Consider the following 144,179-nt stretch of genomic DNA (forward strand, 5'->3'; position numbering starts at 1 on the left):
CCCCACACACACACAGAGTAAGCATGATTCTTTCCCACAACTCTTTCCCAGGAAGTACTGGGTCACAAGATCATCCCTGGGGTGGGACTATGCTGGTCATTTTAGGTAGAGCCTTATGCTCTATTCCTAGATTCACAATGCAGTCAGCTTCCTCTAAGCACCTGAGCTGTATGTGGGTGACATGGATACTGAACAGAAACCAGGCTAGACAGTGAGAGGAGAGAGGAAAGACGCTGGGAGGCAGCCACAAGATCTGTTATATTCTGAATTATTTTAGCTATTATGAATATTCTAGAAAAAAATTTCACATGTTGCCAAGAGGATATTCATGTAAAGCCAAGTAAACACATTTTCTAGTTCGCACTTTTTAGAGTGTGTGTGTGCATGTGTGTACATGAATCCCTACAGCCTAGCGTTATATGCCAAGATAAGTTTGTGGGTTTTCAAAATTTTTATTTTTATTAGTACATGCTTGCAATACATAATTACATTCACTGTGTGGAGCTGGTACATGTACAGAACACGTTTTAATTCTTTTTACACTGCTCCTATCTCTTAGTCTGTTCCTCATTTGTAAAAGATCTATTTCCCTATTTCTTTTTACCTTTTTTCTCTTTGACTTGTTTACACTTTGGGTTTCTCATAAGACAAACCATGCCATATTTAAGCTTGTGTGTCTGATTTATTTAACATTATGGTCTCATGGTGCATCCATTTTCCAACAAATGATGCGAATTTATCCTTCTTTGTAGCAAAATACTATGCCATTGTGAATAAATACCATATTTTCTTTATCCATTCATCTGTTGATGGACATATCAGCTGCTTCCAACATTTAGCTATTATAAATAGTGCTGCCATAAATGTGGGTATGCATACATTACTGTGATATGATGGCTTTAACTCTTTCAGGAAAATACCTGTTGGAACCAGGTTCCCAACAGTGAGTCACCCAAGTCACGACACAATGTAAAGTCTGCAAAGAACTTTATTTTCCGGCCGGGACCAAATCCCCTAAAAGGAGACTGGCCACTGACTGAACTTTTGGTCCTTTCCTCCTCCCACCTCCCTAGCCCTGCAGTAAGCATATTTACAGGAGCGAGTAAGAATGCGTGGTTATCACATCAGGGTCACCAGGTACATGTTGTAAAACCAGCCCTTACAAATTGCAGACACACATCCTGTTATTTATGACAGATGGGTTCCATATGTGCTCTTGTGGTTGTTTGTCTAAACCCTTAAACATCAATCAAAAGCAGGAGTATAGGCGTGAGATAAGAACATCTGGTGTGCTGAGACATCACACAGGAGTACAAACGTGAGATAAGACCCTCCCAGAGTTCACACAGAGGACAGTTTCCCACCAAAACTGGGGCAGTTCAGACAAAATGGAGTCTCTTAAGCTAACTTAGGTCTCTCATACCCCACTGCTTCTAGCATACTCAATCAAATCCTTGATTCTTCCCTGTCTTCTTTTTCTGTTATACGTTCATATTGTTGTTTGAACCTATATTCCTTCCTTAAGACCATGAGTTTTACTGTCTCTATTTTTTGTTTTACGTACTTGGTGATGGAATTTATAACACACGGTCCAATTAGCAACATTAGAAGCAAGATGACTAGGGGTCCAGCTAGGGTGCAGAGTAAGGTAGTCATCTAGGGGGACCAGTTAAACAAAGATTGGTACCAGTTTTGGTCTTTTTGATTCCAGTATTTTGTCTTTAAGTTTTCTCGTACCATGACCAGGGTGTCTCTTATTACTCCTGACTGATTAACGTAAAAACAGCACGTTTTTCTCAATGCCACACATAATCCCCCTTGTTTCATAAAAAGCAAATCTAATCCTCTCCTATTTTGTAATACAACTTTAGCCAATGAGTCTACTTGTTTTTCCAGCCTAGAAACAGAATCTTCCAGATATCCTAGATCTTGGGCTACCTGGTAGCTTAAAGCTTTAAAGTTACTATCCTGTACTACGAGTGAGGAGGTTCCTATGGCTGCAGAGGCTGCTATCCCCAATCCTACCAGAATGGGGACCAGAACAGGAGCTGTTCTTTTATGTCTGTACAAGTCTGTGGCAGGGTCCAAGTGTTCTCATCCTCCTTCCCCATTATAATATAACACTTGTGGAATTATATAAACAGTGACACAGAGCAGGGAGTCAGGTTGATCTGTAAAAACAGACTTGGGAATACATTGAGTGAACCCCTCAGTACATGCAAACCAGGCATCCTCTGGAGCCTTATAATGTAAAGGGGGAACCTGGAGTTGTATGGTTGGTGAAAGTTGAGTTACATAAACTATCTAAGTTATAATTTGTCCAAGTCAGACACGTTTCTGTTCCTTGTATATCCCCCAAAGTTAGCATAGGTTTATTCCAGTTACAATCAGTGGAGGACAGAGATTTAGGCACAGTGGTCACTCCCATCCCTACATAATAGGGGGGCTTTGGGTCTAGACATAACCAACAATCTCCTGTTTCCTCCAGTCTAGATGAATTTAGATTCATTTTATGAACCTTGGTTAACATCTCTAAGATTGGTGTGGTGGTCTCTGGCCTCTCGGTGTCAGAGATTTCTGACAGGTCAGTGGAAATAGTTGACAACCTCACAGGTGGACTAGGATTTGGTCTTTCAGGAGGTGGCTCAGGTTTTTCTACAGGGATAGGTAGGGCCAGGTCTTTGTTTGGTTCTAATACTAATGGGGCTCTGTATTGGCTGCATGGGATGGTAAATTCTGATCCAGGATCGAATCCTGCAAGATATAGCCTGATTCCCCATGTCCTTCCTAATTTTTCACCCAGGATCCTCCAATCATTGTGGTAGAATAGTAACCAGATAGCATCTACCAGTGACACAGGGTTTATCATGATTGAGGGTGGTGGGAGACATTTTTAGCCAGCAATCCAGGACTTGGACTGACCAGGGGGCTATAGTCTCTCATCCCCATTTTAGACAATGATAGTCTTCTTGACTATCCTTGCAGTATTTGTCTCCATTTGGTGGACACACGTAGTATTGAAGGGGATGGGGAAAAGTGAATTCAGTAATGGTGCAGCACCCAGATGCCATACAGCCCCTCTGCCCTATGGTTGCCATTTTTTCTCAAAAAAATTACATAAGCTAACAGTAAAAATGACCTGGTGATCATCTGGACCCCTGGTAACCTGTGAAATCACTTGCCCATTGGAGGTCATCCTTAACTCCCATACCTCAGTTTGAGGGGCATAAGGATAACTAGGCATGATGCAGTATAAATTTACAAAAAGAAATCTCCACAACATAGTCAACTTTCCCATCCCAGTCTTATCTTTTGGTCCCCAGGCTTGTTGAGGACTTTCCACCGTTGTAGTGCTGGATCTTGTGAGTCGTCCTCTTTGGGTGCTGATTTGATGTGGGAGTGATGAATCCATGCAGTGACTCCAGCGACCTTGAGGGCTGATGGAGTCGTCAGGACTACAGGATAGGCCCCTTTCCATCGGGGCTCGAGACTTTTTGTTTGATGCCTGTGCACCAAAACCAGGTCCCCTGGTTTGAATTGATGAGGTGGGAATGGCGTGGTATTGCTCCTGGTCTGGTGGATTTGATTGTGGAGATGGTTTTGGATACTGTAAGGCTTGGAGAGACTAAATTAAAGAATTATTAGTGGTCTTAGTGACATGTTCTAAGTTAACCTTGGGGAGAAGAGGTGGTGGTTTCCCATATATAATTTCAAAGGGGGTAAACTTTTTGACATAAGGTGTGCATCAGACCCCGAGTAAGGCAAGAGGGAGCAAGTCAGGGCACCTACCGCCAGTTTCCAAAATGAACTTTGTCAATGTTTCCTTCAAAGTTCTATTCATTCTTTCCACTTGTCCTGAACTTTGCGGCCTGTAGGCACAGTGTAGTTTCCATTCAATATTTAGAGCCCTCACCAATAATTTAGACACTCGAGCTGTGAAGGCAGGGCCATTGTCAGACCCCCAGGTACTGCGGGAGACCAAATCTAGGGATGAGCTCTTGGAGTAGTATTTTAGTAACCACATTAGCAGACTCTGTCCTGGTAGGGTAAGCTTCTACCTATTCTGAAAAAGTGTCTACTAGGACCAGTAAATATTTGTACCTTTGGCTGGATTATACCTCTGTAAAGTCCAGTTCCCAGTGTTCTCCAGGCTGTGTTCCCCTCAGTCGGGCCCCTTCCTTGTGGGGCCCCGCACGGGGGTTGACTCGAGCACATACTTGGCACCTGGAACAGATATCTGTGACCAATGAAGTTAGTCCTGGAACAGAGAATTTGGAACTCACCAGTTTCTTTAGTTTGGATTCCCCTAGATGGGTGAGGTGATGGAGTTGTTGAAGAAGTTGCCTGCCCAGGGTTTGAGGTAGGCAGATTTTCTCATCTGGTAACTTCCACCACCCGGAGTCCTGTTTTATCGCCCCTAGTTGGGCATTTTTGTTTTCCTCCTCCTGAGTGTACGTGAGCGGTTCTGCTAAGTAGCCAAAAGGTTGGATGGGCAATATGTCTTGGGGCCCCACTGGTTCTTTGGCTACCTGTCGGGCTGTCTGGACAGCTCCATGATTTCCTCTGGCCTCATAATGGTTTCCTTTTTGATGACTTTGACAATGAATGATGGCCACTGTTTTTAGTTCCCATATTGCCACTAATAGGGCCAAAATGTCTTCCTTATTTTTAATAGTCTTCCCTTCTGAGGTCAATAGGCCTTGCTGCCGGTAGATGTCGCCATGCACATGGGCCGTGGCAAACGCATACCGGATGTCAGTGTAGATATTCAGTCTTTTCTTGGCCAAGCCGCAAGGCCTGGGTCAGTGTTATCAGTTCAGCTTTTTGGGCCAAGAAGCCCCTATTTAGAGGCTGAGCCCATTTAACTTCTCCTTCTGGTGTGACCACAGCTGCCCCAGCATACTTGACCCAGTCCTCCATGTAACTGCTTCCGTCTGTGAAGTATACTGCATCTGGCTCTTGGATAGGGACATCACTGAGGTCTGGCTGGTTGGTGGTGGAAGAGGTAATCCCATCCTGGCAATTGTGAGCTGGTTTGTCTAGGTCAGGATTGGGGAGTAAGGTCACTGGGTTGAGGGCCATCTCTTTTGTGAAGCGAATCTGAGGTTGATCTAAGAGTAAGGCTTGATACTGGGTCAGTCAAGCATTGGAGAGCCAACAGTCGGGGGTTCCCCGCAATAAAGTTTCAGCTGCATGTGGAGCGGTTATGGTCAGATCTTGGGCTAAACTGAGTTTGTCTGCCTCTTTTACTAATATGGCAGTGGCTGCAATAGCCTGCAGACAAGTGAGCCACCCAGTGGCCACTGGATCCAGCTGCCTGGATAAGTAGGCTACCGGCCTATTCCATGGGCCTAAAACCTGAGTCAATACACCCTTGGCGATTCCCCCTTTTTCAGCTACAAACAAGCAGAACAGCTTAGTAATGTCAGGCAAAGCCAAAGCTGGAGCTTAAGTCAGGGCTTTTTCTAGTCCCTGGAAGGCTGTTTCTTCCTCCGTGGTCCAAACCAAGGGGGAATCTCCACCTGCCATGGCCGAATACAGGGGTTTCACTATCTCTGCAAAACCTAGTATCCAAAGGCAAGAGTAACCCACTGTTCCCAAGATTCTCGGACCTGGCGTTTTGTGGTGGGGGTTGGTATCTGAAGAATAGCCTGTATTCTCTGGTTTGAGAGCAGTCTTTTTCCTTCAGACAACTGATATCCTAAGTAGGTGGCCTTAGTTACACATAGTTGTGCCTTTTTGGCTGATACTCTATACCCCAAGGTTTGTAATAGTCCTAGGTCTTCTGTTGCCTCCTTACAGGTCTCAAAGTCTGCTGTAGCTATTAATAAATCATCAACATATTATAACAAGGTCACCTCTGGGTGGGTAGCTCGGTAGGTGGACAAGTCCCAGTTTAGTGCTTCATCGAACAAGGTGGGAGAATTTTTGAATCCCTGTGGAAGTCTAGTCCATGTCAACTGTCCTGAGAGCCCCCAGTCTGGATATACTCATTCAAAAGCAAATAGCAGTTGACTCACGGGTGCCAACGGGATGCTGAAGAAGGCGTCTTTGAGATCCAGGACCGTGTACACCTGACGATCTGATGGCAGGAGGCTTAGGAAGGTGTAGGGATTGGAGACCATGGGATGGATGGTCTCCATTCACTTGTTTATCTCCCGTAGGTCCTGGACAGGCTGGTAGTCATTGGTACCTGGTTTTTATATTGGAGAAGAGGTGTATTCCAGGGAGACTTACACGGTACCAGGATCCCAGAGTCCATGAGCCTCTGTAGATGTACTTTGATCTTGTCTTTTGCCAGTTTTCTTATCAGATACTGTCAAACTGCTATTGGGGTAGAAGTTGCCAACAATGTGACCACAACAGGCGGTTGATGAGCAGCTAGACCGGGTGGATTTGTTTCACCCATACCTGAGGAAAGAGGGCTTGTAACTCTTGTAACAATTTGACATTCTGATCTAGAGTTTCTCCGGGTTGGAGAAGATATTCTTCAGACAGGGGACAGGTGACCAGAATTTTAGTCGGCATATCCATTTGTAGACTAGCATCTCATTCAGTGAAAGAAATAGTCGCCTTAAGTTTTCTCAGAAGATCCCGTCCCAGCAGCGGGTAAAGACATTCTGGGATGACTAAAAAGGAATGTGTCACCTGATGTTTTCCTAAAACAACAGTCCTGGAGGTGCTCCATGACTATCCTTTGTTTTTTGTTCCTGTCGCCCCGTCTTGTGTGTAGTCATAGGTCCCAGCAGTTGGGTCAAAACAGAATAAGCTGTGCCAGTGTCCACTAAAAAATTAACTGGAGTGCCCCCTACCTTTATCTTTACCATGGGCTCCTGGGGGCTGATAGTGAAAGAGTCCCGACCTCCCTAATCTTTAGCAGTCTCCCTTATCAGAACCTTTTGCTCTCTTTCCAGGGGGTCTCCTTTTTATCCTTTTGGAATGGGCATTTTCTCTGTCAATGCCTGAACTTTTTACAAATTGCACATTGATCTCTCTTTAAGGACGGGCATCTCTTTTTTCCTTGTCCATCTCTCCCTTGTCCCTTAGACTCACAGGCGTCCAAGGCTGCAATAGTGACTTTCCCCAATTTCTTGGCCACCGCTTCTTCAGGGGAGTCACGATTTTTGTAAGCCTTTTGGGCAATGCTCAAGAGCTCAGTCCTATTCTTTCCCTGAAATTCTAATTTTTGTAACTTTCTTCTAATATCTGGGGCCGACTGGGAAACAAAAGCCAGATTTATCAGGGCTGGGTTTTCTGGAGTATTTGGGTTTATGGGGGTGTAAACCTGGTAGGCCTCTAAAAGCCTCTCCAGAAATGCTGCTGGGGACTCTGTCTTCCTATGTTTAATCTCACTTACCTTGCTCAAATTGGTCGGCTTTCGTGCCACTGCTCCTAAAAGATGCTGGCAGTAGGCATCCAGGTCCCTCTTACTGTCATTAGTATTTGGGTCCCATCGAGGTCTCTGGGTAGGTATGACTGCCTCTATCCTAGCCACCCGGTCTGGGAGGTTATCTGATCCCAGCCCCAGGGCATCTCATATAGCCTCCTGAAGAATGCGATCTATTTCTTCTTATGTGAAGAGGGTCTGTAAGAGCTGCTGGCAATCATCCCAGGTAGGCTGGTGAGTGTAGAAAACAGACTTGAGGAGAGAAATCAAGGTCTGGGGCTTCTCCGAAAAGGGAGGGTTTTGATGTCTCCAATTGTAAAGGTCACTAGTGGTGAAGGGAATATTCACAAGCCCACCCCCCCCACTCTGGCTCAGCCTGGTGCAAGGGGAAGAGAGGTGCCAGGCTATAAAGAGAGGTGGGAGAGGTGGGGAGGTGAGGCCCTTGACTTTCTGTGGGGCCTGCCCTGAGACCATAATCTTGGCCAGACCTGGTGTGGGGAGGAGAAAATGTTAGAAGGAGAATCTCTAGCAGTGGAGTCGGGGCTCAATGGCGGGGCTGAGGAATAAGGAGGTGGAGAGGGGTCCCTATGTGGTTGCCGGGGGTCCTCTTCCAGTGGAATTTGGAGGACATCAGGCCAGTCGGATGACTGAGCCTTCCTGGCCGAGGCCAAAAGAACTTGTGCTCCTGTGGGCCTGGTGCCGGGTCTCCGTCAAGAGTAATTAGGACCCCCTCCCCGTAGGGAACATTGGAGGAGCCAGTTAGGTGGCTCTTCTACAAGATTCAGCCAAATATCAATATGTGGGAATTGGTTGGGATGGTGGGGCCCACCACTCCCACTGACTCTTTCCCAAATGTTCCAGACAGTAGCTAAATTGAAGGTTCCCTGTGGAGGCCACCCCTCCCCAAAGGTAGGCCATTCAAGTTTGCAGAGGGTGCAGGCTTTCACCTTAGAAAATTTAATCCCATATTCATCCTTTTTATCTGGACTATAAATTTTCCTGAAATTAGAAAGAACACATTTAAGAGGGGTAGAGAGCTTGGATTCAGAACTGCCTATGGCGTCCTGTGGGAAAAAAGACAGGAAGAAACACAGAACAAAGACAACACTGACAAACACGGTGCCAAAGACACAACTACCTAAAATTTGTGGACCATTACCCAAAACCAGGGGTGACTCCTGTCATCACAGTGAGTCCCCGAGCAGAGGAGTTGATGTTGCATCGGACCTCCTTCTGCCCACCAAGCACGCAACCCAAAAGACCATACAGTCCTTACCTCTAGAGGCTTTTTCCCAGATAAAGTTCCCAGTGGTAGAGTCCAAGTCTGCCTGCCTCTGCCGGCAGCTGCTGGACTCGGGGCCCTGGAACGCCTCGGGGTGGCCTCCCCAGAGTCAAGTGCACCGGAGGCAGCCCGAGTGGTAGAGAAGGCTCCAAGACTGTCGGCTCAGTGAGATCTTGCTGGGGCCTCCAAAAATGTTGGAACCAGGTTCCCGACAGTGACAGTCACCCAGGTCACGACACGATGTAAAGTCTGCAAAGAACTTTATTTTCCGGCCGGGACCAAATCCCCTGCAAGGAGACTGGCCACCAACTAAACTTTTGGTCAGTTTTTATAGAGAAAACCCTTTCCTCCTCCCACCTCCCTAGCCCTGCAATAAGCATATTTACAGAAGTGAGAAAGAATACATGGTTATCACATCAGGGTCACCAGGTGCATGTTGTAAAACCAGCCCTTACAAAATGCAGACACACATCCTGTTATTTACGACGGATGGGTTCCATATGTGCTCTTGTGGTTGTTTGTCTAAACCCTTAAACATCAATCAAAAGCAGGAGTATAGGCATGAGATAAGAACATCTGGTGTGCTGAGACATCACACAGGAGTACAAACATGAGATAAGACCCTCCCAGAGTTCACACAGAGGACAGTTTCCCATCAGAACTGGGGCAGTTCAGACAAAATGGAGTCTCTTAAGCTAACTTAGGTCTCTCATACCTAGAAGGAGAGTAGCTGGGTTGAATAAAATTTCTAGTTTCAGCTTTTTTTTGAAACTCCACAATGATTTCCATAGTGATTGTACTAGTTTACATTCCTGCCAACAATGTAGAGACCCCCTCACCCTGCCTCACCAACAGTTGGTATTTTTTGATTTCCTGATGATGACCATTTTTTTCTGGGTTGAGGTGGAATCTCAGTGTTGTTTGAGTTTGCATTTCTCTAATGGCCAGAGATACTGAGCATTTTTTCATGTATTTATTGGCCATTTGTACTTCTTCTTTCGAGAAGTGTCTATTCATTTCACTGCTTATTATTTGATTGGATCTTTTATTGGTCTAGTTTTTGAGTTCTTTATATATTCTAGATATTAGTCCTCTGTCCATGGAATAGCTGGAAGAAATTTTTTCCCATCCTGTAGGTTGTCTCTTCACTCTGTTAGTTGTTTTCACTGCCATGCAGAAGCATTTTTTTTTTTGGTACCGGGGATCGAACTCAGGTCCTTGCGCTTGCGCAGCAGATGGCGAAACCACTGAGCTAAATCCCCAGGCCCTAGAAGCCTTTTAATTTGATCTGAGCCCATTTGTTGATTCTTGATGTTATTTCTTGTGCAACTGAGGTTCTGTTCAGAAAGTCCTTGACTATGCCTACATCTTCAAGAGTTTTACCTTTTTTGGAGGTGGGGGGACCCCAGGGATTGAACTCAGGACCTTGCGCTTATGAGGCAGGCAGTGGAACCACTGAGCTAAATCCCTGGCCCGAGTTTTACCTATTTTATCTTCCAGCAGATTCAGTGTCTAACATTTAGATCTTTGATCCATTTTTATTTTAGTTTAGTACATGGTGAGATGTAAGGATCTAGGTTCAATCTTCTGCATATGCATATCCAGTTTCCCCATCACCATTTATTAAAGAGGCTATTTTTCCTTCAGTGTATGTTTTTGGCCTCTTTGTCAAAGATCAGAGGCTGAATGTGCCTGGTCAAGATTATTTTCTTTGAAAACCCATATTTTAACTGGGCATGGTCATGGAGATACATGACTATAATCCTAGCACACTGGGAGGCTGAGGCAGGAGGATCAAAAGTTCCAGCCCAGTCTGGGCAACTTAGTGATTTATTGATAACCTCAAAATAAAAAAAAAAAAAAAAAGGGCCGAGGACGTATGTAGCTCAGTGTGAAGGGCCTGGATTCAATCCCTAATACAAAAACAAAAACCTATCTTATCAATTAAATTTCAATAAAACCCACTTTTTTTCTATGAAAAACTATCTTTTCAATTAAAACAATAATTGTCTAGGGGGCAGAAATATGGACTTTGAATTGACTTTCTACAGAGGGCTGCATCCTCAGTGTTTCTAAATATCTATGCTGTACATGGAGATACTTTATGTCTTTAAAATCTTTTGTCTGCTAATAATACCCTGAAGGGATTTTCCTGTGAAGGGAGCACTTTAAAAATCTGAAAATAAATTATTGATATTGAACATTCTTGTCTCTAGATTTTCTTGTAGTTTTCAAATGTTGGCTAAATATTTATCTTTTGGGGTTATGAATTGGAAATAGCAATCAAAAGAGATTAATTGCCTAAAGCATTTTATTGATTGTTCATGAGTGGGTAAATACATCAAATTAAAAACCCACCTAGGGGCTGGGGATTTAGCTCAGTGGTTCTGACGCCTGCCTCGCCAGTGCAAGGACCCAAGTTCGATCTCTGGTACCCCAAAAAACCCCCACTTGTTTCCATCAAAGAGGACATGAAAGGCTGAGAGGTTAATGCAGACTTTTAGTGCAAATGATGGTAAATACATTGTGTAGTATCCCTGCAATAATATTTTTCAACCTGAAACCTGAAACCTACTCTTCTTAATGTTAGATTTATTATGTGAGTCTGTGTTCTTTCTCTGCTTTTATAAAAGAAAATATTAAAGCTAATCCATTTTAAACCTGATAGCTTCATCTAATAATGAATGTCTAAAAATTCAAACTTAAAAATTATTTGTGAACAAGGACTCTTGGTATCCAAAAGAGGAAATAATACTTACCTTTCTGTAAAAAAATACTTTTGTTTGTTGTTTTGGTGAACTCTCAGAGTAATACAGACAATGCTGGTCCAGAAAATCCACAAATAAAGACAAAAAAGGAAATTTCCCTTCACGGACACAAACTAGCCACTGTTCTTTTGAAACATATCTCTCTGATGCCAGCAGTTCAAGAAAGCCCTAAAATTCTCGTCTATTTGGAGAACATTTCAAAGTGTGGGTTTATGGCACTTTTCACCCCAGAAGTTACCTCTTATAAATGAGGTCATGGTTATAGAAGTAGTACATACCCTACAGTACATAAAAGCAGGCCTCCTTCACCGTTTTCAGAAATAGACCCTATAGGTTACTGGTTTTGGCTTTTTGCCTTTTATGGGAAGTTGATTGCAATATAATGTACTTTAAGCAACCCACAGCATATGAGGAAGGTAGATGTGCTTCTGTGACTATGAGAGGGGGAGAGGGACAGAGAAGCTGAGCACATACTGTGACCAGTCATTCAGATTTTCAGCAGAATTGGCAAGTGGCAGGCCACTCTCATGACGACATGGAATGACCTCTAAAAAAGCCTGCAGCACCAATCTCTTGCAGGTTGTGCTGAAAAAGCTCCACCTTCCACTGCTTGCTAACTGTTGGCCCAGAGTGGCCTCGTATGGTGCTCACCACCCCCACACATGGGTACATTATGCCCATCACTCGTTTTTCGAGCCTCCTCCCACTACTTCTTTGGGCCTCATCTACAACCCCAACATCTTCATGGATACTGTTCGACTGTTCTCAATTCTTCTACATAGGGATAAACAGAGCTTGGAGAACCAGACAAATAGGAGGACTGATATAAACAAAATACAACAGAAAGAAAAAGCACTGCTAAACAGAAAGAGACAGAGGTGGATACCATAGGAAGTCATTTTGAGAGAGTGCATGGCCTCAACTCTGTTCATGTCATCAACTCTACTAAAGTTTCTGTGGTGTTACTTTTTTTAAAGCTAATGTTGAAAAATCATCCATGATACTTGCTGTACCAGCAAGAACCATTCTGCCTAAAGCACTTCCTCTAAGTGCACGTCTGCCTTGATGTTCTGAATTCTTCCCATCATCTGATAATACCTACTAATGATGCTACAATATATTTGTGTAAAAGGTTTGAAATACTGAGACCCTGTGGTCCATAAGTTTCCAGAAAATATGGCATACAGGGTACACATGTCACGGTGGTAAGCAAGATGACTTTAACGTGTATGTACATATTATCATTTTAATGATTAGCTACTTATTTTACTATGTATTATTAAAAAAAACACCTGAGTACATCAACCCCTGCACTTAGCAGCACCACTGAGCGCATTACCAACCTCAAGGCCATGTCTCATTAGCTGCTTCCTAGGCCACTTGCTGGGAAATGGGAATCATGTGCACTGTGACCCCAGATTTCAGGAGATGACTATCTCCTGCCACCCTTCCCTGAGGACTGTGGCCCAGTGTCTCCTGACAGCACCGCACCTGGGCAGCCCAGTCAATGAGGATGAAAATGATCCTATAATACCCAGCCTCTGGCTTCCATAGCAGAAGGTCTCCTTTCTCCAGTCAGACACAATTCCCTGAAATTTTACAACATTTAATCACAAAAGAATCTGACATTTTAAAAGTTAGGTTTACAAACCTGACACATTCTTAATATCAGCAATTTGTCTATTTATGCATTATCTAAGAAAATAAGGTCATAAAGACATCAGCAAGATATTTAAGAGTTCACTACAAGCTATAGCACTTTGTAAATAAGTATTCAGTTTAATCGTAACAAACCACAATAAAGCAATTTAACTAAGTATATAAAAACATTAGTTAGGGCCGAGGATTTAGCTCAGTGGTTCCATTGCCTGCCTTGCAAGAGCAAGGTCCTGAGTTCGATCCCCGGTATCAAAAAAAAAAGACATTAGTTAAATACTATTGTCTGGAAATATACATTATACCTACAGCTGTTTTTACAGTGAGATTCTTCTTGGTTTTTTTCCTTTTAATTATCAAAATGGTAAATCATTGTATGGTCCTGGATCTCCATGCTGTAAAACTGAAATATGTGTTTCCAGCGTAGCAGATGGTGACCAGGAAGGCAAAGAACTAGAGAAAACAAAGCACAATAGAAAGCGAGCTTAGGGCACACTGTAATTAGCAAAAGTTATCATTTCCCCTCCACTGAATCATGCACATTCAACATTCCCTTGGCTCCAGGCTTTCTCATCTAAAATTACTTTATGGGTTCAATTACCTTCCTTCTCAAACCGTTTCTGACCATGGTGTTTTCATTTTTTTCCAACGAAAGAAAAAAGCCTATAGCCTATAGTTTTGCTCAAATAACTTCCGGGAGTTCACTGATGGTGGAGTGTATCTAAGCAAAGTATACCACTTCTAATTTAGTACAGGCAGTTTTAGACCAGGGCTCAACCTCAGGTCACGGTCACTACAAGGTCAGCTCATGGAAATGAGCCGAATGGGCCAGTACACGGAACAAGCCCAGCTGGTGTGAGCTATGAACATGGGCAGGAGAAACAGGCCCTTCTTAAGGGGTGGCGCCACTCATTCTAGCCCAGTGCTGTTGTTAAGTAGAGCCCTGTCTTACCAATGCTTGTGATTTTTTTTTTTTTTTTTTTTTTTTAGTACTGGGGATCAAACTCGGGTCCTTGTGCTTGTAAAGCAAGCGGTGAAACCACTGAGCTAAATCCCCGGCCCCATGTGATTTTTAATGTCATGTGTATCTGTGTACTCTACTTTTCGACAGAGATTTTAAATCTGAATACAAGTAAAAAATAAGAGAAGCCTCATGTAACATCACTTTTAACATTATCATTCTGGCATTCCTCACTGCCTCCGCCTCCCCTAAACAGGCTTCTTTTGGGGCATGCGATATTATAAAGGCCACTCTCAGAGCCATTCTCAAAACTAGTCTTTAAAAAGAGAAAAATAACACACAATTTTGGTTTATAAAACAGAATACAAGTCATAACTAAAATAAGAAGTTTCTCACTCCACTCCATTCCCCTCTTTACCAATTCCCTCCCTGAAAAAAACTTGTTAGCTTTTATTTTTCTAGGCATTCCCAGGGGATAAGCAAACATTTCTACTCAAAACAAAAACAAAAAACTGCAAAAAACACAGTGGACCCTTGACTTACGAACTCAATTTGTTGGCAAGGGCTGGTTGCAACTCAGATTGGTCAACTGAAGGCTCAGGCTCCTCTACACAGCCTTCAGAGTCTCTCTCCTGCACACAGATCTCAGTGTCCTTAGGGAGACACTGGCCCAGGATTTCTCAATTAACTCCACACAGGAAAGGATGCTGTAATGTTCCTTCCAGAACTCTTTAAAGGTTAAATCTGTATCACAGACCATCTGGAAGCACAAGCGGCTGGGATCTAGTTCCTAACTCAAGACTTTGGTTGTAAGTTAAAACTAAAATTCCAGTCGTAACCTAAGTTGTTCGTATGTCAGGCGAGTTGTATGTAACTCGAGGTCCACTGTAAAAGGAATCATACACTCAGTTTTTACAACTTCCCCAGCTCAATAAGTTGCAGGCAGCAGAACGATTCCAAACAGCCCTGCTCCCTCATCCTGCTCCAGCCTCGAGGCTTGCACTTCAGCAGAGGTTTCAGCCTCAGGGCACCGCAGGCCACCAGGAGGGGTCATCTTTTTTTGATGTTGGAAACCAATAAGCCCATTGTCATTATTGCAAGTGGGATTTTTTTCCTGCAGATAACTTTGTTCTCCTCCTTGACCCCAGCAGGCCTTGGAAAGGGAGAAGGAGGACCTTGTGGGGGTGGGGGCTGGCAGGGTCACTCACCGATGAGGCAGCCCAGCTGTTGAAGTTGTGACTGTCTCTCTCCGGGGAGACAGAAGTAGCATCCACAACAGCAGCCGAGAGGTATAAGACAAAGGCACTGCCATTGAAGCACAGACCCTGGAAAGGCAGAGGGGCAGTGTTTAGGAGGGAGACACGGAAATGGCCAGAGTTGTACCCAGTGTGGTCAGGGCCCAAGGAGACAGCGCGGGGAGAGTGGGGCCAGCCTGTGAGAAGGCGTCTGCGAGAGGAGAAGGCTTCACGGCAGCACCTGTGTCAGATGCCAGCCCACCCTGGCCACCCAGACTACGAGCTGGTCCTTTAGCTGCAGCTCTTCCTTAGCTGGCCCTCAGCCCTCATCTCATGCAGACGTCTGTGTGGTGACATGTGGTGGGGGGAGGCGGCCACAGATACTGGCCTCGTTCTGTGGTCTTGACCTCTGTGGCGGCTGTTCACTCCAGTCCCTGCCAGAACTGGGAGAGAATGTCCCCCAAACAGGCTGACTGATGTCCTAACCCCTGGCTGTAAGCAGGGGAGGACATGTAACTGAGCTCCTCTTTAAGAAAAGCAAGTTCTTAAAACTAAAAAGGCAATTATAGATATTATCAGAGCCCTTTGGGGACTAATTCCACCTTCCGCTTCACCTTTGTTCCTACTTTTCAAGGAGAGAGAGATGTGAAGCCAAGTAGGTAACTAGATTTCGGTTATATTTAAACTCGAGGAAAACTATACTCCTCAGGGTATAAGGCTTGGTCCTGTCTGCACAACCAGGAGAGGTGGGGCTGGGTAGAGGCAGGAAGAGAGATGCCTCTCAGCGTGTAGGCCCTGTGGTCTATCAGTGGGCCAGACATGCAGAGCACTGGGCAGGCCACACTTTTTTAATCGGAGGAAAAAGGTATGCAGCATTTCCTCCACACAGGCGCCAGGATTCTGAGATGAGGTGTAAATCCCTGAAACCACCTCTGCCCTCTGCCCACATAGTCCTTGGGTTAGGGCTCCATCAGGGTCACACTTGGGGTTCTGGCAGCACCCAACACTCATTTGCCATTAGAAACATGTCCTCAAGAAGCCCTGGTTTCCCAGGATGACTCATTAACTCATTATAATCATTGGTTCTGTGTGTTTTGTTTTTGGTTCAGGAACACATCTGTGCATTTTTAAAAAAGAAAATCTTTTTTCCCCCACATCACCTTTTAGAATACAAAGTGTTGCACATTTACTATTTGCCAAGTAAAGGACTCCCAATTGTTTAGAGATGTAGAAATAGTTCAATGTAGGTACCTTTGAGGAATGGGAGAACTTTTCATTTTATACTCTCTTACAGGGGAACTTAAACGTATTTTTCCTTAATAAACTAGCCATGTATTACTTTTTTTTTTGGTACTGGGGATTGAACTCGGGACCTTGAGCTTGCTAGGCAGGTGGTGGAACCACTGAGCTAAATCCCCAGCCCACCATGTACTACTGTTGAAAGATTCTCTCATTCTGTCTCTGTCTCTCAGGTAACACATACTCCTGGGAGCCAAACGAAATCCAATCTGGCAGACACCGCTACCCTTCTTTCTGGGGTCCAGGCAAACTTTCACACAAATGGAGCCACAGAGTTATGTAACTTATTTTTTTCCATTTAAAAAGATACAAAAGGCATCTTCTCAGGTAGTCCCCATAGACTGACTGCATTTATTGTCACAGCACTTACATCTCACAATTAACTTTCTCTTACTGATGGGCATCTGGATGTTCCTTGTTTTCTGGGATTATAGGCACTACTGTGATGAATGTCTTTGAACGTGTATTTTGGGGCACCCATTCATATGCAGGTCCTCTCACAAGGGGCGAGGATGAGTGTTTAGAGGGTGCTCGGGCTGGCCAGAATGCCTGTGACCTTGCCCAAGCAGCTGTGAGATGAAGGGTTAGAGAGAAGATGAGGAAAAGACTCCTTGAATACCTGAGCTGTGAATATGTGGCCTAATCCACTTTCCTGAACTCTACGGAAACTAGAAATCTTATTTCCTTGGAGAGAAATGGGGAAGAGGGTTGGTGAGAGGTAAGACAGCAGCAGAGGCATTCTTCCCCCATGCCACCCTGCTGGGGCCTGGCTGGCTTGTGACAAGACTCCGCTAATACCATCTCACAGGGCCTAACTGTGGCTTCTCCGGGCTCACATAATACTCCCAAAGGTAAATATGCCATGAGGATGCCTGGCTCGGGGCACTGCAGTGAACACAGGTGGAAAGATGGTCAAGAAAAGAGCAAGGAAATCAGTCTCTGAGATTGTTCCAATGGTTAAACAAGACCACAGGATGGCTAAAGAAGTGAAAGGGGACACAGGAAGACTCTACAATGTCACCCAGCCTCACAGATACAGGAGGGAGAGAAGTAGGCTCTTGGTCTGTGGATGCTCAAGCTGGAAGATCCCAAAGCTTCCCCAGAACAAATGCCTGTTCTCACAACATCCCGGGGCAGTGGTGAAGACAGCTGCCAGCACAATACAGGCTCTTAGAGAAGGTGGCCAGCTGCTCTTTTTGGAGAGAGTAAGGAGAGGCAGGCCTTTTGGTATCAAAAAGGCTCTTTTTCTCAAATGAAGGCATGTACAGATAACAGCTGGCAACTCTTTGCTGATCCTCACCCTGTGTTACTGGTGTCTGCAATTTTGAAAGCCCAACTGCTAATAATCTCTAATTATTATGCCTAATCCCTTCAGAACAGATGGAAGGCGAGTTTAATTTCGTGGGGGTTTCAGAGTGCAGTCTGTCAGAAGTGACTCTGGGCCACACACAGGTAATCTCTGCACAGCCTCCCTGCCCTGTGTGAGAATCCAAGCTCCAAGAGTCCAGCTCTAGCGATGGTCAGCTCACCACCCTCCAAGGGGGTCCATCCCCTGCTGGACAGACTTTTAAAGAAAAAGAGCCACATAATGGAGGGTGGTGTCACACACACAGTCAAATACACTTCCTAATTCAAAGCATCAGAACTAAGCTTTAAACCGGCTTAGAGTTACCCTATTATGCACAGTACTTTCTAGTTTACCTGACTACTTCTAACTTTCCTTTAGCTCCTGAGACAAAAAGGGAATTAGAGGAAGGTTGCTTATGACTTCCCTGAGTAGTAAGGGAAATTTCAGGTCTGCAGACCAGGGGAAGGGGGCCTGAGGTGATGCCAAGTTAGTGCGTGGATTTGGTAGCAAGAACCCAAATGAATGATTTAAGAGAGACCATTTATGCCTCTCTCAGGTAACAGGTATATGAGCAGAGCTGCTAGGCAGCCTCAGGGTAACAGGAACGGCCTCCTTCCTTCACACTGACTGGCATCTGAGGTCTTCCCATCCGAATAGGGCCGGAGGTGCTTCCAGCACAGCTGTATCCTGGCCACCGAGGGGGTGGTGGGACAGAGGGACAGGCCCTGCCCTCAGGGTATGACTCAGCGTTTTCACACATCATCTCCTTGTATCCCAGGTTCAGTCCTGAGGCCACCAAATCAGGGTGCCTGGGAAGGGTGGACTGGCGGTGTAGCCGTGGCCCCAACTGAAAATTCTATGACTAGAGCAGAAAATGGACACCAAGGGATAATGAGATGCTGAAAATGCAAAGTTCTTGGGCCGCTGCCTGACACTGGGTCCTTGAGAGTCTAATGGAAAACAGAGCAACTGGGTTCAGCACCTGGCACTCCCCAAACCTCTACAGGTCTAGGTGGGTGCTGGGAATGGCTCCTTCCTCTGGCACTGCTAGAACTTCACCAGTTTCTCTTTCCAGTATTTCTAAGCTATCACTCTGCTTAATGTTGTAATTAAGCCGAATACATCAGTCTTTTCCATTAGAGTCTGTCTTTTAGGGGCAGCAGAGATGTTCTATTCACCGATTGTGTGCTTTTTGGCTCTTGGCTCCATTGCCAAGTATTAGTGGAAGAGCCATTCATATTGTTTTGCTTGTTTTGTTTTTTGAAACAAGGTCCTGCTATGTAATTCAGTCTGGCCTCAAACTCACAGCAATCTTCCTGGCTCAGCCTCCCAAGTGCTGTGATTACAGGAATGTACCACCATACCTGGCAAGCCATTCATATTTGATGGAACAGATGTAGTCTAGCCAAAGGCTGACACTACATGAAAATCATCTCTTTACTTCCTGTCCTGTCCACAACCAACTATTAGATTTGCTCAGTGCTATTCTGAGTGTGGTCTGTGGACCACCAGCCTCAGCAGTACAAATAAGTCTCTTAGAAAAGCTTATTCTCAGGCCCAGCTCTGGGCTGACCATAAAGGACTGCTGGGAATTTCCAGGTAGGACATATTCTCAGCTACATGCAGAAAAGCTGTATTTTAAATCCACAGCTGAGAAAAATAAAGGAGGGGGGATGTGGCCAGCCACCAGGAGAAAGGCTGCAGGATACAGGAGCTGGTTGAGTAAACAGACTTGAAATGACTTCTGTCCTTCAACTCACTGGCTATGTGGCTTTGGACAAGTCACCCCTTTAAACTATTTCCTCTGTGGCAGAGCTGCTAGATGTCTTCTGTGACCAGTTCATTCTTCTCATATGGTAGCAGAGTTTTAGCTGAGCATATGGTCACTCAGAATAAAATTTTATTTTTTAGCTTTTCTTGGAAGGACCACATTTAGGCTAACACGATGTAAGTGAAGTAATGTATGTAACTTCAACATTACAAATTGAAGGCAAGAAGTGTGCCCTCTCTATGCCCCTTTTGTTACCTTTTCTCTCTGACTAGATGGTAGATGTGATGGCAGGTGCTGAAGCTGCCACTTTGGACCCCAGGCCAAAAGTCAAGTGTTAAAGATGGTGGAACCACAGACAGGAGAAACCCAGGGTGCTTTCTGATCTCATTTGACAGGTGACTTATATATGGACTATTATAGGAGAGAGAAGTTTTAAGCCAGTGCTGTATTGGATCTCTCTATTGTAGATATCAAATTTATCACCAAACAGATTATACTCTAAATTTACAAGATGGCAAAACCATAGAAGCCTCACCTATCTCAAAGGAGACAATACTGTTAAAGAACAATGTGAACTGTGAAGCGCTCTACCTTTTCTTATTCCTGCTTCACAACTGTGTCCTCTAGAGACCAGCTGGAAGCAGTTGCTTCACACCTGATTGTGCTTTGCAGACTAAGTCACTTGGAGTGAGTGGTTAACGGGGACATGAAGACCCACAGATCCCATCATGACACAATCCCACTGGATGACAGCAGGTTCAGGCAGGAAGGTGCCTACTTCCTGTCAGCCTTTGCTCCTAAGTCATGTGCTCCCTTCATGCCCTGCCATCTGTGCAAGGATCTTTCAGAAGATTTTTGATAACAAATGGGACTCCTTAGAGCTGCTCTGCTGAAAAGACCACCCAGACACATCTGTGAGGGCACTTCCTGCTCAGGTTGACACAATGCAAACGACCACTTCCTGGGGCAACAGAAACTGGAATAATCAGTGTGTAGTAGGAGCCAGGCAGATGCCAAGGTGGACAGCTGTGCTTGGCAACATCCTCTGAGTACCTCGATTTCTTCATTGGCAAAATGGAGATAATCTGTTCCATCTTTGCAGTCACTGTGAGGACTGAATAGCACAGCATCTAAAGGACCCAGTGTGACATTTGACACACAGCAGACACCTAGGTATGAGAGGCAAGCATGCCTGCCCAGGGGAGCTCACAGGGCTTGTGGCCACGTCAGCAGGGATGAACAGAGGATGAGTCCTCAGGAAATGCACTGTGTTGGCCCTGGTGCTCAGCAGTGAGAGAGCACATTTTATTGCTTTAAATTTCTAGCTTAAATCATATCTATCCTAAAACTCATTCAAGTCTCTCTGAGTAAATTGTATTAGAACAGTTGTAGCCTAAGAGCTCAGGGGTGCTTCTGGGATGCAGCTGTAGCTTTTGATGGATATTAAAGGAGGAAACCGGTGATGTTATGCCTCTCCAGACATGTTAAGGGAGTGGACTGTTGTTCAGATAAGCTCCATGCCCTATCCACTGGTGAGCTGGACCATGAAACACTAGTGTTTTCAAGTGTCCCAGGAGTTCGCTCCCAGCTAAGTTTCTGGGGACTGTGAACACCTTCTCTACCATCTCAGGGTCCCTCAATGCAAAAATCCAGAACAAATTCTAAAGTCATGTGGCAGCAAAAATGGACTTGAACTAACATGGGGGTGATGTGGTCTTTATTATCCCTCTTAGCAGGAAAATTCATGCTTCTACACAAATATATGTGTATATTTGTGTGCTCCTCTAGATTCAGGGCCACATATCCCACATTGTAGTATATGCACCAAATTGCCTTATTACCTTTCTGAAATTTTAAAAAGCTAATCTTAATTCATATCTGGGCTAAAGGTTTTGATTCAGGCACTGTCATCCTATAATTATCTGTAAACCAGTGCTCCCCACACTTTAGGAGCCTAAGAATTACCTGGAATGCTTGGGATAATACATTCCCATGCTCTCTACAGAGTTTCTGATTCAGTGGGGGAAGAGAGGCCTACACTTGTGAAGTGTCCAGTGACACCACCTGCCTGGTGCCCATGCCCGAGTAGCAAGCTTCTAGGAGGTACCAGCTGCCTCAGCGCAGAGCCCTAACCTGACGCTTGCAGCACTCCTGAGCCATATTGGGACCCTGCAGCCAGGGCACACTGCAGTCCTGTTTATTTGTAAGAGCCTCAGCTGGCAGCAGGTGATACAGAATAGTCTGAACCTTCAGTGGTTAGTGGATGGAAACTTTTCCTAGTCTCCGCTCTGAATCTTCAATGAGCATCATTTACTCAGCTCCCAAATGCTCTTAGGAGTTGCAAACATGGTTCATTGTCAGCACAGTAAATAAAAGCCCCAACTGGAAGTCAGACATACTTGAGCAGCAGAAAATGAAGTTTGGAAAAACTGGCTCTAAACATTTTATAATAGGGAGAGTTCACACAAAAACTCAGCTTTCTGGATTAAACAATATACCAATCCTGGCAGCACATTTCCAGATTATTTCTTTGAGAAGTGAAGTATATTTTCAACTTGTTTAAGATACGAAGAAAGTGTGCCTGGGGGCAAGAATTCAGCAGGAAGCTGGGTTTCCTCACTTGTGTGAGCTGTCTGACCTGGCACACGTGACGGATGGCTCACTGCCTTGAGGACATAAATGACGAAACAGTTCTCAAGGGACTAAAGGTCCCGTGTCTTGCCTTCTGGTTGGTGTTCTTATCTACTGCTCAGGCAGTAGCAGGCAATCAGAAGAAAAATCTGTGTGGAAAATAAGGGATCTGGACCTCCATGGTGTATAAATCTATATAGTTTTGAGACTCTAAGCCTCAATTTTCTTATGTATAAAATGGGGACATATCTTATGATGATAAGTTCTGATTATGCTAATCCAGTGGTTTTAAAATTGTGGTGTGCCAGAAGGGGGTAATGTTAATTTTTGAAAAGTATATTTAAAGGCAAAATTTTAAAAAAAGAAATCAGCCAAGGATACTTTTGTGCTGTGAGCAGAGTTGACTAGTTGTGACAGAGATAGTATAGCTCAATAAGATAACAACACTTACTGTGTGGTCCTTTGTAGAGAAAGTCTGCACACCTGTGATCTAGACACTATAACTAGAAACAGACTTGAGCAAAGGTGGAAATAAGGTGTTGCTCGCTTCTGCGTTCTAACACTTTGCTCCCCTGTTATGTTGTCCAAGATTCTCTTCTTCCAGGTGCATGGTCACTTTCTTCAAGAATGACTTTCAGACTCATCTTTCTCCAAAATGGCGTTCCTTAAATGCTCCCCTCACTTTGAGCCTTCCTTCCCTGGTTTTCCCATAGCTCCTATTACACCCAAGTACTGGCTGATTTTGAATGCAACATTCCTGTGAGGCTGCCTTTCCTCCTGCCCACTGGGAAAGCAGAACACTGATTCCAATCGTGCTGTGTGTGCAGCCAGTTGTGAACACCTTGTTTGGAATTACTTTCAGAACTTGAAATGCATTCCTGAAACTCTACTGGAGAATCTTCACACTTGGAGGTGGGAAAATAGCCAATAGTCAATCAATTTGTTTTGTAAAATAAAAGTAGACTTGTTTCTTGTGGAGCTAACCTGGCTTTGAAGGCAATTTAGAAAGAACAAAGCCAGGTGCATCTGAGCAATGACCGCACTGTTTGAAAGCCTGCCAACCTAACTGCAGCCTACAACCCTCAAGTGGGTTGTATTTCACATTTGGTTCATAAGTCAGTTATGCAGAACTGGATATTTCTGATATATTGGTTGAAAACAAACAAAAAATAGTATCGTTCCAGAGCTCTGTTTTATAAATACATACATATGTGTGGCACCACTTGGAGTTAAAAAAAAATCATATGGCCACTTCAAATTCCCCAACAATACTGCCATGCTTCAAGGCAAAGGGAAACTCATCTTCTACCTCCACGAATCCACTTAGGATATGTTCAATCCTCATGATAAAGCTAAATGTCACTTCTTCACTGAAGAGTTCCCAGCTATCCTGGGCTGAATATACATAACCCACTGGAGCACACGGCATAGGCACTGGGTCTACATACATCTAGTTCCCCTGAGCTTGAGTGTTTACCTTGTTTAACCACAGGCAGCATGGTGCCTAGAGCGAGGACAAAAATCCAATTGACCTTGACTACTCTTGTTTCCCAATGTGAAGAGACCTGTTTGTTTGCCACAGTAGATTTCATTTTTCATCCCCACTCTTCATACACAACATGCCCTAACATCAAAGAGCTGTGGTTTGCAGAGGATTAAGGAGAGGCTGGAAGGAAGGAAGGAAGAGAGATCTGCAGAGGTTGGTGCCCTGAAACCCTTGTTTGCAGGTGACACTATTTACAGGGACTAATAAACTAGAAAACTTAGGTTTTTTTTCTTTTTTTTTTTTTTTTTGGTACCGGGGATCGAACAGGGGACCTTGCGCTTTCGAACCAGGCAGCAGCACCACTGAGCTAAATCCCCTGGCCCCAACTTAGCTTTTCTTGATTCATGCTTCTGAGTACTAGTTTGCTATTGAGCCTCAGAGGAATTCCTGGACCTTCTAATGTGTCCAGTTTTACGTTCTGAGAGGCAACCTTGAGAAGCAATCAGATCCTGGTGAGATTGTCTGCTGTGTTGGGTGCTCCATGGCTTGGCCCACCTGGTATGGGTGGCCAACCCTGAGTTGGCTAGAAGACTGCATGCCACCCTAGCTAGTGGGCACTGTACAGGAACACCTCCCATGCCTCCTTACCACTGTGGTCCAGGGCACCTGGGGAATCCGGGTGTAGGTCATGGTTATGTAGATGATGAGGAAGAAGACGGTGAGGACCCAATAAAATACAGCTACAAACATGACCCAGCCAAATGCAGGGACTCGAAAGTACTCAGTTCCAGCAATAAGCGTCCATACCAGCAATCCCAGTACCTGTAAAATGGTAGAGGCAGTGGAAAAGAAAGGAGAAAATAAAGAAGAAGGAAGTGGGGACAGAGAAAAAAATAATTATACAGAATGTCAATGTGACTTTCTTGAATATATACATGTGCACATGACTTAAAAAATGGGGGTTGCAAATCACATGCCTACAAATGCCAGGAAGACAAGAGAAATGACAAGGCAGGCAGAGCAGGTGCCATGACAAACAGGAGTCCATGTCCTGTTTTAAGGGGGATGCTCTTCATGTAGCTCCTGCCAATCTTAGTGGGGTGGTTTCACCAAATCTCCTCTCACCCAGGGAGAACACAGGAACTCAAATTTGTCCACGATAATCATATTTTTAAAATAACTGACGCCAAGAGTCTTAAACACCATGTGGGACAAGACAATGTCCATTGCTGGAATTTGATCCCAGGCTGGTACTTGTCAAGGAAACAAGACTGCAGGCCACTCAGAAGTGGTCCCTGGGACTGATCTGCTGTCAAGCCTGCGGCATTTTGTGCCAACTTTTGGGTCACCACTGCACTCCTCACAGGTGGCAGACAGCATGTGGCCCAAGAGCTGTCAGAGGGAAAACGAAAAAGGGCCCTGTCCAGACAGCAACACTCAGGATAGTCTCACAAGTTCTGACCTATGCTGGCCGTAGTCCATTTCTTCATCACTGTGGAGCAAGGCAAAACTCAAAGCAGGATCCACATAACTTAGTGACCAAAGGAAAACACCACACTAAGGGCAAAAAAACAGATTAGACTGGAGGCGATCCAAGTCCTGAGCAAAGAAGGGCACTTGCATTGCAGCGCTTTCCAGGGACCAAGAGGACTCTATTCCTAAGTCTTGGAGAACTTTTCATGGGGATAGCATCAAACTCTAGGGTGTTGAAAGATTAAAGACAATATACAATAGTGATACATGCATGCTCATGTTTATAGTGTTTACAGTAGCGAAACTTACAATGGCTAAGCTCTGGAAACAGCCTAGATGTTGTCAATAGATGAATGGATAAAGAAAATATGAGTGACAGACAAAAGACTACTATCTAGAATATATAAAGAATTGAAAAAAATCAGACCCCCTAAATTCAAAGACCCAATTCAAAAATGGGCATCTGAAATGAACAGACATTTCTCAGACAAAGAAGTAAAAGCAGCAAATAAACATGTGAAAAAATGTTCAACATCACTGGTCGTTTGAGAGATGCAGATGGAAACAACACTGAGATTCCACCTCACCCCAGAAAGAATGGCTGCTATCAAGAAAGCAACCAATAACAAATGCTGGCAGAGGTATGGGGAGAAAGGAACCCTTCTCCATTGTTGGTGGGAGTGCAGACTGGAACAACCACTGTGGAAATCAGTATGGAGATACCTCAAACAATTAGGACTAGAGGTCCCATTTGACCCTGCTATTCCCCTACTGGGTATCTTCCCAAAAGAATTAAAAGAATCGTACCACAGCAATATATGTGCACCCATGTTTATAGCGGCACAGTTCGTAATAGCTAAAGCTTGGAAACAGCCCAAGTGCCCATCAACTGGAAACTGGAAAAAGAAGATGTGTTTTTTTTTTTTTTATAAAATGGAGTACTACTCAGCCGTAAAGAACGAGAAACTAGAGTCATTTATAGCTAAATGGATGCATATTGAGGCCATACTCTTAAGTGAAATAAATAGGACACACGTGTAAATACCGAATAGTTTCTCTGGTATGAGAAAGTGAAAGTGTAAATAAGGATTTAAATGATTAAAATGAATAATTGATAATGTGAAATAGGAAGAAAAGGTCCAAAGGGGTAGGGGAAGTGGGAGGGTAAGGGGAAAGGGAAGAAGGGAAAGGAAAAATTATGAGAAAAGAAAAAAATGGAAACAAAGTTTATGTAAATAGAGAAGGGTGCAGGGGGTGAAGGGTGCACAGGTAATGGAGAAAAACTAAGAACCAAGATTCATCATGTACAGGTACAAGCACCCAATGATAAATGTAAACATACTGTATACCTAAAATGTACCAATAAAAGAATTTAAGCGAAAAAAAAAGAAAATCAGGCTTCCCAATGCAGACCATCCATTACAGTTTCCATTTCCTTTAGGATTATTGTCTTCCCATACAGTAAACTTCAATATAAATATATATTTGAAAATTGTAAAAAAAAATATGAGTGATATATCCACAATGGAATATTACTCAGTCATAAAGATGAATAAAATCATGTCTTTTACAGGAAAATGAATAAAACTCAAGACTATCATGCTACATAAAATAAGCCAGATTCAGAAAGTCAAATATTGCATGTTTCTTTTATATGAGAAACTTAAAATAGAAATACATAAATGAATAAAATACAGGAGATATGATAGGAAACTAGAAGGTAGATTCTGAGAGAAGGGGATGGGAAGAGCAGGCAGAGAGGTGAGAGGGAAGTAAAGGGATTGAAAATGATTAAGAGATGGTATATGCATTGTATCAATTCCCTAAAATGAACATCACTATATTGTATGACAAACATGGACTAAAAAATAAAAGTCCAAGGTACGACAAAAGCTTTCAGGTCATTTCTGTGTTAGCTTTCTTTGTAGTATACAGAATCAAATATTACAGTAATGCTAATCGCAAAGCTGGGAGGATAGATTTCACTCCTCTGTTTATCACTTGGGCACCTACAACATGACAGGCTCCTTGCTCACAGGTCCTGAGGACAGAGTGGGATTCAAACCTAACAGCCCCTGCTCACAGACAGCTTGGGCTCTGGTGAAAAGTGCATCTGAGTAGTTACAACTGTACAGCTGTGCAAAGTGCTGTGCAGGAAAGGAAAGAGTATGACCAGACTCTAGGCTAGAGGGAATGTAGCTTTGTCCCCAGGCACACAAGTGTCAGAGAGGCCCATGCTGAGGACAGTCGGAAGCCTGAAAGGTACTAGTGAGATGGTGGGAGAACACTGTGCAGAATGCAGCATGAACAAAGGTCTGGGACTTGGAAGGGCTTGGCTGCCTTCTAGGACCTGTAAGAAAGCACAGTAAGTAAGGTAGGACATTGGTGCAAAATGTTAGAGCAGGTGGGGAGTGTCAGATTGTGTGGGCCCGGGAGATCCAAGGACTTTGTACTTTATACTCAGGGTGGTATGAGGGTTTTAAGCAAGAGAACAATGAGGTCAGGTTACATTTTTTTAAGACAACACTGGGCTCATGTGAAGAATGGACATGTGGAGGGGCAAAGGTATGAGGAGACGCCTTCAGAGAAAGTATAACCCATGTGAGATGGTGTCTACAAGACCAGCATGGTAGCAGCAGTGAATACTGAACAGTGAGTAAACTTATGACAAATTTTAGGGATAGGGCTTTGTGCATTAGAAATGGGGCGAGGGATAAACTGCAATGACTTATTCCAGATCTCTAATAAGACTCAGGAAGTGGGTTTTACTGATGTAGCTCAAACAATAGAGGAACAGATTAAGGGAGATGTCCATGAGCTCAGATTTCACTTTACCAAGTTTGAGGAGCCTATCAGATAGGGATTTAAAATGTAGAAGCTGCAGGGAGAAGACTTTAGGTCCTTCTTTAAAAAGGAAGACTTTTGTGAAGCTCACTAAGCCCACGTTTCCATTTAAAACTGCTTCCAAGAGAAGCCCACTTGGTTCGAGTTTGGATGCATGTGCTGGGGAGCAGGTAACAGATTCTGGGCACTGCTGTTTTTCCTTGTTAGAGTCAGACATTGACATTGTTTTATCTGCTTGACGTTATATATGAATTCCAAAGAAAAAGCGCTTAATGGAGATGTGTTTTTGTATTTACATCTGTGGCAACAAAATTTATTGAAAGTGAAGATGTACAAAATGGATGTAATTCCAGAAAGCACCAAGCCTCACACTAATGGGGTTTTAGAGCCTGAATTCATCCTAAATGACAGGTAATCCATACACCTATATTTGACATTGCCTTAGATCACTATGGCTGGTAATGGATGCAATTCAGCGGAGCAGCATCTCAAACAACATTTTGGGCTTCTTGATTCAAAGTGAAAGGGTCAGATGGGCCCTTTGTTCATGATTCACACAGGAAACATAACAGTGAGTGAAAAAGCACTGCAAATGTGTTTATGGTGTCTCTCTGGGATCGCAAGGGTTTAGGTTTCCTGCACAAGCTTGTGTGTAGCTAAATGGGTTCAACTAAGAGCTCTTGGCCATATATGCAAAAATGTTTTCCATTAATAAGCAAGCAGAGCCTACTGTCCAGAGCTGCATTGTCTAATTTGCTAGCAGCGGTCACTTTTACACACAGGGACAATATTAACTGAGCTGTCTCTCAAACAGCAGCATACTTGGCCTATGACCTCACCAGCAAACACAGTAAAAAGAATGTCCCTGTCAAGAAAAGAATTGTTCTACCCAAGTGAATTTCCTAGGTAACTGAAATATATCTAGAGGCAAGCCTTTTATCTCTCTCCGTAAGCAATACTGATGGAAATCACTACAAAAACATTACTCATCTCCTGCTTGGTGTGTTTGCATGTAAGACAAATCCTAGATCTTTATGCGCTTAGACTACACAAATACTATTTATTTTTTCCCTGATAAGCATTTTTTAAAGGCTAAGAATTTTTGAACAGTAAAGCTAAGACTTTAAAAGTTTTTAAAAAAATGATCAGTGGGCAAAACATTAACACAGGGGTATATAAGGAAATGACAACCCCTGCCCCTATTTACTGGTGATAAATTCAAGAAAAAACCAGTATAAACAATTTTGTGTGTCTCCTTCCTAACCTTGTTGCTTGCATTTATAACCACCTCCTGCATATGCTTTTCTTTCTCCTTACCAATGTGGATCAACATATTGAGTGCCTGTAACTTGCTTTTGGTGGTCAGCAATGGCATGGGGGACATTCTTCCACACTACTACATGGTACAAAGCTGTGCCAGTCTTCACAGTTGCTCAGTTTCCCATTATTTACATAACCAGTCCCCTACAGAAGGAAATTTACGTAGTCTCTTTTATGCCTGTACAAAAATGTCCAGGGAACATTCTCACAATATGTACCTCTGCACACCCGAATTTCAGGGTGCAGTTCTAGAGGTAGAATTCCTAGATTATTTTAAGTTTTAGAGGGACCGCCAAACTGTCCTCCAAAAAACATTGTACTCATTTACTTTCTGATCAGTGTACACAAGCTTTTCCCTTCCATCTTCACCAGACTAAATTCCTATGCTTTGTTTTTGAGGCAGAATCTTGCTATGTTGGCCCAGACTGGTCTTGAACTGGTAGTCTCAAGTGATCCTTCTGTCTCAGCCTCCCGTGTAGCTGAGACTACAGATGTACACTGTCAACCCTGGTTAATTCCCAGGCTTTGAATGATTAAAAATCTAATTAAGAAAAAAAGGAAGAACCCATGTTTTTTGTTTCACTGCTTTATTGAAATACAACATAGACTAGAAAAGGGGAACAAATTCTAAGTGATAAGCTTGGTGAATTTTCACTAACTGAACAAACCTGTGTAACCAGCGTCCCTATCAAGAAACAGAATATAGCCAGCACCTGGGTATCTCACCCCCGCTTCTGGTTAGTGTTTCTCACCTCCAAAAGTAATAACTATTCAGATTTCTAACATCCTGGATTCATTTTGCTAGTTTTTTAAAAAAAAATCTCCATATATAGTGAATGGAATCCCACAGTACACACTCATAGGTCCAGCTTTCTTCACGCACCACTGAGTCACCCATGACTAGAATGTGGTTCCTCCATCCTCCTGGCTACACAGCCCTGGTCTCCAAGGTGGGTGGTCATCGGAATCCTCTGGAGTGTGTGTTTGAGCAGGCTGCTGGGCACTATGCCTAGAGTCTGTGATTCATATCTAGGTGGGATCTGAGAATCTGCATTTCTAGTAAGTTCTCAGATGCTGGTGCTGGAGTGGGGATTGGACATTAAAAACCACTGATGTTTAATGACTTTATTTCTGCTCTAAGTTGCATTTTACTGATTGGTGCTGAGGATGGTAGAGAATTTCTTCAAATGTTATTAACCAGTTACAGTTCTTTCCTTATTTATTGATAAGATTTTAAAAAATCACTTTCTGATTTGTAGCGATCTTTACACAACTGCATGTGCAATAAACTACATATGTGGCAAATATTTCTCCCATCTAGTTTTGTTTTTTAACTGTATGGTGTCTTTTGTAATGAAAAAAGTTTTACATTTTTACATAGCTCTTTAGTCACTAATTCTTGGTCACTAAGTTCACTGGTCACTAACGAAATCTTCTATCTGCTTAGGAAGATCTTCCTTAACACAAGATTATAAAAAATACTCTCCTATATCTTTTTATGGTATTAAAAATGTTTTTACAATTTTAATGCAGATAGAGATGAGTTCTATATATGGGATAAGAAGGGATACTTTTATTTTTTTCATAGCAAACTGACCCATATATGGTGACTTCCCATATATTGGGTCAGCTTCTGAAATCTTTTTTTTTTTTTTTTGGTACCAGGGATGGAACTCGGATCCTTGTACTTGGGAGGCAGGCGGTGGAACCACTGAGCTAAATCCCTGGCTCCTGAAATCTTTATTCCATTCCACTCATCTATGTTCACTGCTGTGGTCAGTGCCAACCACAGGGCTTACACATGTATTTCATATAATTTAGGCTTCTGGATAAAGATGTCAGACTGCACACATAAATCTAATTTTGCTCCCTCCCAAAACCCTTCCAAAATCATCAAGAGGAAAGGAGTAAACATATTTTGAAACTTAGAACACATAGGACCAAAGGATAAGAAAGCCAAATTCTAGGGCCGGGGATTTAGCTCAGTGGTTCTGTCTCCTGCTTCGCAAGCACAAGGTCCTGAGTTTGATCCCCGGTACCAAAAAACAAAACAAAACAACAACAACAAAAAGAAAGCCAAATTCTATGCTGGTTAACAGAAAAGCCAAGGACAAAACCAACCTCACTGGGAAGTCTGAAATACTTCTCGGCCTGGGAGCAGAGGCTGAGTTGGGTGGGGAATGTTGGTGGCAAGCTGTTTGAAAACAGCTAAGCCCTTAAGTTTGGCCTACTCCAGATTCCTGGGTGATGATTCCATTTATGTCATTAGCCTGCAAGTTTATTCTCCAGGTCAAGATTTTTCACACTCAGCTTTATTCACATTTTGGGCCAATAATTCTTTTTTTGGGTCCTGTGCATTACAGGATATTTAGAGCAGTATCCCTACCTTCTTACCTACTAGATGCCAGCAACAAATTTCCACTTCCTCCCTCTTAAGGACAATTAAAAAAAAATGTTTCCAGTCATTGCCAAATGTCCACTGGATGCCAAAAAACTTCTGATTGGGAAGTACTCTAAAGAAAGTAAAACAAAGTAGAGACAATTAGGCTACCTTGGGGTGATGTACCAGTGTTCCCAGCCGGCCTTGCTCAGGGGACCTGCACTATTCCAGGTGTGAGCTCATACACCTCTGAAATACCACATTGGACTTTAAATTATATTACTATATTAATTCCTTACAGTGAAGTGGCATTGGGAACCAGCTATTTTAGATTGACTTTTGTGTGTCCTGCAATGAGAACCAAATAACATTACTATGCCTGGCTGCTCTTCTCATGACATGTTTAATATGGCAATATTCATTCATTCAAAAACCTCACTGAGTTCTCATCGGCAGGACAATGATAGGGGAAGCCCACATGGTTGGTGCTACATCAATCAGCATTTAATTATAAACAGTGATAAGTCCTATGTAAAGAAAACTACGCTGATATATGAATGTAAAGTACAAGGACCCAACTAACTCTCGATGGTCTAAGTCTGAGACTAAAGTAGGTGGAGTTAGCCAGGCAAAATTTGGGGGGGTAGGGGTGGAAGGAAGGCCAAGACTGTGAGATAGACACCCTATTTGGTGATGTGAGTCTCGCATGTGTTCTGACCTAATATGTAAAGGCCAGATGGAGTCCAGTTTCAGAGAAGACTCACCTGTGCCATCCTCTAAGGATGGTACTTTTTTCTGAAGCCAAGACTTATTCCATCAGTGGTTTGTGGGCCAAAGAATGCTTACAGTGGAATTAACTAGCTCCTCATTTTGAAGATGATGAGACATTCAGGAAATGTTCAGAAGCAACCAGCCTAGTGTTTTAGTCTGGTGCAGTCTTAACTTATGCGGCGGTGTTGGCCAGAGGTATGTATGAGATGGATACACAGAGGTAAGGGATTTTTGGAGCCACACATGCCCAAAGTTCCTGGAATGCATGGCTAGAGATTAAAAGATAGCCTACAGGGCCACAGGTCCAAGTAGGATCAAACATACTGACTTAAGGAATGAATGCTCTGGCCTTCATTCTCCCCATATTCCAATTCATCATTTAGATTATCATTAGATAGGTCCCAAGGTCAGTCATTTAACAAACCACCCTGACCTTCCCCTGTCCCCTACATGAGTTCCTGTCCAGACACCCTTTTTTCTTTGATCCCTGCTTCTTGGTTCTATCAATAAAAGGCCACAGAGGCTTCAGTCCAGAGCTGTCATTTGAGTCTTTCTCAAGCTGAGGGATATTGGTTTACGGCAGCGCTCTGGGCTCTTTTGGAGTATGGACTGAGGTTGACTCCAAGTAATCCTTTGTTTCATCCTTTTACACTGTGAACTGTGACAAACTTATACTGAAGTCTTCATTCCTTTATTCCCCATTCTTTCTTTCTTCCCCTCTGGCTGGGGTGACGCTACTACTCACGGTAATGGTGGACCAACAGGCAGAATGTGCCTACCGGGAAACTTCTGTACTTTGGAATCAGCCTACAGAGTTCTATTCCCTGCCTTCAGGCAGCTTGCAACCTGGGCTTAAGTTTCTTCATCTGTAAAATGGTGATGAAGAAGATTTTCTCACAGAGTTGTAGGACAAAATGAGTGGTATAGGCTAAGTATAGTGCTAGGATATTATTGTTTTGTCACCGAGGATTGAACTCAGGTCCTTGCACTTTCGGGGCAGGTGGCGCAGGTGGCGGAACCACTGAGCTAAATCCCCAGCTCTAGGATATTACTATTATGCTAATATTATCCCTTCCTCATTTCTCATGTAATAGACTTAACATTTCTCTGTAAGTCAAGCTTTTTGCACTTGTTTGGTGCTGTGGCTTATCTACTTCCAGCTCCTTGGATGCATGGATCGAATTTGGGTGCTCTCCAGTGAGCAGTAACACCTACAAGATACCAGATTAAGTAAGCCAGGGATGTCTGACCTGTAAGCTCTGTCCACCCTGCTCAATAGAAACACCCTGACTGCCACAAGGTCCACCTCAATGGCATGGTTACCATATCCTCTGTTTCTATTTGGTTAAGTGGTATAATGTCAGGACATCTGGCCCAGTAGATTCAGGCTTTGAATTCTTACTGTGTATCTAGGCAAATAACTTCCATTTATTCAACCAATATTGAGCACATACCATGGACTCCACCTGAGGTAACAGCATAATATCTACTACAGGGTAAGGAAGTGCTTCACAAGGCTTACCTCATTGGAACCACACAGCTTGACCCTCTGAAATAACTTTAGACATGATCATTTTACAGATGGTAAACTGAAGCACAGTGAATTAGATATCAGTCCAAGTCCTTAAACTTTTATGCTATATATGATCACTATCATGTCCTAAGATATTTAATTTTTCTCTGCCTTGGTTTACCCAGTTTACGAATGATATGCAGTTCCCAAAACTCACATGGTGAGACAATATGCCCTTAACAATGATAGCTACTGTACTGTGATCAGTGACTGCAGAAATGGAGCAGTTTGGCAGACAATAAACTTGCCTTAGAAGAATAGCCAGGTGCAACACTAATGAGGCTGGTGACTGAGACCTGAAGCTAGCTCCTCATCTATTTTCTGGCTGCATTAGGAAGGTGGCATTCACTCCCTAGAAACCAGCCAGCCAGCCCTCTCTCAAGTGCAAATCTCTGGGCACAAATTGGTTCTAGTAAAAATAGCAGATGCCTCTGTGTAAACCTTCCCGATTCTGCAAAACAAGATTCCCAAGCAACTTCCCACTATTGTTGGGGCCCAGGGAGTCCCTTCCTCAGATGGTCACCACAAAGATCTCTCATAGCACCTTGGTTCATGTTAGATAGAGACAAATAGAAAACAGGAATGGCAGATAATCCTATTTGCTCTGATGGCTTAAACATCCAAGGCAGAAATTATGCTGCTCTTCACTTAATAAATTTCAGGAAACCCTGAAAGAAACTTTACATATTACAAAAGTTGATATAAGAGCCATTTTGGGTCAGCAAACACATTGTGAGCACCTACTACAGCTGGCATGGTGCTGGGTACGTAGCGTACAACAGTGAGGCATGGGGTTACTATTTAACGTGACAGACAAACACACTTCTTCACCAGAAGTTGACAATGGTCCATCACCACATGAAGTTCACTGCCTGCTTTATGAAGTCAGTGAACACAGTCATACTCATTCATTTGTATACTATAATTGCTTTTATACTAAAAAGGCAGACCACACACCTCTTGGCTACAAAGCCTAAAAGATTTACTATCTGACACTTAAAAAAAAAGTCTGCCAATTCTTGTTTACCATCCCACATACTCCTGCACCAGGAAAAGTGCACACATGCAAATATATATGTGCACTTATGTTTTTCTTTCCTGCATTTTTTCAAATAAATCACGTTATTAATATATCAAAGAAGAGAAGATGATAGGACAAGAGTCTACCCTCTCCCTGGGACCATCAAGGAACCACATGATCTTTAAGCTGTCCTCTCCCTATATATTTGAAGTATTTTCCTCAGAGTCAAGGGGACCTTCAAACCAGTCGTCTCCACTCCCTTCCAGGTTAGCTCTGTTCAGCAAACATGCTGAGCTTCTCCTTTTATCCACCAGAGGGTATCCGAGCACTGCTTACACAGGTGCCACCGCCGGCCCGGCTCCATGGGATGAGAGCCAGCCATTTGTCAGGGTGAATTCTTATACATACGGAGCACAATACAGAGGTGACAGGATGTGGAAGAATAAACTTGACTCTCATCTGTTAGTCCTGGACGTTGCCTGGGGACACATCTGACATGAAATGCACTCAGCTGGCTGAGATGAGGATCAATTAACACATAAAGATGAAAGTGCAAATTTAGTCCACATGTTCACAGCCTCCTTTGTGCTCCTGCAGAGTTTCTATACATGCATGTTTAACACTCTCCAGGAGAACTGTGAGGCACACAACCAGTGTGGTGAGGAACTTCAGGTCTTGGCACTTTCTCTGACAAGGCACTTGGCCTCTTTGGGTCTCTGCTTTTCCAATGTGGGAAACTGGAAGGATAGAGAAATCAATGGGAGTAGGGGGGCAGTACTTCAGAGGAGCATATTCCAGTCATCTGAGCAGGGGAGGATTCCAAGCCATATGGAGTACTTCCCACTTTCAAACACACCACGAGGGTAGGTGCCCCCCCCCATACAGTACCACTGTAAGGTGTCTTGGGTGTTCCACAGCAGAATAGGGCTTGAAACTTAGATGTTGCTAGCAGTTTGTGACTTACCTTGCTCTTGACTAGGACTTTAGTCTGATATTCTATGATCAACTGAAGACTGGCACTGGGGCAGTACCACAGGCCCCTGTTATTCGCAGCAGGGAGTGAGATGAAAGTCAGCATAAGGGGTGGATTTTAACACGTGGCTATAAATTCTATGACATTCCTTTTGGATGTAGTTTGCAGTAAATGACCTGCCTCTGGTGAATAGAATGTGAAAGGAATGATGCTTGTGAATTGGGAGGCCAGGTCACGGACAGGATCCAGTGTCCCCAGCTGGCTCCCACTGGGAAAGTGAGCTGCCATGCTGGGAGGACACACAAGCAGCCTATGAAGAGGCCCACAAGGGCAGGAAGCCAGCCTCCCACCAACAGCCAGCACCAACTTATCAGTGAGCTGGGATTTAAATGACTATAACCATGGCTGATATCTGACTGGGCTTCTGGAAAACATATGATCTAGAACTGCCTGGCCCACTTGACCTTGAATTCCAGATCCAAAGAAATTGTGAGCAATAATATATGTATCCTACTTGCTTAAGCCATTAAGTATGGGGGTAATGTGTTAAATAGCAGTAGGCATCTAATATGACAAGTGCCACACCATTCTGTCTGTACACAAGAGGCAGAAAGGATGGGTGACCTGGTTTGTCACTAACATGTCACGTGACCACAGGTGACATTTTTCCCTCTGAGCCTCAGTATTTCTGTAAGATGGGTACAGCATCCTCCAGGTTCTGAAGGTCTTTCATGATCTACAAAGATCTAGGTAGACAGCAGGGATTACTAGTCTCATTTATTGCTTCCAGGAAACATGGTTCATTGCATAGCAGAGGTGGCAGCTTGCTAGTAAGGGTCTTTTAAAGTACTACTTGGCAGTGAAAGAAAGTGGGGAAGAAGAGCTCTGTACCTGTAATTAGCAGCCCTGGGACCAGGGGACTGAGGAACTTCTACAGCAAAAGTTGGCAGTCTTTCTTGAAAAAGGGCCAAACGGTAAATATTTTCAGCTTTGTGAGCCATATGGTCTCTGCTGCAGGTACTCACTTTGCCACTGTAGCATGGAAACAGCCATAGACGATATGAAAATGCATAGGAGTGACCACATTTCTCTAGACTTTTGTTTACAAACATAGGTGGCGGGCTGGACTTGGCTGGTGGGCTGCAATTAGCCTTGCTTCTCCAAGTGTGTGGTCCCAGACCCGTTAGAAATGCAGACTCCCAGGCTGCAGCAGACCTGCCAGATCAGTGCCTCTGGGAAGGAGGCCCAGAGGCCCACAGGTGTCCAGGCAGCAACAGTGTGACCAGCCACCCCTTCTCTGCTCTGTCCTGATGGGTGCTCCAAGCACCAAGGACCTAAGAGGAATACTGATACTAATGACTTCAATCAAAGATCTTCTTCACAAAGAACATGCATCCTCTCCATATTCCTTACAGATCAGGGAAAAACACCTGTTCAGCCCAGCCACCAATGCAAAGCAGTAGGTAATCCAAACCAAAGCAAGCCTGCAAGAAAACAGAACGTGTGGTAGCAACACTCAGAGTGACAGTATCTGGACTTGGTGACTCTCCATGCCAGCTTTGTGTGTCAGGCCCATAGGAAGTCCTTTGTGGTCAGACACCAGCCTGGTTCCCAGCTCTACTTGCTTCTTTTACCATCTTCCCTGTTTGAATGGTGTTTCCTTCTAATTTGGTCAAGTGAGGGGGGAGGAGAATACAAAACGCAAACAGAAAAAAAGGAAGGAGAAGCCAATCGTAAAACAGCTCAGTTCTTCCATTTCTGTGTGGAAAGGAGACAATTGACTCCGTGACTACAGTCACTGTCTTGGTACCCACCTACTATGTTTTATATCTGGATGTCCCCCCAAAGCTTCATGCAAGCATAGGCGGGGCTTGTGGAAGCTGATTGGATTATGGGGTGTTAGAGGTGGCTTGTGCTAGGAGGTAGGGTAGGGGTGGAAGAGGCAGGTCACTGAGGGCACACTCTGGAGGGTACATCTCCTTTCCTGGCTTTTCTCTTCACTCTCTACTTCTTGTCTACTATAAATTGGACAGCTTTTCTCTGTCCAGGCTCTTCCGCCACACCGTTGACCATGTAAAGACTGAAACTTCTAAAATATCAGCCAAATAAACCTCTCCTTTTGAACGTTGCAGATGTTGGGTATTTTGTCCCTGTGATGAGGAAAGTGACTTAGATACCATCATGAGTGTCTGCATAGGGTATTATTAGTTATGTCCCACGAATCTTAGCCATGCAACATCAGTGAGATGTAAATATGATGATTCCCATTTTACAGGGGGGCCCTGAGGTTCAAAGCACTGAAAGGCTATGTCCAGAACCATAGTCTACAATGCTGCTGGAGTCTTGCTCAAAGGAGGTCTGAGGATTCCTTTCTGCTTGACAACTTCCCAGCATGGCCCACAGGTCCACGGCCATTTGAGGTCAAGACATCTTAAATGTACCAACCTTGATTTGTGCTGAGTCCACCTTACCACAGGTGCCCTGGAGGGACTGCTTCTGCTGGGGACAGCCCCACTTCTGTCCTCCTACTCTCAGGCACCCAGGAAGAAGGGAGATCATACAAAAGGTTCAGACACTGCAAACACTACAGGTAGCAAAGGTCGCACAGCCACTCTTTAACGTCAATCTCAAAAGAACTGAAACAAAATCAAACAAGGAGGGTGCCGGAGGCTTCCCTCCATCAAAGACACAGCATTTGTCCCATGGCTGTAGGGTGTGAGCAGCCACCCCTCTCACGAAGTCCCTGCACTCGGAGGAGGCGCTCTGCTCTGTGGAAGCTGCTATTTTGAGGAGTCTGTCCTTGTCTCAGTCCGCTCATCCTCTGGATGTCTAAATCCCTCAAGTGCAGGAAACAACACTGCTCTATTCAGCTGAGCGTGACTTCCCACCAGGCAGGCCTCTCTGCTTCATAGAGCTGAAAGAGCCTGGCAGATACAGCTGCCTCCTGGTCATGGGTATTCTAAATTCTGTCATTCCTGAGTTGTCTGGTCATTTTTGTTTAAAAAGAAGAAAATTTGAGAGTCATAAATAATAACAGTCACTCTAAGAAACACTTGGGAACAGGTGTGGAGGGCACAGCTTGGTATCAAACAGGCAGAGCCAAGGATGTCCTTGATGACCAAACCACCCCCTTGTCTGTCCCTCCGTCTCAGACAGAACAGCTCTGGCAGGATGGAGCTCTTGCCTTTGGTGAAGCTTCTACCTTCCTGAGCTGGGCAGGGAGTGGCAGAGGTGTGCTGCTACTTGGAGAACAGGCAGGCACGTCAGAGATGCAGCCCCCAAACATGCCAGCAGCTTTCCTCCTTCTCTAAGATAGTCCAGGGTCAAGGAAGCAAGAGCCCAGGACACTCATGAACCCTGGCAACCACTCATCTCTCTCCATAGTTTTTCTATTTCCTTACGGTGTTTTTGGTGGAAAAGTGAAGATGAAATACTACGCTCCAATTAGATTAGATGGATTAGATATGCTGTACATCTAGCAATACAATTAGATCTTTAACACAGCGCTAAATGAAAAAGAGGGAGTTTCTCTGGTGTGAGAAACTGAAAGTGTAAATGAGGACTAAATGTATAATAGGTAATGTGAAATAGGAAGAAAAGGGGCAAAGGGGAAGGAAGTGGGAGGGCTAGGGGAAAGGATAGAAGGGAGTGGGATTAACATGAGAAAATGGAAAAATAGGAACAAAATCTTTGTAAATAGGGAGGACTAGAGGGGTTGAAGGGAGGGCTGGGCAAGGGTGAAAAATAAGAACCAAGAGAGACTATGTAAAGGTGCAAATTTCCAATGATGAATGTCATTATATTGTATACCTAAAATGTACCAATGATTAGAATGAATAATCGATATGCAAAATAGGAAGAAAAGGTCCAAAGGGGTAGGGGTAGTGGGAGGGGCAGGGGAAAGGAAAGAAGGGAAAGGAAAAATGCTGAGAAACAGAAAAAATGGAAATAAAGTCTTTGTAAATAGGGAAGGGTGGAGGGTGTGAAGGGAGGGCTAGGAATGGGGAAAAAATAAGAACCAAGATGCATCATGTAAAGGTACAGTTCCCAATGAGAAATGTAATTGTGTTGTATACCTAAAATGTACCAATAAAAGAATTTAACAAAAGAAAAAAAAAAGAAAAAGAAAAAGAGGGGGTGAGATGTAGCCCTGTACTTCCTGACCATGGCGGTACACGCCAGTCACCTGGGGGTCTTGTTAAAATGCAGATTCTGACCCAAAAGGTCTGGGCTGGGCCTCAGCCTGTCCATTTCTAATAAGCTCCCTACTCAGACTGATGCTACTGGGTGCTTGTGGAGAAGCAATGGGCTGGATAACATCCAAGAGGACAAATCTGGCCTCGCTTGTTTTCATATGGCCCACAAGTTGCAAGTGATTTTCTATTTTTAAACAGTAGAAAGAAAAATCAAGAGGAATTTTTTTAGTAACATAAAAATTATACTATTTGTAATTCAGTGTCCATAAATGAAGTTTTATTAGAACTCAGCCACACTCCTTCATTTATTTTTGTCTCTGGCTGATTTTGTGCTATGGCAGGACAGTTAAGTAACTGACCAAGATCACAGGACCTATAAAATCCAAAATATTTTCTCTTTGGTCCTTACAGGAAGTTTATCGATTCCTTATAGGAAGTTTATTGATTCCTGCTTTATCATCTATGTAAGTTAAACATGCACATTCCAAGCCATCTCATTTTATAAGAATATATACAAATAGCACAAATATCAAATAAATATTAGTAGAAGGACATGGGAGGAGGAGACGATGGTATGGGATGAGGATAAAAGGAAATAAACCAAATAAGAGGGGCCTCTCAAGGATCCATGAGGGTCTGGTGTCCCCAGCTCCAAAAAAGTTTGAGATCACTAACCATCCTTGTCTCCCTAAGCATCTCTGCCCTCTTGGGTCCAGAGGTCTGATCAAATGGGCTCTATTTGCAGAGACTGCCTGCTTTGGACAGATTCAAGATGGACTAAGGCCATTCCTGCTGCCCTCTTTCTATTACTTGACAGGTATCAAAGTTCATTTGGGCTTTATTTCCATCTACTCCAGCTAAGAAGCATCCTCCCTCCTGCTGGTCTCACACGTTCAGTTTGCTTCCTCACATATGCTTGAGGATACTCACACCCGCAGAGGGACCTGGCCTCCAAGTCACCAGACGCCAGGGCCCGGCCCTAGTCTTGTGTTGCGTCCATTGTGCTGCAGGCTGCATCTGGCCTACAATGCCTTGCTTTTCTTATTCCATGACACTACTGAGGATTTGAACTTTATCATTCAAATTGTGCTTAAAGTTGCTCTAGTTCATTTTACACTTGCTTCACAATTTAAATGTTGCTTTTATTTCCTTTTCATTCATGAGTTAGTTTATGTTGTTAAAAACACAAAACATAGAATTTACTATCTTAAGTACATAATATAGTAGAATTAACTATACAAATACTGTTGTATGATAAATCTCTAGAACTTTTTCAACTTGCAAAGCTGAAATTCTGTGCCCATTGAATAGCAACATCCCTTTTCCCCTTCCCTCTGGTCCTTGGCACTCACCATTCTACTTTAAGGTGTTAAATTTGATTACTTTAGATATTTCATATAAATGGAATCTGAGTATTTGACCTTCTGTGGCTGGCTTATTTCACTAAGCACGATGTCCTCTGGATTCATCCACACAAGATGAACATAGAGCATTTAAGAACTCCTTCATTTTAAAGGGGGAATAATATCCTACTCTATACATATACCATATTTTCTTTATTAATCTGTTCATGTACATGTAGGTTGCTTCCACCTCTTGGCTATTGTGAATAATGCTACAGTGGATACAGGTGTGTAAATTATTCCCTCAAGAACCTGTTTTCAATTATTTTGGATATATATCCAGGAATGGGACTGCTGGGTCATATGTTACTTCTATTTTTAATTTTTTGAGGAATCTTCATACTGCTTTCTGTAACACCTGTACCACTTTATGTTCCCACCAACAATGTATAATGGTTCCAATTTCTCCACATACTTGCCAACACTTGTTATTTTCTGGTTTTCTGATCTTGGCCATCTTGGGTGTGAGGTGACATGTCATTGTGGTTCTGATTTTCATTTTCCTAATGATTTGCAATGGTGGGCATGTTTCCACATGTTTGTTGTCCATTTGTATATCTTTTGAGAAATATCTGTTCAGTCCTTTGACATTTTAATTGTTTTGTGTTAAAAGTTACAGGAGTTCTTTACATATTTTGGGTATTAACTCCATGTCAGATATATGGTTTGCAGACATTTTCTCCCATTTCATAAGTTGCCTTTTCACTTTGTTGTTTTCTTGGCTGAGCAGAAATTTTAAGTTTGATGTAGTTCATCTGTCTATTGCTTCTATTGCCTGTGCTTTCAGTGTCATACCCAAGAAATCACTACTAAATCCAATATCATGTAGCTTTTCTCCTATGTTTTCTTCTAAGACTTTCAGGTCTTACGTTTAGGACTATAATCCATTTTGAGTTAATTTTTATTTATGATGTGAGGTAAGGGTTTGACTTCATTCTTTTCCATGTTAACATCCAGTTTTCCCAACACCATTTGTTGAAGACATTGTCCTTTCCCACTATCTAGCCTTCATACCTTTGTCCATTATTCCATAGATCATTTGGAAAATCATCTATTGTCCCTAAATGACATGTGTTGATCATAAATGATCGATTTCCATAGTTCATTTGGTTAAATACACAAGAGTTTATTTCTGGACTCTCTATTCTGTCTTTATGCCAGTACCACTCTATTTTGATTACTGTAGGTTTGTAATATTTTGAAACCAGGAAGTATGAGGTCTCCAGTTTTATTTTTCTTTCTTAATGTTGTTTTGACTATCCAGGTTTTTTTTAAAGTTCTATATGAATTTTAAGATATTTTTCCTGTTTCTGCAAAATATACCATTGTGATTTTGATAAGGATCACAGTGAATATGTGGATTATTTTTGGTAGTATGTACATTTTAACAATGTTATGGCTTCTACTCTATGAATACAGAATATCTTTCCATTTATTTACATCTCCTTTAACTTATTTCAGCGGTGTTTTGTAGTTTTCAGTGTATAAGTCTTTTGCCTCCTTGGTCAAGTTTATTCCGTTTTATCTTTTTTTTTACTCTATTGAAGTAAACTTATTTTCTTAATTTTAGTGTATAGAATGCTAGCTGATTTTTATGTGTTAATTTGATGTTGTGCAATTTTGCTGAACTCATTATTACTTCAAACCATTTTTTTCCTGGGATTTCTATATACTAGATCATGGCATCTGTGGACAGAATTAATTACTTTTTTCTTTTCCTATTTGATGACTTTTATTTCTTTTTCTTGTGTGTCTACTCTGGCTAGGACTTCCAGTTCTATTTTGACTAGAGGTAGTGAAAATGTGGTTTTCCTCCTTCTTTCTATTAATGTGCTGTTATATCAGTTGATTTTTGTATGTTAAAACATCTTTGTATCCTGGAACTAAATCCTACTTGGTCACAATGTACAATCCTTTTACCATGTTGAGCTTGGTTTGCTAGTATCTAATTTTGGTATCAGAGTTTTGATTCACGGCCTCATGGGTTGAGAAGTGTTCCCTTGTCCCTCTCCCTCTCCCCCAGCTGTGTGTGTGTGTGTGTGTGTGTGTGTGTGTGTGTGTGTGTGTGTGTGTGTGCACATGCTGAGATTCATTTATAGGAGTATGAAATGACTCCGGATGCTCAGAGAGGATTCACTACCTCAGCTACTTCAGTGTGAGCAGCTGTACTGCAGGGAGGATGAGGCCGGGGCTTGGTACCTACCTGCTTTGAGGATAGAGGTAGAAAGCCACAGGGCTGACATCATAGGGATGGCAGTGCAACATGTACAGGGAGAAGCTAGTTAGATGGCTAAGCTAGTTAGAAAATATTCTAAGATACTCAGGCAAGGCCAGGGCCTCCAGGGAGTCAATCCGCATGACAATTGAGGTCCATTTACTGAGATTACTGGGATGAACAGCAGTGATTGGTATTCTAAACAGGCATCAATCACCGTAGATGCGGACCAAAATCTCCCTAGCCCATTCTTTCCCAGAAATCCTTGTTTGTTCCTTGTATGTTTGCTACTGACTAGCTTCCCCATTTGATCAATATTACCTGAGTGACTATACTTGTAATCTTATTAGTCGACTATAGTTTTGTCCCACATTAAACCTGCCTCACTTCTTGGCTTTGCTCAATAAAACACCTTTGAGAAGCACGGTGGGAGGGCAACCCACTTTCCCGTCCCTCTTAGATAGAGCTTTTTCTCAATAAATTCTTCCTACTCTTAACCTCTGTTGTTCATTCTTCTAGAGTTCTCAAGAGTTTATTCTTCGATTTTAGAGAACATGAACTCAGCATTTAGGTATCTAGCAGGTTGGGTGGTATAATATTTCCCTTACATTATTTGGAGGTCCAATATCATACGTGCTATATCAATTGGGGCTGTGCCAGGAGAAGTTTGGAATGGCAGGTGAAGGAGTTCAGATTTTTTTCACTGAGCAGGCAGTAATGGAGCTAGGTGTTTTTGGCAACCTATTCTGGCACCGGGGTTTCAGAGTTGGTATATCTTCAAACTCTCCTTTGGCAATGCTTTGTGGGGAGAACCAGTCATGGAAGCTAATATGAGCTGGTCAGCAGCAGCATTTGTTTCAATGTGGCATTGCCTTGGAGGCCACTGGATGGGCCCTACGGGCTGGCTTCCACACTGCCTGGCTGACTTTACCTCTCATGTGAGCAGACCTGCATTCCTGGGAGGAGGTTCCAAGCTGATTGTTCTGAGCTGGCTATTTCACAAGCCCCATTAAGTACCCCCTGTCTTAATGACATCACCAACTAGGAGAAGGGAGAGGACATCCAAGCTGTCAATGGATTCAAATGTTTAACCTGGGATTAACAGTCAGCCACTAGCTCCCAGGGACTCCCTCTGTGACTCTTCAATGGTGAGAAGGAATAATTATGCAGCATATGACCAACCTGGGGGACCAGGCAGCCTGCTGAAATTTGGAGAGCTATATTATCTTGGGGCATCAATTTTATTCAAAAATTGGGGGGTAAGAGAGGAAAGACATTAAACACTGTCACAGACAACTAATTAATTACTTTTACATTAAAATCAAAATCAGAAATATTGGAAGGGAGAAGACAGCTCACAGGACTTAAAAAATAAAACATTTTAAAAAATCACCCTAACCTAGACAGCTGCAGGTTCCCCCTTGAGATTCTGAGAGATGAGTTCACTCTCAGAAGTCTGAGATATTTTAGTTAAAAAACTCAGTAAGTCAAGGCTTACAGACACAATTTAGATGCCTATTGTGACATTTCCCTTCCATTAAGTCTTAAAAAGGAGAAGTCTCCTCCCCTACTCTAGGAGTAGACAAATGGCTAAGCATGCCCTTTTATCTATGAACAGATGATTTGGAGGTAAAGACGACTGCCAATAACAAGGCATCTCTATTATTGGAACTTACTTTCTGTTTTTCTTTATTTCCTGTAACTGTTACATCTAAGCTCACTTTGATCTGTTTTGCAATTCAAACAGGCCTGTAATACCCATTGGGATGGTTATGTATATCAGTGTCCACTCTAAAGTAGAATAAGACACTACTGCCAAATGAGCTAAACTTTTAAACAGCTCCCTGGAGGATGGCAGAATATACTATTCCAAAATATGCCACTTTGGTATAAAGATTATTTTGAACTAAAGCACTTGCAGATGCCAGAAGGGGACACTGCCCCCACACTCCATTTTCATCCTGAAAACAGGACTTTATCTCCTTTACAAGAGGCACCTTCCCTGTATCAGGAAGAAACATTCTAAGCATCACCACTCACCTCTGTAACAACTTGATGGTGTTGGTAATTTCATTCATGCTTTCAAAGTAGAGAAACAGAGGCTAAGCCGGGCAATGTGCCCATAGGTGGCAAGAGGCTGAGGCAAGGTTTGCACCTGATTTTCTGACCCCTGCCCCAGGCTGTGCTCATTTATAAGATCTTTTGCTGCTTCTTTGGAGCAACACCAAAAAAGCCAGAAAAGACATAGCAGTTCTAACACTGGATATTCCACACCTTCTGGGCAAGCTTGAGCAGGAAGAGGGCTCTGAACCAAAGCTCTCAGGCTCTAAGGAAAGCCTGTGATATCTCAGGCTGGTTCATTAACAGGGAACGACTTACGTGAAGAGACTGTCATGGTCAACAGCTACAGGGTCATGTCATGGGTAAAACTTAAAAGTTTGAGAGTTAAAGTCCAGCCATGCTGGCATTAACTCAAACATGTATTTTTTAATATAGACATAGACAGGGGCGGGGATTCAGCTCAGTGGTTCCGCCGCCTGCCTCACAAGCACAATGTCCTGAGTTTGATCCCCTGTACCAAAACCAAAAAACAAAACAGCAAAACAAGTTTGTTTTCCTGAACTATTTAAGATGGAGATGGAGAGTTAGGGGAACACATGGAAATCTTTCACCACTACTGTTGGCTTCCCCAAACCCATGAATGCATCTCAAGAAGTGAACTGGGAACAGGGAGCCACACAAATAGGTGTGAAGAGGAAAGCTATCAGAACAGCAGCCCAGCTGCCCCATCTCTGCCCCTACCCCCAGCTCAGCAGTTGGGACATGTGCAGCTGGGAGGACTCCCTCCTAGTCTTTACACTCAAGCATCCCAGTATCCTCTCCTCATGGCCCTCTCATCTGTGGGTCCTTTGGCAACTGCCACACTGAACCTCGCCACCTCTTTGCTTATCGGAAGGGCCAGTCCTCAAGGGCTGGCACCTGAGCCTGTGTGTATGATGAGGCCCCATGAAGACCACTCCCCCCAGGCTCCTAAAACTTCTCCTTTGGAGAAGGAGGAACTGAGATCTATCAACATGCTACCATGGTGCGGGAAACACAAGAAGTCCCCCTCTGCTGTCTGCCTCTGGTCCTCTCTCTACCTCAGCCACACACTATAAATGACAGAACTCCAGTCACACACACACACACACGCACGCACGCACGCACGCACGCACCCCAGCAACCTGGTCTTAGGTCTCATTTCCCAGGGAACACTATGATTGGCTCAGCTTGAGTCAGCTGTTCACTCCTAAACCAATTAACTGTAGCCTTAGCTGGGGTGGTATGGGACTGAGATGACATCATATTAAGTGAATATGGCCATTTCTACCACCACCATATATAGAGAATTCCTACAAACACTGTGAGCAATGAACCTGGGCAGCAATGAAGGTGGCCCAGCCACAAAGCTACTTAGGGAGTCAATCCATGAGGAAGCCCACCTCATGGGGAAACACAAACTTGGCACTGTGCAGCTTCTTCCTTTAGAAGCAAAATGTAAATCTTATGCCTGCTCTTCACTGATTCCAAATTCTCCTGTAAGTGATAAATGCTCCTGTTGGGGATAATTCTACATCATTTTGGGGAAAATCATTTGATTAGGCCTAGTTCTCCTGCCTACAGGCCAGCTATGGGACTTTGAGACAAAACTCCATTTTGGCCTCTGGTCACAGCTAACACCTCAATGATCCAGTGATGCTGTGATGCTCCAAGACAAGATTACACCAGCTGAAGACATACATCCTGGGAGGAACAAAGTCTTCATTTACTCAGTTCCTCATCGTTCTTGGATTTCCCCCGTCCTGGAGTCATTTGTTACATTTTGTTTATTCCCATGTACTGAACTCTCTACAAGTCATCTGTTACATTTGTTTCTCCCGATGTACTGAACGAAGGTGCCGTAAGCTCCCAGGCTTTTGTCTTTGCTGCCCAGAGCAGCACTGATCAGGCCCAAAGCTGAGCTTCTTCTCCAAGTCTCATTTTTTCTACCTTTTCTGTATAATAAGTTAATTTGCCTTGTGCTGCCATGGCTCACGGAAGACTAGGACTTACTGCAGAGGTTCTAGTAATGTCCCCTTTCCCTGTTCCCTACATACACCAATAAAGAATATTTGAAAGATGACTAAATAATTGCCTTCCTGACTATTCCAGGGAGAAAAAAAACAAAAACAAGTTCATGTATAGCCCATGTGCCATGTCAGAATAATTTGAACTGGGATGCATGTTAACCCTGGAGCCCTAGATGCACAACTCTGGGGCCTGAGGATTTTCAGTCAAACACATAATAGGCTCAAATTTAAGTACCACAAAAAAAGGCTCTTCTGGACTCCCAAGAGAAGAGAATTCCATCATTTAGGGTTTGTATTCCTCAGCTTCCTGGCACTATAATGAAATACCTAAGGTAACCGACTCATAAGGAAGTTATTTGGCTCACAGTTTTGGAGGTGCCCCAATGCCTGATCAATTGGCTCCGTTGTTCTGGGCCTGTGTCTGGGCAGCACATCATGGTGGAGCACATGACAGAGCAAAACTGCTTACATCAGGAGCCCAGGAGCAAAGACAGGCCCGCGCCAATAGCCTAAGAACTTCCCATTAGGCCCTGCCCATTGAAGGTTCCACAACCTCCCAATATCATCACCCTCAGGACCTAGTCAGGAGCACATGGCCTTCAGGGACATTCAAGATCCAAACCACAACACCACTGACCTAAACAGTTGTTTGTTTGTTTGTTTTTCTCAGACTGGGCCTTCCAGGACAGAGAACAGCACTAATTCCTCTGCTCTTCAGGCTTGAACACGAGCAACATGTAAGTCAGGGGGCATGACTGTGTTTGAACAAACATTTCTGAAAACAGGCAGGCCAGATTTGGCCCCAGGCTATAGTTTGCCAACTCCTGATTTAGCAGAGTCTGCCACATTTTCCCTTCATGCCAAATGGAGTTTTGGGTAGTGTGATGGGGTCAGCTCACTGGGGAGGGCACATTCTTCTTCACCAGAGCATTTTATTGGAAAGCATCTCATGAACACTCTGCTGTGCGCACTCACCCTTCCCATCACAACTTTCTCTAGTCAGCAGCTTTTCAAGTGAATGAGCTGGTGTGAGACCTGAGCCTTTTCCGCCCCGGGGTTGTTTAAACAGTGCCATGTTTCCCTGGGAACAGTGCTGCTCCAGCTGCTTCACCATAGGAAAACACACCATCAACTTGGTGTTATTTTTAAACCTGACTGCTTGTTGAAAATGTAAATAAAAAGGGCCTGCCAGTAGCTGATACCAGCACTGCTTTTTGAAGACCAAAGCAATTACCACCACAGGAAAACTCCAGAAAAGGAAAACCATTGACTATCACTTAAGAGGTACAGAAATGCTTTACAATGCATGTGAGGGATGGGTATAGAAGGAAGGAAGCTATAAACCCAGATGAGGGACTTGAAGTAGAGGAAGATCATATGGTCAAGCAAAGCCATTATTCTACAGGTGATCTGGGGGGAGAAAAACTAACTTTATATGGAGTTTCAAAGGTGAAAGGAAGTCACTGCCTCTTTCTCCCTCATGTTACTTAGCACACCCCACCCCCACCCCAGTGCTATAGTACCACAGCACAACTCTAGGGAAAGAATACAAACAAGCACCAACAAAGACACACAGGCATATCTTGAGGCACTGTATGTAAATCAAATAATATTTAAAATTCTCTCTCTGTCTCTGTATTAAAAGAAATAGTCTTTCTATGTTGACCAGCTCCAATCATTCTGCCTCAGCTTCCTGAGTAGCTGGGACTATGGATATGCATCACTGTGCACAAGCTAGATAGATAGATAGACAGACAAATCGATGGAGATATATTTATATATGCTTTATTGGGCTATAATTCCCATAGTGCAAGTTCAACCATCAAAGTGTGTAGAATTCAATGGATTTGTTTATTCAGAGTTGTGCAACCATCGTCATGATCAAATTTTAGAACACGGTCACACACAACCTCTATTTTCTTCTAGACATTCCATATCAATGGAATCATGCAATTTGTGGCCTTTTGTGTCTGACTTGCTTCATTTAACACAATGTTGCTAAAGTTCAGCCGTGTTGTGGCATGTATTGACATTTCGCGCTTTTCAACGACTGAATATCATTACATTGTGCAATCTACTGCATTTTGTTTATTGATTCATCTGTTAATGACATTTAAGTTATTTGTACTTTTTGGCTGTTGTGAATAATGTTGGTATACACATTCATATATAAGTTTTTTTGTGTTTCTCATTTTCCTGAAATCCTATTTCAAGGCACCAGGACTCTTGCTAAGGAGCTGGAGGAGTGGCCCATTTGGGGGCAATTTTATATTTAGATAACAGAATCACTGGGGCTGCAGTCCAAGGAGCAGGAGTTTTCCTGTGGCTTCCTCTCTATGAGGTGCTTAGTGCAGAGAACGCCCTCAGGAGGGGCAAACTCACATGGCCTCAGCTTTCAAGCAGAATTTTTAAGCTTTACTGATAGCAGCTACCAAATGCCTTTTGCGTTAAGTGTCCAGACTCTGGTTGACAAACCAATGAGGGTTGTTTTTCATGGCCTGTTTTGACAGATCTGCCAACCTAGCCTTCATGGCAGAATAAGCACAAATATCTGAATATTCCATTGATTTTTACCCTTATTAGTCTTTCAAAGCGAGTGGAAAATGGAAAAATGAAAGTGGGGAGGGTGGTGATCAAATCATTTGCTACATGTTCACAGAATGAAAGTCAGCAGACTGGTCAGTTAGAAAGGCCAGCCTTAACACACGGAAACACTGGCAGGAACAGAGTAGCACCTAAAAAGCCAGGTGAAGTGATGGATGGATGAATTGGAGAAACCCTGGTCAAGTTTCGAAAGGTGTGAGAATTGTGGTAGAGGGTGGGGGTAAAGGCAGAGAAGAGGAAGAAGAAGAAATTGGATTATTTCAAAGATTTAAACAGTATTTTAAAATACATTTTCAAAAAATATTAAAGCTGATTCTTATCTTTTAGGGCTATCTACTAAAATATTTACAGACTAAATTATTCAATATTTACAGGCTAAATCAAAATCCTGCTGGATGAAGACTGGGTAGGGATATGGATGAAACAGTAGTGGCCATAAATTAATAATTACTGAAGCTGGGTGGTGGGTAGATGGGATTTTATTATGCTCAGTTTCAAATTTCTCATTCCTGAGATCTAACTGCACAGAGAGGCTCCCAGGGTCTGCACCATTAGTAGGGTGACAGCTTGCTGCAGACCCCTCTATCAAAGGGTGAGGGTGACTAAAATTCTTTCTGGTTACTATTTTAGGTCTTCAAATAGGCAACACATTGAGATGGCTTAAAAATATGAAAATATAAGAAGTTAGGCAGGTAGACATCTCCTACCCAGGATCTTTCTTACTGTGGCTTACTCTACCTACTTTCTAGAGGTAAACATTGTCCTTAATCTCTCGTGTATCTTTCTGAAACTATTACTCACTCTCTCCATTCAACTACTTACTGCTTTCCTGATTTACTGCATTTTGGAGGTCTTTTCTAAGAACTACAGAAAACTTATTTCTGTCCAGCTTCCACACAATGTCCCTGATATGTGCCTGTCTATCCTGTTTTCCTACTGGCAGGTATTTGGGGGTTGTTTTCAGTCTCCAGGTGTTGTAAGCAGTACAACACAATATCACCTGTACACACACCATTAGATGTGTTCAGTGTCTCCCTGAAGTATTCATGGCTGGGCCAAAGAACACCTGCATTTGTCATTATGATGGCTATGGTTAAGGGTTAAGCTGCCCTTCATAAAGGTCAGATAAGTTCACTTTTCCACCTATAATACATGAATTTAAAAATAAAACCTAGACAAAGTTATGACCATCTCCCACCTCCTTCCCATTAAGCAGTGTCTCTTGGTTCCAAACTTAACATTTATTTTTCTACTGGCATTTCAAGTAAGATAGAACAAGAAAAATATGAAGAATTTACTTTAGAAAACTAATCACAATTGTTTCTACTTACCGTTTAATCTACATTTTTAAGTACTTATATAAGAAAGAATATACATTCCTCTAGCAATTCCTTTGGTCCAGTCAGCACTCTGAGCCCTTCCCATGTATTGATAAGCTTAATCCTTGCACTGCTTTGGGCTTGCTCTAATTACCAATTTCGATTTCAGATGAAGGAAGCAGCACAGACGTGAGTGATAAGCTGATGTCAGATGTGTTTCACCCTCTTCCTTCACTACCTGTCCGTGCATAGCCCACTGGAGGGTTAGAACACTTACAACTGTACATCCTGAGCCATTTCCCAGTATTCAATTCTGTTACAGTCATATGTAAGTCTGGTGCTTGATCTGCAAACACCAGTTTGTCCTGCATTTATAGAAATAAATTATACACAAAAGCATTTTCCTATCCTAGGACAATATCTACCACATTGGCAAGCAGACACTGAAATCACAAATAGGGATTTGGTTTGAATGTTGAGCTCTGAAATAGTTATAAATGGGAAACATTAAAAAAAAAAGCACAACAGTTTATATACTTTATGACTTGGAAAAAGGAATAGAAACAGGCTATGAGGGGTTCTCCTGCCACGCAACAACTGAGTTCTAAAAACTTCACTGAAAACTTTGGCTTTCAACTCGAGTTATTCAATTCACTTCTGCACCTCACCCTCAAACATCATTCCGCATGAATAAATCTTGAATCTCAATGGAAATTTCTGCTGTCTTGGAAAAAAACAATCTGAAAACAAGCAAGTAGGCACATTTATTTCGTTTCATATTCAGGTGGTGTAGGATTCAACCATCGATGCAACACCTCCACAAGGTCCTACACATTCAGCCACAATCTTTCCAACAATAAAGGTCACATTCTTGTCATGCCTGCTGTCAACCTTCTTCTACCTTCTCTGAAAAAGGTGCCCACCTGTGGGGTGGGGGGGCTCAGGACACAATGTGTAAAAGTGGAGCATCTGGAAAAGCCTGAGGTGATCTCAGAGGAATTTTTTTTTAAGACAACAGCCAAAACTTCATCAAATCTGCTTAAGCAGTGGATGGATCCAAGCACATAAAATGTGGAATCATAGAAAGTATTGAGCAAAATTTTAAGATTTCAGAAACTTTCTTTTGTAACCACCCAGAGGATGTCTAGTTATTTTAGACTGTTAAGAATTTCTTAAAATAAACCTCTTTTTTTTTTTTAAAAAAAGAGAGGCATCTGGCTTTCTTAAAAGGAATAGAGTATAAGTTACCAACTCTATATAGTTTAGGAATTAATATCTAATACCACAAGCTGCAAAAATATGTCACCTGCACTGTAAGTCACCTTTTTCAAAGCACGTTCTCCAAAACACTGAAAAAAATGTTCATGGTCCAATCAGTTTGGGAGAGGCTGGACTTTAGCCATTGCTTGGAAATGTGGTATATGATAGCCTCCAAAGAGGCACACAGTAATAAAATTAACCTGGTTTAACACAGTTTTCCCAAATTCACTCTGCTATGAAACCCCTCTCTCTCATAGCATCACTGAGGACCCCATCAAGGGATCCTCTCTGAGCACCTGGCCAGCAGTGCCTCTCTTCTGGCACTTGGTTCACTTTGCCTCCTTTCATGGTTCACAGTCCAAATCTCTTCCTCCTTGAACTGCAAAGTTTTTGAAAACAGGGACTTAGTTACCCTTGTTTTCTTCCACCGCACTTAGTTCACCAAATGAATGAATGATCACAGGCTCACAGTGGTGCCAGGAAGTACATCCAAGGGAATGAGCAGCTGTGACAGGAATTTCCAGCACTTACTAAAGCTTTCACCTGTGTTCACTAGGATGTGCAATTTGAGACTGCGAAAGGCTGTTGATCCCTCCATCAGCAGTGCCTCAGTTGGAGCCCCCCAAGTCCACCCTAGAAAATTATTCCTCCTTACTAATAATGGGAAGGAAGGAAGCAGGCATATTGAAATATTTCTGGCTTGTTTGCCTGCCCTCCCTGTCCCCAGCAGAACCTGTCTTCACACTCCTGGTCTCTGAAGGGCTGGCTGCTGCAGAACATGCTCCAACGCTCCCAGCTTCCACAGAGGAGCCCGGGAACCAGCTCCCCCAGCACTCAGGCAGCTCACCCCCAAGCAGCAGCTCAGATAACCAGTGCTTGCTCTCACCCCAGTGCAGTACACTTCATCATCCCTCAAAATTGTCCAAAAGTTCTCTCATGACCTTTTACAATTCAACTCTCTATCTTCCACCACCTCCTGCCAACCAACAACTGTTTTCTGTCATTATGGATGAACTGTATTTTCTAGAGTTTCACATGAATAGTCACACAGTACAGGATCCACACACTTTTCTGTAAAGGGCCAGATGGTAAATATTTTTGGCCTTGCCAGCCATACGGTCTCTGTCACAGCTCTTCAACTCTGCCCTGGAAACACAATGGTACCCAGAGACAGCCTGCAAATGAATGGCTGTGTTCCAACAGAACTATTTGGAGACACTGTGATCTGAATTTCATCTAACTTTTACATCCTGCAAAATAGTATTCTTATATCAAATCTCCCCCCAATTATTGAAAAGCATATAAACCATTCTTAGTTTGCAGGCCATATAAAAATACGCAGTGGGCCCAATGTGGGCCCAATGTGGGCCCAGAGTGACCTATAGGCTATGGTTGGCTGACCCTGGACACGATCTATACCACTGCATCTGGCTCTTCTTCTTCAACATAATGTCTGAAATTCATCTGTGTGGTTATGTGTATCAGTAATCTACACTACTGTGCAGTACACACCATAGTATGGCTAGGTTTATTCAGTTATCACGTTATTTATCAACTATTTACATTTTTCTTTATCATAATCTTTATTGGTAACATATTAAATATATACTCCACACAAGTGCAGAATGAAAAACAAGAAGAGCTATACTAGAAGAGGTATTTTTACATTTTTCCAACATGATATATTTCTAAATTTCTATAATCCCAATTTTCAATAATTCTTTAGACTTGTATAATTTAAGAATGTAAAACATTTCCATAAAACAAGTCAGAATGTGTGCTAAATATTTGCCTTAGATGTTCAGAGGCACATCTGGCACCATTCGGGGAAGCCTGAGCCCAGGGCTGACAATAAGGAGAATCCTAGCAGGGTGGTTCTCAGGTTCGTAGAAGAAGCTGCCAGTACACGAGCAGCACTGCACCTAGTACATGATTTCTTCCTCCTGTGGCAGGAAAGTAACCCCAGAAGAAAGTGAGGAAAGCTACTTTTAGTACTGGGGATTGAACTTGGGACTTTGCGCTTCCGAGGTAGATGGCAGAACCACTGAGCTAAATCCCTAGCAAAAGCTACTTTTAAATCCGGCCTGTTTTCATTGAACTCAATTCTTCCTTTGGCACCCCTTGTTGGCAAGGAGCCCTCCTATTAAGATGTTATTTTCTGGATGGGAGACTTCTACAACACCTCCACACAGCATATCTGCAGCCTAGGTGTGTTTTTCCTTAAAGCAATAACACAGGTGGACGATGAATTAAAGCTCTAGCCTGACAGTGGGAGTAGACACCGTTACTCTGTCACTGCCACTGCAGGCTCTGATGGGACCAGACTTTCCATCCAACAAGTCTCCTAGACCTTCCCCCAGCCCAGCACCTCATTCCACAGCCGTATTTTAGCCCTCAGATTTCGATTTATAGATAAACAATCCCACAAAAATATTGTCACCCATAACTCCATCACTCCTTTGCACATGGAACTTAGTAAGAATTAGAATGGACAAATTTCCTGTTTTCTCTTAGTCTTATTTTGCGATGTCCTGAATTGGCTTTCTTTTTCTCATCCAAGGACTGTGGCAGACAAAAACTAACTGTGACTCTTACATAATCCTGCAGAAAGTAGGGCTGAGCAAGTTAGTTGGAGGGTAACTGAACGGTCATCAGTTGCCCAGGGCGCATGGGCAAATGCTCCGAGCACAAACACAAGATTCCCTCAGCTCCTTTCCTGCTGTGACCTGGGAAATCCCAAACCCTAGAGAACATAGAGAAGGCTAGCGTAGGATGTGAACATCCATGTGGGCTTCCTGAGGGACCAAAGACTCACTGAGAATAGTTGGGTGACTGAAAGTGTGGCCAGACGCTTGCTGGGCTGGAAAAATGAAAAATGATTAGGAAAAATGAGATACCTCAATGCTGTAACCCTAGAGCACTTTGTGTACACATGAATGAGTACAGTGTGTGGGTAAAAGAAGAAAGTGGTTTGGAGCTCAGGCATGCTTGAGTCCTTCTGAGTTTAACTCATTTCCACCGGCTTGAGCCACTGGTGGTACACATGCGCTGTGCCATTGGGTGGCATGGGACAGACTACAAGCCACCCAAAGGGACAGTCAATGCATGTGCGGCCCCATCATGAATGTGATAATTCCAAATCAGCAGGTCTTGCCATAGCACCAGAAGAAGTCTAGGAGTCTAGGCAATGCTTTGCACCATTTGACATTTCTGAGAAGCAACAGGAAGTGGGAAAGGATGTCTGTTTGATAGAGAAGCAACTCAGTACATAAGTGCACATGTGATCAAGACCCAGGCTCCCCAGGACCCCCAAATGTCTCTTGGTCTATCTAAGAAACATTTGTTAGCCTCCAAAGCCTCCTAATTCTCCCAGCCTTGGAATGCCATGACCACACAGGTGGTGACTGTCTGCAGGTGGCGGCTGGTCACCTCTAGTCATTCAACACACAGCCATCAGGACAACCCTCTGGCAGGTGGCATGTATAGTCAGGAGCATTTCTAGTTGGTGGTCTGCTGTGAACACAAACTGTGGAAGAGCTTTGACACTTAGATTCCTAGAGGTGCTGCTACTTTCTTTCCATGGAAAGGTTATAACATAGGCCTCAGTGGATATTAAAATTCACTAATCTCTACTGTGTCTATTAAAATCCATATTAAAACAGGTCAGGAGCAGGTTACATCTATTTTTTTTTTTTGGTACTGGGGATGGAACTTGGGTCCTTCCGCTTGCCAGGCAGGCAGTGGAACTACTGAGCTAAATCCCTGGCCCACATCCATTTTGAATACTTACTACATACATGGTTCACCTAGAGTTCTAGGTATTCTTATTTAATTTTCATTATTATTCTAAGGTAGGAATCACAGTTAGCCCTATATTATAGATGGGGAAACTGAGATACGGAGTTTTTTGTTTTGTTTTTTGGTAACATTGAGGTCGTGAACAAAGATGGAGGAAGCCCAGATCTCCTTCTGCTACAGCCCTTTCCACTCAAATGCCTGAGCTTCTGGAGAAGAACCTCAGGGGTGGAACTGCCTTGGTGTGTGCTAAAGAGCTCTTTTGCAAATCTGCCTGATTTCTTCTTTCTTTTGAGCATATACACTGAGATATGGAAGGGGCATTTCTACACTTGTTTCCCCCTATACAGAAACCTCAATATATTATTCTGTAGCTTTACTTCCTTTGCGAAGCATCACTAATGTCTCTAACATCAGAGGTGTGAATCTGCTTCTGTGTTTCTGATGCTGAGGAAAGCAGGACCATTTAGGCTGATAAGAAATGGGGTAGAGTCTGAAGGAGGTGTGACTCTCATCTGAAAAAAATTCTTATGTTTCTTCCATCCTAAAATAGTTGCGGTGATGATGGTGGTAATAACAATTAAATGGCTCTCTCTCCCTCTCTCTTTTGTGATCCTGGGGGTTAATCCAAGCCCTTAGGTGTGCTAGGCATTTGCTCCACCATTGAGGTACACCCCAGCCCTTCCTTTCTCTTTTGAATTGAGCTTCTAAAAGGAATGGTCTCACCTCGGCATCACAATCCCTTCTTAAAACACTATTGCCATGTCTTCTAAGAGCCTAAATGCTTTCAAATGCTTTTTCTAACTTGTTTTCTTTTGTTCGTTCCTTGAACATGGTCCTCTAGGACTTTCTCCATTTGTACTGTTGCCTTGGACTGATTATCAAAGTGTGAGAACTTTTTAGAAATTCAAACTCTACGATTCTACTCCAGATCTACTGAATAAGAAACACTAAGCCGGAGATTAAGCTCAGTGGTTCCGGCGCCTCGCAAGCACAAGGTCCTGAGTCCGATCCCCGGTACCAAAAACAAACAAACAAACAAAAAAAAACAAAGCAAGAAACACTAAGGGTGAGGCCTGGCCATCTGGAAGACAAACCTTCCAAATGATTCTGATGTAGCTAAAGTTTGGGAACCACTGCCCTAGAAAAACCTGTCCCTAGTAGTCACCTCCTCCCTTTGGCAGTTCCCACATCCTTGTCCCTAACCTTAACTTGTTTATAAGCTGTCCAGCCACATACTCAGGTATGCTCTGTGGACATCTCTATCTTGCTATGCTGCAAATTTCTTAACTCACTGCTGCTCAAGAAGGATTTCTTTTCTTCCCCAGGACCCGTTTATCCTCCCATATTCCCCAAATGCTTGTTTCAACACCATCTCTCCAGCCGATCCAAGATAGAAACCACTAAGTCTTCCTAGACTCCTGCTTTCTCTCATTTCCCTAATCCAGTCAGTCACTAGGTCAGGCCAATTCTACCTGTTCTCTTCATTTTTTATGACCTTAATTCAGGTTATTTCCTTGGTTGCCTCAGTCAGCTTCTAATGAGGCACACCAGGACTTCATATAGAGATAGAGTCTATTTCCCCACATTTTGAGTCTGAGTTGGACTTGTGCCTTGTTTTAACTAAAGATAATGTTCAATCTCCAAGTCTAGGCTGGTACATTTCTCCTCTTTTGGACTTCGGTCCTGCTTCCATGTGGCTGAGCTCAGGCTGGCTGAGAGAGGATGATAACAACACAAGGTCCTCATGAGTCATCTAGCTTCCTGCAGATCACAGGGGAATAAGTGACACCAGCTGAGATCAGCAGTCCCAGACAAATATCAGCCAATCCCCATAGCCTCGTAAAAAAGGCTGTTTTGAGTCAGTAAGGTTTGGGACAGTTTATCACAAAGCATACTATCTGACACATAACCTGAAGAACAGCAGGATGTAATCAGAAGCAACAGAATAGATTGGTCCATAGCAATATGAATTGATCATAGCAACACAGGGATAACTGGCAAAGAAATCAAGTGAGTAATATATTCAAATGAAATTGTTATGATGTCTACACTATTAATAGTACACATTTTATTTTTAAAAATGCAAAATCAAAGACTTACATTTAACTCATAGATACAGTTGCCAGTGGTGTGAGGAAAAGGAAGGATAAGCGGGGAATAATAAGTCAATGATGATGATAATAATAATAATAATAATAATAATAAAGCTATATGAGGTGAAGAGAAATGAGTTCTCAACCCTCCCCACTTAGTGATGCCTTCTCATCTTGGGAGCCACAGCCAGGGAAGCCTCTCTTTACAGCCTAACGTGCCATCCTCTCAGTTAAGAAGGCTTGTAAAAGAAAAAGAAAGTGTATTTACTACAGTTTTGTGATTATCTATCATCCTTGTCTTAACGTGATAGTGAATTCTGAAGGAAAATCTGGGTCTTTATTTTCTTGGAACACCTATTACCTCATTTACTGCAAACATTTGTCAATAAAAGAACCCTAACCATCCCATAAAGCACAGTTTTTTTCAACCTTGGCATTAGTGGAATTTTGTACCTAATATTTCTTTGCTGGGAAGGAGACAGTAGGGAGGGCTCTTTAGCACATTGTAAGATATTTTAGTAGCTTCTCTGGCCTCTTCCCACCAGACATCAATAGAACCTTCCGAGGTGTGACAATGAAAACCATCTTTAGATATCACCAAATGCTCCCTGTGGGACAAGACTGCACTCTAGTTGAGAATCACTGCTATAAAGATTGGGTTATACAAAGCTACAATTCTAAGATGGTTTTGTAGAAACACTTAATATGTTTAAAATAAATAATCTGAGATTATTAAATGACCTCATCCTATACCTAATATCGCTCAAGGAGGATTTAGATTATCAACATTTTTTCTTCTTAAAGAGATGGTTCTCACCCATGGCCCAAAACTAATGTTTCAGTGCACTACCCTATGGGGAAAGATTAAATACAAAATTCACTTGAGTTTTCATATCCATGCAGAAATATTTCTTCTCATAAGCTTTAGTGAAACCTTTTATTTACAAAGTTTAAATCTGACTCAAGTCAATGGTATATGCTGCTGATTTTTCTCTATTACTCTGTGGAGGCTGTTTATCTAGCTGAGCTGCTGAAGCAGACATTCTTGTTCTGTACTATTAACTAAGACATGAAAAGCCAACACAAAACCAAGCTAAAAGAATTCTGCCTCATTTATCTTCTGTGTGCCACTAAGGCAAACACCAGGCATTTTAATAACCTCATCCAGACCTTCAGTAATCACTGTAGGCTTCTGACTGCAGACAAATATTTGCCTTGGAGGTTTCTCTATGGAAAGGCAGAAGCAAACGAAGCTGCTTTTGTTCATACAGATTGAGTATAACAATCTAGAAAACACGTAGCACTTATATCATTCATTTCTTGCAACTGTCCAAATAAAGGAGCAAAGGAGATGGTTCTCCAAAGATCTGACTGGATACATTTCCTTTACACTTTTCCTCTCCCCCTAGACTACATCCAAAACAAAGAAAGTAGAGAAGACTACAGTTGGCAGGTGAAAGGCTATTGGGAGAAGGTTTATTCACATGGTCCCCAAATAGGATCCCATGGACTTTCACAAAGGCAGAGAGTCCCTTTCACAAGAGCTGGCAAATTCCCCTATAACTAAGTGACCACCAAACTGCAACACCAGTTTGTTTTCATGTGCCACCTAATGTGATCATAGTCAGACACAAGAGCAGTTAGGCTCTTGCCCAGACTGTTCAACCTAAACCTCATCACAACGAAACAGAAAAACCAGGCTGTGGAGCCTCTAGAAGACAACTGGCCTGGACTCTTCCAAAAACATCAGTGTCATAAAGCAAGAAAAGGTGGAGACTTTTCCAGATTAGAGGTGACTAAAGAGACATGGAAGCCAAATGGAATTTGGCTGGATCCTCAGATAAAGGATCAAGGTAAAGGAGAGTAGTGGGACAATTTGGGATGCATTATAGATTATTGAATGAATGCTAAATTCTTTGAGTGTGCTGAATACATTGCAATTATTTTAAAAAGTATCTTTGTTCTTGGAAAGTAGGTACTGAAATATTTAGGGCATAAGGTCATGCCTGCAACTTCCCAGTGGTTGAACAAAAAATAAAAATAAATAAAAAATAACAAACACATTCACAGAAAGGGATAAAGCACACAGGCTAAAATGTTAACTGACAAATTTAAGTGAAGGAGTTTGTATTGTTCTCTCAGTTTTTCTACAGGTTTGCAATTTTTCAAAATTAAAGTTGGGGCAGAAAAGAAATGAATATTTGCTATGAATATATAATAAAGCTAAAATATTTTAGAAGTGTTTCACAACAGGAAAAAAAAGTGTAAGAACCAAATATTATTTTCCCCTCAAACGTGAAGATATTACCTTAGCTACTCTAAGGACGCAAAGCATGAGATAAAACATGTGAACCTAATCCAACATGTTTTGACTCTGATGTCACTAAGAAAGCTCAAAAAAAATTTTTTTTTTATGCACTATGCTCTCAAAAACCCTAAAAATTTCTCAGTTATATAATAATGAGCTTGAAGATTTATGCACACACTAAATGAATTCCAAGCACAGCATTAAAGTAATCTTTGTAACTTGTTAATACAAGTGCTTTCAGGAAAATAGAGAAAGGAGAGGTCTCCACCCGCCAGGAAGCAGTGTTATCAGCCATTTAGAATAAGACGACAAAGATCTTTCTTGTAAAACTTTACTTATTTATGACCTAAATTTATTTTGGACCCAAGATTTGTGCAATTTGGATATTCAGTTTAGAGCTTATGTAATAATTATCAAAAACAATTTGCTGAAAGAGGGAGAAAGCTGCACAATTGCAATTGTTTGCAAGTACTGGAAGTTAGAGAGGGAAAAACAGTTTAATAAAACTAACTAACACTTGGGTGTTTAAAGGTGAGATATACCCTTCTTCAAATGATTCTACACAAAATGCCCTGGGGTTCCTCTGTTCAGTGTAGAACGTCAATATCTTTATGTCAGGTATTGCAAAAGATCCTGAAGTTACAGGCAAAACTTGGGACCTTAGCTTTCCTCTAACTCAACAGATCCCTGACTTCCAAAATGTTAAAAACCAGTGTCTTATGAGATTGCTGTTATCTATTCTCAGGGCTTGAAACATCCTGGGAATTTCAAGCACCCACAAGCATGTGTACTTCTAAACTCAAGAATCACTGATCCTTATCTCCTCTTTCCATCGGCCTCACCAATCTTCTGCTCGTCAGAGTACAAGTTGCCTTTCTGGAGCTTTATTTCATCTTCTCCCTTGGCCAAGGAAATCTTTGTCTCAAGATTTAAAACTAATGTTAAATTGGAAGTGACCTAGTATAGAAAATGGGAAGATTCCATTAAAGGTACTTGGCAACATAAGCTGAACAGCAAACACAGCTGACCTTGGTACTCATCCTTAATTCATTCCGGAACATGTAAGTGTGGAAACCCATGAGTACCAAACGAATTTCGCCCAGAGAAACGTAATTAGAAATGATCTATAAATGTTCCCCAGAACTTTCACAGTTTACTGGGCTGACATAACCCTTTTAAGCTTAGTGGTATCTTTCTTAACCTTTTTGTGACCCATGATTAGCACTTAAAATGTACAAAAGCACAAGACAATCAGGGCAAATGTGTGTTCCACACTGTTTGTGAGCTACGTGAGATCTACTCAGGCAACCAATACTGAAATATTTTTTTTTCTTGTCAAAATGCCACGAATTAAGTACTGGTTTGATGAGTTCTGAAGATGAATACTGAGATAAAAGGTGGATAATTCCATTTGGTACTTTTCTACCACTGGTACTTGTTCCAAACAGAAAATTAATTCAAAAGTGGTTATTTCATATCTTATAAATTATTTTATTATTTATTATCACATTATCTTTAAGAAGTCAAACCTGGAAATCTGGGAAACTATTAAATGCTGAACACAGACTATGTTATTCTTATGGGGGAGGAGTGGCCACTCTTAATCTGACCAATAGGAATTTGAGTTTATTTTTGTTATAAAATTTTCAGCACTAGAAAGAATACCAATGACAATAGCATCCAAGTTTTTCATTTTACAAATGCAAAAGCAAAAGTATGGGATTTACCCAGTGTCACATGGCTGGCCAGTCATGGACTCCAAATTAGGAATTTGACACTCAGATTAGTGTTCTCTGGAACATCATCCAATGTCACACTAATCCCTTCTGGGAAAAAAAAGTGCATATTTTTCTTTTCTATTTTTAAAAAAATACCATCAGTGAAAAGAACTACTGGATGGAAATCATTTGGGGAAAACTGTGATATTTCAAGGATCCACAGTCTAATGTTACCACTGATGCCTACAGTGGCCACACTGGTGCTCTGCCAAGTCCAGGTGGGCACAGGAAGGACCCTGTCCGAGGGTGTGTCTCTCCGCCCCTCTTCATCTACCTTCACTTTTCTTTGATCACTTTTCTTTGAACCCAACCGGTAGGACAGAAATATAAGGTGTAAAGTTTTTGCCCTTATTGAATGATTCATTTAATTGCCTTTTTCATGATTTAAAAATTTTTATTTTAGTTTATTAGTACATGAATGTAGTATATGTTCACATTCCTTATGTAGAGTTGATACATGTACAGAACACATCTCAACTCCTTTTTTTTTAATTCCCTAATCCCTCTCTTCTCTCCCTACTCCATCAGTCTTAAAAACAAACAGACAAGAAACATACTGTTATTTAAAATGTCCTACATCGATTGGTTGTTGCTGTATAATTTTTGAAAATTATGCCTTTTTTTTTTTTTTGGCAGTACTGGGGATTGAACTCAGGACCTTGTGCTTGCAAGGCAGGCTTGGTGCCACTGAGCTAAATCCCCAGCCCAAAAATTATGCTCTTGATTCAGTGCATACAGCACCGAAGATTTTAAGTTACTGATGAGGAAATCAGGATGACAAAGCTGGGTCAAAGGAGGGTACAAAAACCCAAGTGTGTTTAGGGGTCTTCAGAAAAATGAATGCCTGAATGAGTCTGGGAACTCAGATTCAAAGCTGATTAATGAGCCAGGTAAGGTGGCACATACCTGTAAACCCAGCACCTTGGAAGTCTAAAGGAGGATTCCAAGTTTGAGCCCAGCCTGGGCAACTTAGAGACTTAGTGAAACCCTATCCCCTCTACTCCTACCCGCCCCCAAAAAGAAAAAAAAGGTCTGGGGATATCTCTCAGTATGAAGGCCCTGGGTTCAATCTCCAGTACTGCAAAATAAACAAACAAACAATCAACCAGTTAATGTCCTCAAGGCATAATAGGGCAGTATCTCCGATGGTTTTTTTCTACTTTAGAAAATCATTTGCATCTTAAGTGGATAAAAATAATTTATAATGTATTAATATCAGTTGTCTGGTTTTTTTTAGGACCTACAGCATTTTTGTATTTTTATTTAGCTAAAAAGTGAAAATAATATTTCATAACATGGAAATGAAACATGAAAAATGGTATGAAATCCAAATTTCAGGGTTCATAATAAAGTTTTACTGGAATATGGTGCCATGCACTCATTTTTGGCATTCATTATGGCTGCTTTCATACTACAATGGTAAAGTTACACAACTACAGATACAGTAAATATTTTGGCCTGTAAGTTCTAAAATATTTTCTATCTGGCACTCCCTACAAAAAAAATGCTAGCTTCTTCCCTAGAACATCAGTCAATCTTAGGTTTATTACACAATATTCGGATAAGATATTGAAAGGATACTCAGGTATCTTTTTTTTCTTTATTTCCAAGTTTTGGATAAATTTTTCTTTCAAATGACTTTCTACCAGCTGATCATGCATTGGGCTTGAATCAATGACTCCCTAAAGAGCAGCCAACTCTGGCACTGAGACAGCTGAACTTCTCATTCCTATGGTTAAACTCAAGTTCTCCAACACGTTTACAAAATACGGGGTAGGCAGCCTAAACCAGTATTCTCGGTGATTCAAACCAATGCTCCCTTTTGAATTCTCCTCCAGAAAGGAGAGTAGAAGGAAGAAACATTTAGATTCTGAGACGGTGCCTTAACATTTTCTCCCCTCACACCGGGACCCTATAGGTCTCAAGTCCATGGACTGCTGCTCTCTGTAAAAACACACCAGGACTCCTCCAGTTGTGACCCAAGAGGGATTAAAAGTGGCAATTTGATGAGCGGCTAGATCAGAGAATTGTTTTAATTTAACAGACAGAGCTGAGTGGATGGAGAATGCCCAGCTAGGGTTTCCCTGGAGAGGTGCTATGAGTCTCATTCTGATTTTTTTTTTTTTTTAAGAATTAAAGACTTCAGAAAGGGGAAAAACAAAAGTCACATGTGTTTTTTAAAATCTCTGTATTTTATATCCTCAAATATTTATAAAAAGTTTTTAGTCAGGAGATTACAGTACTTTTGTTGGAATTATTGGAGCAATGAATTCTGTTAATGGCCACAAAACCTAACTGGAAAATATAAACCAGACCCCTTTACCTTTGCTCTTGAATTTCTCACCATCTTTGATTTTTAAAATGTTATTCTGATCCTGAGCTCCCACATAAACACTTCAAGTCTTTAATTTAGTGCCCAAACCATTTCCCCAAATCCTTCCCACACACAGACCTTATTTTCCCACATGTAAGCCTTTTCTTTAAACTGACAAATTCCTCTGATTTTAAGAACTGTGTTTTCCCCTAACTACCACAAGCTGGTAAATTAAATGTTCCTTCAGATAAGACTGGTGAACAATGGAAGAAATTGCTATCTTCCACTGTCAATGTTTGCACAAGATGTGATGACACCACTAGGATTTCAGACAGACAGGCTGGAATGTCCACACCGGCAACAGACAGTACGCTAACTACAGCACAAACTCTGTGTGAGGTTACTATTTCATCCACAAGGTCACAATGCTGCTTCACACAAGAAAATGGCCTCACCAAAAGTGTAGGTGTAGACTGAATAATTCAAGGTGAGGAAATTTTCTTTAAATATGAGGGCAATTTTCTTAAAATCATCTTTTCACATTAACATATCCAAGGGGGATTTATTCAGTGGTTGGACCACAAACACCCAGAAAAACAACCATTTTTTCCTAGTGCAAACACGTGGCGTGGGAGTGGGGGATGGTAGTGGGTGGAAAAGGTATCTCATGATATTTTAATATATTTTATACTGTAACTATGCTCCGGCCATTCTAGAGGATGTCTCTGCTGCCCTCTACTGGCCAGGCCAGGTGTTATCCCCATAAACACACGCCGGGCTCTCTTTGCGGTTGAATTTGGCACTGCTCTTCCCAAATAAAACCTGGATGAAAAAGGCTGGAGGTCCCCACCTAAGGAACTTCAGATTTGGAAGGAATATCTGAAACAAATGGATATATTACAGAACCCTTGGGGTTCCACTTCCATAGATTACATCAACTGAGGCCCAGAATTTAGCAATCCTACAGCTTCTGGGCCATTTAATAAATGCCCGGAGTGGTGAATGAGTTTTCCAGGGTCATCAGGACAGTGATAGATCAGAAGCAGAACTAATATCAACGGAGTGGAAAAAGGAAACTAGATTCCTACAAAAGAAACCAGGCACCAACGAGCCTGGCCCCAGCAAAGAGAGCCAAGTCAGATATGTGTCAGCTTTTTGTTACTGTAACAAGTAACTGAGATAAACAAGTTATAAGAAGTTTTATTTTGGCTCACAGTTTTGGTGGTTTCAGTTTTGATTAACCTCATTATTTTGGACTCTTGGTGGAAATTTATGTCAGAGAAAAACCACTCACTTCGTGGCTAAGAGTCAAAAGAGAGGGAGGAAGAGAAAGGAAGTGGGTCCCACAATCTCCTTCAAGGTCATGACTCCAGTAACCTAAAGACCTCCCACCAGGATCCACCACCTCCCAGTAGTGCCAAGCTGAGTGGACTGTTGGGGTTAAAATCCAAACTCTAGCATCAGAAGATGTATCCATGGCCTGTTCTGAACTCTGACCATCTACCTGTCAGTCCATCTCTCATTGTGTCAGTCACTCATTAGATGTACTTGTCTGGAGGAAACTCAGACAAATAAGAATGTCAATTACAATATAGTGTTCTAGGGCTGGCGATTTAGCTCAGTGGTTCTGGCGCCTGCCTCGAAAGTGCAAGGTCCTGAGTTTGATCCCCGATACCCCCCCCCCCACAATATAGTATTGTATAAGTCTGACAAGAAGTAAGTTCTGACTGCTACTGAGGCACAGAGGCAAGGTGCATGGCCCAGACTTGGGGTTGGGGAGATCAAAGACACTTTCTGAAGAGAGGGACATCCAAAAGAGATCAGAAGGGTCTGTAGATACTGGCCAGATGAGGTAGACCTAGAAACTATTCCAGGCAAATGGAATAGCATGTGCAAAGAAGCAGAGGTAAGACAGTAGGAAAGATTCTAGATCCTACAATCCTGTGGAACTGGAGGACAGGGTCTAGGATTGGGTAGATGGCCAGGTAACAGATGGGGCTGGAGAGATAAGCAGGCCCCATAGAGGGCCTCACAGGCCATAAAAGGATTCTAAATCACACCCTGAAGGCCATGAGGAGCAGCTCAGAGGTTTGACCAGATTTAATAGATTTGGGTTTCCTCCACTGTATTAGGCTCTGAGTATGTTATAGAAATGCAGTCATCATTCTTGCTCCCAAGGAACTTCCTGTGTAATAAATAAATAAAGAATTCTTGAAATGATTAACAAAAAGATGGTTGTTATGGTTTGGATCTCAAATGTCCCCAAATGCTCACACGTTTAAGGCTTGGTCCCCAGCTGATGGCACTGTTGGAAAGTGATGAAACCTTTACTAGATGGGACCTAGGGAAAGGAAGTTAGGTCACTAAGGGCATACCCATTCAGGAGACATGGTACCCTGAACCCTTTCTCTGCTTCCTGGTTGCCATGAGGTGAGCTGCCTCCCTCACCACACGCTCCCATCATGATATACTGATTTGTCACAGGCCCAAAAAAAGGGGGCCAAGCAAACATGGACTGAAACCTCTGACCTATGAGCCAAAATAAAGCTTTCCTCCTTGAACTTGTTTATCTTCAGTATACTGTCACAGGAACAGAAAGCTGTCTAATATGGTGTATAGGATTGCAAGATTTCAGAGATTATAGAAAATACATGGATTTACCACTTACTTGGGTTTATTATATGTCACCCCAAAGGTATGTGAGCTTTACAAAGGCAGGGGCTTTGTTCCTTTTCACTATTAAATCCTCAGTTCTGAGATTAATGCCTGGAACAGAATAGGTGTCCCAATACTTGCTGAGTTAAATCACTATTCACTTCATAGGAATAATTTTGTTTTAAAAAGAATAGGCATGAAATCTTTATTCACTGAATGCAAGGGAATGTGGAAGGCAGCTCAGGGCACAATGGATGGATCTGCTCTCGAGGGACTGATAGTCACTAAATTCCTAGCTGCTGCCACATACTCTTTTCTATGATCTTATGAGGGAAGTACTGTCCTCCTATTACAAATGAGAAAACGGAGGCTGCAAGAGGTTAAGAAATTTCATCAAGGACCTACACATGGTTAGTGGCAGTACTGGGACTCAAAATCAGACCTGTCTGACCTCAGACCCCTACCTGACTCTAGGCAGGAAGACAACTACGTGACTGGCAATAGCATGAAGCAGGGGTAGTAAGTCAGAGGGAATGTGCAGGAGGAAGAACTGACTGGAAAGCAAAATCATGAAGTTTCTCAGAGGAGATGGCATTTGGAAGCTGCAAAGACCAGTGTAAATTCTGAAGGTCAGGTGGAAGGCATTCCTGGCAGAGGGCATAGCAAGAGCAAAACAGAGGCCTGGAAACAGACCCACTTGGGACACTTGCCTCTCAGGAGAAAGGTTCACTAAGCTCTTTGTTGAAGATGAATAAAGCTATTTTGAATAAATATTATGCCAGTCTAGTAGGAAACACAAGGGACTTCTCACCTACAAGGTTGGTAAGAATCCAGTGGTTTCATAACCTCATTGGTGAGGCTGTGGGGAAACAGACCTCTCAGATCATTGCCAAAGGGGATAGCCCTCATGGAGGAGAAATCTGGCAGCAGCTACCAATATGAGATGTATTTACCCTTGATCCAGCAACACTAGTCCTGGGGAACTATCCCACAGATACACCTGCAAAGGGAAGAACGACACACGGATAGGCTTAGTACTGAGAACAGCTTAATGGCAACAAATTGGAAACAAGTACCCAGCAGCAAGGGACTGTGCCATCAACATGGTGCCTCCATACCATGGAAAGCAGTGAAGCTGCCAAGTGAGGACAAACTCCATGCTCTGACCTAGAGACTTGTAAGATACCTACTTGTACATGTAAAGCAAAATATATAACATATATATTGCAATATGTTACATATCAGTATAAATTATATATAAATGTCAGGATATGTTATATAATTATATATTGTATTACCATATATTATTAATAGCCATTCTATATATTATAGCCATCGTATGTATACATTATCTATCTAGATAAGAGTCTACCCAAAAAATGTATACACACTTCAGTTAATGAATGTCTGGAAGCTAATGGCCACCACTTTGAGCACCTCTTGTAATTGTAGAGGCCAAAAGTAACTTGGATTAATCTCATGATGTCTCAATAAATTAGTATCAAAATATTTATACAAGTTTCTTTTCCTGATGTATACTTTTTTTTTGCAGACTCTGTATATATGTACTTGCAGACAGATCAGAAAGTGGAACTATCTATATAGACTGCTACTACTTGAGTAAGAAAAAGGCAGAATATGAAAAGACAAGTTCACATTTGTTTATGTTTACAGAAAGCAGTGGTTCTCAACCGTGGGTGATTTTGCCCCTGACAAGGCCTTTGGCAGTGACTTGGATACAATTTTGATCAATAAGACTCAAGTCAGGGGAGTGCTACTGACTTTCAGAAGGTATAGGCCTGGGATGGTGCTAAACACTCCTCAGTGCACAGGCAGCCCCCACAGCAAAGATTATCCAACACAAAACATATCAATATCAAGAAACATATCAATAGTGCTGAGGTTGAGACACCATGGCCTGAAGATACACAGGAAGGATCCACAAGAGACCTCCTGTTGTTATGTGTCAAAGGCAGGGTTAAGGTAGTGGGGAGGGGATAGCAAGGTTTCTGTGCATGGCCTGTTGTATTTTTGATGTTTGAACCATGTACGCAATATGTACATATACACCTAGTCTATGGCAACTTAAAATTCGGCTTACTTAAGAAAAGAGAAACACACACTGTCACATATGGGAAATAGGAAAGGGTCTTGACTGGTGCCCAAATACTTGCTGAATAAGGAGCCTGATTGTGGAGCAAACTGTCAGAAACTCACAACGTGCTCCTCTCCCTCTAGGCTCTATTGCCTCACCTGTGACACACCTGTTCAGAGCAGCTCAAGGTCTCTGAAACCCCTCATGTCATAACCTCTGATTTCAAGCTGCCCTGCATGAGGAGGGGATCACAGTCTAGGGTGACATGGGTTCCATGTGGGAGGCAGGCATTTCTAAAATACACACATGCGTGCGCTACCTCATGAAAGCTCAGGTTTTCTTGAACATTTCCTCCAATAAGTACCTTGATAGGGAGGAAATTATTCTCACACAAAATTGTTAAAACTCAAACTACAAAGTAAATCTGGAAAGAAAGTGATGAGAGCTACAGAGCTGTTAGAGGAGTTCAAGTAGTTATCATCTCACCTAACTTATTTTTCAAGTTCCAAGAAAATGACTATGTCCTATGATCTACCACTATCCTATGATCCACCACCAAGCAACAGGAAACAAGTATAACTAAAACAGGCCATGGAACTAGTTCCCACTAGATCTCCATGGAGAGGCAGCAAAGGCCACCCTCTCTAATGGTAAGCTCTAGGAACCAGCTAGGCAGAAGCAGGGTTGGGGCCCAGGCCTTGTAGTACCAAGGGCACTGGTTTAACTCACCATGTACCAGACAGGAGCTAGGTACCTCAGGTGTTCTGGTGGAAGACGGATAATTCAAGAAATAAAGTTCTGGGTTCATTCCTTTCTTTGGGTTCAGCTGCAAGCATCCCAGTGTAGCCACCATTTGTTCCTGCATCATTATGCCTTGATAGGATGCAGTCTGGACTGACATCCAGCCTGCTCCACTTTCCAGCCAAGTGGCTTTGGATAAATCGACTTTTTAAAACCTCAACTTGCTATTTTGTAAAATGTGTAAAATGAGGAAATTAACCTGTAAGGTGGTTTCAAAGGGATTAAGTGCCTAGTGACTCACCAACAGTCAACCTTCAATAAATATTCTTCTTTATATAAATGCATCTTTGCCTCCCACCTCTCATCTGTCCTGCAAATTGCCATAGGAGAAACCTTAAAAATAAAATCTATATCATATTCTACTGCTATGTAAACTTCTGATAGTATCAGTATTTCTCAATCACAAATAGTATATGGGCCTTTTAAAAGTGAAAGTAATTCTTAATGCAACCTTCAATGATGTCCAAATCATGTAATGGCAGTATGAACAAAAAATTAAATGTACATCTTTTACTCATATCTTCCACCATGAGAAAATCAAATTAAAATTGCAAATTAAACATGTAGTTAAATAGAGCACAAAAGAACAAACCCAGTGAAATTCAAATTAACAATCATATTTATTTTGTGAAACTGGACACTATTTGCAACTCAAATATAGTACTGAAAATAGCCAGGCAGGTTCTTATGGATTTACTGTGCCCATGTGATCTAACATATCTTAACATAACAATAACATATCCTGTGTAATTCTCCAACTGCTCTATTCCAGTTGACAAAAGACTTTTCTGGGTTGTGACATTACTTGGTTTACACTTGGTCTAACGAGATACTTATATATCATGAGTCTTCCTTGTTTCTTTGTTATTAGCCCATGACGAATCACTACAATTCAGCACCAAGGTGACTGTAAACACAAACAGGTGTCCCTCTTGAAATAACCTTGCAGGTTTTAGGAAACTTCAGAATTCCAGAATTTGCTTATATCATTAAAATAATGCAATTTTAAAATTCCTGAAAATACAAACACTGACCACAGCCTGGGAAACACCAGTATGTTGGATCAGATCCAAACTCCATTTTTTGGTACCAAAGTCCTCCAAATTTGGCCTCAGGTTATATGCTTCCCATATAATGCATTTTAAAAGCAGCCTACCCAGGAGGATCACAAGTTTGAGGCCAGTCTGGACAACTTAATGAGATCCTGCCTCAAGATAAAAAATTTAAAAGGGGGCTTGTCTAGCATGTGCAAAACCCTGGTTTGGTCCCCAGTAACAAACACACACACGCACACACACAAATCACCAGATGGAAGCTGCAATCTCTGTCCACTAAAAGCCCACTGCTCTCTGTTGCCTTATAACAAGCTGCTCTGCCCATTTGTGCAGCCTGCCTGGCCCCTGTATGTAACTGATTTTGTGAGAAGTGGTATAAAAGTTTTAAGAGACAAAAGATCAGAACTCTGGGCTTTATCACTTGCTGGAATAACCTAAGAAAAACCACTAATTTTGTCAGTGAGTGTATTCACTGTGAAATGAACTAATGGCATGTAACCGAGCTAATCCATAGTCGCAGCAAGTTCAAATGAGATAACCCTTTGGTAACTAAGAAATGTCTTAGAAATGCTAGCTGTATTTTCTCCTACTTACCCTCATGTATGAAAGTCCGTTCTTCAACTACCTTGTAAGCTCAAGGGCAAGGACCGGATATGTACAACTCTGTGTATGAGGGTTCTGGACACAGAGAAACAATATGTTGTTGTGCAAGGATTACAGACTGCACAGGCAGGCTACCTGGATTTAGATTCCAGCTCTAGTTATGTAATATCTGGCAACTGACTTAATTTTCTGGAACCTCAGTTTTATGATCCACAATAAAATATGGCTAGTAAATAGTATATATTATATGCATTAAGATTTCATAAATAGTTTTTTAAAGCCACAGAAGAATCATCTTCTTGCGAAAACTCGAAGCACAGAATGCTGCTCTGTGGTCAGGTGGCACATGAATGTTTCTGCAGATTCTCTGATGGGTTCCCTATAATCTTACTAATGGCCTCCAGACAATTTTCATGCCTCCTTCACTCACAACTAAAGTCTGAATCAATGTGTCCTTCACTCATAACTAAAGTCTGAATCAACGTGTCTTTTACCATCTTTCTTGATCTGCCAATTTCCAAAAGGCTAGGGAAATACATACAATAATAGGTATTTTTATTCAGGGAACTGTTTTCTAAAATATTTATTCTAATTCTATTAATCTAATCATTTGTATATCCTGGTAAAGCTTTGTATATTCTATTATTTATATATTCCACTAAAGCTTTATTTCCCTAACTCCAATATTTTAATTTGATCTTACTCTGAATAGGCATTTTGTTATGTTTTCACACATAAAGACAAACTAGTAAACTGCACACAATCTATACTTAAATTCATTTGAGTGTCACAAATAATTCACCTAAAAATAGTTTAATAGTATTAATGATTGAAGAGTTTCAATATTTTAAAAATAAGGGTAATATCACATTGGTCTCCAATCTGTCTAGGAAGAAAACAACTGGGGTTTTAGTAAAGCTTCGAAAAAAATTACTTTGTGTCATGCTAATGCTGATAAAGACAGAAACAAACACAACAACAAAACCCATGAGGTGAAACTTGAAACTGAGAGGCTGTATGTGTCTGAAGGAACAGAGACAATCTCACTTTATCTAGATTTAAACATTATAGAAGGTGACCAACGAAAATTGTGCTCAAGTGCCAGGAACCTTAAAGTACTGTTGCTTTTTAGTCCTTGCAGCAATCTCCCAATGCACTGTGTCTGTACAATGACTTTAGGCAGAAAAAGGAACACAACAGACATTGCTAGCTCAAAACAAAAGCAGTGAGGCAGCCACAAACAAGACTCAAGTGCATATTACCATTTCAGTTTTAATAAGGTGGAGGAAACCAAGTTTCAGAGGGCCCAAAAGTCCTGCCCAAACTCAGAGCTGGAGAGGCGGAACAGGCAGAATTGGAGCCCAAATCTACCCGGCCTCTCCCCCAGACAAGTTCACCTGGAGAACACTACAGAAAGGTGCTCAGAGCTGAGAGCATTTTTGTCACAGCCGTATATTGGAACGATGCCAATCCCACAAAGTTTCCTGAGAAAAATCCAGGCTGGGTTTACTTAAGCCTGAGGGGCAGCCTCTTCCCTTTCAGAGAGAAACGCAGTGTGCAGATCCATTTTGTGGGGAGCATGGGAACTGCCACCAAAGTACAGTGATAAGTATCTACAAGGGATATGTCCCAAGACTCCCAGAGGACGTCTGAAACCATGGATGGTACTAAACCTACCTATCTATTATGGTTTTTTGCCATATATATATATATATATATATGATAAAATTTAATTTATAAATTAGGCATAGCAAGAGATTAACAAAACTAATAATAATAGAATAATTATAGCAATATGCTATAACTGAAGTCATGTGAATATGATCTGTCCTCTCAGAACATCTTATTGTACTCTACTGACCACAGCTGACCTTGGGTCACTGTAACTACCGACAGGGAAACTACGGATAAGGGAGAATGCTCTACTGTCACTGGTTTCCCCAGCTGGTGAGTGTGCCTGGACCAACAGTATGGCACTGCCTGACACATTAAGCCAATGGTGGCCCAAGTGGGTGACATTTAGCCCACTGTCCATTTTTTGTACAGCTCACAGGTAAGAGTGGTCTTTATATACTTAGGTGGTAGAAAGAAGAAAGAATATTTTGTGACATGAAAACTATAGGAAATTCGAGTTTTGGTATTGATAAATAAAGATTCATTTTTAATTTTAAAGATTTAAAAATTTTAAGATTCGGACTCACAATTAAACAAGCCACACCCATTCATTCACATATGACATATAGTCAACCTCCTGCTCCACTGGCAGAGGTGAACAGTTACAACAGAGACTATGTGGCCACAAAGCCTGAAAAATCGATATCTGGCCCTGGGCAGGAAAAGTCTGCTGACTCCTGCAGTTGAGTACTTGTTCCCTAGCAGTGCTAAGCATTACCCACCTTGCATATTTACTGTTCCTATGCTTTGAGGAGATGATACTGTGCTCATTGCAGCAATGGCAGGACAGCCTCAGAGGGGTTTAGTCACCTGTGCTCACCATTACTCCTTCTTTCAAAGATCTGAGTACAAAAAAATGGGTGCCAGGAACCATGCTAGAAGCTGGAAATTTAGCAGTGAACTAGATAGCTTTGGCTTTGAAGGAGTTTATATTGCCCTGGGGGAGTGACGCGAAGTGCAAATAAATGGCATAATGGCATTTCAGTTAATAAAGAATCATGTATGTGACAGTGGTCCCATAAGATTATCCTGCAGCTGAGGGGTGACATCACAGCTCTCACAATGTTCAAGTCAATGCCTTACTCAAGTGTCTGTGGTGATGCTGGTGTAAACAAACTTACTGTGCTGCCAGTCATGTAGAAGTATAACACATACAGTTTTGTACATACTTGATGATGCTAATAAATTACTATGTTGCTGGTTTCTGTATGTACTATACTTTTCATCATTATTTTACAGCATATTCCTTCTGTTAAAAAATCTACTGTAAACCAGTATGCTGTGTTATGCTGGCAGCAGATTCAAACACCCTACGTTCACCACATCTCGACTGCCTCATCTTTTCCTGTGCTTAATGTAGTCTCACACCTTTTCCCATCATGATGCTAGCAGCATAGGTGATATCATATAAATACCACATGGCCTAGGTGTGTCAGCTGCACAACCTGGGCTTGTGTAAGTGCTCTCTGGAATGTTTGCATCATGATGAAATGACCTAATAATGCATTTCTCAGAAGGAATCCCCATCATTAAGTGACACATGACTGTATGTAGTTAATCATGGTAAGTGTTACGAGAAGTCTCCACTCAGCAGGGGAGGCATGGAATTGAATCCAGTTCTGTTACCAAAGCTCTGCTTTAAAACAAAAACAAACAAAAAATTCTCATTTTGAATCAATTATAGACTCATAAGAAGTTGCAAAAATAGTGCAGAGAGATCTTATATACCCATCACCCACCTCCTCCCAAAGGAAGCATCTTATATAACTATAGTATGTTATTAAAACAAAGAAATTGAAGGGCTGGGGATTTAGCTCAGTGGTTCTGTCCCCTGCCCCGCAAGTGCAAGGACCTGAGTTCGATCCCTGGTACCCAAAAAAAAAAGAAATTGATATGGGTATAATATACTTACCTAGTATACCCAGCTTACAAGGATTTCGCTCATTTTTGCATATATTTATTATTTTTGGGTGTGACATTTTACTATGATGTTACATAACCTCAAACCAAGCCACCTCCAGCTGCCCTCAAAGCAGTAATGTTTAGGGTCTGCGCCCCACCCTCCCTCTAGGACCTGCATTTGATGATCAGCAGGCAGGCACCCAGCTGGCAGCTGCTGGGACCCCTGAGACTCTCCATCAAACTGGCCTCTGGTGTCAGGTTCAATTGTCCTCTTTACAAGGACAGGCCATTATCAATGCTGTGTTTGCATTTCTTCCAAGTTTTCTTAAGAATAAGGTGTAGGACACCTCTAGATTTTCCTGATCTAACTGCATATATAAGAGAACTCCCAAAATAGAGCCAGGAAAAAAGAAAAACAAAAACTTTTCCTTCAAATAATCTTCCTTTCCAGTAAGGAGAACTGGGACACCATTAATTTATTCAGTGAAATATTTTTGCTTCCAGGTACTGGAGTAGGAAGATCAACACAGTTCCTGCCCTCTGTGAGCTATGATCACAGGCAGTGAGGAAGAAAGACAGGAGTCATCTTGAATATCTACTAAAAGCCCAATAGGTGGGGGATTTAGCTCAGTGCCACTGAGGCTGCCTCGCAAGCGCAACATCCTGAGTTCGATCCCTGGTACCAAAAAAAAGCGCCCAATGTTCACTTTTAAAATGATGTTATATAATCAGTTACTTGGGTTTTCAATAAAAGTACAATAGGACAACTAAAGGAAAAAAATCAGGAACGATAATGCAAAAGCTGGTGAGAGATGAAGCCAGGGTGAAGCAGCAAGCACACTACCTGTGTCCCTGCACCACAACTGGAGAGAGTACCTGCTGTGGATTTTTCTCCAACCCAGGACCTGACCCGACTGACCTTCCGTCCCACTTGCCTGCTCTGTCTGCTCCTCCAGGCCGGATTCCTTTCATTTCTATTTTATTAAATTAAAGAATATACGTGTGTTTGGCTTTATGCATACTCATAATGCTAGAGTATTTCAAACCCCCTTTTTTGAAAGAAGTGAGCTATAAATACTTAGAAATGGAGTTTCAGGAAAGAGCAAATGTACTTCAATCTAAGCATTGTTTCCCGACTATAAACCAGCAGCATATTTGACTCTGCATGGAACACCATCCATTCTTCCTTATTCCTGGTGGAGCCTCCTTGACAACTCACTTCTCAAAGTGTGCATGTGCATTTGTGTGCATGTGCACATATGTGTGAGTGAAACAGGCTGAAGATGTTCTGGGTATCAAGACAAGACCTGAGAGCCAGAGAAGACAATGTTCTGCCATGGGGGACCAACCCACCGAGGACCAACTGCCCAGCCTGAAATGCCAATCTTCCCAATGATGGCACCTCAGTACACTGCAGTAGGGAAAACCTAAGTCCCTGTGACATGTTAGCCACTTCACACATGCCCTACTACAGTTCCCCAGAGAACCAGAGATGAGAATATAAGATGCCCAGCAAGAGCTCAGTAGATAGTGGCTCAATCTGAAGAAAAAAAAACAAAAACCCAAATGGCTTTCCCCCAGTGAAAGCCAACTCCAAAGTTTTGCTCTAAGGCATGCAGATGTTGTAGATGAAACACAGGCTGTCAGAAAATGGGAAAAGAAGAAAGAAAAATGTAACTTAATAACAATTATAATGGCAAGTACCAAATAACCACTGTTGTGCTTCGGCTTGGGCTAGGTGGTAGTTCTCATTATAGCCCCCAATCCCTACAGGAGCCTTTTTAGACATCTCCTGTATTTAGAACTGGAGAGATGAGAAGGAACCAGGAAAGGAAAAGGTGCACATATAGGGAAGGGATAGCAAATTTAGGACAGTGACTCTGAAGCCAAGAAAAGGAAGTATTTGAAGAAGGGAGTGGTACTATGTCAGTATGGGCCATAGGCTCAGGAAGATGAGGACTAGAAGTTCAGGATTGGGTTTGGGAAAGAAGACAGCACTGGTGACCTGGATGAGAGCTGCTGGGCGCAGCAGTGACCAGACTGACTGGAATGAGTTTAAGAGTGAGTGAGATGAGAGGAATTAGGAAGTAAAGGCAACTCTTTCAATAAGTTTTGCTGCAAAGGAAAGTAGCAAAATGAGGTGGCAAGTGGAGGCAATAAGACCGGGAGCGGAAATCTGTGATTATTTTCAAGATGGCTCCCATCACACCATAATCTCCCAAAGAAATGTTAATATTACTGATAAACTACATATCTACTTATGTACTATATGTACATATGTACTATATATATGTGTGTGTGTGTGTGTGTGTATATATATATATATATATACATATATATATAAAGAGTAAGATTTTTTTCTTTGTCTTCCACCCAAGAACTAGTTTTTACTTCCTTGTAGGCAATATGATAATGCTTGTGCTAAGTTAACCAAAATGTTCCAAGAGAAGTGAAGAATCCAGCTGCCCAACTCTTGCCACTTTCATTATTGTGAAACAAGAGTCCTTCCCCCGGTTAAGGGAAACGCGCTCGGGTATAGCCCCTGGAGGTGTTCCAGGGAAAGCAGTTTATAGCCAAACCTGTACACAACATCCTGCTATGATAGAGCTACAGGAATTCTCTATCTTGATTGCCACACAAAACAGTACCAAACCTCAGAGTTTTCCCCTTGCAGAGATGGAAGATTCCAGGAGAACACCCTCCAGAAAGTTAAGTGCAGTGAATTCAGAGCCATTTGGAACTAGAAAGACCTTGCTTGAATCCCAATTCTGCTACTTCCTGATTATCACCTAATTTTATCACAACATTCTTTCTGCTCCATCTGGCTTATCTTTAAAATGGGACAAGCGTATTTTAAAATTTTTTTTCCTGTTTGATCCTTCCTCGGAGACCTTATTTTCCCTCACATGAATAGGGTTTACCAGATGCCCCAGGTGTGGCCAAAGTACTTTGTCCCTGGCCGTATTCACCAGACCAGGAATGGCTATGTGACCCAGGCCAAGTCAATCAGAGACTTCTTCAAGTACTTAGCTGACACTACAAAGAAATACATCCATGTGCTTTTTACCCAGAAACAGTCACTGTAAGGATAATACAGGCTGTGGGTGGCAATTTGTCAGACAGAAAATGCCTGAGAATGCAGTCTATGTGGACAAAAGCTCAGCCCAGAGATGCAGAGAGACTGAGTCCTGCTGTGCCTGGAGCCCTGAACTTCTCAGATACATTAGCGCCCTTTCTGGTGATGTTTAAGCTAGATTGGTCAAATTTCCATCATTTACAACTGAAAAGCCCATGACTGATGCACTATTTCACTGCAGCATATTAAAAACCAATGTTCATAAAAGTTCTAGCAAGTGTTTTTCTCTGAATAAGCACTTAGTAAATGGTACTGGTCACTAGTTTATTATGTACCAGGCGCTACGTCAGTATAGAAAGGGAAGTAAACTAAAAGTAAACAAGAGAGCGTCCAGTTTGGGAGGAGAAGCAGGGGGCTGAGTCATTCTGAGAGTTTGCTGGGTCAGAAAAGGAAGGAAGGGAATTTTAAACAGAAGCAACAGCAAGTGTAAAAGCACCAGAAGAGATTAATTTTATCGACATAGATGAGAATGGAACTTCAAGTGTCTCTAGGGACCAAGCAGGTAACAGAAATGAGTAAAACACACCAGGAATGAGGCAGCAAAAGGCAATGACTCTAGGTCTCAGACATGGGAAGACTATACAGTGGTAGCTCATGAATTGAGTTCATGAACTCAATTCTCTCAATTCTGGTTCCAAACCGAACTGGATGAGAACCAAATCAAATTTTCCCATAAGGTCAACATTGAACCTAACCATTGACTTTGATTCGGTTCTCGTCCAACTCGGTTTGCGTTGAGAATTGTGGAAAGAATTAAGTTTGTGAACTGAGGTACCACTAGTTGTCCATACTAAGTGGGTTTTAGCAATTCCCATGGCCACACAGATGAAGACCACAATTCCACAGCTTCCTTTGCAGCGAAATGTGGCCATGTTCTGACCAATAGGATGTGAGAAGAAATGATGCATGCAACTTCCAGACTGGGTCTAAAAATGATGTGCCCTCTACTTCCCCTCCCTACTGTGGGCTGAAGCACATAGGACGGAAATGAAGCAGTGTCTGAGACTCGAAGAAGAGACTCAGCAGAGACAGAGAAAAATAAGGCAGAGGTAGTCTGTGCCTCTGACATGATGGCACCACCATACCTGCCCTGGGCAACAAGGACTTTGACTGTCAAATAAGAGAAGCAAGTTTCTCTCTTGTTTTCGTCACTTACCTGCTCTTTGATCTAACACTCAAACACACGTGTAATGCCCAATTTTCTCCCACACAAAGGGCACTACTTCTTGGCTCCAAAGAATTATTGCCATGAGGGACTGTGAGCTCAGTGTTGTACATGTGTCCAATTTTCCAAGAGAACACGGAAATCTAGATTTTCTTAAAACTGACTTTTACATATTGGGAACTAACTTTCAATGGTATAAAGGCATTGTACTGGGCTGGGGACAGTATCACTTCTATTCTACAAGCTTCCCTGAAACAGATTTTTCATTAGGAAAAATAACATAATTTAGGGTGGTAACAGTGACAAGACAGAGTCCTGTAAGTTTGGGCAACATAAGATGAGTTCTGCCACTCTTGTCACTCTCACATACAGTCTCCAGATCAGTCCCATTCCCCAGAGAAGGCAATAATGAAGGCCCTCAATTCAGCAGCAACAATAGCATGCAGGTGACCTTCCTAAAATTCCCAGTGCCCGTGTGGGGCCTTCCTGCACACCAGTGGTGTGTGCCAGGATAGACACTTTCTTCCTCCCCTTCCCTTCCTCTCTTCAAGGTTAAAAAATTTCTTCAGAGAAAGGGCTGGATAAAAGCACCATGGGAATATCACTCATTTGTGCAAAAAAGCAGTAAGTTTAAAAAGCAGCTCTCGGTTTCACATGGAAGTTCTAGGACCTTCACCAAACAAGTTCACCCAGCTCAATGGCTCCTTGGAGAAGGAGTGGGAGGCAGTGTAAAGGAAGCCACAGAAGGTGCAACATCCAATGCTCAGGTTGTAGAAACTGCTGATGAGATTGATTATAAGAAAATAACCTATGTGTCCTCCGCAGTGGGCAATATCCTGCACCCCTCTACAAAATAAAGATGTGCCTGACACAAGTGCAGCTGAGGACTCGGGTGAAACACTTCTGCAGAGGTTCATGGACAGCCATAGGCAAATACTCCAACTGCCAACAGGCAGTGCCTCCATCACAGTACTGCTCTCACAGGTTCAAACTGCATGCCTTCCTCTGAAACTGCTGGGAAGATGAGAGATGCCATGGCACTCCTGTTGCACAAGCAACACAATGAACAGAAAACATCACGTTAAAGTCATAAAAGAGCTCCTGTTTATAACACCATCTGCCTTCAAGGGAGCTGGGTCCTGGTTTGGTGAGGAGTCTTTGTTCTACGTCACAATCCCCAGGTTACCATATGTAAGTCTGGAGGAGAGGGCTGGAGAGAGTGTCCCTGCAGAGTAGGAGGAGGATGTGGAGGAGGAGTAATATGAAAGGGAAGGATGACAAGATGAAACAAGAGGGAAAGGAGAAAGAGTGGGAAGAATGGGTACACTGTCCAAAGGCCCTGACCCCTATCACTTGGGGCAAGTGGGTTGTCTGTGAATATTAGAGATCAGCAACAGCAAAGGGTAAGGAGGTGAGGGAGAGTGCAGAAAAGGCCGAGCAGTACTGGTAGTCTGTTTCTTTTTATGGCCAAATAATATTCCATTGTGTAGATATAACACATTTGCTTATTCATTCATCAGGTAATAGATATTTAGGTTGTCTCTACTTTTTGGTTATTATGAATAATACTGCTATGAACATCCACATACAGTTTTTGTGTATAAATGTTTCATTAAATTCTCTTGGGTATATACATAGAATGGAATTGCTGAGTCATATCATAACTCTGTTTTTCCTTTTGAAGAACCATGAAGTTGTTTTTCCCGTGTCTGTACCATTTTACAACTCCAACAAAACAATATATGAGAGTTCCAATTTTTCCACATACTTGCCAGACTTTTTATTGTCTGTCTTTTTAATTATAGCCTCCTAGTGAGTAAAAAGTGGTATTTCAATGTGGTTTTAATTTGCATTTCCTTAACTAATTAAATAGCTAAAGAAATAATTATTAAAGTAAAAGATTTAGCAATAATAATGTAGTCCAGGGGCCCAGAGTTGAAAATTACCAGTTAAAAAACAAATGGAAGATAGAGTCTAAGAATCTACATATGCAGTTTCAGAAGGAGTTTAAGTAAAATGGGACAACCACTTTTTCCAATATGTCAAGAGGTAATGTCTATGACTTTTTTGATAGCAATCTTGGAAAGCAATAAGCCAGAAGAATGATATCTCTGATGGGATGACACAAAAATAGCTGTCAACTTTGAATTCTATAACCTGTATAATTATTGCTCAGGAATAATGTGAGGTCTGAAATGTAAGAAGGAACAATGAACAAAGATATTGGGCAACTCTGTGGGCTGTGGGTGTAGCTAAATTGCTGACTATATAAAAAATTATAATGCCTAATTCATGGAAGAGTAGAACTAAACAATTAGAAAATACTATAAATTTTAAGGAATGTCATCTGAGAATTCTGAGGTCTTTTTTTTTAGGAGCAGGGTAAAAATAATGTTTAATTCAACCTGTAAATTGACTAAGTATGCATGTTAAGATAGGGAGGTCTTTAAAAGAACAGACCGAATGACTTCCTAGTAAGTAGAGAAAAAGGAAATGAAAAATACAAAAAGGAAAAATTAATCATGGCAATCCAAGAGCTCATCAACATAGATGGGGCAAATTATCATAGTCATGAAATGGGTATCATTATCATATTCATAAAATGCAATATGACACAACTTTAAAAGTTAATGGACAGCCGGGTGTGGTATCACTCGCCTGTCACCCTAATCCCAGCACTCTGCCAGTCTGAGGCAGGATGATCACAAGTTTGAGCCTGGCCTGGGCAACTTAGCAAGGCCCTGTCTCAAAAAAAAAAAATTAGCATCCTCCCTCCGTCACTAGACTAGATTCCTTCCCATTTGCAAAAGATCTACCTCCCTGTTTCCTATTGTCTATCTCTTATTTTGCTCTTTAAATTATTTACACTTTGGGATTAAGAGATACTATGTGATATTTAAGTTTCTGTGTCTGATTTATTTCACTGCGCATAATGGTACATCAAAATAAAAATTTTTTAAATGGTCTGGGATACAGGTCAGTGCAGAGGTTCTAGATTCATTCTCTAGTACTGCCAAAAGAAAAAAAAAATACATGAACAACAGCTACATGTATTATGGTGGAAAATATGCAGTAATAAGTGTAGTAAGTCAGAGAAGAAAATACATGTGATTTTATATTCTGTGAAATTCAAAATCAATCAATGCTTAACAATACATGGAGCTTCTTATTTATTTTTGCAATACTGGAGATCAAACCCAGGGGCACTCTACCACTGAGCTACATTCCCCGCCCTTTTTTATTTCTTATTTTGAGAGATCTTGTTAAGCTTTCCAGGCTGGCCTTGAACTTGTTATCCTTCTGATTCAGCCACCCATGTAGTTCATATCACAGGCATGTACCCAGTGACCCAAAACATATGGAACTTTGCAGAATACAGAACATATATACTTAAAGAAAACAAAACAACAACAAAAAACAGGGCAGGGATTACCTCTGGGAAAAAGGGCAGGGTCCCCAAAGGACGTCCAAGATCTGATTATGTTCTGTTTCTTAAACTCAGTGGTTGATGCTATAGCCTGAACATATCCCCCAAATCCATGCATAGGAAACTTAACTCCCAATGCAACATTCTTGGGAAGTGGGGCTTTTTGAGATGTGCTTCAAGTCATGGACTGATAATGTTATAAAAAAGCTTGATAAAGGGAAATTGGTATCCTTTTTGATATTCTGCCCTCTGCTATGTGAGGACACAGCCTACTGGAGGACACAGCTTTCAAAGGCCACATCGTAGAAGCAGGGACAGGACCTTCAGCAGACAATGAACCTGAGGCTGCCCCAATCTTGGACTTCCGAGCCTCCAGAACTGTGAGCAATAAATATCCGTTTTATGTAGACTGCAAGTGTCAGATATTCTGTTACAACAGCACACACAGACTAAGTTGGCAGACTAAATTATTCTTTAAATTATATACGGGTTTTGGTACTTTATAATATTTCACTCACAAAGAAAGTTTTAGTTAAAAAAAGAAATCTTAGCTCTGGGAGTATGGGAAGTCTGCAGAAGACACTGCCCCGGTTCTTAGGTATGTGAGTGAGTAACTGAACCTCAGGGGCCCAACTTCAAGTACGTTGGGAGACTGGAAACACACCTGTCAATTCCCACCTGAGCTCTACTTCCACAGGCGAGCAGCAAAGCCAACCTGGCATTAAGCAGTACTCATTCACTGAGCTTTGGTCTTCTGCCTTTCATTAAACCAACTTAATCACATAAAAGAAAGCTTAAAAATCCAACGTTAGCCCCCCCAGCAATTATAAACATTACCTCCTGATTTGAAATGTGAATGAAAAGAAAAAAACTCAATTCATATCACAATTAAAGGAACCTTAAACATAATTTCCACATACAAGATAGCAGATATTCCAAACATCTCCATCTCTCAGGAAATTCTGGGTCTGTAAAACAGAAGTCCAGAGTCTCAAAGCACAGACTTTCTCCCCTCCCTGAAGAAAACCTAAAGTTGAAGGGAGATAAGGTGACGAGTGCTCAAGACTTTTTCCCCTTGACCCCTGTGAACAGTGGCAGACAACACAGGCACTGTCTCTCACGTATCTTATTTGAGGGTGCTCTTCAAGCCTGCTCAGTGTTTAGTGCTAAAGTTTTTCTTTTCTAAAGGTAATCTTTGATGCAATTCAATACCTGATTCATATGGATTCCTTGTTGCATTTAATGCCCCTCAATTTAAGGATTTCCATCTTGCCCCGAGCCCTTTCTAAAAACAAGGCAGGTTATAAATAACATATAAAGCTGTCTTTCTCCTCTGAATTCTTTCCCCCCAGAAAGTGGTGCCTCTTTAATTACATTTGGGAAACATGAAGGTAAGAACAAGGTGAGATAAGAAACATGGTTTTCAACACAGGTCATCAAACTGAGACCTCCAGAAAATGGACCATGCCATTTTTTGTTTTTTTTAGGTTTTCTTTGAATAAAGCCTTAGGAGCGTAAACTGATGAAATCTTTCTACTGTACCCACAAAGGTGCATTGCTCATTATTGTGGCTAGATCATTCTACTAATCTGTTACAAAGTCTAAATGAACTCATCATGTTAAAAGTTAAAATAAGCAAAGAAGGTCTTTGTGGTTCTTCTAGCAGCTTTTAAGCTTTAAAAGTCTGATTCTAATCCTAGGCCTGGTACGTTTCACAGAGGATAAATTCTATGCTCACATTCTTCACTAGAAGCTGAGACAAGGCTGCTCATTCCAAATGCAGCCCTGGTTCAAGCAGGATTAATCTGCAACTCTAGGTGCACTTAGGGAAGAAAAAAAAATCTACATTAACCCAGGAAATAAACTAATATTTACCTCTGGGATAGGGCTAACTTGCTTTGTAGTCACTTGATCTTCTGCTAACATGTTAAGTCATCATTATCTGTCTCATTATTATAGATGGGAGTTCAGGAAATACTAGGTCAGTTGTAGAAAGGCACACAGTGAGAAATCAAAAGCATTGTGAGTCAGAAAGGAGAAGTTGTTAGGGGTATTTTAGAAGCACAGCAAGTCACAGGTGGTCTTCACCTTCGATACAGTAACTGGGTAGACTCCAGTGAAAGTGGATACAGTAAAGGTGGATATAGTAAAAAGTACAGATCCGCTCTGCTCTACTGCACTCTAGTCTGCTTCCAGTATGCCTGGCTGCTTTATTATTTGCTAGAGGCTGGAAAGCAGCTCAGCTCCAGCACATGATCATGCAGTTTTTGCAGATACACCCATCCAAGACTTAGAAGGCAAAACACAACATCATATTCTTTGGCTGCTTCTGTGTTCCACTGGCAGACACAGCCATGGAGGCATTTGGTCTTTCTGTGGTGGCTATCACTGAAATCCCAGTACTCCATTCCTAGCTTCTGAGTGTTGAGAGGCAAATCAGAGGGCCTGTACAATGTGGTACAATGGAGACGATGGAGGCCAGGAATGCACAGTTCCTGGGAGAGGAGAACTCACTTCCTCAACTTCCTGCTTACAATGGGCCAGGCCCATGAATGATTCTAGGGGGTGTTCTTGGTAGCTGAACTTAGAGCCTGCTCCTTCAACCCTACCAAAAGTTTTGGAAGTTACCCAGTGATACACAGTAAATCCCTTACTGCATTTTCTGGCTAGCATGGATTCTGTCATCTGCAACTGAATCCTGACCAAGACAATGGTTGTTCTACTTTCCTGTGAAAAGGAGATGTTACTGAGCTAATCACCATCAATCTCATGGCTGGGCATGGAAGAGGAACAAGCAGAAAAATAGGATTTGTTTCACTTTGCACTTTACAAAGTTATGACTGACTCATTCATGTACGATATGGGAACTGTTTCTTCAAACCATGGCTCAACTAGGAAAGAAAATGAAATAAAGGAGGGGTTCTCCAGGTCCTGGGGCTGGTTTATTATCAAGTGAGATAATGCGTGTGCACATCATTAAACAGTTAAATGTTCATCTAAGAAAAAGTACTGCTACTTTCCTGGAAAGAGCACTTAGTGAAAAATGAAACGAACTGTATTCTGTATCTGTTAAATTTCAGATTTAATTCTGTGAGGCAAATAAAGGACCAAAGGCCTACAAATGAATAAATGCCTCTTAATTTCAGCTCAAATTTGACAACCTGAGGCTTTTTCCTACTATGATTCAATATCTTCCTAAGCATAGTTTTCTTTTCATGTCCTACATCCATCCTATTACTGGTCATTTGCTTAAATAAAAATAGAAATGTGCTATTTACCACTATATTCTAAGTGCTAGACACAGATTCTGGCATATTATAAATATTCAATGCATTTTTGATAACTGAATAATAGTATTTTAGACTGGGTAAGATTTTTCAAGAACTCAAGAATCAAAATTAAGACTGAAACAGGAGAACAGCTGAGAGGTTTCCTCCTTCCTAGGAACTAGAGTAGTATGGATCCCTTTTCCCAAAATTAGCCTATGTATTTTATAAAAATGTAATATAATTTGTTAAAGGGCAGGGGACAGAGTAGTGAATGACTCAAAAAATTCTAAAGGTCAGGCCGGGGATTTAGCTCAGTGGCACCATGCTTGCCTCACAAGCACAAGGTCTTGAGTTCAATCCCGGGTACCAGACAGAAAAAAATTCTAAAGGTCAACTTGAAGAATAAACATGTGAAAACAGGGAAGAAATTTAAAATTCATAGCTGCAGTAGATTACCGTATGTACTTTACAATGTACTCTAAAACTACAGATAATAAAACACAGGAACAAAGAGCAATGTAGGCTAGAAAGTGTAGAGTTAAATCCAAGTAGATACAAGAACTAAGTAAATGGAAGGAAAAAAAGGAGGAGGAGGAGGAAGAGGAGGGAGAAGCTGGAGGATTAGGAAAAGAAATCCAGATCAGTAAATGAAGAATGGATTTCGCAACAGAAAGTGCTGGAACAATTAAGTCACTATTTAAAAACAAAGTTAAGGCCAACTTTATACCATCTGGTAAAATAAGTTTAAATATTAAAGTTGAATATTATCCTTTAGCCACTATAATAGAATACCTGAGATGAGACAATTTATAAAGAATAGACATTTATTTTTTTACCATTCTGGAGGCTGGGAACTAAGGTCAAGGGGCCTGGATCTGACAGGGGCCTTCTTGCAGAGTTGTTCCATGGTGGGAGATGGAAGGGTGAGAGCATACAGGCTCTTGAGTAAAAGAAGGCAAAGGTCTGAATACTCCCTTTTATTGGGAATCCAATCCCAGGATGACAGCAATAACCCATTCATGACAGCAGAGCCCTCCTGGCCTGCTCACCTCTTTTTTTTTTTGATACCTGGGATCGAACTCAGGACCTTGCGCTTGCAAGGCAGGTGGTGGCACCATTAAGTTAAATCCCCGGGCCCTACTCACCTCTTAATGGTTCCACCTCTCAACACTGTTATACTGAAGATTAAGATTCCAACACATGAACTTTGGAGAACACATTCAAGCTACAGCAAATATTTTTAAATGCCACAAGAAAAAATATATAAACAATACTGTATACTTAGTTGTATTTAGCACTGTTAGTGAGATAATGCTTTCACAGTATGACACCAAATGTGGAGGGAAAAATAACTGAGAAATTTGAAGCTAAACTTTGAATTTTATAAATAAAATTACCATCAATAAAATTAAGGAATGATAAGGTGGAAAAGCATTTCAACACAGAAAGGTCAATATTCTTTATATGCATTAAAACTATCTTTATGTGAGTAATAAAACAGAAGAACTTCTCTGTAGCTGACAAGACCTATGTGTGGACTTCTTTATCTTCCCCAAATCCCACTGAAATGACCACAAAATAAAAAATAAAAACAAATAAAATCTACCTAGTGGTGCTGAAAAATAGAAAGAGTAACAGCAGTCAGAGCAGTGAGGGACTTCCGGAAGGCACTTGACAGCAAAATAATGGCAAGCAAGGGAGCTTTCAGTCTTTTTTTTTTTTTTAAGTCCATAGCCGGAGGTGTTGGCTAAATAGAAATAGATAAGGTGGGAACTATTGTCTTTTGAATGCAATTATATAGTGATATATCTGGATTAATTTTCTGGGTAGTTAAAAAATAATTTTAAATACATTGGTAAAAATTTTAGTAACTCCAAACAAAATACAAATAGGATTTGTAACTCTCAATCACTACAGGAAGAATAAGGAAAACTCAGAATTCAAAAAAAGCTATTACAATAAATATAAATATGTTAAATTTCTAAACTTAAGACATGTTTTCACACTGGGTAGAGGAGTAAAACCTAGCTATGTAACAAACACAGAAGATGAACTAATAACAAGATGACAAGAAAAGGTGAAAATACAAGAAAAGTGTCTCATTTCAGAGATAATAAAATATTTTAAAACTAGATAAGACGTGTACAACACTGTAAGTTGACTACATGCCACTCGACTGATCATTTTAAACCAATTAAATTTTATGTTATGAAAATCTCACTTCAATTAAAAAACTAAAGGCTAAATAACTAGAAAATGCTACCTAAAAAGCTGGTATGGCAATATTGAGGTCAGACAAAATAAAAAAGGAAAGGAAACTAAAAGGCTAGTCTTACATCTGAGCAGACACAAAATATTCCCAGACACGTTTTTTTTGTTTGTTTTTTGAGACAAGGTCTCACTACGTAGTTCAGGCTGGCATTGAACTCACTACGTACCCCAGGCTGGCCTCAAACTCGTGGTGATCCTCCTGCTGCAGCCTTCTGAATGCTGGGATTACAGGCATGCACCACCACTCCCAGCCTCCCAGATATGGTATTTAAAAATCAAATCCAAGTGTGGAAAACAATTTTTGATCGAATAGTCTATTAAATCATACACTGTTTAATGATGGGGATACATTCTGAGACAGGTATCATTAGGCAGTTTCATTGTTGTGCAAACGTAAGTGTACTAACACAAACTAAGGTGGCTAAAATAGCACTAGGCAATGTAACCACACCATTGTACATTCAGTCTGTCATTGATACAAATGCTATGTGGTGTATGAATAGACACTGACTTTCCTAAGAGTCTGAGAATGATTCAACATGAAATTTCCTAATATAATTAACTCCACTAGCAAACCAAAGGAAACAAATATCCATAAAGTCACCTCAATGAAAGCCCCCCAATCCTAACTCCTATCTTTATTTCCATTCATACACCCCAAGTTGTTCCTGATATGGATACACAGTTAAACTTCCCTTAACTCAATACAGAATATTTATCCGACCCTACAGTCAAAATTACAGTATCATTAAAACTCTGGAAACATCCAATTAAAGTTATGAACCAATCAGGATACCCTTAGTGCCCTAATTCTTCACAATTATCTTGGAAGTCATAACTTTACAATAATGAAAATAAGAAAAGTATATAAAGGAAATGAAAAACTCCTGTATTTATACAGTCTTTTGTTTACTTATAAAATATAAAGTAATAAAAATTATGTCAAAGAAGATAACTATGCACAAGATCAAAATCAAAATTAACAGCTTTCATATAAATCATGAGTAATCAAAAATTGATGAATCCAATTCATTTTTTATAAACTCTGCTTACCAAAAACAAATGAAAATACTTAAATCAAGTAAGGCAATGGCAAGCAGGGGAAGTGAGCAGTTATCAGAGCTCGAGAAAACAGCATGGAGAGCGCTGGCAGACAGCACGCTTTCACAGGAGGGGCACGGCACGCCCAACCTGCTGAGATCAAGCAAGGAGGAATCCCGAGGAGCAGATACCCAGAACCCATTCCCTTCTCACTCCACAGTGTCTGTTAAGCCAGAGGCACATCGGAGGCTAAGGGAGCCCGAGAGTCTCGCAGCTCAGCACCCCACGTAGAGAGAGGGACAAGTGTAAGATATCAGAGCATATGGTTATAGCAGGAAACAAAATGAGTAGTTTAGAGAGGACTAGATATTTTCCTCAAAATTACAGATAAATAATATAACCACTTAAGAAATTCTGGATAAATTCACTCCAAAAGGTAAAGAATGCTGCACTCAAGAGTTCCTGAACAATGAGCCACAGCTATTGGCAACTGGTGAACCAATTCTTTGTTGTTAGAGGCTGTGTCAAGCATTTTGGGACATTTAGCATTCCTAACCCCCTAGGCACTAAACACCAGTAGAAACCCCAGGCATCACAATGACCAAAACTCTTAAAAACTCTACCTACTTCCCTACCAAGTCTGTAAGGGACCACTGTCGGGGCAAGAATTTATGTTTCAACTTCTGTTTTCTTACCTGCATTTTTCTACAAAGAGTAGGTACAGCTTTTGTGAAATGGAAACTATGTCCACTATTTTTATAGAAACTCAACAAGATAGTAATGTAGATTCTAGCTCTCAGTAAACCTTATCTGTCCTTCCCCAACTAAGTTTGCTCATGACAGTAAGTTAAAAAAAAAAGTGACCTGACATTGTCAGATGCTATAATTCATTTTATAGTCATCTGTAACAGGAAGGACATAATTAATGTGGTTTCTTACAAATCACTTTTATTCTTCAAGTACTTGTAATAGTACTTATGAGATCACAGTATCCTACGATTCACAGGTCAAGTACTGGATTGCTTCTAGCTTGCTAATAAAACTTTAAAAGGAAGGAAGCCACCATGGTTTGGCTTCAACACAGCGTTGCATTGGCATGGCTGTGTGTGTCTTAGTAGATAAAATTATTGCCACCCACCCTGTGATGAGGCCAGGGCAAGCAATTTTGGTCTGGAGAAATGTGTTTTGTTCTCTATTATCTCACTTCCTTTGGTTCAAATAGAAGACAGGTTCTCAGTGATTCTTTGTCTCAGTATTTTTACAGGGCTGAGAGCAGTATTTTTCTACAGGTATAGCTTGGTCTCAGGAAAGGGACAATGATAATTTGAAACACACACATACCCCTCCATTTGCAGATAAAGAATCAGTGGTTCCATATTTCACTCAAGAAACCATGTATATAAGCTGCATCCTGATCCAGATGTTAAAACATGAACCAAAAAAGTTTCTTAGAATCAAAACACAGTACAGTATATCTTTTAAGGTGATCCTTAGCATTTTGAATTTTGAGTTCCTCTTATTTTAAAAAAAGTACGTTTATTTAGTTTAATAGGTAAACACTACTGAGGACAATTTAGACCAGTGAACTTTGAGGGAAGATAACTTCAGAATATGCCACAAAAACCTTACATTTGACTTAACAATTCTATTTTAATGAACTTTTCCTCAAAAGGATTATATGTGGAAAGATGGACAAAGAAGAAAAATTGCTACAGCATTGATTATATTAAAAGACAGACGTTTATCTAAAGACTGAGGAAATCAAAGAATAAGGTAATTCCTCATGAAAGAAAATTGTAATAATGAGAGTGGAGACCCCAAACATGTTCAGGATGTAACAAATGCAAACAACAAGGCATAAATCAGTAAGGAAACACATGCATAGGGATAAAGTATTAAAGTATTTTTTAGAAAGAACTGAAAAAATGGAAAGAATAAAACCAAATTTTAAAAAAAATCTCTAAAAAAAAATCTCTGGGGGCTATATCTCAGTGGTAGAGTATGTGTACTTGCATACATGAAAACCTGGGTTCCATTCCCAGCCTGGGGTTGGGGGTGAGCGTCAACTCCTTAAACTTACAAGAGTTTTCCTTATTTGAGAGACTGCACTAGGTGCTCCACATAAGGGTGCAAAACACATTCTCATGAAGGCCCATCACTGATAGTTCAGATCTCAGGAGAAAGAAGATTCTATAGGCTTCTAATGGGGGAAGATGGAAAAAAGAATTTTAAATCAGGGCTGGGGATTTAGCTCAGTGGTTCCGCCACCTGCCTTGCAATTGCAAGTTCAATCCCCAGTACCAAAAAAAAAAAACAATTTTAAATCAGAATAGCTAGAGGACAACAGAAGTAAACTGAAAAAAAAAATTCCAATCTAACCATTTTTTGCCTAGCCAAACAATTATTGTAACAGTAAGATCAAGACATTTTGAAAGATGCAAATCTCAAACTCCACGCTCATCCTTCCTTAGGAAAGTATGAAAGGCTGGGTCCCTCTCCTCCTGACTGAAGGGGGACCAAGGCAAGCCAGAGGAGGACAGTGGACAAGGGAAGCAGGCACTCTGGCCCTGGAGGGAAGGACAGAACCTTCAGGGTGATGGCAGCCACACCCAGCAGGGAGCTGTTAGAGGCTCCAGGGAGGAGGACATGAGGAGGGTGCGTGCTCAGCTTCCTGGGAAGGGATTCAGGCAACTTGGGTTAAATGAGTGACTAAGTATCTGGGGAACTAAATAGAAAAAGAATTACTAACACCAGGAAAAACAAGAAATTGTGCAGGAGAGGAAAAGTGCTTGTAGGTTACTCAGTGGATCAGCTGTTCATGGGTCAACACTGGCTGTTAGTCTAACTCAAATCACCTAATGACAATGACAGCAGCCAGGAAGGGTTTATGTAGCACTGGAGGGGGTCCAAGAAAATGAAAGCTTCGCCTTTCAGAATGGGAAGAGGAGTGGACAATGTCTATGATCAGGGAAAAAACTCTGAGAAATACCATTACAAACAATGCTACTCAACTCTGAGAAATTTGAATGAGAGTACTTCTAGGTATGAAGCTAGTATTTGAAACTTATATTTGACTCTTTAAAATTTATGCATAATTAGCTCTGTCAAAAATAAAAACTCAGCAGGGGTGAGAGGATAGTCCACACCTGTGATCCCAGCTCTGAGAGGGCTGAGGCAGGAGGATGGAAAATTAGAGTACTGACTTGAGCAACTTAGCAAGACCTAGTCTCAAAATAAAAAGGGTTGGGGATGCATCTCAGGGGTAGGACACACCTAGGTCTGATCCCCAGTACCAAAAACACATAAGTAAATAAAGCAATAATAAGGGTGATTTTACTTACATGTTTTTCTCATTTTCAAAAAGCTTACTGAAATCTGAAGGTATATATATATAAACATATATGTCAACACATCTACAGTGGTTATTCCATTTTTTGGAGCACCTATTGTCTGTTCTGTGTATTTTTCTCTTTTTGTGGAACTGAGGATCGATCCCAGGACCTTTGCACTGACCTACATCCCCAGCCATTCGTCCTTTCATTTATTTATTTATGAGACAGGGTCTCACTGTATCTCTAAGTTGTCCAGGCTAGACTTGATCTTTTGATCCTCCTGCTGCAGCATCCCAGAGTACTGGGATTAACAGTGGTTATTTTTAGTGATGGGATTGTAAGCCATTTACTCTCTTCCTTCACTTTTATATTTTTATGAAGAAATGTGGAATGAAGAGCATACTGATCATAAATCAGAAAACATAGATGTTTTCTTTCACACCCAGTCCAAACCCACTCCAGAGAGGACAGAAGCCCCATCTTTACCATCTTAGCTTCTGTTTGCTCTGCTGAAGCAGGAGAATCAGCCAATTCCTTCATTTACATAGCAAACATTTGTTGATGTCTTTAAAGCCAGGCCCTACAAGGCAATTCCAGTGCTTTCAACTTCTTACTGGGTCTCTGGATGTCCTCAGTACCAGCTAAGGGAATCAGCTGGGAGACAAAAGTCAACATTTTTTTCAAACTTTCTGTGTACCGGAATCACCTGAGGATTGATCGAAGAGGTCTGAGCTGGGATCTAAGCTTCTGGAGGAGGAAGGAATCTCTAATGTGCACAGATTTTGCTGAAGGCTACACAAATGGACTGTCCAAATCTTCAGTCACTTCTGCTCTATGATCACTCTAATTCTCTAAGTCTCACATAGCCTAGATTTCAATTCCACAAATGTTGAAAAGGTGATCTCTGAAATATATTGGAAGGGGTTCTGGTCAGACAGCTGGAAGGGATGCTCCTTAGCAATTAGGAGCAAAAACCAGGAAGAAGGTGGACCCCAGCTCCAGGTCCACAATTGTGCTTTCCCTTCATTTTCTTCACATGTAAAATGGGCTTAGTTTGAGCCGCTTTCACAGGGAAGGTTGTCCTATAGATTACCTGAGAGTAGCAAGGCAACTAAAGGACTTGACAACCCTAGCACAGGGTGAAGCCTCAATAAACAGTGACCACTACCGGCTGTGAACAGGGCTCCACTTCTTTCTCAGCCATGAAGGACTGGCTGGGACTTGGGAGATCACTTGAGTTCTCAGGCTCCAGCCTTTCCTTGGAGAGCAGAGTGCACTCACCCTCCCCCTTCCAAGAGTGATCTCAGCCTGCACCAAGATGTGCACAGCACCAGCCCGGAGGCCCAAGGGCTCTCAAAGAGGTTGAGTCCTTCAGATTTTATTCAGTGAGTTATTCCCGGTCCACCTTAATTTTATTACCAAGGAGATAATTTGGAAAAGGAAAAAGCCCTCTCCTTCCTGATCTTTGGTTCCAGGGAAAGGGCCATCTACCTGAAGATCGGGTGAGGGAGGCACCAGGTGTCCCTGACACTCAACACAAATGCTGTGCCCACCAAGCATCCTGCTCCCAGGAGGCCACCAAACTGGCGTTCTCCCCGAGCGGACTTCCCGAGGGTCCCTACCCTCTGTCCCAAAGAAAGCCTAAGTTGAAAGGAGTGGTTCTGAGTTACGTACTTTACGGAGAAGTTAAGGCTGCACAAAAAGGATTCCCCAAAGCCCGCCCGAGGATCTCAGCAGGTTCCGTCGGGTGGTTGCTGGCCACTCGGGGTGCCCTCCCTCCCCCGACCCCGGCCCGCCGGGCACTCACGATCTCCGCCACGATGAGGAGCCCCGGCAGCGTGCGGAGGAACTCACGGTCGTAGGCTAAGCTGCTGCTGGTGGTGGAGAAGTTCTCGGCGAAGGAGCTGGTGGTGGTGTTGACGGTGTGAGAGCGAGCGCGCTGCGGCTCCTCCATCGTGGCAACCCGCCCGAGCTGGCCGGGCAGCGGGGACCCCAGCGAGCCCGGGCTGGACGCGCGGCCCTGCGCCCAGGGGACGCGGGCGAGCGGGAGGCGGGCGTGGGGCGCGCTCGGGGTTGGCGCGTCGGCTCGCGGGCGCCGGGCTGCGCAGGGCCCGGGGAGGCGGAGGAGGAGAGCGAGGGAGGGAGCAAGAGAGGCCACTCGGAGGCTGCAGCTGGCGGGGAGGCGGAGAGGCGGGGAGGCTGGAGGCGGGAGGCGGGGAGGCCGGGAGGCGGGGCCTCTCCACCTGTTGCGGGGCGGACTGAGCGGCCGGGGGACGCCGAGCTGAAGGCGCGAGAGTCCCAGCGCCCCGCACCGGCTCGGGGCTCCGCCTCCGTCGGGCTCCGTGGGGACCCGCTTTCTCCCACCTGGCCGGGGCCGGGGCTCCGCTCCCCAGGACCCAGCCCTCGCGCGGAACCGGGGCCGGGCCGGCCGGACCTCAGACCTCAGACCTCAGATAGAAGCGAGGCCGCTAGGACAGCCCGGCGCGCGCTTCTTTTCCTCCAGCGGCGGCGGCCGCCGAAGCCCGGTGTTATTTCCTGTCCCTCCTGTAGGGAACAATTTGAGGAACCAACTTAATCGCTGGGCTCCGAGGCGAGGCGCTTCCAGGCGCTTGCTCTCCGACGCTCTGGCGGGGACTCTTAGAGCCCGGGTGACGTCGCCAGGGCCAGAGGTGGAAAGGAAATGCTCAGGGCCCGGGGTCAAGATGAATCAGTGTGGCCGTCCTATCACCTTTGGGGGAAAAAGGTTTTAAAAAAAAGTTTGTGAGGGGTAGTTTGTGTAAAATGAAGCTTATGACAAATGGGCTGCGAGTTCCTGGGGGTGCGGGAGGAGGACGAGGGCGCCTCATTTAGTGAGGCGACGTTTAGTGAGGTACAGGGCAGGTTAGACTTGAGTTCAAGCACTGATCCTTGCACTGACCAGCCGAATGTCATAAAGTTTCCCCGGGTATTTAATGGTGCCTTCTGTAAAAAAAGGCTTTGATGGATGGGCCTCTGGCCGAAAGGATCGCCTTCCTTGTGGCTCTTTTCTGATTTGTGAAGGAGTGACTGAAAACATGGAGGGGGGAGGGAGGTTATCTTTGGTTACAAATAGAGGGTACCTTCGACTTCACAGTGACGTATGTAGGACGATCAGTTCCAAGACAGGTTTAAGAACCGGTCAGAAAACAACAACAACAACAACAACAAAACGGTCAGAAAGGACGTTTCATCTACAATGTCTTATCAGCTGAGCTGAGAAGAAAGCACAAACGATGAACTAATACAAACAAATTTTTTAAAAAGGGAATTAGTTTAAGTCTAAGGCCTAGACAGGAGCAACAAGGGAATAATAAAGGGCTTCCAAAGCCTTTTGTTCCAAAAAAACCAAAAAACCCCGAAAAACGAAGAAGAACATTCGAAGAAATTCCATCCATGGGCATTTGCCAAGCACCTTGGGCAGCAATAAAAATGTTAAATACCGTACAGCACTCTCCCTTAAAGCAGTAGTTCTTAAGGTGTGATCCCTAGACCAGCAGCCTCAACATCCCCCGGGAACTTACCAGAAATGCAGGTTCTCAAGCCTCACCTCTGAGGATGCAGCTAGGAAGCTGTGCTGGAACAAGCCCTCTGAAAGACACTAGTGCAGGCTGACGTTTGAGATCTGCTGGTTTAGAGACGCTGCTAATGTGGTTGGGACAATAAGAGATACACACATGAAATATGACATTTGGCAAATGTGTAAGACAGGAAGTAAGTCTACACGTACACGGTTCTATTTTCATAATGCAGAGGACAGTCCCTTCCTAAAACCCTTGGGGCCAGAAGGATTGGAAGTGGCTGGCACTTTAATCAAATACACTACTTTTCTTCAGTGAACATATGCTGTATGAATAAGTCTATGCAATGTAACAAATGCTCCCGAACATTAGTAGTTTAAAATGACCAGTTTATTTACTGAGAATCTGTGGGCTAGGAATTTTGGCAGGGCTGGGCTGGCAGGTTCTTCTCCTCTACATTTTACTGCCCAAAGCCAATAAAAAGGCCAGCCCACATTCAAACAGAGAGGCAACAGATACAATCCATAGATGGGAGGAAGAACAAAGAATCATGGCCCTCTTTTAATCCCCTGAGATAAATAAAGATGACAAACAGCTTCACATCAGCTTAAGTTAGAAACTACATTTTCTGCAAATTCAAGAAACTTGGTTTTCAGGTTTTGGGTTTTCAAAATTGTAGAGAAATAATTGTACATGGTTGCTTGGAAGTTATCTGTGCCTTTCCAACTGCTGCTTAAATTCACGTGCTCATTTTCTACCTGGAACCCTCCTGATTGGGTTCAGTCCTCCAGGAACACTATTACCAGTTGACCATCCATCTTCCTGCAAGCATTGTTGCTCTAAAACCCCAGGCTAAGGTACCACTCTGCACAGTGTAAGGGCCCTATAAGATAGTTCAAGCTATCTCTTCCAGTCCTTTTCCCCAGCCACTCTAGAATTCTTCTGTTCTGACCCCAAATACACTTTTTGTATCTCCCTGTAGATGCAGCCACTTTATGCCCATAACCAGCTTTTCTTCTACCCTTACACACAGCTCAAAATCTGCATCCTTCATGACCCACTTCAAATGTCACCTTTTCTGTGACTCATTCTGAATGGCCATTAGGTTTATTATTAGTTTTAGAATTTGTTAGTTTTACACACTTCTCCAGGGATATGATTACCCTTCTTCGTCTTTCCCCACTGCAGGAAGTGTTGAATGAACGCTGAGGCCCTAACTCTATGCTGACATGTAGAAAAATGTCAAAAGAAAAAGTAAGCCCAGCTCTCCCAGAAATACTTCATAAAGAACAGAGCTTTGAGCTGGAAAGTATCCAACTTATAAAAGAGTAGAAGAATGCAAAAAGGTGAACTTACATATGCATCAACCCAGTCTATAGCCCTGTTTCATGTTTCAGGACTAAAGAGACCTGCCACAAAACGCAGTGTGAAACCCTAGATTAGATCCTGCACCAGAACAAAGAACATTAGTGGGCAATTGGTGAAATCTGAATAAATTTTGTAGATCAAATAACTACATTGTAACAGTGCTTATTTCATAATTTTGATTCTTGTACTCTAAGCAAGATATTAACATTTTTAAAATCTGGGTGAAAGTTCACAGGAAACCTTTTTCCTATTTTCGCAATGTTTTTGATCAGTCTGAAATTGCTTCAGAAACAAAAGAAAGTAAAAATAATTATTTATAATTGATTAAAATGGACTTCTCTAATCCCAACTGTAGCTCACATTCTCCAAGCACATTGGATTCTGTGGCTTATCTACACCAGAACTTCCTGCCTCCCCTCATGTTGCTATTAATATTTGTCTTAAAGGGAAAACAAGAATGTTCTTCCTACTTCAGTTGTGGAAATCTCCAGTCTGTCCAGTCTGCCATCAGTCTGAAAACAGGCATAGATGAGCCCAAATCCATTGGCCAATGAACTTTTAGGATGGGGTTTGTTTGGGTTCCAAGAAGTTCAATCAATTTGACCAGAGGCTTTAAGTCCCAAAGACAACAGGGTTAAGCAGATAAGATAATAAGTGAACAGCGCAGATCGGTTTCAGAGTGGCTTTTTCAATTGTGTTCTTCTGAACCACACACATTTGGGCTTAAATATTAACTTGTGTAGCAAGCTCTTTATTTAACACAAAAAGTACATTCAATCACATTTTTTATTAAAACATGACCTACTGAGTCTCACCGTTATTTTTCTGCTCTAGTTTGAGACACAGGAACAATAAATATTTCACTTTCCTCTTTCTAGAAGGGAAACAACATTTGGGGAATCGGGGAATGTCATACAGTCAGCCCCTAACATTTAGGCTCAGTTGAGGGGAGTAGGAGTATAGTACTCTAAAGAGGCCTTATTGGTTTCTGTTCCACCTAACTGTTATGATGTAGGAATGTGGGCCTCGTGCAGTGTCAGGAATTCTGATTTTTAAATATTGCAACTAATTCATTGTTTTAAAAGCTGCATGTGCTGTCTTTGTGGGCTAAACTATCCATCCATTAGTGATTCAGGCAAAAGAAGATCCGCTTCTCCCTCCCCAGCTCTCATACCACTTGGTTCCCTCTGAGGCCCTCCAGAAGTGTCAGAGTCCACAGAGTACTCAGAGAGGGTAACAGTAAGAGCAGGTTAGCTGGAGGAAGTACTGGGAAGAGTGGAAAATAAAATGGTCAATAAATAGGATGGTGCTGAAGCCAAGGAAGGTTAAAATTGGGAGAATGTTGAGGCAAGTTAAGAATCAGAGTATTTAGAAGTAGAGGCTACTTGGAAGGCTGAGGCAGGAGGATCACTTGAGCTCAAGAGTTTTAGATCATCCTGGTAACAAAGTGAGACCCTGTCTCAAAAAAAAGGGTAGAGATTCTTAGAAGATACAGTGGACCCTTGACTTATGAACTCAATTGGTTCTCGAGGGCTGGTTGTAACTCAAATAGGTTGTAAGTGAATACAGCTGAGATCTGGATGTTTACCTGGGTACACACTGTTGATAACAAGAGGCAGATGAATCTTCCATTAACCTAATTAACCCAAGTTGTTTGTATGTCAAGCCAGTTGTAATTTGAGGGTCCACTGTATAATAATAACTAATTTATTATATAAATATGTTGTGCCAAGCACCATCGTAACTTTAAATTATTTTACTGTCACTGATTTAAAACAAAAACTAATCTCTCACTATACACACAAATCAACTTCAAATAGATCAAAGACTTAAATGTAATACCTGAAACTATGAAACTACTGGACTAAAACACAGGAGGAATGTTTCAGGATATTAGTCTGGGCAAAGATATTTTGGATTTGGCCACAAAAGCAAAATTTGACAAATAGGATTATGTCAGACAAACAGGCTTCCACATAACAAAGGAAACAACAGAGTGAAGAAACAACATACAGAATGAGAGAAAATGTTTGTAAACTGTTCATCCAAAAAGAGATGATTAACACTCCAAATATATGCAGGATTAAAAGAACACTACAGCAAAAACAAAATGAAACCACCAAATAATCCTATTTAAAATGGGCAAATGACCAGAACAGACATTTCTCAAAAGAAGATACACATACAATGGGCCAACCAGTATAAGGAAAAATGCTCATCACTAATCATCAGAATAATGCAACCCATAACCACTTTAAAATGTCATCTCGCTCCCATTAAAATGCTTATTATCAAAAAAGGAAAAATAAATGCTGGTAAGGAAATTGAGAAAGGGAAATTGTCATATACTGTGGGAATGTAAATTAATATAACTATTATGGAGAACAGTATGGAGTTTTAAAACAACTATAAATAGAATGACCATATGTCCAGCAATCCACTACTCAGTATGTATTCAAAGGTAATGAAATTAGTATGTCAAAGAAACACCTGCACTCACATGTTTATTGCAACTTTACTCACTATAGCCAAGGTATGGAGTCAATTGAGGTGTCCATCCATGGATAAATGGATAAAGAAAATGTAGTATAGATATGCAATGGAATATTTATTATTCACCATAAAAAAGAATGAAGTTCTGTCATTTGCAGCAACATGGATAAAGTGGAGGACATTATTTTAAGTGAAATAAGTCAGGCACAGGGCCCAGGAATTTAGCTCAGTGGTTCCACCGCCTGGCTCGCAAGCGCACGGTCCAGAGTTCAATCCTCAGTACCAAAAAAAAAAAAAAGTCAGGCACAGAAAGACAAAGTCCACATCTTACTTCTATGCAGAAACTAAAAAGTGGATCTCACAGAAGTAGAAAATAGAACAGTGGTTATATTCTCAGTGGTTCTATAACTCAGGTATGTTGAAGGAAGGGCAAGTTTTCCTTAAACACATCTTGCAGGACCCATTTATCACGCTCAGACGAGGAAATAGGTGGCATAGATCACAAGCAGACAGTGACCCATGAATGATCCGTGTTGGAGGACGAGGCCCAAGTGAGATAAACCCTAGTTTCAACCTCCCCAGAAGTGCCATAGAATGGTGGGAAGTTGGGAAGCAGGGGCTGCTAAAAAATACCTTGTGCTTGTTAATAGCCCCTTGTTGAGAGGTTCAATGTGCCCAAACCTACAAGCTTTTATTTGTAGCACTGACAAGAACTCTAGGCTCTTTTAAAGGACTAAAACAGAGGTGAATGGGAAGGCCTTGATGCCAGCACCTTTCATTCATCAGTGTTCATTAGGCGCCCACATGCGAATTCTTCTGCCCAACACGCTGGTTGAGCAAGGACCTGTCTTTCCAAAACTGACTACACCCAAACAAGTGCCAGAATACTTCCAAAATGTAATCAGAAGCACAAAAAAGAGTGGGCAGCAGACATACAAAGCAGAGTAATTATACACACAACATGCCTCACCTGAAGGTACTCTCCAACACGAACACATTAAGCAAGCAATTTACGGAGTGGTTATCTGCTTACCAAGTACTTTTACTTTAGAAAGAATTAATTGGAGGGTTCTTTTGAGCCCCAGGGCCAACAAATTTATAAATGTTTGTTTAGAGTTAATTAACTATTTGGGGTGAAATGATGGGGCAGAGGAATTTAAAGGTGGCTAGGGTTTTCATCCAAAGAGTCATCACTAAGAAACATTACTAAAACACTAAACTTGATATATATATATATATAATACATAATATATATAATATAAATTATTAAAAATTATGTAAATATATTATATAAATATATAATATATATTATACATTATTACATAAAATCTTTCTGAGGAGTTGCTGACACAATAAGGTAAAATGGATTTATTATAAGGTTGTTCTAGAAGTTCTATCATCTCCTTGTTTATAATGCCAAGAATTATTTCTTCTTTTTTTTAATCCGCAGGTTTAAATTCACTCTAAACTGTTCCTTCAGTCCTAGCGTGTGCTTGCTTTGGGATGAGGGGAGAAGCTCTGGGCCTGGCTAGCCAGAGCCCTATTGCATGAGCTGAAATAATACAGCATCAGGCTAATTATTAGATGACAAACTGCACTTGAGTGCCTCCCCATGGTGCACCTATAACCAGAAAAGCCAGTTAGACCTCCTGGCACACTCAGAATATGGGGGTTAATGGAGAACAAGGAAGAACAAAGCATCATGCTTTTCTGAGTGGGGTCTCCTGGGGCCTTGCTTGTGAAAGCCTTAAGATACATTACAAATAGAGAAAGTTGTGGCACTGTCAGAACAGTTCACACAAACAGACAGCCAATATCCACAGCTCCTGGCAGATGGTGGACATTCAACAAGACCTAGGGAGGCAATGGGGTAAAGAGAAATGGTATTGTTCACAAAACCAGAGTATGGTGATGCCTCTAAACAGTGACTGTGGACAGCTGAGTCAGAGCTCCACATATTATCACCTTTATTCTTCTCCATTTCTAGGAATGGTTTACATTCACATCATACAAGGAAAAAAGTATGTCAGTTTTTTAAGACCTAAATTAGGGATTATAGTCACATCTCCTGAGTAGTCTTTTCAGCTCTTTTAGCCCCATTTAGAGACATTGGTTATCTCCAAATGTCTACTCTTTCCTCCTTCAGGGTTGGAATTCTAAAATTTCAGCTGAACACAATGCCACATGGTCAAAGGCATTTCCCAGACTCCCTCACAGTTAGTAGTGTCTGTGTCACTAAACAAATAATAATAGTACCTTACCCTCTCATTTATATGCCAGGTAACTATCCTAAGTGCTTCAGATATATTAACCCAAATTTGATTTCCAAAATAACTTCATGATGTATCAGGATACAGAGGCACAAAGATCTTAAGTGACTTGACGAAGGTTACACAGATCGTGTTAGCACTGAATTTCAACCCCAAAATGAGGCTTCTGAGCTTGAATTGTAGCTGACGTTCAGCTGAATGATGTGAGCACTAGAGGAGCAGACCTTCACAACAGGGGCAATTGCTGTCCTTTGTCCCTTCTCTCCTTTCTTCAAACTGCAAGTTTCCATCTGAAAATATAAGATGAAAGCCACACAGTGAGGATGATAAGACAATAGGATGGAAGGAAGCTGGGTGTCAAAGGCTGCAGATATCCTCTCTGCCTGGATTCCTTATGCTCAGGTTGTTGCAAGAAAGAACTAAACCTTTACCTGACTTCAGTCATTGTTATTTGAGGAGGAAGGGTACCCTTTGCTATAGTAATACTGCAACAAAGAATATGTTCCCATGAATCTACTTTTTATAAAGAGTGAGGTCATGAAGGGAAGGGAAGGGAACCATTACCTTTGAGCACATACAGTATACTTGTGTCTTCACACACCATCTCATGCAACGCTCACAGAAGTTCTGCAAAGTAGGTATATCTTGACCAAAATCTGCGATGAGGAATCAGAGGCTCAGCATGGTTAAGGACAGGACAGGTGAATAGTCTGGGATTTCAATATGTTTTCTCCAGAGGCCTCTTTTTTCACTGTTCCACAACCCCTCTTGTAGAAAGTGACTCATTCATAACAGGCATTTCTACAACTCCTATATTATGATTCATAACCTTTTTATTTGTTTCTCTTCAGAGCAATCCTATCAGATTGGTGCTTTTAGTTTCATTTTATAGATGAAAAAAAAGACAAGACAAGCAATTATACACCCAGAATCAACAGAGGGCCTACATTTAGAAGTCACAGCTGCAGAAATTCAGAGCTGATGATTCCTCTACAAATAGAACCAGTTTGGACGTCTTTCTTCCCGAAACTTGCAAAATATCTTTTTTATTTTTCACAAATGTTAGAGGAGGAATATGGAAGAGGAAAAGTGTCAGCTGCTGGTGACACAGAAGTGCTGTGTTTAATCTGATTTTGAGGTTCCTCCTCCATGGAAAGTTTGTTGGCTACATTAGAACTTCCAGATTGCAGGGACAGTTCGTGAAGCTTTCTGTCTTTTAGAAACAAAGGTCATGGTTATAGGGTTCTTGCTCCCTCTGTCACATACAGCCTTAAGTTGGGAGACCAGGAGATCCCTAGTCTCCATATTGCTCTGCTTCTTCCCTAGTTTCAAACAGAAAACCACTCTTCTCTATTTCTTCTTCTTTTTTTTTTTTCTGTACCAGGGATCAAACTCAGGACCTAGCACTTTCGAGGCAGGAGCAGTGCCACTGAGCTAAATCCCTGGCCCTACCCTTCTCTATTTCTATTTGAGAGTCAACAGTTCCCTCCACTACACACTTCCTGGGTTGACTATGATAGGCAAACTGAACTGGGACCTGCATCTAGCACCTCATTTCCCAGGGAAGGCCTCAGTGTTATAGCATTAGCCCACTGCTTGCTGCTTATTCCTATCAACAGTGACCAATGGACTCTAAGTAGATGGGGGGGGCACTGTTGCCATGGAAACAGAAACCAACGACCTTAGGACTGAGGTCCTCACCTGTGGCTGCATAAGACATGAATACCACTTGGGGGGAGCTTTGAAAAATATCCAAGTTCAAGCACCATACCAGAGACCACAACTTTTTAGTGTTTTATAAAAACTTTCTAGGTAATGATTTATAGACCATGGTAAAATGTTTGCGGTTCATCTTAATATCAAAGAAGAACCCCTTCAGAAAGGTTTTCTGCATTATCTAAGAAGCTGCTCGCACCAATCTGTGATTTGTCCATGGCCCCATTCCCTTCTAATGTTTTTTGAAAAATAGCTGAATAGCTGCTAATGGAAGAGTGAGCGACAGACCAGGGCTCTCAGGGTCAGGTGGGGCATGTTAGAAGTTGCAGCCCTTCTGGCTGCAGCCCAGACCAGCTGAACTAGAATCTGCATTTTAATGAGACTCTCTGGTGAAGGTGTACATTGGAGTCACTTGGAGAGTTTTAAAAACTACTGAAAGGCCAGGACCCCATCCAGGGACTCTGATTTAATTGGTTTGAAATATGGTCTGGATATTGGGGTTTTTAAAAGCTCTGGAAGTGACTCTAATAGGCAGCAAAATTTGAGAAGCCTGGACTTTAGAATCTTCCCTTCCTAAGGCCGGGGGTTCAGCTCAACATTTCTGCTGCCTGCCTCCCAAGCACAAGGTCCCAAGTTCGATCCCTGGTACCAAAAAAAAAAAAAAAAAAAAAAGAGCTAAAGAATCTTCCCTTCCTATAGTCCCCACTCCCTACCTCTCTCCTATTCCACTTTTTCCCAAAAAGTGGGGTAGCCATTCCCCAAAAAGTGGGTATTCCATTCCAATTAGGATACTGAATTCTAAGGAAGCAATTATACTATTGTACAATTTGATTTAGGTTTAAGGAAAGTAAGTGCCCCAGGCAAAAACACAGCCCTAAAGGTCTGTCTCACTTGAATCTTTACAGGAATTGATTAGCAAACTTTATTCTTATTTCCCCACCTGGTGTCTCTTTAGAGTCACACCCCTAGGGGTCAGCCTGGACTTCTCTTTCTTCCAAGCCACTTTTTGAAGGCAGGGAAAGGCAAAAATAAATATGAGGGTTCCTGATGCTTACCTTGGTGTCCATTTGTTATTGATTTGATGTCTTAACTCCAGGAAGTTTTCGATTTTTCTTAAGGACCCAGCCTTCTGGGCTACACAATTTATGCTTTACCCCCACTGTGAGCAACTAAAGTGAAAAGCACTCTGGAGCCCATAGAGGGGCTCAGGTTTTCTTTCACCAGATAGTATCAGAGGGAAATAATTGAAAGCTACTATACAACAATTGCTCTTTTATGGGAAGGTGCCCTTTGCTAGGGAAGGGACTCCTTTCCTTTATTCTCTCAAAATTAGCTTCATAGGAAAGGGTTTGTGGTCCTCTGATTGTCCATCATCACCCCAGTCCTGGACTTTCCAATGTCACCATTCAATCTTGCCCACTCCCCGCTTTTCTTTCCTTGGGAAAGAGTCATGTTTCTTAAAATGGATTGTGACAAATGTTGAAACTCAAAACCAGAGAACTTAAAATCTATAAGAGGTAGGTGGTCCAGCTATCAGTGACTAGTGAACTATGACAGTTAGAGATGGAAGACTAAATGAACAGGGCCTTGGTCATGTCCCTGAATTTGGCTCAAATTAGCAGCCTCCCAGAACTGAAACAATGTCACCATGCCTCAGATCTTCCTAACCTGTGTCTTGAAGGATGAGTTTGCATATGAAAGGGTGGGTGTGGTTAACACTGACATTGCCACTCCAACACCTATCACACCCTCCATCATGGAGGACAGTGGACGATAGGATGAGTTTGACCCCACCCCTAGCTCCATAGCTGGAGGCTGATTGGTTCAAGGCAATGGGTGCACTGGGGAGAGTGTGTATTTTCACCTCCCTTTGCTGACCCAATTGACATAAAGGGAAGCTTGACTCAGTGATAAAAAATTGATTTTATTTAATGTTTTGTTTTGTTTTGCTATATAGTCCAATCTGGCCTTGAACTCACTATGTAGTCCAGGCTAGCCTCGAACTTGCAGTGATTCTCCTACCTCAGCCTCCTGAATAAGAAGAGGTTTTAGATCTGATGCATAGCTTTCTGTTTGTGGAAGCTGTGGTGTTTGTTGGCTGTATTACCTGAATCACCATTATTCCTTGATCTTTGCCAGACCAATTCCTACTCATGCTTCAAGGCCATCAAGCCTGTCCTCCATGAGTTCTTTCTAGACTCACCTAGTAAGAGTTAGCCATGGGATCTCTTAGGCCCTTATTGGACCAGGACCAATCCTCTAGTTTGGAAAAGATCTTATTAGAGTGAGACATTTGCCTAGTGGTTTTCTTCTGGACTGAGTGTCTTAAGGACAGATACATGTGTTCTCTTAGGGATAGGTGTAGAGGTTGGCATAGAGCTGGCACTCAATCAATATTGATTGGGTGGGTATATGAATGATCTAACTAGGAACTCTAGTCTAAGGAGGGCCTAAATAGACTTGGGCATCCAACTATCTTAAGACTTCCTGGTTTTGAAACTGGTATTCTAAAGCAGAGGTTCATAACCTATGTGGACTCTGAGGAACTGGGAGCACCCAGAAGTCTGCAAAACTATGCATGTCTAGGCATTTATGTGAGCAGAAGTTCTTTGCTGTCATCAGATTTTCAAGGGAGTCTGTGACTCAATATACTCAACAATATTTGATAATTATAGTGTGTCTATTACACATTAATACTGTGCTAGGTAGTAAAAATAGAGGAGTGAGGGAAAAGAAGATGAAATTTCTTTCACACCAAAGGGGGAGATAGAAAATAAGTCATAAATGTGAGCAAGAGTCGTGGGGAAAGATGCAACTGAATACAGAGAAAAGGGTAAAGGTGGCATGCGCTGCTTATCTAGGATGGCCAGGAAAGGACTCAGAAATGGCAGCATCTATGCAAAGACCTGAGAGGAGCAATAGAGCTGTCCCAGGAGGGAGATCTGGGAGGGAGCCTTCTAGGCACAGGGGACAAAACCCTCAAAGACAGAAATCTCAGGTTAGAAAAAATGTTGTGGCTGTAGGGGAATGAACAAGTGGGAGAGCAGTCAGATAGGCATTGAGGCCAGATCCTGTTGGGTCTTCTGGACCAAAATGAGGACCTTGGCATTGCTCCTGAGTGAGTTGAGGAAGCTATTGAAAGGTTTAAGCAGAGAAGGGAAACATTCAGACATAGATTTTATTAATCACTCTGTGAACAAATTATAGGGGGAAGACACAAGGAGACCAGTGAGATGACTTCAATAGTCCAGATGAGCAGAAGCTTGATCCTGGTGGTTGCAGTGCAGGAGATGAAAAGTGATTTGACTCTGGATATATTTCAAGATAGACCCAGCAGGATTTGCTAATAGGTGGTGCGAGGTCTGAAAGAGAAGAACTGACAATGGCTTTAAGATTTTTGGCCTAAATATTAAGAAGGATGGAATTGCCATTAACTGAGGTGGGAAGTCACTCCGTGGGATGGCAGTAAAGGGGACTTTGACCACTGTCCTAGAGTGACATCACAACTGGTGACAATAAACCTCCCACTCTCCCCAGGTGCTTCCTGCTTTTTGTGCGACCTAGGGAGTTATAACAAACAGTTTTCTCCAAGACTTACTGAAGCTGAAGCCACAGCAGTGATGCCTGGAGTCTGGCCCTAGAGTCCTGGGGTAGGGTATCTGTTTTCATAATTAACAATCTTGGAACAAACCAGGTCAAGACAAAAGCATGAGGGACAGTGCTTCTCCTTAGCATTTTGAATCCAGGTTCTCTCAACTGCAGAAGCAGAATGGGGCAGCAGAGAGAGCAGAGAGTGTTCAGACAAACTGTGTGATAGCCTAGTTGTCAGCTGGGCAGTGCCAGGCAAGCTATTTAACTGCTCCTCCTCTGGTTTCCTATCCTTTGGTTGTCATAAGATTACAGGAAAAAAATAATAAAGGCATATGTTCCACTAATATGACTGGAAAACAATATGTAATGACTTAAAACATCTACCATTTTGTTGTATCTCACAGATTCTATAGGTCAGGAATTTGAGCAGGATCTGGTTGGATGGTTTATCTGATCCACCTGGTGTCTGCTGTTTCTCAATTGGCAAATGGACTGGTCTGGATGGTCCTAGATGGCATCACTCATGTCTGGCTCCTAGGTGGGGACAGCTGGAAGATTTGCTGTGTCGGGACTATTGAGTGGGGCCCAGTATGTGGCCCATCAGGGATGGCAGTCCTAGGGAAGTTGGACTTCTTACATGACAGCTGACTTATCCCAGAGTGAGCATTCCAAGAGAATCAAGTAGAAGCTGTATGGTCTTTTCTGTCCTAGCCTGGGAAGTCACATGGCATTATTTTCTTCAGATGGGTTGTAAATGAGTCAAGACTCAAGAGACTGAGACTTGGGCCAGATTCAAAAGAAGTGTCTCTTAATGGAGGAGAGACATTATCAAGTTGTAGAGAGAATGTGGAAGTTGTAGCACTTTAGAAGAAGCCTGAGTGGCTGCAGCCTTACAATGGGTCTTTCAGTGATGGTCTTTCCTTTCCATGAATCTCTTTTTCCTTGCCACTTAGGCTTCTGCTTCTTCCTGGCAAGGCTTGCCTTTGTTCTAGGAGAGAGGACAATCTACCGTCAATCACGCATAGGACCAAAAGCCTTCTAAACCCAAAGGAATCAAACTTAAAGGTTTCAAAAGGTGGCTTTGAAAAGTATTTTGTTTGCTGCCTCTGCATCAAGCTGCAGGCTCTTTGCTGTAGGCAAGGACTAAAGAGGGCCCTGGGCTTGGGCTCAGGAGGTCAGAATTGTTGTCTGCTTGGCTTTAATCTCCTGAATTTCTGGTTGGTATTTTTTCATGGGCTTTAATTCTTTGCTAAATTGGTCATTCATGTTTTGTATCATTTTGTTTAGCTCAGCTAGGTTTTTATTGATGCCTTCTGTAAACTTACTGATCATTTTGTTCATTGTGTTTATTATCTGTTTAGTTATATCTTCTTTGAGTTCACTGAACATCTTATTGTCTTTTTAAAAAATCTTCTTGGATATCCTTTTGAATAATTTGGCTCTGTGGCTTTTGATTTCCTCTTTTGTTGTCTCAGGAATCAGGTTTGGGAGAGTTGGGAGTTTTGGGTGGTATTTTGTTGCCAGTCTTCTCATGTTTTTATTGGTTTTTGAGTGCGTGCACGTGTGTGTGTGTGTGTGTGTGTGTGTGTTGAGATTTATGAGTTGATTGTAGTAACAACTTTGTTAGTGTGGAGATCTCTTTAATTCAGTGTCTGCTTCTCAGTGATACACTCTGGTCTTGGCTAAATATAGACCTTATAGGTATCTCTTCCAAAATCCAACCATCTGCATTTCTTTGGAAGGGGAAGCTGCAGTGTAGTTGACTCAGCAGCCAGTTCTCCAGAAATTGGCCACAGTATTGTTAATGACACAAAGGCAAATCAGACATTGTCATACAGAGAAAATCAATTAATAGAAACAACTATGCCACCTTGGCAATAGTAATAAAACTAGCAACAATAATAGTATCAGCGACAAACTAGATATTGATATACCCTAAGAACCAATAATGTACCACCCTTAACCATAGAAAAGAAATCTATTAATATTGTATAAATACTAAGACAAATCAAATTTTGACATACAGAAACAACTATAAAATGCAACAACTATACCTCTGCTAACAATAGAATAGTATTCAACAGTAATAGCATAGTTAACTATCTAAAGATTCATAAAATTAATGGTTATACTAGTAAAGATAGAGGAATCAGAGAAATTTGAAAAATTAATCAATGGAGGATGGGGAGGAGAGAAAAGTAAAATAAAGGCCCCTATTTAGGAGTAAAAGGAAATTAATAGTATTAGATAAAAGTAATAGAGAACAACAGATCACTAGGTAAAGAAGAAATCAGATGATTATTGACTTGATTATCCTGAGATGAAAGGGTATGTGAGAAACAAATTACTAAGCAGATTTTAACTAATGGCCTGAGTAGATGTTTACTCCTTTGCACAGGATGTTGTAAAGCCTGTTGTTTTTGGAAGTGTCCATGGTAAGCTTTCTTAAAAATTACTAAATACTAAAACAACAACAACAACAACAACAAATTACTAAATACTTCTGAAATTCAGCACAGTTTTTTAAAGCTTTGTCATTTCTATTGAGCTTTTCAGATGAAAATTTGATGTTGGATAGGCATTCCCTGTACTTTTTGCTACCACTCCAGAGGCAAAGAACCATGACTAAGAAGTCAGGCTGTGGATGAAATGACCAAGAACGCAGAATAAAATACACAAATCTCAGCTTCATAGAAACTCTTTTTTTTTTTTTTTAGATCAAGTATTTCTTTTTCTTTTTTATTAAATTCTTTTATTGGTACACTGTAGGTATACAACACAATTACATTTCTCATTGGGAATTGTACCTTTACATGATGCATCTTATTATGGTTCTTATTTTTTCCCCATTCCTAGCCCTCCCTTCACGCCCTCCGTCCTTCCCTATTTACAAAGACTTTACTTCCATATTTTCCATTTCTCATCATTTTTCCTTTCCCTTCTTTCCTTTCCCCTGCCCCTTCCCTTACCCCTACCCCTTTGGACCTTTTCTTCCTATTTTGCATTATCGATTATTCATTCTAATCATTGGTACACTTTAGGTATACAATATAATGACATTCATCATTGGAAATTTGCACCTTTACATAGTCTCTCTTGGTTCCTATTTTTCACCCTTGCCCAGCCCTCCCTTCAACCCCTCCATTCCTCCCTATTTACAAAGATTTTCTTCCTATTTTTCCATTTTCTCATATTAATCCCATTCCCTTCTATCCTTTCCCCTAGCCCTCCCACTTCCTTCCCCTTTGCCCCTTTTCTTCCTATTTTAAATTACCTATTATACATTTAGTCCTTATTTACACTTTCAGTTTCTCACACCAGAGAAACTATTTGATATTTACACATATGTGAACTATTGATTTCACTTAAGAGTATTGCCTCAATGTGCATCCACTTAGCTATAAATGTCTCTAATTTCTCATTTTTTATGGCTGAGTAGTACTCCATTTTAGTTTAAAAACCACATTTTCTTTATCCAGTCTCCAGTTGATGGGCATTTGGGGTGTTTCCAAGTTTTAGCTATTACAAACTGCGCTGCTATGAACATGGGTGCACATATATCACTGTGGTATGATTCTTTTAATTCTTTGGGGAAGATCCCCAGCAGTGGAATAGCGGGGTCAAATGGGACTTCCAGTCCTAGTTCTTTGAGGTATCTCCATACTGATGTCCACAGTGGTTGCACCAGTCTACACTCCCACCAGCAGTGGAGCAGGGTTCCTCTTTCCCCACAGCCCTGCCAGCATTTGTTATTGGTTGATTTCATGATAGCAGCCATTCTTTCTGGAGTGAGGTGGAATCTCAGCCTTGTTTTCATTTGCATCTCTCGAATGACCAGTGATGTTGAACATTTTTTCATGTATTTATTTGCTATTTCTACTTCTTTATCTGAGAAATGTCTGTTCATTTCAGATGCCCATTTTTGCATTGGGTCTTTAAATTTGGGAGGTCTGATCTTTTTAAGTTCTTTATAGATTCGAAATAGTAGACCTTTGTCTGAGGAAGAGCAGGTGAAGATTTTTTCCAACATTATGGGTTGTCTCTTCACACTGCTGGTGGTTTCTCTTGCTGTGCAGAAGCCTTTTAATAAGAAGAGATCCCACTTGTTGATCATTTGTGCTAGTTCACGGGCAACTGAGGTTTTGTTCATGAAATCTTTTCCTACATCGATGTCTTCAAGGGTTCTACCTAACCTCTGTTCCAACTGGTTCAGAGTTTCTATTTTAATATTTAGATCTTTAGTCCATTTTGATTTTAGTTTAGTGCATGGTGAAAGATATAGGTCTAGTTTTAGTCTTTAGCAAGTTGAAGCCCAATTTTTCGAGCACCATTTATTAAAGAGGCTATCTTTCCTCCAGTGAGGGTGTTTGGTTCCTTTATCGAAGATGAGATGGCGGAGCGTGTCTGGCATTGTTTCTGCATCTTCTAATCTGTTCCACTGGTCCTCAAGTCTGTTTCTTTGCCAGTACCGTGCTGTTTTTATCACAGTAGCTTTGTAGTACAGTTGCAGGTTTGGGATTGTGATACCCCCTGCCATGTCTCTGTTACCTAGAAATACTTTTCCTATTCTGGGACTCTTCTTGTTCCAAATGAATTTTTGGATTGTTTTCTCAAGGTCCATGACGTATGCTGCTGGGGTCTCAACTGGAATTGCATTGAATCTATATAGCAGTTTTGGAAGTATGGCCATTTTCACTATATTAATCCTTCCTACCCAGGAGCAGGGGATGTCTGTCCATTTTCTGATATCATCTTCAATCTCTCTTTTTCAGAGTGCCATAGTTTTCAGAGAAGAGGTCTTTGATTTCTTTTGTTAGGATGATTCCTAGATATTTCAGTTTTTTGGATGCTATTGTGAAAGGAATTATTTGCCCTATTTCTGTCTCAGTGAGTCTGTCATTCATGTAGAGGAAAGCTATTGATTTTTGTGTGTTGACCTTGTATCCAGCTACTTGACTGAATTTGGTTATTAAGTCTAGAAGACTTTTGGTGGAGTTCTTGGGGTCTTCTATATAGAGTATCATGTCATCTTCAAATAATGACAATTTGACTTCTTCATTTCCTATCTTTATTCCTTTTCTTTCTTTCTCTTGTCTTATTGCCATGGCTAATGTTTCCAGAACTATATTGAACAAGAGTGGTGATAGTGGACATCCTTGTCTTGTTCCTGATTTTAGTGTGAAGAATTTCAGTTTTTGACCATTTAGTATGATACTGGCTGTTGGTTTTTCATAGATGGCTTCTATCAGTTTGAGGTAGAGACCATCTATTCCAATTTTTTGTAGGGTTTTTATCATAAATGCATGTTGGATTTTGTCAAATGCTTTTTCTACATCTATGGAGATAATCATATGGTTTTTGTCCTTGGCTCTATTGATATAGTGTATTACATTGATTTATTTGTGTATGTTGAACCATCCCTGCATCCCTGGGATGAATCCCACTTGATCAGGGTGTATGATCTTCTTGATGATCTTCTGCATTCTGTTTGCCATTATCATATTAAGGATTTTTGCCTCTATGTTCATTAGTGAGATTGGCCTATAGTTCTCCTTTTTGGTTGGGTCTTTCCCTGCTTTGGGGATCAAGGTGATGCTTTCTTCCAGGAATGAATTTGGGAGTATTGCTTCCCTTTCAATTTCATTGAAGAGTTTAAACAGTAGTGGCAGCAGTTCCTCTGTAAATGTCTTGTAGAATTAAGCAGTGAAGCCATCAGGACCTGGGCTTTTCTTAGTTGATAAGTTTTTAATTACATTTTCAATTTCATTGATTGATATTGGGTTGTTTAGAATTTTTAGGTCTTCTTCATTCAACTTTGGTAATTCATATGTATCTAGGAATCTGTCCATTTCTTCTGTGTTGTTCATCTTATTGGCGTATAGGTTCTGGAAGTAGGTATTGATGATCCTCTGGATTTTTGCTGGGTCTGTTGTAGCTTCACCCTTTTCATTCCTAATTGCATGGATTTGGGCCTTTTCTTTTCTTTTTCTGATAAGGTTGGCTAAGGGTTTATCAATTTTGTTGATTCTTTCGAAGAACCAACTCTTGGCTTCATTGATTTTTTTGTATTGTTCTCTTAGTCTCCATTGCATTGATTTCTCCTCTGATCTTTATAATTTCCTCCCTTGTATGAGGTCTGGTATTGTCCTGTTGTTCTTTTCTTAGAAGCTTGAGGTTCAGCATCCGGTTGTTTAATTTGTCTCACTCTGTTTTCCTAATATGTGTATTCACTGCTATGAATTTCCCTTGTAAGACTGCTTTCATTGTGTCCCATAGATTGTGATATGTTGTATTGTCATTGTCATTTACTTGAAGGAACTGTCTGATTTCTTCTTTCATTTCCTCTGTGACCCATTGGTTATTCAGAAGTGTGTTGTTCAATTTCCGTGTGTTTATGAAATTTTTCCAGTTTCTTTTGCTATGGATCTCCAATTTCATCGCATTATGGTCTGATAATGTACAGGGGATAACTTCAATTCCTTTGCACTTACTTAAACATGTTCTATGTTTGAGTATGTGGTCTATTTTTGAGAATGAGCCATGTGCAGCTGAGTAGAATGTGTATTCTGATTTTGTCGGATGGAACACTCTGTAAACATCTGTTAAGTTCATTTGTTCAAGAGTTCAATTGAGTTTTAGTATGTCATTACTTATTTTTTGTCTAGTTGGTCTATCTATTTGTGACAGTGGGGTGTTGAGATCCCCCACTACAATTGCATTAGTGCATATATGACTTTTCATGTCTGTTAGTATTTGTTTTACATAGTTGGGCGCACTAGTGTTTGGTGCATAGATATTTATGATTGTCATCTCTTCCTCTTGGATTCTTCCCTTTACAAGGATGTAGTGTCCGTCATCTCTCTTAATCAGTGTTGGTTTGAAATCTACTTGATCTGCAAAGAGGATAGCTACTCCTGCTTTTTTTTGGGCTCCTGTTGCATGGAGTACTGTTTTCCACCCTTTAACTTTCAGTCTATGAGTTTCCTTTTGAATTAAGTGTGTTTCTTGTATGCAGCATATTGTTGGATTTTGCTTCTTGACCCATTCTGCCAGTCTATTTCTTTGATTGGTGAATTGAGACCATTAACATTGATGGTTATAACTGAAACATATTGACTTGTCATTGCCATGACTTTTTCTTTTTGTTGGGTTCTCCCCCTTTACATTTAATTTCTTGTCATGCCAGATGGGTTCATTCTGCTTTGCTTCCTGGGGTTGTGACCCTCAATGTCTGTTCCTAGGATATTGTGTACAATTCTTTGGAGTGCTGGTTTGGTATTCACGAAGTTCCTAAGGTGCTCTTTGTCATGAAAGTATCTTATTTCTCCATCCATTTTGAAAGATAGTTTTGCAGGGCACATCAATCTGGGTTGGAGGCTGTTTTCTTTTAGGGCTTGGAATATGTCACTCCAAGCTCTTCTTGCCTTGATGGTTTGTGTTGAGAAGTGTGCTGTGATTCTGCTGGGCTTTCCTTTGTATGTGATTTGTTTCTTTTCTCTGACTGCTTGGAGAACTTTGTTCTTCTGTTGTGTTTCTGGAATCTCAACAATTATATGCCTATGTGTAGATTTTTTTTGATCAAGGCTATTTGGAGTCCTATATGCCTCACTTATCTGTATGTCAAGCTCTTTTCGCCTGCTTGGGAAGTTTTCTGCCATTACTTCTGTGAAGAGATTTTTTTATGTCATCTGCACTCTCTCCTATTTCTTCATTGACTCCAATCAGTCTTATGTTATTCTTCTTTGCATCATCTAGCAGCTGCTGGACTGATTTCTCATGTTCCCTTATAATTTTGAAGCAATTTTTCTTTTCCTGGTCATTAATTGCAATCTTATCTTCTATATCTGAAATTCTGTCCTCACATTGGCTCATTCTGCTGTGTAGACTTTCAGTGGAGTTTTTCATGTCCTGGAAATCTATTTGCATCTGTTTTATGGATTCCATTTGTTTCCTATGTTGGGATTCCATCATGTTCCTCAGCTCCTCTCTAGATTTATTAATCATGTCTTGCACTAGGAGCACAATTTCTCCTGTTATCTGAGAAATTATTTCTGATTTCATTTTTTCCAGATCCCCTTTTGTTGCCAGTTCAGGGGGTCCATGTGGTTGAGTATCAGAGTATTCCATCTCATTTCCCTTTGGGGTTGCTATAGGTGATCTGGAAGTCTGGTTTTGAGACTTATTTACGTTTTTTCTCATTTCAACTGGGGTGGGGGCTGTTGGCGCCTGCATGATTTACCTCCTCTGAGCTGGGAGAGGTGGGACGGGGGCCAGGAGCAGTGGTAGGGATGGAGGCCCAAAAGCCCTTTCCTGTGGGCTGGGAGCAGCAGGAGGGTTGGTGGCCGGGAAGCCCCTTCCTTTGGTCCAGGAGCAGTGGGATGGTGCCTCAGGAACCCCTACCTCTGGGCTGAGAGCGGTGAGAGGGATGGTGGCCCAGAAGCCCCTTCCTCTGGGCCAGGAGCAGCAGGACAGAAGGTGGCCCAAAAGCCCTTTCCTGTGGGCTGGGAGCAGCGGGAGGGATGGTGGCCGGGAAGCCCCTTCCTCTGGACCAGGAGCAGTGGGACGGTGGCTCAGAAACCCCTACCTCTGGGCCAGGAGCAGCGGGACTCAGTACCATGATCTGGTGTTCCGGTGTCCTCTGCTTCTTTGTAGTGTGGAGCCAGGTGGCTGTACAGAGGAGCGGGGGTGGGGGTCCAGTGGATTGTTGCCAGGGCGCAGGCTGATTCTGCGTGTTCCCTTCAACTCGGGACCTTGGTAGGGTGTGCACAGACCTGCCTGTCTTCAGTGGGCTGATTCCCATAGAAACTCTTTTAATACTGCTTTTCTGACTAAAATTGGCATTTACCTGGTCTTTGAAGGTCAGTGCCTGGTAACTGGGTCATTGCCTAAATAGCTTTTCCCTTTGGCCCATCAACAGTACTTTCTCTTGCATATACTGGTGCTACCATATAAAGGAAAAATATTAGCGATATTCTATATTTTGTATATACGTTTATGTATTGTTGGAGATGTTTTTACTGCCGTGTTTTGGACAAAATAAAGAATTCTGTGTTGAGGCTAAAAAAAGTAATAAAGAACAAACAAGAAAAAGAATAAAGAAAATACAGACAGCAAAATAAAGGGAAAAAGAAAAGAAAAGAAAAAAGTTAAACGGAAAAAAAGAAACAAAACAAACAGCAAAAAAGAAGAAAAAATCCCAATCCCCGAATTCCATTGAAAGAAACAGAAAGAAAGAAAAAAGAGCCCCCCCCAACTGAAAAGAAAGAAAGAAAAAATATTTATCTGTATTTCTGAATGAATGGTTTCCTTCCAGGATCTGCAGTCCTAGAATCTGGCAAGTGACAATTTTGTCTGCCTCGCTTTATGGCCTGTGGTTTTGTGAGGTGTTTTTCCTGTTCCAGAGGCCGTTCTATCAGTACACACCAGACTGTGGCAACTGTCCAAGTCAAGCCATGTCACGTCTTTGCTCACATCAGTAGCTGGGGAAAACAGTCAGACCACTGGCCTCTGCTGGATGTAAGCATTGGGGCAGGCTCTCAAACAGACTGCTGTATTTAAAGCAAGCATTTTCATATCCAGCTGCCTCTGAAAATCACACTCTCCATGCCTCATTTTTCACAGAGGGCAAGGCCTATGTTCTTCCGAGCCTGAGCTTAAACTTCTCAGGGGGTTCTATGTCTAGCCCACACCCTTTCCATGGCTGTCTCTCATCTAGTCGCTGTAGTAGGGTGACACTAGAAATCCTGCAATGTAGTTGTTCTGTGGCATAGTCTTAAACAATTAACCTCTTTGCAAAATGGTGTCTGATTAAACACTCTGACAATATGGTGAGAACACTACTGGTTTCTCCTCCAACTCTAGCCTGCCATGAAGGAGTAATTTTGGGAGTAAAATCCCATGCTCTTTTTGTAGTTTACAATAGCTATAGGTGTCTCTTGGGGCTAGCACTGCTGGCTGGGTCTGTAATTTCTCCCCAGCTCTGCCAACCCTCTGCACTTACCTTCTCTCCCTGGGTGTTGGACTTGTCCACGATCAGGTTGGTTGGTCCATCGGTGCCTCTGCTGCCCTCTGCTAAGGGGAAACAAAACATGGAACTGGTTCTGAGTTGGCAGGTGGCCATGACCAGGGTGCAGAATTCATGGGTGTGGAGTTGTTCTGGGGCCAGTGTGCAACTCTGTCCAGTCTATAGGGGGTGCTCTGGCAAGGTGTCTTTTAAACATTCACTGTATATTTCCATCACACTGTGTATGTTGCATATGTTATCTAGAATGTAGGTGGAAATGCCACTCTGAGACTCCTTGAGCTAGATCATAAAAGGAGGTGCAGCTTTTACAGTATTCATTGGAATGCTCATGCTTGAAGCCCAGAGCTGCCATGGAAGAAGTTAGATTTTTCTGAGGCCTCCAAACTTGAAGAAGCCCTGCCCACATAAAGAGGTTGTGTGTGTCAGTTTCCTTTACTGTAACAAATGTCTGGTGCAAATCAACTTAAAAGGAGGAATGGTTTATTTTGTCTCCTGATTTCATAGGTTTCAGTCCATAGTTGCTTGACACCATTGCTTTTGGATGGACTGTGGTAAGGCAGTACATCATACTGCCTTATGTATGTATGTGATGGAAGAAAATTGCTCACGGTGATACTCTTAAGTGAAATAAATAGAACACACATGTATAAATACCGAATAGTTTCTCTGGTGTGAGAAACTGAAAGTGTAAATATGGACTCAAATGTATAATAGGTAATGTGAAATAGGAAGAAAAGGGGCAAAGGGGAAGGAAGTGGGAGGGCTAGGGGAAAGGATAGAAGGGAATGGGATTAATATGAGAAAATGGAAAAATAGGAAGAAAATCTTTGTAAATAGGGAGGAATGGAGGGGTTGAAGGGAGGGCTGGGCAAGGGTGAAAAATAGGAACCAAGAGAGACTATGTAAAGGTGCAAATTTCCAATGATGAATGTCATTATATTGTATACCTAAAGTGTACCAATGATTAGAATGAATAATCGATAATGCAAAATAGGAAGAAAAGGTCCAAAGCGGTAGGGGTAGTGGGAGGGGCAGGGAAAAGGAAAGAAGGGAAAGGAAAAATGATGAGAAATGGAAAAAATGGAAATAAAGTCTTTGTAAACAGGGAAGGGTGGAGGGTGTGAAGGGAGGGCTAGGAATGGGGAAAAAATAAGAACCAAGATCCATCATGTAAAGGTACAATTCCCAATGAGAAATGTAATTGTGTTGTATACCTAAAATGTACCAATAAAAGAATTTAATTTAAAAAAAAAGAAAATTGCTCATCTTTCAGTGACTTGGAAGCAAAGACAAAAAGAGAAAGAGACTAGCATCCCACAGTCCCCTTTGAATGCATGTTCCACTGACCTAACACTTCCCACTAGGTCCTACCTCTTAAACTGACTTCTGCTAGTGCCAAACTAAGGACCAAGTATTCAACACAGGGGCAAGATCCAAATGATAGCAGAGGTTATTCTGGCTGGTAATCCTAGCTCAGCCCAGTCATTTATCTTGGCCCAAGCTCCAGACCTGTGAATGAGTATGCCTTCAGGTTATTCTAGCCCTCAAGTCGTCCCAGCTCATAGCCAGACATTACAGAGCAAAGGCAAACCAGCCCCATGTCTGAATTTTTGATCATTAAACTCTCTGAGCACACCACAATGTGTTTGTTCACCACAAAGTTTTGGAGTGGTTTGCTACAAAGCAATATAGAACGAGACAACCACTATTAGCTTTTTCACCTTGTGCATGTTACTTAAACTCCCACATCCCTCAGTTGAAAAATAGTACCCACTGGCAATTGAGTTTTTGTGGGCATCAAATAAGGAACTTGTGTCTGGCACATAGCAAATGCTCAAGGAATACTTTTACTATTGTTCTTACTGACACCCAGGAACTCAGGGCTGTGATCTTGCAGAGTTTAGCAACTAAAGCTGTTGACTTTCAGGTAGGACCTTTTTAATCAGTTTTGGTTCTAAGATTACTCCCTCTCCTGGAGGCCCTGTTCCTCACCTGCCATAAGTGTGTTGCTTCTGTTGGCTTGAGGACTTAGTGATGGTGCCTTTGGGAAATTTGGGCTGCAGGGGTAGGGGCTCAAGGTAGATGCACACTCTTCTCCTTTTCCTAGTCCCCCGCTCGCTAAAGCCCAGATGGCTCACTTTAGCGGCAGTAGGGAGAACAACCTTACAAATTTTCTTTCTCCCTAATTCTTCCAGTATTTTAGTTAGTAAACTATATGTCTCAGTCAGGGTCCCTGTCTGAAGCTGATGGCACACTCGGATTGGGTAATTTGCAAAGAATTTAACGAAGAGCCTATTTAGGAAGTGTGAGAAGAGTGGAGACCACATGGGAGGATACAATGGCCTGGGTCACCTCCAGGTGGGAGCTGCTCCAGCTCCTGTGCCCGTGCTGTTTGCAAAGCCAGAAGCAGCCAGCCTCGCAAGGCCGAACAGGCACCCTGACCTCCAGGCTGGCTGAGCAGCTCTGGCAGGCTATGCAGGACGGCCTGGTACGCAGAGCAGCAGCGTAGGATGGGAGAGAAATAGATACTACCCAGCCCAGAGGCATTATCCTGATTTAAGCACAGTGGGAAAGCAGGAAGGCTCAGAAAGGTTAAATAAGTTTCTCAAGGTTATAAGGAAACGATCATGTTTGTTTGAAGGGTAGCCTTATCATTCTTTGAATCTAAGTTCCTTGGTATTTCTACAGTAAGGGTGTGTGTGTGTGTGTGTGTGTGTGTGTGTGTGTGTAGAATGACCAAAATTTATTTGAATATCCTTTTATGTTACACTTATGCCAAGTAGCTTCATGGAGAGAAAGTTTGTTTTGGCTTTCTCCCTGGTCTGGGTGTGGTTCTGGACTACTAAGGTAACTCCATCCAACCTCTGGAATCACTATCTTTTGAACTGGGGGTGGGGGGTAGAGACACTATTTTTTAAGTAGGTTTTTAGAGTGACTTCACCTCCTTTCTTCCTTTTCTCTTATGTTTCCACGAAATCTGGGTTCTAATAAGTCTGGGCTAAGAAGCATTTGCCTCTCCTGCTCGCAAGAGGCCAATCTTTGTGATAGATTTCCCTCCAGTTTAGGGTGGCTGCTGTATATAACAGCTACCTTCTTTCCAACATGCCCCTACTCCCACCAAAAGAGTAACCTGATGCTTGCTCTCCTCCTGGCAACTAGTGACATCACAGGCTCCTCCAGTCCCTAGCCACTACCTCACTCAACCCCATCTCAGCTCCTACAAGTCCCTATAAAAGGCACTTGCTGTCCTGGCCATATTGCTTTTGTCTCTCCTTTGTTCAGAGACAGCCCGGGAGATCTATTCCCCTAATAAAGGCTTGCTGTGGCCTGGTCTGGTCTTAGTCTTCGACCTTTTACCTGACATTTCGTGATACCTAAAAAGTGTACACCCTAAGCTAATGCAAGAGGGGTTCATGCCAACTTCAGGCATGAACAAAAGTTGTTCTTTTTAAAAATACTGCTGGCCAATGACTGTGACCCTTACTTGGAAGGCGTTCATGTGGTCAGAGCACAGGTTTAGAAGCTAGCCCACCCAGCTTCAAATCCTAGCTGTGTCATTTCTTGTTGTGGGACCATCTGCAGCTGACTTCACCTCTGTGTATCTTGAATTCTTCAATTGGAAACCAATACTTTAATAAGCAATTCACCTTCTAGAGCTATTGTCAGAATTCTGTTAATCCACATTGGAAAGCACTGAGAATAGCCACTAGTCACCAAGTAACAATATTCACCAAGCATTGCCAGGTAACAACGTCATTCCTCATCTTGGCCTCAGTGTACTTGTGAGTACCAAATGAGTTTACACATGTAAAGTACCCAGCAGGGCTCCTGGGATTTAGGAATGTGGGTATTGTTTTCACTTGGCTTTATCTGTGCCACAAGAAGTATTTATTGCATATGTGATAAGAGGAGAGCACACCTAGGCCCATGGTGATTATGCTCAAGCCTCTTTCAAAGGCCCTGTGAGGCCCCTTGCAATGTCTTTACTACGTTTTTTGCCTCATTTTATAAGTGTGAATTCTCTTTCTTTTCTTTCTTTTTTTTCCCCCAAAGATATGTTTTTATTTCTCGCTGATTGTATCATGAAGAAATCAAAGGTCCTCAAGGGGAGAAACCCATGTCTGGTCTTACTGTATCTTCCTGGGGATGTGCAGGCTCTGTGTTCAGGCCTCTTGAGCCATTTGTATTTGTGTGACAAATGTCAGGGAGAAGTAATTTAAAAAGTGAAATATAACACCAAAAAATGGGGAAAAGCCACAAATAAAATGATTTTATACACAGAGAAGTTTTTGCTTTTTTCTTTTTAGTATCATTTGTGATTAGTAGAAGGAAGTAGGCATTTGCTATGGTACTGTTTCACAATTACTCTTTAAAATTTTTTTTTTTAAAAATATTTGCTCTTTGAGACAGGTCTCACTAGCCTTGTAGTTCAGGCTACCCTTGAACTCACTATGTAGCCCCGGCTGACCTTGAATTGGTGAGTGTCCTGCCTCAGCCTCCCTGGTGCTGGAATTAGAGGCTTTTGGGTCACCACACCAGCTAGCAGTTACTTCTGTTGCTCATTTTCAGATTTTATTCCAGTGAGAGCTGCACACTGTCAGCTTGGTTTTGTGGCTGCTGATAGTCATACTTCCTTGAAATGGAATGCATTTCCAGTTGTTGTCTTAAACGAATATTGCTCATTGTGTCATAAAAGTTGGGCTCTGACAAAGTTTCTTCTGTAGATGGCACACTGAATGTCCTCATAATTCTCCCTTTATTCCTTTTGGCATACATGAAGAGACTGAAGCTAACAAGGATCACAATCAGGTAGACATTGGTGGCTTCATTCCAGGCCTCATGAACAGTGTAATCAGTAGAACCGTCGTCTCTCATGACTCTGTAACTCCCAGCCATGTGGTCTTTGAAACCGGAAGGGCTGTTTTTCCGAAGCAGGGGCCGGAGCTCACCCGCCTGCCCGCGGGTTCGGGCCTGTGGTCGCGCTGGCTCGTGCACAGGTCAAGACACCCGCGAGGCCCCCCACCACATCGGCCCCTCAGAAGGCCCCCCGGGGCACAGGTGTGGGGCGGGATGGGTGACCGGCCGGCCCCCGGTGGCCTGGCCCTCATGAATTCTCTTTCATAAAGTGGTCCCTCAAGAGTGGAAAAGCTTCTGACCCCACAAAACTCTGGATCTACTTTCTTAAATTTATATTATTAGTAATAATTACTATTTAGGTGATATCAATCATTATTATTTGTTGGGAAATGAGATGGTGCTGTGGGTGATTTCTGAGGTCTTATAGTAGTACCCTGAATCTTTCTGCTTTAAAGTATCCCAAGGAAGGCCAAGAGCCCTGCTTATCCACAGAGAGACATGGCATTTACTCTTGTTACTTCTTGTTGTCACCTTTGGCATAACATCTTTTGCTATCTTATTAACCCTGAAAGCTCATTTACAAAGCAAATTGCTTGCATGGGCAGTGACATGTTATTTCAAGGTTATGGAGCCAGGTAGGATTAGTGGAGACCATGGAGCCCAAAACCTTCAATGCACAGATAACAAGAAGGACCTGGACGGGTGGGTGCACAAGATTGGGACCTGACCAGTACTCCTTCTCTGACAGCAGCCTGGATCCAGCATCCAGCCCAAATTTGTCAAAACATGTAGCCTGTGTCTGGGTGTTTTTCATGGTGCACCTACTGCTCAAGTGTCTGGTGCACACATACAGATGTAATTTCCAGACTGCCCCAATGGAATGGCTTGTTTGGATGGCAAACAAGACTTTGTTCCCCTGGGTGCCTCTGTATAAAGAACTTGTGTGCCCACCTGACCCCTTGAAGCTGACTTGGGAAAACAAACACATGTGTCAACAGTCACAACCTTTAAAGGTACACCCAGAAAATTTATTTTACAGGCTTCTAATCAAGTCCCTCCAGAAAACCTTTTGCTTTTCGAACTGGAAATGTCTAAGCAAGTACGCTTAAAGTAGTTCAACATTTTAAATCATAGCAATGTATGGTTTCTCATATCTTGTACTATTTATTGCTATTCTAAAAAAAGTGTGAAATAGAATTGCTTGTCATATAGATCTTTGGGGGGGAATTACATGAAAAATTAATTTACTCCGTAAGCCAGACAAGCATATATAATTATCAGCTGCATCTAGAATTAAAGTTTTTAACAGTCCTGGGAATAGCAGTGGATGAAAAAGGAGAGATTTGGATGAGAGCTTTCAAATAATTACTCCATTGGAGCTGGTTTATTAACTTTTGATAGTAAATGAATATATCTGTGGCATACTTGTTTCAAGAACAAATTATCTTTAACCTTCTCAATGTACCCAAGTGCCTGTTCAACTTTCAAAAGTTACACTGGGCAACCTTGCTTTTAGAAGTGTCTTTCATAGAATGGACATTTGAATCAAGGTTCTTTACAAGTTAAATATCTTAATTGTATATACATATATGTATATATTTTGGGGGGAGGGGTACTGGGGATTGAACTCAGGACCTTGTGCTTGTGGGGCAGGCACAGTGCCACTGAGCTAAACCCCCAGTCCTTAATTGTATATGCTTTTTAAAAGCAAAGTTTTCAAAGTGCTAGAGGACCTGAAATGAATGACAATTTTTATTTCAGTTAATTTTTTTCCAGCAACCTCCTTTCTTTTTGTTCCCATAACACATCATATAAGTTTTTTTTTTTTTTTGGTACTGGGGATCGAACTTGGGTCCTTGTGCTTTTGAGGCAGGTGGCAGAACCACTGAGCTAAATCCCTGGACCCCATAATATATAAGTTTTCATTAGAGCCATGCACAAACTCAGTTTATATGTTTTTCCTAGATGTCATATTAATACTGTCCCTCCTGACTCTCAAAGGTCTCCCACCAGGATAAATTACCTGGTAGCCTTACTTATAGTGCATGTTACAACGGGTTCTAGGCATCTCCCTAGTGAAACTACATCTCTAGCCTTTTTAAATTTTGAGATAGGGCCTTGCTGAATTGTCCAGGCTGACCTTGAACTTGTGATTCTCCTACTTCAGCTTCCCCAGTAGCTGGGATTACAGGCATACATCACTATTTCTGGCTAACATTGAGATATATTTTTGTTTTTTTGGGGTTTTTTTTGGTACCAGGGATCAAACTCAGGTCCTTGAGCTTGCAGGGCAGGCGTCAGAACCATTGAGCTAAATCCCCAGCCCCAACATTGAGATATGTTTTTTAAGCCAATTCTTAATGATTTCATTCTAGTTACTGAATTGTTCTTGAGCCTATTCACTAATCCACAACTGGCCACTAGTATTGTGGAAAAAGAAAAATGACTTAACTTGAACTTAACTTTACAAGAAGGAAAACAAAGAGGAAAACAAAGGAGGAGATGACTATGACCCAAATCCAGAACTGATTGCAGAATCTTTTTACTGAATAGGATCTGCAACTACAAAATCAAAGTTTGGAAAGTGTGATCTTTCTTGCAGTGAAAAACATTAAGATCTTTCAATATTTATAGTAATATTGCGTGCTGGAAAGATAAAATGATTTATAGTGTATGACTTGCCTGTGGCTGGAGAATGATGTATTTGATCTTGAAAACATAAAAGTAATGCTTTATGGAATTATAATAAGTACCTAATCCTTTTTGAAAAAGCCTAGAACCCTTGAGGAGATACACGATAAGATTCAGTTTTAATATCACATAGCTCATTTTTATTTAGCAGAGTAGTAGAATAGTAGTTTTGATTTATAAATTTATAAATTTATTCCCATGCTAAAATATTCCCAAAACATAAATCTCAGATCCACTGAAGATGAAATAAGATTTTCTTCTGATAAAAAAGAACATCAAGGAAACTTTTCATTGAGTAACATGAGTTTTGTAACTGTTTAAGAAAATGTTACTGTGGACACTTTAAGATTATAAAAGCAATACAAGTCATTGTATTACATTTTATAACACCGAGTCATTAAAGAATATAAGACATGAAAATTATTTCTTTCCTATTCTACCCTCCAGAAGTAGTCATACATTTCTTAAACTGAAACAGGATTTTAAAAAATGAATTTTAAATCTTTAAATAGATATGCTTTGTCCCCATGCATATATACACACACAGTAGCATTAGTGAAAAGGTCCTTTATCCAGAGTACAGCTTTCTTTTATTGTTAATGGTGTATAAATAGCTTCCTAGTCATAATCGTAAGACTCAATGATCCAAAAGATCAGTTCATCTTTTTTTAACTTTTTATTTTGAAATGATTGGCATCTCAAAAGAGGTTATTAAAACAGCCCTGAGAGCTCCCAACTATAGTATAGTAGCCAAACCAGGAAATTGACAAGGTCATTTCTCTTTTTTGGTACCAGGAATCAAACTCAGGACCTTGTGCTTTCGAGGCAGGCGTGGTGCCACTGAGCTAAATCCCTGGCCCAAGGTCAATTCTTTTTTAAATACCAAGGCATTTTGGGAAAGTCCTGCTCTAAATATGAGTAGAATTATCAATATCCAAATAAAATTATTCCACATGGTATCTACATAGCAGAAGGACCTATTAATGACTTTTATTATTATAAATAACCTGACACCAAGTCACACGCATGGACAGATATCAACACATAACATTTAATAGGCATTTTTTCCCCAACATGGGATCTCACTAAGTTGCCCAGGCTAGCCTCAAACTTGTGATTTTCCTGCCTCATCACCCAAGTGGCTTGAATTACAGGCACATGCCACTGTACCCAGCTTATATAGTGGGTTTTGATGGGCTACATATTGGTTTAAATTCTGTGCCATCCTAGTTTAGATCAGCTAAATTTAGAGTGGCAAATGATAGACCAAATACATTTATACTTAATGGTAATGAGATTGAAAATAAATTTTTCTTTAACATACTATTTAAGTACATCTCATACACTTTGGAGCATTGCTTCCAAAAGCAATCAGTAGCATCCATAAGAATCACAAGAACTTAGGGTGCCAATATTTTAGCTGTAAAATAAAAGCCTGCTTTCATGGTCATACTTACCTTAGGCCCTCAAAAGCTCTTTGTTGTAATTTTTGTAGGAAACATTTTTATTTAGCACATAATTTTTTTCATTTGAGATTGCGTTTAGCAAAATCAAAGAAAATAAATAATACAGTGACGTGGGCATTCTCAAAATGTAGTTTTATAATTTTTAAGTATGTGATTTGAGCCTCAGCAAACATAATAACAGTATGTTTTTACAACCCAGAATGGCCAGGGGGAGAGTCAAAAAAACCTTTAGATTAAAAAATCAGCTTATCTATTCAAGAAATATTTACCGAAGGTTGCCTTGTAGGCAGGGATAGTCCTGGGAACTGGATCTAAAAACTGGATTAGCTCCCCATCCCATTTTGACATTTATAAAGAGAGGTAGCAAACCATGTCTTAAAAGCATTGTCAGTTGGACTGTGGTCATCACTGCTAATACATTTGTGAATTCAGTTCTAATTCCCCATTGTAAAACTAGCTAATGCTACTCTTCTATGTTTGGGTCAATGTCTTGGTCCCTTTTGTGCTGCTACTCCACCCTACCTGAGACTGGGTAATTTATAAAGAAAGGAAATGTACTAGGTCACGGTCCTAGGGGCTGTGAAGTCCAAGATTGGGTCAGCAGTCAGCCCCAAGGCTTTGGTTCTCTTGTGAGGACCATGAGAAGGCTATTGCCAGGAAGTGGCTGCAATGTTGCAGATGACCTGTTTTCTGGGCCTGGGTCTGGGGCAGGGTCTACCAGATGTCTTTAACCCATAGAGCTGATCCCCAGTTCACTTCAGACAAGGCAGGACAAGTGCTGTTCCTACAGCACCCTCTACAGAGAAAGTCTAGCTAACATCATGCCTAGCTTCAAAGAAACATACTTAATTCTTAAAAAAAAGAAAAAAAGAATTGCGATGTGTTATGTACATGTACCAATTCCACATAATGAATGTAATCACTATGTACTGCAAACATGTACTAATAAAAGTACAAAAGTTTTAAAAAGAGAAATGCTTAAAAGAATTGGCCATAGAGCATATATAGAAGGATGCATTCAGAGCAGAAAAGCAATTATTGGATAATCAACATGGTGTTTTTCAAAGAACACAGCTCTTTTCCAATTCATAAAGTATTATTGGGAGGCAGAGGGAGGATGGAAGCTGGCACATCTCACTTGCCCAGATGCTGGGTAAGGGCTTCCTGAAAGGGCTGAACTTGGTCTAGGGGAAGTCTCTAGTAGTGTATTCTGTGCACTTGTATGAAGCAGAAAAAAATAGGGGTATGCTAAGTAAAGTTGCATGATTTACTTGCTGTTAGGTATTGAAAAGGCTTTAATATGTTAAAATATGGTGAATTTCCCCCAAATTGTTTGAACTAGCAATATTTTCCCTGATGGCTATGTATTTTCTTTTTTCAAGATGCCCACAATATCTCCCTTCCTGTCTTCTTACATTGTGACTGAACACTCCTCCCATTGAAAGTTTCAGTCCCTTTTCCTTCCTCTCAAATTTGAATGAGTTCATCACTGCATTGAAAGCAACACTACAAGACTCCCAAGGCTACATTATAAGACAGTACAGCTTGTGCTTGGTTCTCTTGGGACACTTTTCTTGGAATCCAGCGACCATGCTGTCAGGAGCCCCAAGTAGCCACACACAGGGTTTCTGACTGAAAGGCCTAGCTGTGGTCCAGTGCATGCCAGGATCAGTCACCATCCACGGGAGTGTTCAGTTGATTACACCTCCCACCCATCCAGTCACTCCCAGCTCTCAACCCTCCCGCATTTGAGGCCCCTGACTTGTGGGACAGAGGCAAGCCATCCACACTGGGTCCTTTCCAAATTCCAGATGCATAGAATCCATAGAAAATTCCAGGTGCATAGTGCTTTAAGGCTACAAAGATTGGCATGGCTTGTGACACAGTGACAGTAACTGGAACACACCCTGTGGGGAGCACCTTCTGGCTGTTCTAGTCTCCTCATGTCCTTCTTCACACTAACACCCAGCTGCCCTCAGGCCTGCCAGGGGTCCATTGGTGTACTATAACAATGCCAGGGTCTTGCATCTCTGTGAGCCAGCTCTTCTCTGTGTGACCCTTATAGTCAAAAGAAAGCTGAAGATGGGCATGCTGGAGACTCATTCTCCACAGAGCAACACGTGTTCTCTCCAACACTGGAGAGGAGAGGATGCTTGGCTTAGCCTGGGTTGTTTAGCCTCAGGTTTATGCTTTGGTCACAAAGGATATAGGAGAGAATTTGAGCCTAGCTGGTTGTTTCTTCCCTTTCAGACCCACAGCCTGTTGGGGCATTAGTCTTCCCAAGTAGGCCCCTCCTTCTCCATCCCCACCGCCCACCCCTTTTCTCCTCTTCTTTTTCTTCCTCCTTCTCCTTTTCCTCACCCCATCCCACTCTTCTTGCTCTGCTTCCTCTGCCTTTTCCTCCTTCTTTTCAAATCACCAGAGCTGGATACCTCATAGGTGGGTGAATATTGTTATTGGCCCTCATTGGTGCTCTCAGTGTCCTATATCTGGGCAGATTCCTTAACCTTCTCCCTGCACAGAGGCTCCCTACTTCTTTTTCCTAGAATGGCTTTCAAGCTTTCAGGATCCTACTTGCAAATGCCTGGTAGTAGTGTGCACCCTGCCTTCCCCAGTAGTCCTTATTCCCTGCGGAACTGAGCCAAAAGCACCCTGTGTGGGATCTGCCTTGATACTGCACTTCATCTTGGTCCTCTCTACCCTGTTTCTGCCACTGCCCTGTGGGTTTCTCCTGGCAACACTTCCTGATGAGTCACTTCTGCATGAATCCTATTCTCATGATGTGTTGCTAGGAAATTCAACCTAAAACATTGCTCTTTAGCAGTCAGGGAAACTCAGTGGTCAATTGCACAAGCTTGGGTGAAAATATTAGTGACACAGACTTAAACATGACTCCCTTCTGATCTCCAGTCCTCACAACTGCCTGTTATTCAGTATGGCTTCCCAAAATGAGGCCATCAGGTAAGATCTAGGTCTCCCCAGAGGACAGCTCTGGGCAAAACACCACTAGGAAGGGCCAACCAGCTCAACCCAGCTACCCCTTTATCCATGCTGCAGGGTTATTTCAAGTTAGTTCCATGGTCACACCTTCCCCTCTTCCTCCCAGCAAACTTTTCAGTGTCCAAGCCTCAGGGATCAATGCCTGTCCACAACAAAGGTTTTACTCGGCCATAGCAAAAAGGATGAAAGGCAATGTGACAAGTTTTGCAGGACACTGAATGTATTCTTTTTTTTTTTTTTTTTTTTTTTCCGCAAAAAGTGACATTTATTCAAAGAAAAAAAAGGAAATAAAAAAGAAAAAAATCGACAAGATGTCCATCCCTTGGCTCCCTTCCCTCCCCTCTCCACTGCTCCTCAGCTCCCCAAGATTGAACTCTGATTGGGGCTAGGCAGCAGGACAGCCCCTCTCAGATGAGGTCAGCAACATTAAGGGGCATCTCTTCAATGGAGGTGTTGTAGAAAGTCTCAATGTCTCTAAGAGTCCTTTTGTCTTCTGTCACCATGTTAACAGCCACACCCTTAAGGACAAAATGCCCACCTCAACCTATTTTGTGAATGTAGTTTTCTCTGTTTGTGGGAAGACCATCACTGATGACTAAAGAAACCTGCTGCACATCAATGCCTCTGGCCAACAAATCAGTGGCAATCAATACTCCACTAGAGCCAGACCAGAACTCCCATGTGATCATGTCTCCCTCCTTTTGGTCTATATCTCCATGCACGGCAGAGACAGTGAAGTCTCAGGTAGGCATCTTCTCAGTGAGCCAATCAACCTTCCTTCTGCTGTTAATGAAGATGACTGCCTGGGTGATGGTCAGGGTTTCGTGTAAGTCACACAATGTGTCCAGCTTCCATTCCTCTCATTCCACATTAATGTAGAATTGGCAGATGCCCTCCAGGGTCAACTCTTCCTTCTTGAGAATCCAGATGGGGTCCCTCATGAACTTCTTGGTCACCTCTAGCACATCAGAAGTCATTGTACAAGGACCCGAGTTTGATCCCCAGTACCAAAAAAAAAAAAAAAAGAATGAGTAAGAGTGAGAAGGCATTGTAGCTAACAACAAAACCACCTCGGTGTTGCTGTTGAGCGTTTGGAATATGTCATAAATCTGGTCCTTGAATTCATGGCTCAACATTTCATCAGCTTCATCTAGCACAAACATCTTGATGTATTTGGGAGACAGGTATCTCCAGTTAAGCATACCAACCACACGGCCAGGGATTCCCACTATGATATGGGGAGTTTCCATCTGCAGCTTCTGTACCTCAGCATGCACATTGGTGCCCCCAATACAGACATGACACGAGGCACCCATGTAATCTCCTAACCCCATGACAACCTTTTATATCTGCTGAGCCAGTTCTCCAGTGGGAGCCAGAACCAAAGCCTGGGTAGCCTTTAGAGCTAACTCAATCTGCTGCAGAGTTGGTATGGAGAATGTAGCTGTTTTCCCAGCCCCAGACTGGGCATGAGCAATCACATCATAACCCTTGACACAAGAAAGAATGGCACACTGCTGGACGGCAGAGGGTTTCTCAAAACCAGGAGTGTAGATGCCCCAGAGGAGGGACTCGGAGAGGTTCGTGTCATCCAAGCTGTCAACAATCTCATTCCAATTATTCTCGATGATGCCTGCAGGTTCCATCCCATCTGGGCCATTGTCTCTGGATTGGGAATCCTGACTGGCAGACATAATCCTTAGAAACTAGGGCTAAATATATTCAATTTAAGGTGATCTTCTTTGAAATTATATCCTTCCTACATTTTGAACATTTAAATATCATTTCCTAGATAAGATGATAGTAAATATAGGTGGCAATTAATTGTTTTGAATGATCTAATGTGACAAAGTTAAAGTTGGTAACTGTCATTACAGATTTTTTTTGTGGTACTGGGGCTTGAACTCAGGCGCTTGCACATGCTAGGCAAGCACTGTACCCTTGAGATCTATCCCCAGCCCTTTTTATTTTTTAATTTGAGTCAGGGTCTTTCTAAATTTCCCAGGCTGGTCTTGAATTGGGGATCCTCCTGCCTCAGCCTTCTGACTAGCTGGTATTACAGGTGTGTACCACCCCATATAGCCAGACTGGTGGGGCAGGGCAATCATACTCACCTGGAATAAGGTGCAGCACCCATGCCATAGGTCTGCCACCACTGGCCAGAACCTGAGATCTGAAAGAAGCCTGCTCTAAACAAGAGCTTTGGGGCAGGGTGGGGGGGTCAGAGGCTATGGTCCCCTCAGGTGAGGAACCTCTGGAGGAATTACTGGGTCTGCTCTTCCCCGCCTCCACTGGGTGACCAGGAACGTGGACAGTGCACTGATAAATGAGCTCTCTGCTTACTGCCCACTCAGAGAACCTGTGTAACTGATAGACCCAATTCTGACACTATAGCTATGGGTTTATGCAGAAGCTGTGGAGATTTATGTTTAAAGAAACAAACCCAGCAGGTTTAGCAATAAATGAGATGCATTTCTTGTGGAGTTTCTGCCCTGGGAAGGTATGAATTTGCAAGGTTTATAATCCTTGCATGCAGCCCACATATGTTTCTCAGAACAACTTCTTTGGCTGAACACTTCAGATTTTGAAGGCCAGCTTTGGAGCCAAAAAATAACGTGCTATTCGAGACCCTGAATAAAATTTAGATGTTTGGGGCCAGATATTCAAGACTTGTCACAATCTGGCGTCAGCTGGAAAGCACAGCCTTTGTTTTAACTACCAGTTTAAGTTCAACAAATACAGTGGTACCTCGGTGTACGAACTTAGATGTTTGCAATTTGGTTGCAACCAGAATCGTGGAACAAATGAAGTTCACGAACCGAGGTATGACTGTAGAATTTAAAATAATGTTTTACATAATTTTTAATAGTTTTATTTTTCACCTTTGGTGGTTTCTTAGATGATAGAGTGTGGACTATGTTTTGTTCTCTTCCTAATATTTTTCTGTATTTGAGGGAACCCAAAGACATAATTTTAGGGGACATAAAAGTCTTCACTCAATAGAAGGATGCTCTCATACCCATCAAGGGCTGCTGTCAGCTCTCAGTGGAGAGAACATACTGCTGTACAAGGCTGTTCGTCTTGTCGCCAGACAGGCCCCTGTGAAAAAGGGTTACATTAGAGCCAAACCTGCCTGTCTCTCACCCATGAGTGCACTTCTAGGCTCCTGACCAACACTCACAGTTCTACTCCTGTGCATAATGACTCTCCAGATATTTTAAGATTGCTGTCGAAAGGGCTTATGGGCCGCCATCTGTCCCGCCGCTCCCGGCCCAGAGGTAGGGGCTTCTGAGCTGCCGTCCCACTGCTCCTGGTCCAGAGGAAGGGGCTTCCAGGCCACCATCCCTACTGCTGTTCCCTGCCCCTGTCCCACCTCTTCCAGCTCAGAGGAGGTGAACCGCACTGGTGCCAACAGCAACCCCCCTGACCCCCCAGTCAAAATGAGAAAACATGCAAATAAGTCTCAAAACCAGACTTCCAGATCACCTATAGCAACCCCAAAGGGAAATGAGATGGAATACTCTGATACTCAACCACATGGACCCCCTGAACTGGTAACAAAAGGGGATCTGGAAAAAATGATATCAGAAATAATTTCTCAGATAACAGGAGAAATTGTGCCCCTAGTGCAAGACATGATTAATAAATCTAGAGAGGAGCTGAGGAACATGATGGAATCCCAACATAGGAAACAAATGGAATCCATAAAACAGATGCAAATAGATTTCCAGGACATGAAAAACTCCACTGAAAGTCTACACAGCAGAATGAGCCACTGTGAGGACAGAATTTCAGATATAGAAGATAAGGTTACAATTAATGACCAGGAAAAGAAAAATTGCTTCAAAATTATAAGGGAACATGAGAAATCAATCCAGCAGCTGCTAGATGATGTAAAGAAGAATAACATAAGACTGATTGGAGTCAATGAAGAAACAGGAGAGAGTGCAGATGACATAAAAATCTCTTCACAGAAGTAATGGCAGAAAACTTCCCAAGCAGGCCAAAAGAACTTGACATACAGATAAGTGAGGCATATAGGACTCCAAATAGCCTTGATCAAAAAAAAATCTACACATAGGCATATAATTGTTGAGATTCCAGAAACACAACAGAAGAACAAAGTTCTCCAAGCAGTCAGAGAAAAGAAACAAATCACATACAAAGGAAAGCCCAGCAGAATCACAGCACACTTCTCAACACAAACCATCAAGGCAAGAAGAGCTTGGAGTGACATATTCCAAGCCCTAAAAGAAAACAGCCTCCAACCCAGATTGATGTGCCCTGCAAAACTATCTTTCAAAATGGATGGAGAAATAAGATACTTTCATGACAAAGAGCACCTTAGGAACTTCATGAATACCAAACCAGCACTCCAAAGAATTGTACACAATATCCTAGGAACAGACATTGAGGATCACAACCCCAGGAAGCAAAGCAGAATGAACCCATCTGGCATGACAAGAAATTAAATGTAAAGGGGGAGAACCCAACAAAAAGAAAAAGTCATGGCAATGACAAGTCAATATGTTTCAGTTATAACCATCAATGTTAATGGTCTCAACTCACCAATCAAAAGAAATAGACTGGCAGAATGGGTCAAGAAGCAAAATCCAACAATATGCTGCATACAAGAAACACACTTAATTCAAAAGGAAACTCATAGACTGAAAGTTAAAGGGTGGAAAACAATACTCCATGTGACGGGAACCCAAATAAAAGCAGGAGTAGCTATCCTCTTTGCAGATCAAGTAGATTTCAAACCAACACTGATTAAGAGAGATGAAGAAGGACACTACATCCTTGTAAAGGGAAGAATCCAAGAGGAAGAGATGACAATCATAAATATCTATGCACCAAACACTAGTGCACCCAACTATGTAAAACAAATACTAACAGACATGAAAAGTCATATATGCACTAATACAATTGTAGTGGGGGACGTCAACACCCCACTGTCACAAATAGATAGAGCAACTAGACAAAAAATAAGCAATGACATACTAGAACTCAATTGAACTCTTGAACAAATGAACTTAACAGATGTTTACAGAGTGTTCCACCGCACAAAATCAGAATACACATTCTTCTCAGGTGCACATGGGTCATTCTCCAAAATAGACCACCTACTCACACATAGAACATGTTTAAGTAAGTGCAAAGGAATTGAAGTTACCCCCTGTACATTATCAGACCATAATGTGATGAAATTGGAGATCCAAGGGCTGGGGATTTAGCTCAGTGCTTTCGCTGCCTGCTATGCAAGCGTAAGGACCCAAGTTCGATTCCCAGTACCAAAAAAAAAAAAGAAAAAAAAGAAATTGGAGATCCATAGAAAAAGAAATGAAAAATTTCATAAACACGTGGAAATTGACCAACACAATTCTGAATAACCAATGGGTCACAGAGGAAATTAAAGAAGAAATCAGACAGTTCCTTCAATTAAATGACAATGAAAATACAACATATCAGAATCTATGGGACACAATGAAAGCAGTCTTTCGAGAGAAATTCATGGCAGTGAATACGCATATTAGGAAAACAGAGTGAGCCCAATTAAACAACCTGATGCTGAACCTCAAGCTTATACAAAAAGAAGAGCAGGACAACCCCAAAGCTCATGCACGGGAGGAAATTAGAGGAGAAATCAATGCAATGGAGACTAAGAGAACAATACAAAAAATATCAATGAAGCCAAGAATTGGTTCTTTGAAAGAATAAACAAAATTGACAAACCCTTGGCCAACCTTATCAGAAAAAGGAAAGAAAAGGCCCAAATCCATGCAATTAGGAATGAAAAGGGTGAAATTACAACAGACCCAGCAGAAATCCAGAGGATCATCAATACCTACTTCCAGAACCTATATGCCAATAAGATGGACAACACAGAAGAAATGGACAGATTCCTAGATACATATGAATTACCAAAGTTCAACGAAGAAGACCTGAAAATTCTAAACAACCCAATGTCAACCAATGAATTTGAAAACGTAATTAAAAACTTATCAATTAAGAAAATCCCGGGCCCTGATGGCTTCACTGCTGAATTCTACAAGACTTTTAGAGAGGAACTACTGCCACTACTGTTGAAACTCTTCAATGAAAATGGAAGGGAAGCAATACTCCCAAATTCATTCCTTGAAGCAAGCATTACCTTGACCCCCAAAGCAGAGAAAGACACAACCGAAAAGGAGAACTATAGGCCAATCTCACTAATGAACATAGATGCAAAAATCCTTAATAAGATACTGGCAAATAGAATCCAGAAGATCATCAAGAAGCTCATACACCCTGATCAAGTGGGATTCATCCCAGGGATGCAGGGATGGTTCAACATACACAAATCAATCAATGTAATACACTATATCAATAGAGCCAAGGACAAAAACCATATGATTATCTCCATAGATGTAGAAAAAGCATTTGACAAAATCCAACATGCATTTATGATAAAAACACTACAAAAAATTGGAATAGATGGTCTCTACCTCAAACTAATAAAAGCCATCTGTGAAAACCCAACAGCTAATATCATACTAAATGGTCAAAAACTGAAATTCTTCACACTAAAATCAGGAACAAGACAAGGATGTCCATTATCACCAGTCTTGTTCAATATAGTTCTGGAAACATTAGCAACAGCAATTAGACAAGAGAAAGAAATAAAAGGAGTAAAGATAGGAAATGAAGAAGTCAAATTGTCATTATTTGAAGATGACATGATACTCTATATAGAAGACCCCAAGAACTCCACCAAAAGTCTTCTAGACTTAATAACCAAATTCAGTCAAGTAGCTGGTTACAAGGTCAACATACAAAAATCAATAGCATTCCTCTACACCAATGACAGACTCACTGAGAGAGAAATAGGGCAAATAATTCCTTTCACAATAGCATCCAAAAAACTGAAATACCTAGGAATCATCCTAATGAAAGAAATCAAAGACCTCTTCTCTGAAAACTATGGCTCCCTGAAAAAGAGAGATTGAAGACGATATCAGAAAATGGACAGACATCCCCTGCTCCTGGGTAGGAAGGATTAATATAGTGAAAATGGCCATACTTCCAAAACTGCTATATAGATTCAATGCAATTCCAATTGAGATACCAGCAGCATACTTCATGGACCTTGAGAAAACAATCCAAAAATTCATTTGGAACAAGAAGAGACCCAGAATAGCAAAAGTAATTCTAGGTAACAGAGACATGGCAGGGGGTATCACAATCCCAAACCTGCAACTCTACTACAAAGCTACTGTGATAAAAACAGCATGGTACTGGCAAAGAAACACCCCTGAGGGCCAGTGGAACAGATTAGAAGATGCAGAAACAATGCCAGACACACTCAGCCATCTCATCTTAGATAAAGGAACCAAACACCCTCACTGGAGGAAAGATAGCCTCTTTAATCAATGGTGCTGGAAAAACTGGGTTTCAACTTGCCAAAGACTAAAACTAGACCTATATCTCTCACCATGCACTCAACTAAAATCAAAATGGATTAAAGATCTAAATATTAAAATAGAAACTCTGAACCAGTTGGAACAGAGGTTAGGTAGAACTCTTGAAGACATCGATGTAGGAAAAGATTTTATGAATAAAACCTCAGTTGCCCGTGAACTAGCACAAACAATCAACAAATGGGATCTCTTCTTATTAAAAAGCTTCTGCACATCAAGAGAAACCACCAGCAGTGTGAAGAGACAACCCACAATGTGGGAAAAAATCTTCACCTGCTCTTCCTCAGACAAAGGTCTACTATTTCAAATCTATAAAGAACTTAAAAAGATCAGACCTCCCAAATTTAAAGACCCAATGCAAAAATGGGCATCTGAAATGAACAGACATTTCTCAGACAAAGAAGTAGAAATAGCAAATATATACATGAAAAAATGTTCAACATCACTGGTCATTCGAGAGATGCAAATGAAAACAAAGCTGAGATTCCACTTCACTCCAGAAAGAATGGCTGCTATCATGAAATCAACCAATAACAAATGCTGGTGGGGCTGTGGGGAAAGAGGAACCCTGCTCCACTGCTGGTGGGAGTGTAGACTGGTGCAACCACTGTGGAAATCAGTATGGAGATACCTCAAAGAACTAGGACTGGTCCCCTTTCACCCTGCTATTCCCCTTCTGGGGATCTTCCCCAAAGAATTAAAAGAATCATACCACAGTGATACATGTGCATCCATTTTCATAGCAGCACAGTTTGTAATAGCTAAAACTTGGAAACAGCCCAAATGCCCATCAACTGGAGACTAGATAAAGAAAATGTGGTTTTTTTTAATAAAATGGAGTACTAATCAGCCATAAAAAATGAGAAATTAGAGACATTTATAGCTAAATGGATGCACATTGAGGCAATGCTCTTAAGTGAAATAAATAGGACACACATGTGTAAATACCGAATAGCTTCTCTGGTGTGAGAAACTGAAAGTGTAAATAAGGACTAAATGTATAATAGGTAATGTGAAATAGGAAGAAAAGGGGCAAAGGGGAAGGAAGTGGGAGGGCTGGGGAAAGGATAGAAGGGAATGGGATTAATATGAGAAAATGGGAAAATAGGAACAAAATCTTTGTAAATAGGGAGGACTGGAGGGGTTGAAGGGAGGGCTGGGCAAGGGTGAAAAATAAGAACCAAGAGAGATTATGTAATGGTGCACATTTCCAATGATGAACGTCATTATATTGTATACCTAAAGTGTACCAATGATTAGAATGAATAATCGATAATGCAAAATAGGAAGAAAAGGTCCAAAGGGGTAGGGGTAGTGGGAGGGGCAGGGGAAAGGAAAGAAGGGAAAGGAAAAATGCTGAGAAATGAAAAAAATGGAAATAAAGTCTTTGTAAATAGGGAAGGGTGGAGGGTGTGAAGGGAGGGCTAGGAATGGGGAAAAAATAAGAACCAAGATGCATCATGTAAAGGTACAAGTTCCCAGTGAGAAATGTAATTGTGTTGTATACCTAAAATGTACCAATAAAAGGATTTAAGAAAAAAAAAAAGATGGCTGTCAAGTTCATCCCACAGTGTCAGCCTAAGTTATCTGTCCCCCACATTAATCATATTCAGGACTCAGCTCTCCCACCATTCTGACCATCCTGCTCAACAGGAATCTGCTTTCTTCTTCGCTTTTTTCTTTCTTCAGGCTGGGTTTAAATGTGCAATCCTCCTGCCTCAGCCTCCCAGACTGCTGGGATTACAGGGATTACTAATTTGGCATTTCCTTGAGCTGATATCCTGTAAATATTTACAGGATAAATATTTACACCACCAGGCCTGGATGGACCTGGATTTTTAAATAAAGAGTAAAATGGTGGTTATGAGAAGTTGGGGGAAACACGGAAGAGGGAGGGATGGGAAAAGGTTGGTCACCAGCCAGAAAGTCACTGTTGGATAGAAGAAGTAATTTATGTTGCACAGTAGGGTGACTACATAAAACACTAATGCACTGTATATTTCCCAAAAGGTAAGAAAGATATTGAATATTTTCACCAGAAATGATATATGTTTGGGGGAATAGATATGCTTAGCCTGATTTGAGTATTATACAATATATATATGTATCAAACCATGTTTATAGTAGCCCATCAACATGTACATTTTTTATGTATCAATTAAAAAAAAGATGACTCTTCATTTGAACTCTTCCCTCTGAAAGTGGGGTGCCCCCTTGAATGCAGTATATCCTCATTTCTTTATCAGCTACACCTGAGCTTTGGGCCAGGCACTCCATCTGGGGACTCAGTAGAGGGCAAGGCGGGCCCAGCCCCTGCTCATGGAGCTTACAGTGTCTCACAGGTGCTAGGGACAGGCAGAGTAGCAGGTGCTGTTATTTCTCATGACCACATGACCAGGCCATGCGTGTGGCCTACAATGTTAACTTACTGGGTTTCCACAATATGCTGTCTTTCACAATACCAGGCACCTGAAATTCTATAGGTGTGTAGGTTTGTTTTATATTTAAATACAGCAGCCATTTCCCTTTTATCTTGTTGGTTACATCTCAGTATTCTATCAAAATCATATCCTATTGCTTATGTAGTCTTTTTTTTTTTGGTACTGGGGATCAAACTGGGGACCTTTCACTTTTGAGGCAGGCGGTGGAACCACTGAGCTAAATCTCTGGCCCCATAGTCTTTTCAATTCACCATTTCTTCCAGTTTAGAGTCATCTGCAAAGTTTATAAGTAGGACTCCTAAGGTTTTTATTTTTAAGTTAGTAGTTGGTTTTTTTATGTGTAGGGCAAAGCAATGAACAGCAACTCTATGGAATAGCACACCATTTAAAGACCCTAATAAAATGTTTGTATGAGTATGTATTTGTCTCTAAAATTTTTTTAAAATCTGCTTTTCTAAAGTCTCATTTGCTATTCTCCAGATCAATTCATTACTTTCTCCAAAAGATTCCTGGCTTTTCAGTGGAACTACACTTATATTAATTAATAATGTAGTACAAATTTCATATTAATATATGAGAAAAATATGTTTTTAAAGCTGTATAATAATGTATATACATCTACCCAAATTTCTGTTATGTGGGACATTACCCAAATTGCCCCCATTAATCCTCACTTTACTCTTTTAGAAAGGGAAATTGGGTCATTTGAATGCAATGCCCATAATTTTGGTTATGTCAAAAAGAATAATCTTATGCCTACTATCACCACTCCTGTTCAATATAGTTCTGGAAACATTAGCCACAGCAATTAGAAAAGAGAAAGATATAAAAGGAATAAAGATAGGAAAGGAAGAAGTTAAACTGTCATTATTTGCTGATGATATGATACTTTACATAGAAGACCCAAAAAACTCCACCAAAAGACTTCTAGACCTAATTGACAGGTTCCATAGAGTAGCTGGATATAAGGTCAACACTCAGAAATCAATAGCCTTCTTATACGCAAATAGCAGACTTACTGAGAGAGAAATTCGGTAAACAATTCCTTTTACAATAGCATAAAAAAATGAAATATCTAGGAATCAACCTAATGAAAGAAGCAAAAGACCTCTCCACTGAAAACTACAGCACTCTGAAAAAGGAGATAAAGGAGGATATAAGAAAATGGAAAGACATCCCTTGTTCCTGGGTAAGAAGAACCAATATAGTGAAAATGGCCATACTTCCAAAATGACTATATAGATTTAATGCAATGCCAATTGAAATTCCAACAATATACTTCACAGAACTAGAGAAAACAATCCAAAAATTCATTTGAAACCAGAAGAGACCTAGAATAGCAAAAGGAATTCTAGGCAACAGAGACATGGCTGGGGGTATCATAATCCCCAACTTGAAACTATACTACAAAACTACTGTGATAAAAACAGCATGGTACTGGCAAAGAAACAGACCTGAGGATCAGTGGAATAGATTAGAAGATGCAGAAACAATGCCAGACACACTCAGCCACCTCATCTTTGACAAAGGAGCAAACCACCCTCATTGGAGGAAAGATAGCCTATTTAATAAATGGTGTTGGAAAAACTGGATTTCAATCTGTCAAAGATTGAAACTAGACCCATACCTATCACCATGCACTAAACTAAGATCAAAGTGGATTAAATATCTAAATATTAAGACAGAAACATTAAACTTGCTGGAAGATAAATTAGGTAGAACTCTTGAAAACATTGGCACAGGAAAAGACTTTATGAACAAAAGCATGGGAACTAGCACAAAGAATCAACAACCGGGATCTCATCTTATTAAAAAGCTTCTGTACTGCAAGAGAAACCACCAACAGAGCTAAGAGACAACCTACAATGTGGGGGAAAATTTTAGCAGCTGTAAGGACTACTATCTAGAATATATAAAGAACTGAAAAAAATCAGACCCCCTCAAATTCAAAGACCCAATTCAAAAATGGGCATCTGAAATGAACAGACATTTCTCAGACAAAGAAGTAAAACCAGCAAATAAATATATGAAAAAATGTTCAACATCACTGGTCATTTGAGAGATGCAGAAGAAAACAACACTGAGATTCCACCTCACCCCAGAAAGAGTGGCTGCTATCAAGAAATCAACCAATAACAAATGCTGGCGGGGGTGTGGGGAGAAAGGAACCCTTCTCCATTGTTGGTAGGAGTGCAGACTGGTGCAACCACTGTGGAAATCAGTATGGAGATACCTGAAAGAACCAGGGCTAGAGGTCCTATTTGACCTAGCTATTCCCCTGCTGGGTATCACCTCAAAAGAATTAAAAGAATCATACCACAGCGATATATGTGCACCCATGTTTTAGTGGCTCAGTTTGTAATAGCTAAAGGTTGGAAACAGCCCAAGTGCCCATCAACTGGAAACTGGATAAAGAAGATGTGGCGGTTTTTTATTTTATAAAACGGAGTACTACTCAGACATAAAGAATGAGAAACTAGAGACATTTATAGCTAAATGGATGCACATTGAGGTGATACTCTTAAGTGAAATAAATAGGACACACATGTGTAAATACCGAATAGTTTCTCTGGTGTGAGAAACTGAAAGTGTAAATAAGGATTAAAGTGATTAAAATGAATAATTGATAATTTGAAATAGGAAAAGGTCCAAAGGTATAGGGGTGGTGGGAGGGGAAGGGGAAAGGAAAGAAGGGGAAGGAAAAATTATGAGAAATGAAAAAAATGGAAACAAAGTCTATGTAAATAGGGAAGGTTGAGGGGGTGAAGGGCGCACAGGTAATAGAGAAAAAATAAGATCCAAGATACATCATGTACAGGTACAAGCACCCAATGATAAATGTAAACATATTGTATACCTAAAATGTACCAATAAAAATTTTAAAAAAAAGAATAATCTTGAAAAAAGTCGTCCGTTGTCAATGAAAACATCTGCTAAACTGTTTTGTTGATAATTTTACATCCCCGGGCCTGTCAGGAATATTCTATTTTTATGCTCATTGTTGAGAGAATCAGGTAACCAACAGGAAAGCAAATCCTACTGTGATCAGATAATCCTAGACAATGGGCTGTGAGGCCACAGCCACAAACATCTGGTTGAGTCTCAAGGGAGTTAGAAATCTCCTCCCAACCTCAGAGCAACTTCCGGGTCCAGGAGCTGCAGAACAGAACTCAGAGCCAGACCAAGGGGGCCTCTGATTGATGATGGGGCTCACATTTAGTGAGGTCAGGGCTCACATTTAGTGAGGTAAGACAGAAAATAAAA

The 144,179-nt window shown here is 41.6% G+C and overlaps 1 protein-coding gene and 2 pseudogenes across 3 annotated transcripts; all 3 read right to left on the reverse strand.

Annotated features, from left to right (window-relative positions):
- Window positions 1-970: 970 nt before the first annotated feature.
- On the reverse strand, window positions 971-96,164 carry Cmtm8 (CKLF like MARVEL transmembrane domain containing 8). 3 transcript variants are annotated; one of them, XR_015439525.1, is made up of 5 exons: window positions 95,810-96,164; window positions 24,473-24,646; window positions 15,263-15,379; window positions 8,664-13,546; window positions 971-3,625 (listed from the first exon to the last, which is right to left on the reverse strand). XR_015439525.1 is itself a non-coding variant. In XM_004857827.3 (5 exons), exons 2-5 carry the CDS (start codon window positions 94,540-94,542, stop codon window positions 13,463-13,465), a joined length of 429 nt encoding a protein of 142 aa, XP_004857884.1. In that variant the 5' UTR covers window positions 94,543-94,656; window positions 95,810-95,942; the 3' UTR covers window positions 971-13,462. The 3 variants fall into 3 exon arrangements, 2 of the variants coding, with proteins under 2 accessions (XP_004857884.1, XP_004857883.1); XM_004857827.3 differs by adding an exon at window positions 94,489-94,656 and having other exon boundaries at window positions 971-13,546; window positions 95,810-95,942; XM_004857826.3 differs by having other exon boundaries at window positions 971-13,546.
- Window positions 96,165-123,572: 27,408 nt separating this feature from the next.
- Window positions 123,573-123,896, reverse strand: LOC101708357 (small integral membrane protein 19 pseudogene; annotated as a pseudogene).
- A 7,464-nt stretch (window positions 123,897-131,360) lies between these two features.
- On the reverse strand, window positions 131,361-132,708 carry LOC101708006 (eukaryotic initiation factor 4A-I pseudogene; annotated as a pseudogene).
- Between the last annotated feature and the right edge of the window lie 11,471 nt (window positions 132,709-144,179).

Source organism: Heterocephalus glaber, unplaced genomic scaffold (genome assembly GCF_053883595.1).
Source record: "Heterocephalus glaber isolate CG9 unplaced genomic scaffold, H.glaber_assembly_v1.0 deba00001472, whole genome shotgun sequence".
NCBI lineage: Eukaryota > Metazoa > Chordata > Mammalia > Rodentia > Bathyergidae > Heterocephalus > Heterocephalus glaber.

What these genes read in the sequence shown, in the direction of transcription:
- Cmtm8 (XM_004857826.3), bottom strand. Translation starts at nt 95,956, where the DNA reads ATGGAGGAGCCGCAGCGCGCTCGCTCTCACACCGTCAACACCACCACC. An exon ending in TCCTCATCGTGGCGGAGATC is followed by an intron (nt 24,647 to 95,809) that starts GTGAGTGCCCGG and finishes ACCATTTTACAG; the next exon opens with GTACTGGGATTGCTGGTATG. An exon ending in AGGTGCCCTGGACCACAGTG is followed by an intron (nt 15,380 to 24,472) that starts GTAAGGAGGCAT and finishes CTGCCTTTCCAG; the next exon opens with GGTCTGTGCTTCAATGGCAG.